This window comes from Quercus robur, chromosome 4 (assembly GCF_932294415.1).
Source record: "Quercus robur chromosome 4, dhQueRobu3.1, whole genome shotgun sequence".
In the NCBI taxonomy this organism is placed as follows: Eukaryota; Viridiplantae; Streptophyta; class Magnoliopsida; order Fagales; family Fagaceae; genus Quercus; species Quercus robur.
In genome coordinates this window covers 14,302,843-14,447,021 of record NC_065537.1, presented here as the reverse complement: position 1 = coordinate 14,447,021, position 144,179 = coordinate 14,302,843, and the positions used below count along the sequence as shown (strand labels likewise).

Here is a 144,179-nt window from a genome sequence, read left to right as displayed (position 1 = left end):
ACTTTTCTCACCCGAAAGCAGTTTTCTATTCTCAAAGTCATCTAAAGACTTGCAATACAAGTAAGATTAAAATATTTTTACTTTTACTTATGTCATTCGAAAGCAAATTTTCTATCCTCAAAGTCATCTAAAGGTAGAAAAAAAAAAAAAACAAATAACGCGTTTTCTAGAATTTTAGTGCATTTCTTTTGAAAAATAGGTTTTTCAAAACACATTCTTGAAAATGTAGTTTCATAACAAAACCAACCATTGATATCATCCATGCATTTTTCAAAACTGTTTTACTCAAACGCAATTTCTCTTTATGTTCCAATAAAAAATAAAAATAAAATCGTCAGAACTTGGAACTAAAACAATGTAACCCTCTTTTATTTTTTATTGAATAAAAAACCCTAAAATCCTCTTCTACATTTGTCTCTTCTCTTTTATATTTAAAAGTTAATAAATAAACAAGATGAGTGATGACCAAAAGCATGCTTGAAGAACTAGTAAAGAACTCATATACAATCTCAACACGGAAATGCTTATATCATCACTTTCTTTTTTCAAGTACTATATAATCATAATATTTTGCTTTTGAGTAATTATTTTCACATGAATTTCATTGTTCCAAAGAGAAGATTGTTTATTATAAATTCTAAAAGAGTATATATTTATACTGACGGTTCAGGTTGAGTGCTGTTGTTTCCTTCAGTATGAGTATGACAGCGTAGTTAATTAGCAATTATATTGCCATACAAATACAGCTATACTTCTACGCGTTGTTGATATAAGAAGTGTGAGCTGTGTGAGATATATATATAGATATATATATATATATATATATCTCAGTATGAATGATTGAGTTCTTTCATTATAGCAGTGTTCAGATTAGGAATGTATTAAAAAAAATATGAAGGAATTGAATGATTCTGTAATCTCCAACAACATGGCCTCCACCATTTCTTAATTGCAGAATCCAGAAAAGTGTTCTAAACTCTCTCTTTTTTCTTTTTCCTTTTTGTATATATAATTTAGTTGCTACATGTGTATATAGTTGGTTAGTTAATAGTTATTACTAGTATATAAAAAAACGAGTAGAGAAGAAAATAATAATAATTAAAATAAAGCTAGTCTCAAATTCATAAAGGAAACATTGTCATATATATTGACCATTTGAAATGTCAAACAAGTTTTCTTTAAACCTCACAGTTATTGTTGCACCGACTGGTTTATGAGTGTGTGCTCCATGCTAATTCTCCTTGTTTTTTTTTTAAGATTAAATGGTGTTCATTGGAATGAACATGAAATTTTCTTGGTCTGTATATCTTATTATAAGTTTCTGTTTTAGAAATGAGGTCCATGCATCATGTAGGAAGAGAATTCAAATCGTTTTTTATACTAACGTTATAAATTTGACTCTAATTAATATGGGGGTTTATTATTTAATTTTTTAAGTAAATAATGGAGGTAACCGGAATAGCTTATTCATTTTGATAGTTGAATGGTTTTGGGGAGCATTGAATCAATGAATTTTAAATATCTTTGTTGGAAGCACCAACACGTGTTAGTTACTATACAGGACTCTTAAATGTTTTATTAAATTTAGATAAACTAGTCATCTCACTCAATATGTTAAGGCTTTTCATGACTTATTAAGTTATTAGCATTTGATCCTTTTAAAAAATAACATTTAATTAGGAAAAAAAAGTATATATTAGTAGTACGAAACTTAGTATAATATTTAAGTGTTGCTCCTAATTAGGTTCTTTTTTTTTTTTAATTCAGTCATGTGGTAGCACTTAACTAAGTTTTGCCCATATAAGTATTAGTCTCAAGCTTAGCTAAAAAAATTACTCTAACTTCTATGATATATAATTTAAACATTTTCCAGCGACTTGTGATTCAACATCAATTTCATCGTAATAGTAGTATGCTTTTGTTTTTTTCTTTTTTTAAAATGTCTCTTCTACGCGTGGTCTGTCCCAATTCACTTCTTTGATAGCAATATTTAGAAAGAGATTTTTTTTTTTTTTTTTTTTTTTAGAGGCTTTTAGAAAAAGAATTTTATTAACCTAAGCCAAAGTCAGGAGCGAAATAGCAAAGAAATTTAACTGAAGAATATACCACTACTCTATAAATGATTCTATTTGGAATTTCAACAACGCAATAAAGTTTTCCAAAGTCTATTGAGATCTGACTATCTTTCTATTTCTCTAAATAGTGGTTGATGTTTGACTTCCATTGTACAATCGTTGCACTTTGAATTGTAAACCATTCTCATAACAAAATAAAACAAACCAAAACAAAACAAAACAAAAATTTGTAAACCATGGTCCATACATGTAGGCTATTAATTATATATTATATATGAACTATCATCACAAAATAAATTACTTCCATTTGTTTATACTAAAAAAATATATTCATGTCTTAAAATTTTTTTTTTTTTTTTTTGAGAGTCATATTCATGTCTTAATTAATGATCAACCAATGAATTACTTTCTCTATTTATTTATTCTTGAGTTTTGAATAGCAATTCTGCATGTGTGGTACCTTCATGATGGGATGGTCCAACCTTTTTATTAAATACGATGGTCCAGCTTAACACAAATAGGGAGAGGTTGGAGATGATGAGGAAAAAAAATCCAAGTCACACACCCATGCCATTTCGACTTCTTTTTTTTTTTTTTTTTTTAACTTAAATATTAGAATCATAATAATATTTATAGTTTTTTTCACAATTATTAATATGATCTGTTGTGGGGGTAGAATTAGATCAACATCTCTTTTTATTATATATGTCTATTGACTATTTTAAAAAATATCATGTTTATAATTAAATTTATTGTTTTTTAATAACAAATGCTTTATAGGTATGTATTATAATATTTTATAAATTAGAATAACATGAGAGAAGCATATAATGTTTTAGTAGTGAACCATAAATCTTTCTTTTTGATTGCATCAACATTAACTCGTCATATTAATCATTCTCAAAAAAAAAAAAAAAAAAAAAAAAAAAAAAAAAAAAAAAAAAAAAAACTCGTCATATTAATATAGTATAAAAAAAAGTTACATCTATATATATATTTTTTTTTTATTAACAAATGTTTTATAGATATGTATTATAATATTTATAAATTAGAACAATATGTCAATATGAGAGAAGCAGAGAATCTATGCTAGTAGTAAACCGTAAATCCTTCTTTTTGATTGCATCCACATATAGTTAAAGCATGTAACATGTACACAAGCCATTCATCTCCCTGTAATTGTTGCCATTCCTATTCTGCTTAAAATTCTTTATCAGCATTCATTGGCAAGAGATAAAATCCTGACTTTTAAATAACCTAGCTACTTCAACTTGACTACATTATGATTCCCAATTGCTCTAGGACCAAAGGAAAATTAATTGGCAGTGTTTATTCCAATTATCCTTTCCCTTTTGCTATATTTAACCATTTGATAAAATGATTAAATTTATTATTTCTTAATAACTTAAATTTTCAAAACATGTAATTTTATTATTGTATCAAAGTATGAGGTTCTAAGAACGACCTTTGTCTCTAGCTTGCCACCCATTTAAAAATAAATAAATAAATCTTGTGTGCACGTTAGATCTCATTTAATAATGGTGATTTAGGCCTACACATGAAGAGTGATATTTGATTAAATAATTAAATTAACAATTTAAACTTTTGGGACCTCTAGTAATTTATCATTATAGCTTTATGAACAGAAAGTAGCCTTTATCAAATCAAAGCCATATCAGTAATCACAAATATTATTATAAAAACCTTAAAACCTTATATTCATTTTTAATTAAAAAACAAAGCAAAAAAATTAAAATTTTATTTATTATATCATTGATACTATGCCAATCAAAAATTAATTATCATGTCAATTTATAAAATTTTGTAATAAATTTTATAGTACTTTGAGTATTCCAAACCACAAATTACAAAGTGTTTAGGGGTTTAAAGGGGAAAGGATTCGAGCTACGCAAAGCCATATTAGTAATCACAAATATTATTATAAAAACCTTAAAACCTTATATTAATTTTTAATTAAAAAAAAGCAAAAAAATTAAAAATTTTATTTATTATATCATTGATACTATGCCAATCAAAAATTAATTATCATTTCAATTTATAAAATTTTGTAATAAATTTTATAGTACTTTGAGTATTTCCAAACCACAGATTACAAAGTGTTTGGGGGTCTAGGGGAGAAAAGGGTTCGAGCTGGAATTAGCAGCATGTTATAATTATTTCTCAAAAAAAATTACAATATATTAACACCAAAAAAAAAAAAAAAAAAAAAACCGCACTAGCAAAGGCAACTTAGTTAACTATATAATCTTTATGAATTGAACTATGAAGTCCTAAAGATTTTTTTTTTTTTTTCCTAATGAATGGAAACTTTCTCACTCTCTCTCTTTCCCATGCCTATCTAAACCAATTCAATGCAATCGTCGTTATATAATTTTGTAGAAAATTATAGTAATTCACTAGTAATGCATGCGCCTTCAATGTTCGTCTACGTTGCGCTAAACATTCATTGTGTAGTGAAAGGACAATCACTTAAACTAGAGATGTCGGTGAATGATCGATAAGGCATAAAAGGCGATAAGTCATTATTAGTAGTTTATTCATATATATATATATATATATATATATACATACTTATCTTTTGGTGATAAGTATGAACTTGAAAATTTTATCAATGGAGTACGGAGGAATAAATTTAGTTATTCCATATGTTAGTAAACGTGTTCAATGAATCACTAAATGTTAGTAAACATGTTCAATTTCAATGAATCGCTAATCTAATTGAGCGACTTTAGTTTCACTTAGATCCACTAACTACTTCAATTTTATTATGTATTATTATCGGGTTGTAACCAAGCTAAGCTAAGTTAAGCCAAATATCAAAAGTTTAAGATTGCTTATTTAATTTTATTTCAAACATGAGCTAAACTCAAGGTTATAACCAAACAAAATTATAAACTCAAACTTGGTTCGTTATTTTCTGGTTGAACAAACTTTTGTTTATTCACATCCTACTTGATTAACTTGACACTATAAGATTATTTACAAACTTACGTAAGTAAATATTACGACTAAAATTGTTTATTCTTTCACAAATCTATGCTAATATAATATATTCATTTATGAATTTAAAAATTAGATTCATAGAACTTTTATATATATATATATATATATATATAATTTTGACAGTACGTAAAATTGCTTATTAATGTTATCAAAAAATTATAAACAATAATTTGATATATTAAGAGATTATTTATAAACTTAAATAAATCTAATCTCAAGTTTATATAAATGTGTAATTAAACATGTGTTCATATAAACATAAATTATTATACATGATTAAACTAGTTCTCATAGTCATTAGTTTTTTTTTATAAATAAATTATTACATTTGAATTCAGCATTTAATAATCAGTCCCAAACTTAGATTCAAACTTGACATTTTCTAAATAAATGAAAATAAATAAGTATTTTTTAATGCAAAAACAAAAAAATAAGTATTTTCCTCTAATCATGCCCAAAAGCTCACTTCATTTGCAATTAAGTTCGTTTGCACGCAACAAATCTTATCAATAGTTGTAAAAAAACGTTGAGTCTCCAGAGTTATTGTAAATTTTTTTGATCTTATCAATATCAACGATGGGAGTATAAATTGATCATTTAAAAAAAAAAAAAAAAAGAACCGAAAATTAAATAAGATTCATTAAAAGTTTATGATATGGAATTATTCTAAACAGGATGTGACACATTTAAAGGTTAGAAAAAGCAAAAACTTTTGGTAGACATGAGGTGCCACACATGACACATCCACAAATTTGAAAGAGCTAAAGGCTTTGGATTTGAAAAACAACGTGCATTTGATTAGATTCCGAAAAATACCGTTCATAATCCTTTATATCCTTTGTAATCTGATAAAAGAAGAATATGAATCAATATCACTTTCTTTTTTATCATTGTTAAAGATAAAGGATAACCCACCATGTCCACGCTCTTTTACAACTTCGTGAACGGCACGCCAACATCATATATATTTATCTGTTAAAAAAATATTATAAAAATTAAAGATATGATTAAACTGTTGCATAATTTTACTATGTAGGGCATAATTTTATACCCAATTCCTTTTCAATAAATAAATAAATAGACAAACCTATAATTTATGTGACAAGATATATTCTAACAGATTCAATGGAGGAAGGAATGGATTGAATTGAAGAAAAGGAAGACAAAGAAGAGAGAAAAGAATAGAGAAGTCTTGACTTCCAGGACTCTATGAAGTATCAGAATCAACAAGAGGTAAAGTGGGAATGGGAATGATTTGAGCCCCCAAATGCTTCTTAAGGAAAGAAACATAGAAAACCGAATGTAGGAGACAATCTGAAGGCAAGGCCAACTAGTAAGCAACAAACCCTAACTTCTTCAAAACCTGAAATGGACCGTAATATCTCGGAGAGAACTAGTTGAAGCCTTTGGACCTCAAGGTTAGCTGTCTATAAGGCTGAAGCCTCAAATAAACCCAGTCCCCAACCTCAAATGACTTGTCAAGCTAGTGCTGATCAGCCTGGAGCTTCATTCTGGATTGAGCAGCAAAGAGATTTTGTTTAAAGACAAGACCTCGGACCTAGTCCTAAGAAGGTGATCCACTACTTGAACCTTGGTGGTGCCAGGAAAGTCCATCTACCTAGGTGGAGGGACCATACAAGGCTTCATAAGGAGTGAATTTGGTAGAGGTGTGGTAATTAGTGTTGAACCAGAACTTTGCCAAGTGCAACCAATCAACCCAAGAGTGAGGCCTGTCACTGACAAAGACTCTAAGATACTGTTCTAAGCTCTTATTAACCACCTCAGTCTGACCATTTGTCTGAGGATGGTAGGCTAAAGACATGGTCAAGTTGCTGCCCTGAAGTCTGAAGAGCTCCTGCAAAAACTTGGAAGTAAACACAGTATCTCTATCACTCACAATGGACTAAGGCATGCCATGAAGCCTAAAAAATTTCCTTCATAAACACAGCAGCCACCTTAATAGTTGTGTATGGATGAGAAAGAGGCATGAAATGGACATATTTGGTAAACCTATCCACCACCACTATAATAACCTCAAATCCATGGGATTTAGGAAGACTCTCTACAAAATCCAAACTAATATTAGTCTAAGGCTTGGAAGGATTGGCAAGGGTTGTAACAAACCCCCTGGCTTGATAGTCTCCACCTTAATTCTTTGACACACCTCACAATGCTTCACATGCCTCTTGACATCAAATTTCATTCCCTTCCAAAAGAAGTCTTGATTTACCCTATATAAAGTCTTCAAGTAGCCAGAATGACCACCAATAGGATTGTCATGCATATGCTGAAGAACCAAGGACTTTGATGGAGAGGAAGAGCTCAAAAACACCTTATCCTTATAAAGAATAAAACCATTCTGCAAAGAAAAGTTAGTGGAGTTGGAAGGACTGCTAGAAAGGGAAGAGAAAATCTGCTGATATTCATCATCCTCATTATAGCTATCCATCAAAATAGTCAACTAGGCAGGGTAGGGAAAATAAATAAGGAATAATGAACCAACATTCTCTGAAGATTGAACAAGAGCATCTACTGTTTGCACATCAGAGCCCTCTTCCTTTCTAGATAAGGCATCGGCTGCCTTATTCTCCTTACCTTTCTTGTACTCAAATATGAAAGAATAACCAAGCAATTTGTTGAACCATTTTTGCTGAGCAGGTGTTCCAATCTGTTGCTCCAAGAGAAATTTGAGACTTTGTTGATCAGTCTTGATCACAAAGGGCCTTCCCACCAAGTATGGCCTCCATTTCTTCATAGCAGTGACCAATGCCAATAACAAAAGGCTTAGTAAAGTCAAGTAAGGCCAGCACTGGTGGTTGTGACATAGCCTACTTAAGAGTGTTGAAAGCCAATTTAGCTTGAGTAGACCATTGTAAATAGTCCTTCTTAAGTAGGGCAGTAAGTGGAGCTACAATCATTCCATAATCCTTTACAAATTTTCTATAATAACCTGTCAACTCCAAGAACCCGCTTAATGCTTTAACAGAAGTGGGAACAGGCCATTGCATCATAGCTTCAGTCTTCCTATGATCTATTCTAACTCCCTAACTAGAAATTAAATACCCAAGGTACTTCACTTCCACACAACCAAAAATACATTTGCTTCTTTTTGCATATAATTTGTTGGCAAGCAACACAGTAAGCACCACTCTCAAATGAGACAAATAAGATGACAAATCCTTACTAAACACCGAAATATCATCAAAGAAGACAAGCACAAATTTCCTTAAGTAAGGTTTAAAATATGATTCATGAGGGGATTGAAAGGTTGAAGGAGCATTTGTCAAACCAAATGGCATAACCAAAAATTCATAATGCCCTTCATGTGTTCTAAAAGTAGTTATCTCAATGTCCTCCTCCTTCATTCTGATTTGGTGGTATCCTGATCTAAGGTCCAACTTAGAAAAAATGGAAGAATCATGGAATTTATCCACCACAGGAATAGAGTACCTATCCTTGATTGTAGCCTTGTTAAGGGACCTATAATCTATACACATGCGCCAACTGTCATCTACCTTTCTCACCAACAACACTGGTGAAGAGATAAGACTTTGACTAGGCCTAATGGACCCAACCTCTAGTAATTCATGAACAATTTTTTCAATTTCAGATTTTTGGTAATAGAGGTACCTGTAGGGCCTTTCACTGATGGCTTGAGTCCCTTCCTTAAGCAAAATCTGATGCTCATGACCTTTCAAGGGTGGCAGACCAAATGGGACAGCAAAGACTAAACTGAATTCAGTCAAAAGGTCTTCAATCTCTGGTTGAACTTGATCTGAAACTGAAAAAGGAGTTGGGGAAACAACTTGGAGACACAACCCCCTTTTTACTGCAGGTTTGAAGAACTTCATAGAAACCTAGAAGTCAAGACTAGAGGGTTGTAATCCCTTAAGCAAAACTGGCTTACCATCCAAGACAAACTCCATAGTAAGGTGCTGGAAGTCTCATTGTATCAACCCTAAGGTGTACAACCACTGGGTGCCTAATACAACATCACACCCTCCTAAAGGCAATACATTGAGGTCCATGAGAAATGTCTGCCCTTGAAGCTTAAGTTGGACTACATGACAAGCACCCTTGGTCTACACCAATGCACCATTAGCAATCTTGACCTCAAAAATTTCTTCAACAAATATGGTTAGTTTCAACAACATCCAAATGGATGTATCCAAGAAGTTATAAGTGCTACTCGTATCAATTAGGATCACCAACTCTTGATGATTTATCCTCTTAAGCACTCTCATTGTGCCTAGAGATGGACTGCCTAATAAGGCATACAAGGTAATTTCAGCAGTAGAATTAACGAAGTCAGAAGGTACCTCAGAACCAATGCACTCCTCTACTTGAATCTCCTCAAAACAAACTTCAACTTCAGGCATAGAAATTTGCACCCCTTCCATCAAGAAAAACTTGGGAGTCTTGCACTTATGCCTAGTAACCCACTTCTCATCACAATAAAAACATAGCCCTTTCCTTCTTCTATCCTCAATCTGAGTAGCTAGAACCTTTTGAAATGGTGGTTTAGAAGGCTTGAAGTCATTCTTGGTAGGTGGAGGACCAAGAATTGAAGGTTTTGATATCTGAGCTCACCCCATGAATTAGGACCTCTCTTGCTAGCATTGAGTTACTCTTTCTGAATCTTAACCAATCCAAAAGCAGCAACAAGATTTGGAGGGTTGAACATCTTCACAGGAAACCTAATCTCCTCTTTCAAGCCACTCAAGAAACAAGAAAGTTCATGCTTATCTGGAAGTTCCTTGATACGATTGGATAAGGCCTTAAATTGCCCTTTATACTAAGCTACTGAACTGACCTGCCTCAATTTTGACAAAGCTTCCATGGGGTCATCATAGGCTGAAGTACCAAATCTGATATGCAAAGCCTTGATGAATGCATCCTAACTAATGAATTGCCCTCATCCTTAACATCCTGGAACCAGACCAAAGCTTCATCCTCCATATGATAAGAAGCCAATAAGATCGTCTAATTGAGTGGTACATTGTACGATTGAAAAAATTGTTGAGCTTCATACACCCAACCTAAAGGATTCTCCCTTTTAAACCTTGGAAAATCCAGCTTCACAGTTTTAGTGGTTAAAACTAATTCTTGGTGCCCTTGCATTCTTGGAGACAAAGCCCTTGTTAGAGAATTGGGCTTGGATTGCCATCTATTTGTAGCTTTAGAGAGATTTTGAACTGTCTCCGATAAGGTCTATAACATGGTTGTCAAGGCATCCATCTTTTGGTGCAAAACTTGGAATTCATTGTCATGTTGCTCTGTAGGCTTAGACAAAGCATTGTATTTTTCTGTGAGAGCAGCTACGGATCGAGTTTTTGTCATGGTTATAGAAATTGGCTCTAATACCAATTGATATGATTCTAACAAATTCAATGGAGGAAGGAATGGGTTGAATTGAAGAAAAGGAAGACAAAGAAGAGAAAAAAAGAATAGAGAGGCAAAACAATGTAAATTCTTATCTGAATACTTTTTACAATATCCTCCCTTCCCATATAAGCACTACACCCCTAACTAACTAACTAACTACCTGACACCCTGGCCTAACCAACTAATAGCCCACAATAACAGTCCAGCTCAGCTGCACTAATTATTGCTTAACTGAGCACACACCCATGCATCCTTGTGCAGGCTCACACGCACCCACTTGCAGGCACACACGCACAGCCTGGCGCGCACACACACACCCACCCCTACACAACACACACCCTTACACAATTACATATATTTGTGCACACACCCACGCACCCTCATGCAGGCTCACACGCACCCACTTGCAGGCACACACGCGTAGCCTGGCACACACACACGCACATCAGCCTGCACAACACACATCCTTACACAATTACATACATTTATACATTTTACAGCTACAGATGTCCACAATACCCCCAAGCCTATCTGCAATACAATACCAAGCCTATCATTATGTGTCTTATTTTGGTATCAACTCATATGTCCTTTTTTTTCCTTCTAAGGAAAAAAAAAAAAAAAAAAAAAAAAAAAAAAAGCCTAAGTATTCCACTATTATTATCTTAATAAAACTACTTTCTTTTTTTGTTTTTTCAAAAACAAACACACACACACACACATAAAATCTTTTGGAGATTTTATGCACTAAAATTTCATAGTTTTTTCAAAGAGCCTTATAGTTCAATTAGTAGGCATGATTAGAGGGGTTTCTTTTATAACTGATGAGATTCTCGGCCACTTAATTGTATCTCCCCATAAATGTGGATAATAAGTTTTAAACACTATACCTGGCTCTCTACTGAGATGTTTAGGGGAAGATCATTGTCTTCAGTGACATGGAAAATTGTCTAATTGCATTTGCCACAAATCTTTTGGGTGACCAACTTCATATTAATTTATTTTTTTAATAGTTATAAAAGAATCTCAGCTTATGATGCTTGTTCCATAATTATTACTCATACCATTAAGATTAAAACACTAATTGATTCTTAGTGTAGTAGGATTGAACTCAAGCTTTTTATTTGACAGCAAACGACTTTATCGATTAAACTAATTGGAATGCCCATCATTTTTTTCAACTTTCAAACCAACCTCAAAAGAAATTAATATCCTAGCACTCAAGATGGCAACAAACTAGTTAAAAGTTTTGTAACTCAAGTAATTGATGTCTACTAATATTTTCAACCGAAACATTTAGAGTTCAAATCTTCACACCCCAAATTGTCAATGTATTAAAATAGAACTTATAATATATCCTCAAACATGAAAACACAATTAGTACTAATATTACTTTCTTTTTAAGATTGTCCCCAAAGAAAAGTTTCTTTCGTAAAGATAATAATTCCAATTCCCTAGATCATCTTAATCTATATCTTCTTTGATGAGCGGTTATACAGTAAAATATTAATGCTAAAATCACAACAAAATTCACAGTTTTACCACAATTTGTTCATAAAATGAGTTATAAATAAAAAATTCGTGAATTTATTATTTTTTTTATCACTCACAATTTGTCACTTGTCCATATAGATAAGTTGCTATAAAAGTTATAAATTTTGTTACGATGCAACATTTTTTATGGTAAATATTAATAATTTACAATGAAGTGGGGTGTGTGTGTGGGTGAGTCATGAGTGAAGAGTACAGATGTGGGGGGTGAAAAGGAGCGTGAAAGGAGCATAAAGTAAAGTAAAGAAAACAAAAAAAAGATGGGCGTGGAAAGAGGTGTGAAAGACAAGGGCAGTAAAGTAGAGAGAGAGAGAGAGAGAGAGAAGAAAAAGGGACAGTCAGTCACGGAACTGTACTGCAACGGACTACGGAAAAGAGAGCCGTCCCTGACCGGTAATTACGCTGCCATCTTTTCTTTCTTTTCTTTTCTTTCCGTATTCACTTGTCTCTCTATCCTTTCCACTATTTTTTCCTCTCTTTTATAATTACTTTCACTTTTTTGTCTTATGGTTTTTGTTTTTTTACCTCACGTCACCCACTATCTATTTTCATGTTTTTTTAAGAATCACCTCACCTACTTTTTATTGATTGATTCAGGCCCATTTGAATGAGTGGTTAAATAATTCATTCTCAGTTTTTAAATAATGTAATACATATTTTTACATATTTTTTCACTCACATATATTTCAAAAAATTACAAATAATATTAGTCAAATTCCTTTATTAAACAGACCCTTAATTGCTTTTTAGTTACATCCCAATCCCCAGATACCACCTAAAAAAAGTCTGATTATGGATTTTAAAGAAATGTTTTTTTTCTTAGATAAAAGAAAAGAAAGGCTTCTCTATTTCCTACTAAAATTAAATAATATATTTTTATTAAAAAATTATTTTATCCTACAAATTTGAGATTGTTTAATTATCAAAACTTTCAATTTATACCTTCATGTATTACAACTAGGATTATCCATCCTAACATGCAACCTGACTTATCCACTCAAACTGTTTGACTTCGATTGAAACTTGCCCGACTTGTCATTGGTAACAGTCGGTGGTAGATTTCCATTTTCAAAAACCGAATCTAGGGGGCCAATTGGTGGGTCTTCGCATAAAAACCGCAACCTAATTGGCCTCCTCCTGTCTTTAGACGCATCCAGCTGGATTTCAATGAGATTCGCCGAGATTCGGCTAGATTTCAATGAGATTCGTCAAGATCTCCACCACTGACGTCGAGATCTCCACTGTTGCTTTTGGTCGGTTTTGACCCGAAACAAATCTCCACTGACTTACCAAAACTGATTCGACCCATGGTTTCCAACGATTGGGGACAGGTCAGCTTCTCTGCCACTCGAATCTAGCGGGTCGATTCCGGGTTAGGCACAAACCCAACCTGAACTGACCCGTGGATAGCCCTAATTACAACAATATTAATATGCCCACTCCACTTTGTCACCATTTTTCCAAAATTTTCTCAATAAAATAAGACCATTTTGGAAGTAAAAAAGTATGTGTCCGCCTGTAACTTCATCATTTTAAAAAAGGTTGATGGAAAAAACGTGACAAATCATTACGGAAGAGGCCTATTAAATATTTCAAAAAAAAAAATGTTTGTTGTAGTAGTTGATATATAAAGCATATTTAATTTAATATATACACTTTTTCATTTTGTCTCAAATATTTGGTTCAAATTTGATCTTCACTTCTCAAAATAAATAAATTTCAAAATTTATTTTTTTGAAAATTTTAAAATATATCAATTTGTACTTTTTATTTATCCATGTAAAGTAAATTTAATAGATAATAAAAAAAAAAAGGGTTGTTATCACATGATAAAAATTTATGTGGCATTGAATAAAATTAACAAAAATTTATAAAAATGTATAAATAATTCAAGGCAAAAATATAACCTTTAAATTTTAAGAATAAAACTCGAACTGACAAATTTTAGAGGCAAAATGTATTCTTTAACTTACTTTTTCTCCAATACTTTCTATATATGCATTTTATAACAACTTAACAAGTGAATGTTTCTGTGGGTTCCAGTTAGACGATCTGAAATTGTTTTTTTTTTGTCGTCAAGTAAGAGATTGTTAGGAACTTGATAATTCCTAATGGGGATGAATAGGAATTGCAGGGGAACTGACTTAATTTGAGGTAGTCACCCTCCATAAAGAAAGAAAGAGACTAAGAGAGAGATGCACTAATACACTAAGCAATTAGTTAAATCTTCAATGATAGAAATGTGATTACAAGAATGCCTTAATCTGATAATAAGAGAAATAATCATGAAATGAACTTCATTAGTTAAAATTCTATCATATTTATAAATAAAAAAAATGCACATATCTTAAAATAAATAAATAAATAAAAACTCCTTAACAAGTGCATGTATGATGTTTTGCATAATAATACCTAGAATCAGATAACTATAACTCTAACATTTACAATAAGGATCTAGTCTAAGCAAGGAAATAAATCCAAGTATGATAAGATTGTGAGTATTAGGGCAGTTCATAGACCCGATGATAGGACAAGTATTGGAGATTTCCCAACTCTCTAAAAACATTAACCAGAGATTGAAATTAAGTTCTGAAGATCCGGTGATTGGAGTGAAGTTGTTGTAATCCAATTTCATCAAAGTTGCTAGTACAAACCTTTGAATGGATACTCGGAATCGTAAGAGGGAGGTTTACTTGCAACAAGATCTAGAAGCTTGACAAATTAGTTTACGTTTCATTGGTTTTTCCTAGATCACCATCTTGTTATCTCATTATGATTTACTTTGTGTAGCATATTTTGTGACTTAACCAATTGACAAACTGTTTATGAATAGACTCTTGAAGATTAGGGCTCAATTAAAAAACAAGTAAAGTATAGACTCATTTATAGGTTTGGTAATAAGCTTGATACGAGATTGACAAATAAACTCATATCTTATTATGACTTTAAGTAATTGAGATTTGTGACTAATCATCCAAACCAAATTGTTTTGATAATGTACTTGAGTTCAATCTCAAGTACAAAAGCTTGATATTGAGGTTGATCTTAACTTGACTAACGAATCAAACTAAGTTCAAGCTTTTTAACTTTTTGAAAAGCCCGAGTAGCTAATTTACAAAACTCAGATCATTTATAACCCTATCTGTAGGTTGGATTTGCACCCAGGTCATTTAGTCAATGACAAAAAAATTTACTAGTTAAGTTAAATAGAACCCAAAAATACAAAATTTATAATATATATACAATTAATGCACGTGTTTTAATTTGAACTCTGAATATCTCTAACAGAAAGTCTAAAAAATACCAGTTGAACTACCTGGGGTCTTTTGAAAAGCTTCTTGAACAAGCTCAATTATCTTAGTCAAAATACTATTATAGATTTGAGTTTATTAAATTTATCATAAAGCGAAAAACAGATACATTCGAATTTTTCTTTTCGAATAAATACACAGACACATCGATTAATATGTACTTCTCAAGGTTTTACAATATGATTTTTTTTTTTTTTCCCTCAAGGTTTTATAATATGAATTATTATACTTGTCAAGGTAACACTTCGGGTATTATGATTTATTATGATATCAACAATAAATAATCTTACATACCGTACTTCCGTACTGCATGTACTTTCTTGTAGAAAGAACAAATGGAATTCATGGCCTCTATGAGGTAGGATTAGTTTACCTAAGTTACAAACATACAATGTTAATTTAAATTTTAGAATTTGACTTTGACCCTTTCTTCAATTTTAATAAAATTTCGTATGTAATACTTATGACAATTGAACATCCCCCGGAATGTGCAATGGTTTTCTTTTGTTTTGAGTAGCATTAAAAGGTGAAATTTAAATATATTTTTAATTACAGGTAGATATCATTATATTTTAAAGAGGATCACATCGACAAAGTACAATTTTCATATATTGTCACATTTCTACTAAGTACAACTTCCATGTTAATAAAAAAAAAAAAAGTACAACTTCCATGAAGAAATTATTGTACTTTTTTTTTTTTTTTATAAAATGATCTACTTACAAAACCAATCGGATTCCAGTTTAAGTTACCAAATAATAACTAATACCGATTAAATTTTGTTAATCTAGAATTAGTTGATTAAAATGTAGGTATGCAATTATGTACATTCCACATGTACGACTTAATTATGAAAAAATAAGACATGTTTATTTAATAATTTCATAGTTGGAGAAGAAGAGATTTCAGTTCTGAACGTCTTTATTGAAAATAGTAAAAAATGTTAATTGAGTTATGACTCTTGAAAATTTTATATCCTAAAATCTGGTGATTAAAATGAAAATTTAAAAATTTAGACAAACAAGCTCTTTTTTTGTGTGGAAAGATTGACTAGTTTGAACATAATGGTTAAATTTTAATTCATAATGCTAACCAAGATTATTTTTTGCTAGTAAATTCATTATCTATCATGTAATTTATATAATACTATTTCAAACTTACAGTGATTTTTATGCATCATGATTGATGATATTTAACACACAATTCTTTTGTAGACTGTACTTTAACTTTACCGAACATTCTTTTACAGGAGGCATAAATGGTTAGATTCGGTAGTTTATCGTTCAAAAAAAAAAAAAAAAAAAGATTCGGTAGTTTATCTTTAAGCTGTATTGGTAAATAAAAAACTTAAATTTGACTTTGTCTTTTGCCTTCTATTTTTAAAACCCTTTTTACAAATGTCGTTATATAATATAATAATACTCAGAAACATTCTCCCAATTGCGCAATGGTTTTAAACCTTTAATTTGTTTTCCGTAGTTTAAGAGGTGAAATAAATTATAAATATATAAAATTAAGTTAAATTTAGAAACAAATTAACATGTAGATCAATACAGCACAGTAAGTACTTCCAAAAAAAAAAAAAAAAAAGCAGTTGAATTGGACCAGCCAGCATCTCAAGAAAACAAATGTTATAGTCAGATCAATGTAGATCATTTTTATAGTTTTTTTTTTTTTTACATCGATATTTGATGTTAGGGGATTTGAATTTTATATGTCTCTCTATTAAAAATAACAAAAGGTACCAATTGAATTACCATAAATTGTTCTCTAAAATCAAATTAAGTCATCCAAGTATTTTTTTTTTTTTGGTTTTTTTTTAGTTGAAGGAGATGAATTAAAACCTTAAATATCTCAGTTGAAAATACCAAAAAGTGTCATTCTTTTTTAATTCCAAAAATATGAATTGTACAATTAAATTATGTTACTCAATGCATGAGTAAATTAAAGTGCAGCCATACCTTTCACACTTATGAGTTTTGAGAAGAATTGAACAAATTTTAAATGCTTAAATTTCTTCTTCTTTCTTTATTATTATTATTATTATTATTATTATTATTATTATTATTATTTTTGCAATGAAAATTTTAAAAATTCAGAAAACAAATTAATAGCTAACATTTGTCATTGTTAGACAATCATGAGTTTACCCTCATCAATCATTAATTATTACTGATAAAATCTCTAATGGTTAAATAAAAGATTTGATATTCAATCCTCGTCTACACAAAAAATTGATTGGTGTCTTGATTTAATGATGATAAAGAAAAATCATTAGGAGCAGATACTATAAGTTGAAACTCTCTAAAAAAAAATCATCAATGGTTACTTACAAAAATTTTAAAATTTTCTTCTCATTAATAATGTTATAGTAAATTTATTGTATGTCATCAAAATTATAGAGTATTGACTATGCAAAAGTCACCGTGACTTTTTGCATCATTCATGACACCAACAGTTAATAATCGTATTTACCGTACATTCGTTTTACTTTAGGTTTGATGGCCTCTTAGACTTTGCAGGATTAGGTTATTGTTCAAAAAAACAAAAAAAAGGATTATATTAATGTTTACCTCTTAAAGCTGTACGGTATATATATATATATATATATATATTTGCTGAATCGGTAAATATAAATTTAAAACTTAGTTTAACCCTTCCCTAGTAATTTACTAATCAAATGTCTTAATAATTAATATAATACTCAAGAACATCCTGTCCAAATATTGGTTTTCTTTTGTTTTGGATTACCTTAGAGTTCTAAAAGCAATATCTATTTATTGTGAAATGAATTAAAATGAATTTTATCATATCATAATTCATAACCAGTTAAATTAACATTAACTAATTAAATTTAGATGTGTATTTTTTTTTTTTGAGAATATTTAGATGTGTATTTAAGTCATTGATGATGCCACTTCAAAAAAAAAAAAAGGTCATTGATGATGCGATAAAATCAAATCCACTTATTTTAAAACTTTTATGGTAAAGTTATCTTAAAAACTTTAATATATATTATTTTTGATAAAGATAAATACTTTCTTACTTTATATATATATAAACTAAGCCAATTTAAGTTACAAAATTAATGTGATCGTTTCAAAACTAAACCAATTTGAGTTACAAACTACTCCAGTTATTATTAATTATAGCTTGAGTATATCTAGATGCAGGTATTAATTTAGATAGCTTTAATTAGCAACAAGTTTTTGAGAAAAATTAAACTCGTTCCATATGCTGCAGTTTCTCTTTTCACCAAAAACTTTATTTTTATCATTAGACTATAAAATAATAATCCTTGTTTATACAAAAAAAAAATATATATATATATATTATTGATAGTCTAATAATAAAAAGCAATTATTATGAAATGAGTATCATAGAATTTTAAATTCCTCTCTCTCTCTCTCTCTCTCTCTATATATATATATATATATATATAAGTATTTATAGACATTTTTTCTCTCAATTAATTTAGAAAAAAATCTTTTTTTAGAGAGTTATAACTTATGACGTCCATTTTTTATAATAGCTCTTTATTATTTGATCAAGACATAAATCGGTTTTTTATGTAAGCGAAAAATTTTATATTTCTTATTCAACCATTAGAGATTTTATGAATTTAGCTAATTGGAACCTCAAATCTCTTACCAATTTAGAGAGAAATCTATTATAAACCATTATGATCAAATATTTATGGCCATGAATTTTAATTAGATGCCTTATTATTAAGTGATTTAAACAAGTTATATCGGTCAAAGTGTAATTCTAAGCAACGTTCTTATATATTATATACATCAATAAATTTATTACTTTCCGGTAAATTATATAATATTATTTTAAAAGGATACTATTTACGGTGAATTCGTGTATCATTTTTGGCTATTAACTTCGTGTAGCATGATGCAAGATAACAACAGTGAAATATCTTTAAAAATCGTACGGTATATTCCGTACTGTCTTTTTGAAAGAAGATGAGAGTATGGCCTTTTATTAGATTTTTTTAAAAAAAGAAAAAAGAATTAATTCATCTCTGAGTTGTTGTACCAGTAATAAAAACTTAAATTTGACTTTGACCCCTCCATTCTATTTTAAACAAATTTTATACACCCAACCCTAATGCCCAATGGTTTTCTTTTGTTTCGATAGCATTAAAATGTAAAAATTGGTATATTTTTCAATATATTTTCTGATTTTATAAAAATATAATTCGATTTTCATTACAATTCATAAAACTATACAAGATTCAAGTCATAAAAAATACCCATTTTTATAAAATGATCACCTATTTTTTGATAATTCAAAAAATGATCATTAAATTTTAGTTTAACAAACAAGGACAAAAATATTTAAAATATAATATAATGATAATATAGAAAAATTCATTTTTTATAAAAAAAATATGTGACAGAATAAGAAAGAGCCAAGTAATAAAATAAAATCTCTTAGTTTAAGTGGATAAAATTTTTCTTGTGTGTTTGGATGGCATGATTTGGGCATTTGGATTTGGATTTGGATTTGGGTGATTAAAATCCAAATAACTTGTTTGGAAAGTTTAAAAAATTTCAAGGATTTGGATTTGACAAATTTACCAAGAATTTGAAATCTATTAATTTCAAATCCAAATCCAAGTTTCTAAACCCAACCCAAATTCATTTGAACTAACATGTAATGTAACGAGGAAGTTTCTTACAAGCAGATTTGGGAAAGAAAAAAATATCTTATTTCTCTTTAATGTAGTGAAATCAATAAAATTAGAAATACAAGTGAACTTACAAAAATGGATTTCATTTAACCCAACTAGTAAAGTCTATTAATTTGACTTAAAAAATAAATTGAAACATATTAGTATTTTGATATGCTAATAAAAAATAATCATCATAACATAGATATAATAAATTTCAAACCTCATCAAACTCATTAAAAAAAAAATTAATTAGCAAAAAATAATTAATTTTTGACATGATAATAAAAAATTCTAAATTCTAAAATCTTTTTTTTTTTGAAATAAAAATACAATAAACACAAAATATTTTATAAATTTCTGATGGAGTGAATGGTTATTGGCAAGTAAAAAAATAGTGTTAAAGGTTTCAAAAAAAAAACAAAAGTGTTAGTAGTGTGCCAGATGAGAACTAGTAAAAATCTACTATATCAACAAAATATTAAAAATAGCATATGATTATAGAAAAATTATTAGGTACTCTCGAAATACGAAAAAATTGTACTCCCTCCTTATTCATGGTAGATCCTATCATAAATTTAATGAATAGATCTCATCATAAATATGAGAGAAGAGAGTACTCTTCTCCGTTCTCTGAGAATACTTAAGAATTACTCATAATTATTGCATTACTTAAAAAAAAAAAGGGTCATGCTAACGAGTGCCCCTTAGGGCACTGGTTAAGAATCCAGTTAAAGAAATTTTTGACATCACTTTTATGAAAAATGAAAAAAACTGTCAAAACATTAATTGTTTTTATTTCTTTTCTCATAAAAATTTTCTTTAATTAAGTTCTTAACCAGTGTCCTAAGAGCACTTGTTAGCATTTCTAAAAAAAAAAATACTACTAATCACAACATAAATAAATGTTATAAATTTCAAATCCCATTTTTATTTTTCTGAACTAGGAAATAAAAAACAAAAAACAAAACGGTGCCAAACATCAGTCTCACCTGCAGCCCCGTGATAGTCTCCCGAAATTTATGCTTCCATTCCATGTAACTTCAAATTTCAAACACCCACTAGCCACTACCCTATACTCTCTCTCTCTCTCAAAAATCCAAAAAAATAAAAAACAAAAATTAAAAAAAGCATATTTAACAAAAATAAAAGGATAAGATAATAATAAAAAAAAGTTATTATTCTCTCTCATACTAATTGTACCTGCAAAGTACGCCTACCTGTACCTCCTAACCATTCTCTCATCATGACCTTTCTATGTTTCTACCCTCTTCCTCTCTTTTTTTATTCCCTTTCTTGCCCTTTATATACCTCTCCTTATCTCACCCACCACACCCACAACACCACAGCCCCTCTCTCTCTTAAACTCTCTCTCTGAAAAGTAGAAGAAAACTCTTCAATATTGCACACACTCGCTCATCTCATTCTAACAAACTTTCAAACTCCACAATGAAAAAATTGATCAGCAAACTCTCCCGTGTCGCCGACTCATCCCAGTACTCCCTCCTCCGCTCTGCCGACACGCGCCGTGTCGCTACCGTTCACGCACCCCAACAACACCCATCTTCACGCAGAGCCAGCTCGTTCCGAGCCAAGCTGAGCCGCCGCCGCTCCTCCTCTTCCGCTTCTGTGGTCCCGGAAGGACACGTGCCGGTCTACGTGGGAGACGAGATGGAGCGTTTCGTAATCTCGGCCGAGCTCCTCAACCACCCAGTGTTCGTCAATCTGCTCAACAAATCGGCTCAGGAATACGGATACGACCAAAAGGGCGCCCTCCGTATCCCGTGTCACGTACTCGTATTCGAACGTGTCCTCGAGGCTCTTCGTCTCGGACACGAGCACTCTCGTGACCTCCTTGACCTCCTCAACTCCTTGTCTTCCTCTGAGGATTTCTACTAAATGGGTCTCCTAAATTTTTTTTTTTTTACTAGGATTGAGAGAACAGACAGACAGACAGGGCTAATATGGTAATTTAGGAAGATCGTTTCTTGGCTTTTTTTTTTTTTTTTGTTTTGTAAATATTTTTTGCGATCTTCAAAAATTCAGAGTTTGCAGCAGGTGAATGAAATGAAAGGTTGTATTATTGTTAGAGAAAAAAAAGAAGGGGAAATATATTGCCAAAAAAAAAAATTGCAGAAGGGTTTTGTTTCCTTGTTTGTTTGATTGTAAAGAGGAATATATTTATATATATATATATATATATATATTTGTACTTGTAGTACTAGTATTCCTGTTACTTCTTGTGCTTTCTGTTACTGAGAAATATATATATTTATATATATATATATTTTCACTTGTTATTAATTTGTTTTGTTTCCTGGGAAAATTTGAGCTGAAGATCTTGCATTTTTAGGCAAGTGAAAGCAAGAAAAAAGGGAGAGTGATTTGTTGGGATTTCCTTTGTTTTGGATTTTGACTCAAAACTGAAACAGAATTGGTAAGATTTTTTTTTTTTTTTGGATAGTCTGGTTAGATTTTCTCGGAATCCAAACAGAGTTATCTGATGCATTCTCGGCAGCTAAAGTTCGCATTTTTTTTTCCTGAAGTTGGTGAAAATTACGAGAAAAATGGTATGGATTATGTTTATGAATCAAGTTACTGAAAAACTGAATTGGTTTGTTAGTTGTAACGGCCGGAGTAGAGAGTAAATGATCTGAGGAAAGTAAAGGGAGGGGACAGAGATGGGGTCCTCGGCGGTTTGTGTTTTTTCGGACAGGTCAGGTCGATGTAATTTCCGTGAATTCCGGTGGCTTTAATTCATCATCATCATGACTGTGAGAGAGTCAGAGAGAGTACTGAGCAAAACCGAAAAGTGTTGGATTTTTCGTATTCGAGGGGTTGTTTCGTCATTTTAGGAAGTTTGATAGGATTGATGTCTTCTTGGGAAGATAGATAATGACGAGATTTATGCATATGCTGTTTGACGGTGATGCTACCACCTACTCCTAGTAAAGCATCCTAAGACCGTATTTATATTTTTTTTAATAATGTTTTTTTTAGAGAATTCGCATAAATATGTGCCAAAATTTGTCTTTTATAATATAAGAATTTTTGAATTATTTATTTATTTATTTTACACTGCCCCTTTTAAAAATATCAATATTAAATTATCTATTCTATTTTCTACATTCTAATTTATTTAGATAACTATTTTATTATTATTATTATTTTTATAGAGAGAATTTGATAAAACATGAGAGTAGAAAAATGTGAACTTTGGATAACTTTGAGTTTAATTGGCTAAAATGTGATCTTTATATTATATAAGTATTGATGTGGTGAGTATCTAAGTGTTAAATTGTTAATAATAATAGGATTTTACTAATGTGTGCCCTAAAGGCACACAATAATTTTTATTTTTGGAAAAAAATTTCTTGGGAATTGAAACTTTCAATTCCCAAGAAAATGATTCTAAAAATGAGTCAATTCCCAAGAAAATGATTCTAAAAATGAATATCTTAGGGAACACATTAACTGAACCCTAATAATAATAATAATAATAATGTCAGTAAGCTTAGTACTACTTAGCCTCAGTTTGAATACTAATGAAAAATAAAAATTATTTCACTATTCAGTTTATTTTTGCTATTATTCATGAGCCCATTGCACTTTTTGGTACTATTTATGGGTTTTACTATATTATTTCAACTAACTTTTATCTTTATTTACAGTATTTTCAGCAATAAATTTTCAGTTTCAGCAAAATAAGCGGTATCCAAATAGACCCTTAATAAAATATTATTTTCTAAGAGTTTTATAACTCAACTAATTGACACATCCTTTTATGCTTTTTTTTATGGTTCAAATCACCCATCTCTCATTACAATTATGAGTTATAAAAAAAAAATAATAATTTGATTAATTTTACTTTGCGTTACTTGCATGCCGTTATATTGCATTATTTATTATTATTCAATTTTCTTGGTGAAATTACGATTTACCCTTTCTTGATTTAGTTATATCAAAGTTTAGTTTAGTATGTAAAGCTTTAATTATTGCATTTGATCTTCTTAAGGTTCTAGATTAAGATTAAAAGGGAATAGTTAATATTCCGTTTGAAGAATTATTAAGGATTGAAAGGATAGTGGGATTAAATTTTGTAGGACCAAACTAAAAAGGGGATAAGTTGTCATCCAAAATTTATTTGTACCATTAAACTAAACTAAAAGGGGGGTAAAGTGGTGGGACTATAAATTGTTTTAGAGGATAAGTTTGTAGGCTAGATTCCTTCTATAAATAAATAAAGAAAAAAAAAGTTTGTAGACTAGATTTTTACATGATCCAAACACATGGTATAAAAATTTGTAACTTTTCCTATTTTTTATTCATTGTGATTAGGGATTGAATCTGGTCTCATTTACATTAATTAGTGATGCCAAGGAAACTTAATTTTGCAAGTTACTAAATACTTAATGCATTTGAAAAATTCATCGAGTAGAACAAAATTTGTAACTTTGTGACTTTTTCTTCTTCTTCTTTCTTTTGAGAGAAGGTAGAGTGTGACTTTGGAGTTTGGACTAGCTCAACCGGCATGGATCACACAACTTAGGGGTTGTACTGTTGTACTTGATTTAATTTAGTTCCGTACAATTAACTTACCTTTGTAAATTCCATTAGCCTGACTTGGCAATTTGTACTTGGGAAACACCGGATAGGCTACATCCAAATGAATAGTCCAATTCTTTGTGATTTTCCTATAATTCAACGATGATTATATTGATATACAAGAGTAATTCTTAGGTACTTTCGAAATACAGAGAATGATACTCCCTCTTAATGGGGTCCATTTATTAAATTTATAATAAAGTCCATCATGAATGTAAGAAAGAACGTCATTTTCTAAAGAACGTCATTTTCTAAACTTCGAGAATACCTAAGAATTTTCTCATAATTAGACACCCACAACCCTTGTTTCTCTTTTTATTTTTATTTTTTATATATATAACTTTCCTAATGCTTCAATTTTTACGATATATCTACATAAATCAGTGGACTGATGTAACGTTTTTCTAGCTAGCCTATGTGTATAGAGTAAAGTTTGGAATTATTGGTGATGATATTGAACTTTGTAACAACTATTAAAGATGAATCTAGTACGGCAGTACTGTAGTAGTAGTACCATAACATCAATGTTGTTTTGCTCAAATTTAATCTATCTGCTACTGTTTCAGGTTCTAGACACCTCATCCAAACAGCAAAATATGCATCACCTGGTAAAATATTGTGCATAAAAATGATAAAAATAGAACGGTTACTCGGCCCAGAGCAATGATGAAAAAGAAACTGTCAAAATTTGGGTTTTCAAAGCTACACTTGATTAGATTAAAGCTTAGTTTAGCATACGTGCGCAATTGATCAGGGGTCATTTCCCACCTAAAACAATGTCTAGCTAGCATGATTAGTGCCTCAAACATCACACCTAATATGATTAGGTGTGCTCTAGGTGTGAACCCATGCTTATTTTTGCTAATTAAATTTCAAATTTTGAGCAGGGTTGTGTATCATTAAATTCATGACAAAGTATATTTTACGTACAAAATTTTGTATCATTTTGTGGATCTTTGATTCTACTTTATCAGTTAGTAGATGGAATGTATATTTGTCAAGATCAGCAACGAGAACTTAACCATTATAGTGAAAAATTACCAACTTTAGTGAGACTATTATTACTCTCAAACTTGTCAAAGAATAAAATCTTGTACCATTATTAAACTTGTCAAAGATGTTTTGGTAGGCCTGCTAAACTTGTCAAAGATGTCTTGGTAGGTGCTTGATATAGAATTTCTTTGAAATAAAATATGCTATTATTATTAATAGTATTAGATTTAATTGAGTGGAGTTACATCATATCAATTTAACAATTCTTTCTCAAAAAAAAAAAAAAAAAATTTAACAATTTATATATGTCAAAAGGATAAGCTTTGTGAAATAAATTAAAGGGAAAAAATATATATAAAAAAGCAGAAAAGAAAACTAAGTTTAATTGAGTCCAATCATCAACATTTTTCACATTTCAAGCACAATACCTCAACAAATAATTGAAGAGGAGCTGCTAAAAGACATAATAGGAGTGGGAAAACGTCATGAATGTATAAATTTCCAGCTGCCTAAAACTCCAAATTAATTCAGAATGAATATAACAATTTCCTTTGCTTAATTACATGTTAACAAAATTAGGAGCTAAAACAAACATAATGATGTAGTTTTAGGCATGCATAGTAGAGAAATGGACCTATTCAAATGAGTACATAATGATGTAGTTTTAGGCATGAATTGCTTCAATCTACATTGACGATTCAATGTTCTAAGGACAGCAAAACATGACAAATGTTGAGGTTACTTTGGGGGAACACAGAAAGGGAAAGAGATTGATACTCAATTTTTCTATAATGACATTTGAGAGTAAGAGAAGGGGTCTCGAGCAAGAAATGATGAACAATAAGTGGTGGGAGAATCGTCGTTTTCTTTGGCTTGCATGTTGGTTCATGACCCCACAAACAAAGGCAAAAAATATTTGGCTGAGCTCAAGCACAGTTTTATATATGAATAGTTAATCGAAGTTTTTAATTAATCAAGGAGTCAATCAATGATGATGTGGACCCTCGTATTTGATACGGCAATATGAAAGAAAACAAGCAAAATCGACAATCTTCTTTGCCTCACAAGATAAGGCACCCAAAAAATATGGTGCCAAACCAAAGTGAAGAAGATATATCATACATTTTGGAGAGCAACATATAAAATGGCGTCATTTGCACGTATTTTTGACGTTTTAGGCACTAGAAAATCAAGTTTGATCACAAAATAGTCCTTTATAATCATATTTACGCGTTCATTTTACTCGATCAATCATGAAACTTCATGCATAATGTCCTTATAGGTTGACTCTAATTGTTCGAATTTCCAATGGACACAAGTTTTACTTTGTTAAATATAAATTTTGAACGCTAATGACATGGTTTAAAATTTGGGCATGAAAAAGTTGGTAAGGTGAATAATGGGTTGTTCTATTCGAATGCTTACCACATTGTTCATTTACCCCAAGAGTGATAATGATCCAATTTTGTCCTTGTGGGTGTTTGTATCTCTGTGTTGATTTGTCTGTATGGATATATGTTTGTGTGGGTGTGTTTGTGTGTATCTGAGCAAAAAGAAGATGAGGAGAGGAGAAGTCTGAGATTGAGTTCATTTTGCACACAAAGAAGAGAGAGAAAAAAAAGGTGTGAAATTGGGAAATTAATAAAATAATAATATACACAGCTACAGTAACCATATATATATATACATAGTTACTGTAGTAAATGTGTAAATATATATAGTTTTAGAAGGACTAATGTGAGAAGTTTTGTGACTTAAATGTGTAAAATTTATCCATTTTTATATTATACAAGAGTTGGTGCGGATGCTCTTACTTTGTTAAATATAAATTTTAAATGCTAACAACATGGTTTAAAATTTGGGCAAGAAAAAGTTGGTAAGGTGAATAATGGGTTGTTTTCTTCGAATGCTTATCACATTGTACATGCACCCCAAGAGTGATATTGATCCAATTTTTCTAAATGATTGATTGTCATATCGTATGATGATACCGAAAACAATACCACCAATGAGTCACACGTTCCTCGTACGATCACTAATGGCACCTGCACAACGAAAACGAATAACCTAGCGGGGAGTACCGGTGTGGTACCGGCCAAGTACCCTCCGAAGGTCAAATTAGAATTATTCTCGCTGCTCTAGAGTGCTAGAGAGGGTAAATTACGCGTACCTTGGTTTGTGAGGGTGCTTGGGTTTTTATAGTAGAGAGGGCTGACCCTTTTTTCCTTGGAGTAGAAGTCTTTTCCTTGTAGGAGTTTCCTTGGGCGTATTTTACGGGATTCTTTCCATATAGGAGTCTTTAGGTTCCATGAAACGTGGGGAGCAAGTTATTTACTTATACGTGCAAAATGGAAACTTCATAGACTGACGCCGTCAGTTTATGTTATCCCGTCAGTCTATGCTTACTCCGTAAGCTTCAGGAAGTTCGGCCCTATGTGGAGTTCTTTTGCCTTACATCACCGTCAGCCTAGAAGGTATGCTGACGGCAAGACCATCTCGTCATCCTTGTTAAGTCTGCATCTTCACCCTTACCAGGTCTGCACCGTCGCCTTTGTTAGGTACGTGCCGTCACCCTTGTCAAGCACGTGCCGTCACCCTTGCCAGTGTTTTTATCCTCATCATCGTAAATGTGTGTGTATATATAGAAATGTGCTTATTTATAGGGTGTCTTTATATAGTAATAGAAATATAGAGAATAGCCTAATAGGACAGTTAATACTTAATACGACACTAGTAGACAGAAACACCATTAAAAAAAAAGAAGAAGTACACAGATACTATAATTGTACAGTGACAGTATATAGGAATAGTAAAATATGCTCACAAGGTGTACGGAGATTTGTAGAAGCTATAGAATTTGTATCTTTGTGTGCAATTTGACTAGTTACTGTATATTTTGGACAGTTTCTACACACAAATTGGACTTTTCCATAATGATTTATGATGTGCTACCCTACCCAACTTTGTAATTCACATGCTGGTCAGGTCATTTCACAAATTTTTTTTCGAAGACATGTAAAACAAAGTTCAATTGGGTAGACAATATCTGCAAGCCTCTAGGTAGTACCAGTTAAAAGAGGAAGTTAGAAGAGAACAAAAATTAGTATAAATTTTATATGTGGTCGAAGAACCTTATGGTACTATTTTGTTGCACATATCAAACCCACTTTGGAGTTGGTAATATTATGAACTCAATGATCATATGCTAAACCAAAAAGAAACCAAATATATTCTCTTATTCTACCAGCAGTATAGGAATATATATATAAAAGCTGTGTACAGCCAAACTAAGATAAAACCCAAAAGAAAAATGGAACTCTATAATTGGCCAATGCCAACTATGTTTTATAAGTACCTCCAAACATAAAATATTAGAACTATAGGCCAAAATAGATAAACAAATATATGAAACCTATCGTACGATACCACATTGAATTGTGTGATTTTATAGTCATGCAGAGACAGTTAATGATTCCCAGAATATTGTTAAAACTATGTACCAAGAGTCCAAGTATGAGCTAGCTTAATCAATCAATGAATTAATAAATTCAAGTTTAGCAAACTGTATAGCACAAAAGAGTATAATATATATAACTCCGAGAATAATGTTTGGACCATCTAGTACGAGTCGACGTGTGCTAATGCTAAGACATTATAGCTAGCATGTAAATGCATGACCTAGCTAACTCTGTGTACTAGGCACATGGCAACTCAGCCATCACGTTCTTCTTGGTTTTGATCCAGCTTTATAGAATATATTTTGCACAATATTTGTCAGAATTAATTATGAGGAAGCCTAGGTATTTATGCCTTACAAAGATGGAGTTTGGATTGGACTTTGGAGACTACGTAAAATTGAAAAATATTGTGATAGAAGATCCGAGAAAAAGGCAAAGTCGTACACCAAAGAAAGATGTGAATTTTTATGAATTATGATTGTACAAAGAGTCACATGCTTGACATTCGATTAAGATTTTTTTTTCCCATAATTAGGAGATCTTCTCTGCAACCTACATTATTGCTTATGTTTTCTCCTCGTTAATAAAAATTTGTTGCTATTCATTTATACAGTGAGTTCCAGTTAACTCAACTAGTAAAATTTTTAACGGTTAAATAATAGATTTAAAGTTTAATCTTTGCTTACATAAAAAATCGATTGGTGTCTTAGTTTGATAATAAAAAACTATCACCAAGAGCAAATGTAATAGATTGAAACTCTCTAAAATATTATTTATTAGCCTACTCATTTTTCAAACACATGTTATGGGGAATTAATTTGGTTTGAAAAGATTTGCACGCAAATGGGTTTGGTTTCCTTCTCAAAATGGGAATAAGTTATCCAATCCTATAGGCCAAATCCGAACTTAATATGTATGATACATTAAAAATGAATGTGTTGCGTACTAATATACATTGCATAATATAAATGATCAATTCACACACAAGAATAATATCTATAATGATATAAAATGCAAAGTACTTATATGTTCGTTTGACATTTTTTAAACTAATTTAGCTTATTTTTATGTATAACTTTTTAAATTATCATAGAAAAAAAATACACTTTTAGTAAAAAGCCAAGTAAAATATCCTTGTACCAAACTAAGCTTAACCAATCTATAAAAACCTTACACCACTTTGATATTATTACTTATGTTATTTCTTTCCCTCTATCTCCCTACTCTTTGATATTATTATTTAAGTTATTTCTTTGTATATGCTTTTCTTTCTAAAAAAAACAAAAACAGTAAAAGTTAAAATTTTCAATTGAATCAACCCGAGCATATTTGGTGTAGGTTGGTTGGGTTTAGACTTTATAGTCAATTCAATTATTCAATTTTGGATTGAATTTTGAGAGAATGAATTTCGTGAATTCAATGCTTTTAATTATGTTGAAAGCAATCAAAACCAAGTTGCATATGATATCCTTACGTACTACTAGGGACTAGATGGTACGTGATGTCAGTCAGGGCATCTCTATAGATCTCTTTCTGTGCTTGCAGACTCAAAATTCCATCAAGCTGAAAACTTACAAAAAATATTTGTCCATTTATGTGATATGTACATTATTGGGCATCTAAAGTCCAGTTCATGAATTCATAATTCACATGTAGGAGGATTCTCTCAAATCCATGCTTGCATATTCAGATCTACATCATCCAATTCTCTTTGAATGATTGAACTTAAAAAGTTTACTTTCAATTTCACCCATTGAATTTTAATTTTTACCATTTACTTTATTTTATTTTATTTTTAACTTCTCTCTCCCACATTAGGCAGTAACTGCATCGTGCAATAGCCTCAGGTATTGCACTATTGCACCAAATCTAACTCCCCATGCTTGCCTCTATCCTCTATTTGCTTTAGAGATATTGTACAATGCACATTATGGGCACTTAGACCTCAAACATACTTCTCTCCAATCCTCATTTAACATTATTTAATCTTGGGTGAAAGGAAAATATTGATTGTGTTTGGTGTTTCAAGAAAAAGAGTTAAAAAGAGAATTTTAAGTACAGTATTTCCTTTGTGACATATAGATGATGAACATGTTAGTGTTAGAAATATTAGGATTAATTTGATTACTATATGGGATTAAAATGATTTACACATTACATAGTGATTTTTATCTTGTAATGAACAGGATCATGTTTGTTTTTTAGTGAATAGACAATAGAAACATGCACATATATTCAACACTTCGTACAGTATATAGGCATCATTCAACTCAAGGACTAGCTAGTGAAGCAATGAGCCACACTCAATTATTTGATCTCAATTCTCAAAACAATCATTTAATGAGTACAAACTATAGTGTTGGAAGCAAGGGAATTTTTAAAAAATAGATGAAACAAAAAGTCTATATATTGGCAGAGCCTACACTCAATAAGCCGCATGAAGTGATGGTGTGTTTTATGTACGCCCATTCTTGATTTGATTGGCCCATCTGCTGGAAGATTTTCGACCTCAAAATCCCATGTTTTACTCCCTACTGCATATAACTCTAAGACTGTGGGTTTCAATTAGTTTAGCTGATAAAGTTTTTGATGATTGTTAAGAAATTTGGATTCAATCTTCGCTTACACTAAAAACTGATTGGTGTCTTAATTTAATGATAAAAAGCTATCATCAGAAACGGACGCTATAAGTTAAAACTCACTCAAGAAAAGATATAACTTTAAAATTTAGTATTTATGGTAGTTGTAACTAGGCTAAAATATTTATTGTCTATTTCAAGTAGGGGTTGATTTTAGATACCACTTTGAAAATGATGGAGTATATATTTTTACAAGCTAGATTTATATCATACACTAGCATACATTTATTTTATTTAGTTTTTTATACTTTGATAGTTACAATGTCAATGGGAGAGGGGGGCATTTGAATCTTAGATATTTCTGTTGAAAATAACAAAATGTGTCATTTAAGTTACAAAACTTTTGGCCATATATACATTAGTTAGAGGGGGCAAAAAATATAATTACAAGCCACAATTTTTGTGAAATAAAATGAAAAAGAATTTTTTTAAGAACTTATGTGGAAAATATAATAAACTATATTTAGAAAATAGTAGTAATTTTAAATGTAATTGGGTTTTGAAAACACATTTCAACTTAAAATCAATTTATAAAAGTACAACTGAAACTGTGATTTAAAAAGATATTTATATATGCTAAAAAAAAGTAACTGTATTTCCAAAACATCTTTGAAGGGAGGAAAAAGGCCAAGCCAAAACAGAACAAAATTCCTTTTTGTCCATATTTTCCTTTTCCAAATGCCAACAATGTATTAGTTAATGGTGTCTCCTAGGCTTCATCTACACATTTGTTCCGTTTATTTCTTGGATGTGAGAGGGCAACAACCGATTTTAAGTCAAAACTATAGAGCACCATGAATTAATTCAAATAAGCATCAACAATCAAATTGTGATTAAAATACAAATGATTCAAATCCATATTTCGGGGCTACAAAGTTCAAATTTCAAACATCCCATAAGTAAGCAATTATTGATTAATCACTTTGCAAAGAAGTTTATACAATAATAACAATAAAGCGTTAATCACAAAATTTTGGGATCAGCTGAATTCGTAAAAAAAAATACTTATAATCAATTATATGTATTCTTATTCATCATCCGATTTAAAAAAGAGAGAGTTTATACTTACTTTAAATATAACTTGTGAGTAAAACAAGGATAGCAAATAATAAGTGAGATCTTGGACAAAAAAAACTTGGAGGTTTTGTCACTCTCAACATCTTCTCATGTTGGTTTAAGAGCCGACTAGAAAAAGGCTGAGCTGTGAGCACAACTTTTTCATACATAACAAAGCAATACATCATTTTCAAATAATGTAATTGATTAGGGAGTCAATTAAGTGAAATGTGGAGTCATTTAAGTGATATGTTATATTTAGATAATAAAAAAGAAGCATGCCTTCACGGCCACGGGATTAGGTTCCCAAAATTAATTCAAAACCAAAGAGAACCAAGTAAAGGCCTAGCTCACTGTTTGATTGTGGAGCCACATTGATGTATATATTTCTTTCTTTAATTAAAACCATGTTGCTTCTCCCAAGTTAAGATTAGATAGTGATACCCTTACTTTCTTTGTTTACTTTTCAATTACATAAAATAATAAGTTAAAACTAGGTTGCAAAAGGCCAATCAGATCAATTCAAAGGAATTGCGTGACAAACTTTACTTGACTAAAGGTAGTTTATCTGCCCCAGTTGACTCTAATTTCTTGAAGAGCTAGTTGTTCATCGAAAATAGTACTATGTACTATGTAGTATGTACCTTGTTTTTTCTACTAGTGCACTATGAGCTAGGCTCAAGGTTATAGATATATATGTAGCGTTGTTTAATATATATAAATACATAATACAAACAAAAAAAGAACAATTAAATAAATACATAGAGAACAAGGAAGAGTCTCCATACGTCTTAGAACATATTGTTTTATCTATTTTAATATGCGGCATGCTCACCTTTTACGCATTCAAATTGAAATTTTATGGGGATGGTTATATATATATGAGATTAGTTAGAAATATGGAATTCATACTCTCTCTATATATGAGTGACTTTCATTAATATATCTAGTGGAGGTTATTCATATTTATAATGATAAGGAAAAAGGGTATCAATTATCAAAGAGGACTTCTTTTACGTAAGGGACTGTTTGGAAGAATGATTCGGATATATATAGTTTGAATTATAACAATACAAGTCATGCAGTATGCATGAGTTTCATTAGTTTCTCCCTTGTTTTCTGAATATGTTTTCTTAAGTTTGGTAGGAAATTGTGTTTAGTGCAGATCCATTCCTATTCTTTCTTCAAATTTAATTGATTACAAAAAAAGAAAAAAAAAAAAAGGTAATTGATGATGTTTTTAATCCTACCTAAGTTAATTATACTGCCACATGTTAATTCTCTTTAAAGATGGAACAGTCTCTATATGTTATTAGTTATTACTCTTTTCTTTAGTTAATTATAAATTATTAACTTGGATATCAAATCAAAATTTAAATGTACTATTTTATCTTTAAGAAACACAAAATCAAATCAAAATTGCTTGGTCTCACATTGTCTCTATGAAAATTAAATTCTATCTCAGATAAAAAAATTACAAGTTTGGTCAGTCATTAAACAACACTTAGCCATTTATTTATTTTTAAGGAGACATGATATATATTCACAATTGATAAGACTATTTGAGTATGACCGGCTTAAAAGAAGAAAAAAGAAAAAGAAAAAGAGTAGTACGAACTTAAAAAAAAAAAAAAAGTATTGCAAATATATTTGTAAAGTCATTGGCAATAAAAGGAATATATGTAAAAAGTTTTAAATAATAAATAATGAGAGAGAAACAAAATTATTATTAATTAAGTAAATAAGGTATAAGTCAATTAGCATTTAATACTATTTTTTTAACCATTAAATCAATTACAAATCTACGGTCTACAAATGATGTAACTCTTGTCAAGTTACATCATATGTAACTTGAACCAATCTCTCTCTCTCTATATATATATATATATATAATTTTTTTTTTCATTGGTAGTCATGTAAAACCAAATTAAAGTTGTTCTTTGTAAAAACCTTATGGCTTAATCATAGTATTTCTTATCTTCTTCAATGAAAGAAATTTAAATTCCTAAGGATTTATATTTTAAAGGGGAGTAAAAATATTTCTATTGTCCGTAAAAAAAAAAAAAAAAATTTAATTCAGTTTATGTATGTAATTTAGTTTTGATTTAAAAATCAAAAACATATATATGTTTATGTATTGTTGACATTTATTAAAAAAAAAAAAAAAACCGTGAAAAAAAAAAAAAAAAAAAAAAAACCTTAATACTAGCTAGCTATATTTATATTTTTCTTAATTCAGACGTGGTCTTCACTCTTTATGATTGGGTCATGGGATTGTGGGCCAATCTGTCTATATCTTCTTCTTCCTCCATGGAATTAAAGAATATATATACATAAAAGTTGAGTCAAATGTCTTGAAATTTGCGAGTCATGCAGTAGCTCTTGAACAGCAATTTCAAGAATTTCGTTTGACCACTTCATCTACTCCCACTGTGTAACTAAACTCATGATAATATTTTTGAATTAAACGTACATAATATTAAATGATGGGTGATGCTAACGAGAGAGTCGTTAATAAGGAAAGTTTTGACATTACATGGGGAAATAAAAAAAGGGTTAAAATATTAATTATTATTATTATTATTTATAAAATTTTCTTTAAATAAATTGTTAATTATTTTTCTAAGGACTTCTATTAACATTACTTTTAAATTATTAATCAAAACTATTAGTTTATTTTACCACCTAAATGTTGGATTGACTGTACTACTCGTGCCAGCACAGTAGCATTGAAAATGCTTGGCCATGATTGATTTGTGCACTTGGCATATGGCATCTTGGCCCACCTACCGGTTATTAATGGTCACGTTCTTCATCATCATTGGCATCTTACAATTCTTATAATCTTAATTTTTTGTGTTAAGATCTTATAGTTGAATTGACACATTTCCATGTACAAAGTGCTCGGTGGTCTAAAGGGGAAATGATTCGAACTGTGGGATTAGCAGCATGTTATAATTATTTATCAAAAAAAAAAACCTTAATTTTTTGTATTTATATATTTCTTGACAAGTTTAAGGATACAATAGTATTCATAATCATTAATGCATATAATAAAATTGGTATTGATTGTGATGAACTTAAGATGAATACAATGTTATTTTAAAGTCAAAATGTAAAATTAACTCTCTAAGTTTTACTATTTTTCATTTCAGTTTTTTAAGTTTGCATTTGGTCATTTAAGTTCTCTAAGTTTCAAAATTCCTCAATTTAGTCATCTGTTAAAAATTCATCCATTTCTACCATTAACACCCCAACACGATGCCGTTTTGGACTGATTTTAAAATTTAATTTCTATTTGATTATTTATTTCTTAATTTTAAAATATGTTAATTAAAGAAACCCAGAAATTTAAAAAAAAAAAAAAAATCAAACCCCAATTGAAGTTGTCCCTCGCTGAGGGGAGAGAAGGAGATGATGACCAAGAAAGCATGGGAAGGAGAGAGGACTATTGTGAAACAAAGTAGCTTTGGTGAATTGGGGATTGGAGGCCGACGATGAGGCGGTGGATGTGGTAGATTTTGGAGAGCCAGGTTATAAGAGTTGTAATTAGGGGCTGAGTGGTGAGTGGCAGTGTTACCTGTCAAGATTAGTTAGTAGTAGTTAGTTAATTGTTGCGTGATGTCATTAGCTGTTCTGCTGATGTCATGGCAGTTAGTTAGCTTAGCTAGTAGTTAGTTAGTTGTTATATGGAGTCAAGAATGAAGTTAGTTAAGAGTGAGGAATTGTACTAGTATAAAGGGGGTAAAACAGAAGGGTGTACTTAGTTTTTGGATGCATAACAAATAATTACATTCTCATTCCTATCTTCTCTCTAATACTCATCTCTAACTCTCATCTATCTCACCTATCCCGAGAAACCCAATTCTCTAATGTTCTACTTCTCCTCTAGTTTACTCAATTCAGTCCATTTCTTCAAAAGTTACTAAAATCTTATCATATTGGTATCAGAGCCAATTTTGCCATTATGGCAGAAACTCGATCTTCTTCTTCCCTTAATGAAAAAGTCAATGCTCTATCATTGACAATGGAGCAACATGACCAGGAGTTTCGTATAGTCCATCAAAAATTGGATGTAGTCGTAAGTATGTTGCAGGCCCTATTAGAGACAATGCAGGGTATGACAGAAGCTGGTAATGGTTGGCAACAGAGACCTCCATCATCCCCTCGAAGAACTTCATCTCCAATGGTGACCAATCAACAACAAGATTCTGCTTTGGCTGTGATTCCTAAGGCTGTGAGATTGGAGTTCTCGAGGTTTAAGGGTGAGAATCCATCAGGTTAGGTGTACAAGGCCAACCAATTTTTCCATTTGTACAATACCCCAGTCAACCAAAAGATATTATTAGCCTCATATCACATGGAAGATGAGGCCTTGATTTGGTTTCAAGATGCAGAGGAAGTTGGTATTTTTACTAGTTGGGAGGCTTTTGTTAGAGCATTGCATGTGAGGTTTGGTTCTTCTTCCTATGATGATCCTATGGAAACTCTAACAAAATTGAAGCAAGTGGGGTCTGTATATGCTTATAAGGGACAATTTGAAGCTTTGTCCAATTGAATTAAGGAACTATTTGAGGAGCACAGACTCAGTTGTTTCTTGAGTGGATTGAGGGATGAAATTAGATTGCCAATTAGAATGCTGAATCCCTAAAATTTGAACGTAGCCTTTGGTCTTGCCAAAATACAAGAAGAATATCTTTTTGCTTGCAAGAAGAATGTCAAACCATGGGGTGAAGTGTCCAAGCCTTCAATTCTGGGTCCCTCACCAGTCAAGAATGACTTGAAGACTACCAAACTTCTTGTGCAGAGCTTACTGCTATGCAGGTTGAGGATCGAAAGAAGAAGGGGTTATGCTTCTATTGAGAGGATAAATGGCATGTGGGACATCAATGCAAGACCCCAAAGATCTTCCTTATTAAAGGGTTTCAGCAGAACAGGCAGGGAAGTGAGTAAGAGGTGCTTGAGGAAGAAGGGGCAGTGGTGAATGATGCTTCAACAGATTTGCAGCAGCAGATGGCAGGGTGTACAGAAATCACTCTCTATGCCTTACTTGGAAGTCCTTCTCCAGGTACAATGAGAGTATGGAGTAGAATTAATCATCAAGATGTGCTTATCTTGATTGACAATGGTAGTACTCATAATTTTTTGGATGTTTCTTCATGGTCATCCTTGAAGTTGCCATTGTCAACTCAAGAAAGTTTCAGTGTTAAGGTGGCTAATGGAGAAGTGCTTAGAACACAAGGTGCTTGCCACGAGGTTAATCTCAGAATTCAGGGCCAAGATTTGCAAGTTGATTTGAATGTTTTATCTTTGGGTGACTGTGATGTGGTTCTTGGTACTCAATGGTTATGTACTCTTAGACCAATTAAGTGGGATTTCAAGAAATTGGTCATGGAGTTTAGTCTTGGGGGGAAGGGAATTCTATTTACAGGATTGCAACCATCTGGCCTCACTCTTCAAGAGGTAGACCAATTCTTTAAACCAGTCATCAAGAAAGGACTAATGCTGCAAATCATATCTTGCCCTACTCCCTCCACACCAGTGCAGCAACATGGGGCCATTACTGAATTGCTACAAGAATTCAACAAGGTTTTTGAAGTGCCTGCAGCATTGCCTCCTCTCCGAGGACATGAGCACCAGATAGTCTTGAAGGAAGGTACTGAACCTATTTGTGAGAGACCCTATAGGTATCCCTTCTATCAAAAACTAAAATTGAAAAAATTGCTCATGATTTACTTGAAGCAGGCTATATTAGAATCAGTCATAGTCCTTTTTCATCACCTGTGTTGTTAGTAAGGAAGGTTGATGGAAGTTGGAGAATGTGTATTGATTATAGGTCCTTGAATAAGGCTACAATTAAGGATAAGTACCCAATCCCTGTTGTAGATGAGCTGCTTGATGAATTGAGTGGTGCTGTGATCTTTTCTAAGCTAGACCTTAGGTCTGGTTACCATTAAATTAGAATGAAGGAGGGGGACATTCATAATACTGCCTTTAGAACACATGAAGGCCATTATGAATTCCTAGTTATGCCATTTGGCTTAACTAATGCACCATCCACCTTTCAATCATTAATGAATAAAGTGTTCAAACCATATTTGAGGAAATTTGTATTAGTATTCTTTGATGATATATTGATGTATAGTAGTTCTATTGAGCAGCATGTTTCTCATTTGCAGATGGTTTTGACTATGTTGCTTGATAATCAATTGTATGTTAAGCAAAGCAAGTATGTGTTTGGCTGTGAAGAAGTGGAGTATTTGGGGCATTTAATTTTAGGCCAAGGGGTTAGAATTGATCCCAAGAAGACTGATGCCATGCAAAATTGGCCCGTTCCTACATCAGTGAAGGCCTTAAGGGGTTTCTTGGGTTTAACTAGGTACTATAGGAAATTCATTAAGGATTATGGACTCATTGCAGCTCCCTTAACTGCATTACTTAAAAAAAAATGCCTTCCAATGGTCTCCACAAGCTGATTTGGCTTTTACTGCTTTTAAGGTGGCTGTATCTACCCCTCATGTACTGGCACTACTTGATTTTACTAAGCCCTTTGTGATTGAATGTGATGCTTCAAGCATGGGGTTAGGTGTTGTTTTGATGTAGGATAATAGACCTTTGGCTTATCATAGTGAAGTTTTGAAGGGTAGAAGTCTACACTTATCTACTTACGAAAAGGAATTTTTGGCTTTAGTGAAAGCAGTTAGGAAGTGGAGGCCTTATTTGGTTGGAAAGCCTTTAATCATCAAGACTGATCACCAAAGTCTTAAGTATTTGCTTGAGCAGCGGATTGGTACTCCAACTCAACAGAAGTGGATCACTAAGTTGTTGGGGTATTCATTTTTGGTGGAATATAAGTGTGGGAGAGAGAATAGGGCTGGTGATGCCCTTTCAAGAAGGTTGGAGGACTCTAAGTGTGACTTAGAAGAGGTCATGGGTGTCTTGGTTCACTTCGTGGTCTAAAATGTTCATAGCCATGGTGGTGAAGAGGAAAAAGGAATTTTGGGTTTTGGGTTCTGAGAGTATAAGAATGAAAATGCAGAGTGATAAGTGAGTATATAGAAGAAAAAGGTCAGATTGAGATGATTGCAATGGTAATGGTGTTCATGGTGTTGGGATTTGTATAGTTTTGTTGGGATTTCATTGTTGACTTATTGGGTGTGGAAGCCATTGATGATAGTTGGGAGGGACGTTTTATTTATTTATTTAATATTTCTGGTTTTTTTAATCAACGTTTTATAAATAAGAAATAAATAATTAAATTAAAATTAATAAAAAAAATGATGTCGTTTTGAGATATTAACGGCAGAAATGGATGGCTTTTTAACATGTGGACTTAATTGAGGAATTTTGAAATTTAGAGGACTGAAATGACTAAATGTAAACTTAAAGGACTGAAATGAAAAATGATAAAATTTAGAGAGTCAATTTTGCATTTTGGCCTTATTTTAATTCAATCATTTACTTGACAGCTTAACAAGTTACGAGAAATATTGTAAAAAACACGATTTGTCAATATAATTTTTAATTTATGGCCAAGGTATCTCTGTAGTGAATTAAGTTGCGAAAAATGTTATAAAAAACGTCAATTTGCTAACATTACTCTTAATTTCTGGCCAAAGTATCTCTGCATTGGAATTCAGAATGATTCCAGATCCTTTCAAGGAAGAAAATGATTGAAGATCCAAGAAAGAAGGACTACCAAACATGTGAGTTTGAGATACGAGTCACATGGCCAAAAGTTCATTCGGATTTCATTCCCACATTAAGGAGATCTTCATCAAACAAATACGATGACTACGTTTCTTTAATATGACAATGTTTTGTTGTTATTGCTAGTCGTGGCTTTCTCTTTACCATGGGACATAATCTTATTATTGCTATTTAGTGTTCGATCTCTCTTGCATGGGACTTTGTTATTATTGCTATTGCCTATTGGTTTTTTTTTCCCTCTAAAGCAATTAATCGAGGAATTTCGTGGTGGAGAATGCTTGTGGATGAGCATCTAAATGTACGAGAAAAAAGAAAAGTTCACATGCACCTGTTTAAAGCTCTTTCTCTCTCTGTCTGCTTGCACATGCATGCAGCTTTCAAATATTCCTCAAAAGTAAAAAGTCACATTTTCTTTGTTGATAATTACAGAAACACTTTTTGTGTGTGCCTAATACTACTACAATACTCAGATCATATTCCATGAACATCTAGATACACCTAAAAATGAGCCGCCAAATAAGAAAAATAAGATCGCAGATCGGAGCATGTGATCTTAGAGAGGGCTTAAAAGGCAAATCAAAATGGGAAAGGATTTAAGGTTGAGGAACAAGTAGAAAGCGAGTTGTTAACTTATTATTTGGGGTTACATAGCTTGGCGAAGTCATCAATTATGCTTCCAAGATTTATATTCGGTCAAGTGTGAGGGAAAAAAAACGTGCCCAAATAAGAAGAATATCCAATATACCTAATTGATTAAGTTCTTTATCTAATATAAAACGCTTTAAATTAAATTTCATTTTCATACAGATTAGAAGGTTTACCAATTAATAGAGAAAAATTTTCCTCTCTCATTAGGTAGGGAAGAAGAATAAAAAGGTTTTGTGGGAGAGAAATCTTATAGTACAACGAAAGATAGGTCCGATTTTCAAAAAACAAGGAAAAAAAGTAATTAAGATATAAGTGGACAACTACCATGAATATTGTTATTATAACTCATTCACATTGCATGTTATCATTTATGAAAAGAATCGGGGTTTAAATCTCTCATCTTCGTTAGAAGAAGTGAATTGGAGGACAAAAGAGTCATTTTGCATTGGTATGGATCGACTCACTAAATAGTCCTCCATTGGGTTTAGAACATAGATGAAACCAATGAACCCATGCAATTTAGAGCACTTCAAGACTCGCTAAACAGTCCTCCATTGGGTTTAGAACATAGATGAGACCAATGAACCCATGCAATTTAAAGCATGTCAATTGCCACATTGCTATTTAGTGAGCGTTTGGGGAGTGTTTATTCTTGCGTTTTCAATTCCACGTTTTGCCTTTTTTTTTTTTTTTTTTCTTCTGCACGTGAACAGTAACCTCACATGGATTCACTGTTTACGTACTGTTTATGTACTGTTTATGCATTAAAAATATTAAAAATGGGTCCCACGATACTATTCACACATTTAAAAATTATTTTGCTACAGTACTTTCAGTTTTCAGTTTTCAGTTTCAGCAACAATAAGCTCAATCCAAACGGAAGTTTGAACTTGTGGTAATTGCTACAAACCATATGTGCGTAAACACAGCATTGCCAGTGGCATGGGCTGACCCGTTAATGCTCCGCCAGTCTAATCCAATGATAAAAGGCTCTTCGCTCCTGAGACCCAAAATGAAAAAGGCCCAAAGATTCATGGCTGAGTGTGGTTGATAACACAAGACTCTTCACCCTGTAATATATAGAAACCCACTCTTTAGCTAACTACCAATATGGATCAAAAATCATTGTTTGTGCACTTTATGTTTTAAATTCTTTCTAATTGCACCTCTCTCTAAAAGTATAATGGCTGAAAAGCATATCAAAGTCTATCACTCAATCATCAATGAAGTTACCATTTTAAAGTTTTGAACAAACAATATATAGGTCGCAATGATTTCTACTTCTACATACGAATATTACCAACACAGAACGATTGCCAAATTCCATCCCAATTTGTAAAAGTTTTACTAGTAACAGGTTCGGCTAAAATGAGTTTGTCCACTTGTCCAACCTACATATTTTTCATGCTTCTTTAACTGCTTGAAGTCCAGGACAACTGCCTCCATATATATACCAGCTAGAGTTACACATTTCAGAGACAAAGCAAGAACCACGCCACTTCTTTCTTTTAGTACAGACATAGAAAAATCACTTTAAAATGATTTTTTGACACTAACTATTTCTTGGGCTTTTTCTTGGGGGTGTTATAGTCTGGGTTTCTTTACATTTATAAGATATGACCATTGACAGGCCCAAAGAAGGTGAATGAGTGACACAAAATAAATACTCAATTACATGGGTGGGTTTGTTTTTTTGTATTCCCTTAGCCAACTCAACTGTCTCTCCTCCTAAAGAATCGAAAGAAACATGAATATGTTTCACTCATTATATCGGAATAAATCTGTGCAGAACATATATATCTCTCTTTAGGGAAGTGCATTTACCTTTTTTCATGCCTCTATCAGAGTATTGTTGAGGGCATGTTTTCCACAATTACAGCCAAAAAAATCTAAACCACAATTTTTTTACCACAATTTTGTCACAACTATGATGTGGCAAACTGTGAGTGGTAAATAAAAAATATAGGTTCATATGAGAGTAATAGGCCACAATTTATAGTCTAACATGTTAAAGTTGTGACAAAAAGACTTGTGGTCCTAGAAGGCTAGAACCACTTTTTAGGGTCTATAGAAATACTTATAGACAAAGCCCACAAGGTCCAATGCCAATCCATAAAGAATTTACAGTTGACCTTATTTTTGTATTACCATTGTTATGTGGACAAGGCCCACATGTAAAAGGAAGAACCTAACAAAAAAGGATAATTAGGACAAGTGGATTGGAGGACAAAAGAGTTATTTTACATCGGTATGAACTCACTAAACAGTCCCCCATTGGGCTTGGAACACCTATGAGACTAATGAACCCATGTTATGTGCAAAGTGCAACACACGGTTACTCATAGAAGAACCAATTACATGTTGAATTGAAATATATCACCCAAACACACATTTATGAGGGTTAACCAGTTATAAAATATCTATTAAATTCAATAAATTGGGAAGTGAGGTTTCCTTTCAGAGAAGCAATTTTTGTGGCCTTCGGCTAGCTAATTGCCTGGTGTCAGAGGAAAAATTAGTGGCCTCACTCGTCAAAGTAAGCAAAACCTAATATCCAACAAATACAACAATTTTCTTACACTATCATAAGGAGTCTTACACTATGCTGCGTCTTCCAACACATTCAGCATGTGGTTCAATACACTTCCATGAGTTTCTAAGTGCACAAAACAAAAACAAAAGCGTTTCCTTTTTCCTTCATCCCATTAATCCCAATTATCCTTATTCCAAAGTTAACATCATGATTTATCTAAGTTTTTGTGAGCTAGCCATACCATTCTACCTTAATTTACTAAATATCTCACAAAGAGAATTTGGTGTAAATTATCTTTCTTGTATTTTCATCCTCTATTATGATAGGAGACAAAACCCAGGTATAGTTGCTGCCATCCACACTTGCCAGTGTCAATCCATAGGACTTGACGTATGACACATACATGATTTTTTTTTTGTCAAGAGAGAAGTATGAGTTGCTAACAACTGTATTATAAGATAAGTATCTAATACCTCTCTCTCTCTTACTTGATCATATATTTGTATGAGTTTGATGCTATATATATATATATATATTTATTTATTTGGGCATAGACAAATATATTTGTTTAACATGGGCAAATATTGCTTAGCCAAACATATTTCTCACAATTAGAGCATTCATAGCAATGCTCTTAAAATAGTTTTTTAGTTACTCAATATTTTATGACTCTAAACACACAAAAACACCTCACAATAATGTTGTTAAACTTAAAATATTTTACTAACTTGCTATAGTGAGTTGTTAGTAGTAACAGCTCACTGTAGCAAGTTGCTACAAATATTAAATTATTTTATCTTTCTTCTTTTATTATTAAATTAGTTTTTTTCTCTTTTCTTTCGCTCTCTCTCTCTCTCAAGTCTATCCATGTATAGTGTTTATTATATTTATTTTATTTGTTTGTTTATATTATGTTAATGTGTTGTTTGTTAAAATAATAATTTTGATTTTAGGTATATTGTTAAGTGAGTTGTTAAAATAGATAAAATAGGTTTTTGAGTTGCTAAAAGCTATATTTTTTTAGAAACTTGTTATGAATACTCTTATTTGTACATGCCTCATAGTTAAACTGCCTACACATAATTACACTTCTTCTTTTTTACCATTAATTTGTTATCCCTATCACTCATTACATTATGAGGAGAAAACTCAACAGTAGTGACCAACTGAACCCATTGGCATGAGTACTAAACTTGACTACTGGCCCCAAAGAAGCTGGGTCTAGCTGCTAACCTATCAAAAAGTGACTCATGTTATCATGGCCACAAAAAGACCTCAAACAAGTATCAAATGCGATTTGAGCAACAGTAATCTTTTTCTTTTGCCTCTTCCGGTGTCATACCCACATTGTCCGTGGGTCTAACGAATTTTGGGTCCTCTGAAGAGTCCCTGAAGCCCTCTCTTATTAGTGTTTTAGATTTTATCAAGTTAGATTTTGTTACATAGAGACAACGTTATGAAATCACATTTATTAAAAAAAAAAAAAAAATCTCTAACGTGGCAAAAACAATAATGTGATTTCATGGTGTACGGTGTACCAAGTGTGCACTCTCTCTCTCACTCTCTCTCTCTCAGTTAGGATCTGAAAGAAAGTAAGAATATGGAACCCTAAACGATATGTGTATATAGGTTTTTTTTTTTTTTTTTTTTTGTTTTGGTTGTTTTATTTTTGTTTAAATAGAGAATTGAGATGTGTATATACTGTATAAACATTATAGAAGTGTTGCACCCAAAAACCTAAAACCCTTTAATAAGTAGAGGCGGTTATAGAATACAACTCCGGATGTAATTAGAGGAGAACTAGCTAGTACTAGTTGGAATAGGATTGTCCAATTCGAAATAGCCCGTGTAGTAGTAGTATATATAAATAAGAACCCAATAGGCAATATGTACCACAACACAAGCATATAATTTTAGAGGTTTTAAGGGAGAAGTATACCGATGATCAGTATGCCTTCCATGTTTCCACCACCATGGCTAACTTTGATTTTAGATTCTAAATTCTATGAGAATTGTGACGAACACGAAGGTACACTCTGTAATTTCTTCTGTATAGACTGCAGCGAAGTATTTTGTGAAAGTTGCAAACAAGAGCATGATGATGAAGGCCACAAAGTTCTCCAAGTAAGTTTTTTTTTCGTTAATGGTGGTTACTTCTTTTAAATATATATATATATATATATATATAATCCCAATTTCTTGTTGTCATATATCTTACTACTAAGTTTTTTTTAGGTTTACAAAGCTTCACGTCACAATGCCCTTCGAGTTATAAATATATTTGAATTATTGGATATTTCCGATATACAAAAATATAGTTTTAACGGTTTTAAAGTAGTTTTTCTTCGCTCAAGAAACAAATTGGATAAATGTCGAGCCAATGCTACTTACAAGTGTCAAGTATGTGGATATGAACTATTGGATTTATCCAAATTTTTTTCAAGAGGGTCATTCAAGTTTTGCTCACTCGCATGCAAGGTGAGATATTTGTATATTTTTTAATTTATAATTACCTTTCAATACTCTGTTTTGTAATTTGATATACATGTTCGAAAAGATTTCTCACTAGTACATATAATTTGATTATAGGTGAAAGATACAATGATATCAAAAGGAGATCTTTCCAATGAGATGCTATCTTTGGCAACTAATAGGAGTGATGAACCTTGTCAATGTAATCCGAAAAGACGTAGAAAAGGGATACCTATTAGGTCTCATTTCTTTTAGATTTTCCTGATGTCATATTCTATTATTGTGTAATATTACCAATAAGAGTGTGTAAAGACTGAAGCAAGTTTTTCATCCTTCTAGCAAAGTAGAAAGCATGTATTTTTCTTATGTAATGGTTATTTTTATTATGTTTTGAAGTTAGAGAGGGACTTAATTGATATATTGAGATTGTCTATGAGATACAGTTTGTGAGAAATAATTAATATTTCAATTATGTGGAGAGAACATGCTCCTTGGTTCTGGTATCACTTCACATGATATTTGATAAGAGTTGAACGATTCGAGTATTGATACTTCAACAAGTGTATTATACCCATAATAATAGCCCCATTAAAGCCCTGATGGTCATGACAACGCCACATTTGTTTAGTGACTTCTTTCTCTGCTTTTCTTTTTCTTTTTTGCTTGCAAATAAAAATAAGTAAAAGAAACAAAGGAATTGAGCCGATGAAGTCACCTCAAAAAAAAATATTTAAGTTTAAAGAAAAATAATTTAAAAGAGAGATTTTCAAAGCAATTTGTTTCACTTGCAGCTGATATTGAACGAGTAGTAAGAAGTCTGATCTTACAAAAGTAACATTGGAAAAGGTCGGAACGTCAAAAATAACTTCATTGTTCTTTGGATGCTAGGTACACAAAATTAGGATTGCTAATCCACCGGTAGAATTAAGTTTTGCCCCGCTAAATTTATAAAGAAAACTGTAAAGAATTGCATCTAGGGAAAGGAGATGTAGAAAATGGGAACCAAAAAAAATAGAAAAATATACATTATAAGAAAATCACAAAATTTTTGGAAGACAACAAAATTACTAAGCAGTCAATACTTTACTTCTCTTGGTCTTTGCCTTCCCTTTTTTCTTTTGCTTCTTATGTTGTTCATATAGCTGTAGGTATAATGTTGTGCGATCTAACTCACTCCTCAATCGTTCGTTCTCCTTAATGTCACGAAGGAGATTGAAATGTGTTGAAAGTTTCTTTCTAACCTCATCTTCATCGATTGAACTAGCGTCTGGAATAGGCTCAATAGAAGCTGATTTGGAAGACCCACTTCCTTTTTTCCTCTTGTTATTCAATTTCATGCTCTCATTATGTGGCTTGAAGGATTCACGTTCAAGTGACAAGTCCATGAAAGCTTGTTGAGGAGAGACGATAGATAGATGAACTTGGTTTTGAGCTGAGCTCATACTTGAAATGTTTGAAGCCATTGTGGAGACTGTTGGGTGATAGTGCTTAGATAGTAGATTGAGTTCCCAAAGGACTGAAGCAAGAGCACCACTTAAATTGGGGTCTGAGGCATATGGCTGAAATTTCTGCACAACGGACAGAGAAAGAGAAGGAAAATTTCAGGTTAGTTATTGAATTCCCAAAGGAATGAAGCAGGAGCACCACTTTATAAAATGCCACAAGCTCATGGAAGCGAGCTAAATTCCAAACCACAGGTATATATTATAGTCCATCCAAGAGCAACTTTTATGTAGACAAATATACCTTTCTAAATAATATTTTAAAAAAAATTATATATATATATATATATATATATATATAGTGCAACTATCAACATGAATGTGTAATAATCCTGTTGTTGTAGGCATTAAAGCACACTGAAAATGTTCCATCTCATTTTACAAGGCCTCTTGATGAACTCAATGTTTTTTTATAAGTCTCTTGATGAACTAAATGTGTCTCACAGTTAGTAGAGCATGTGAAAAAATTTTAATTAAAAAAATGAGTGAATTCTCATGCATTACAAACAATCAAGGTGGAGCAGAGGTTAGAAATAAAAAACACAACAATGTGCATATTTTCTCATTGCACAAGAATTGCCAAGAACTTACCGCAATGATACCTGAAACAGAACCACCTCCAGCATCATTTTCTAACAGATTCCGGCATTTGATATTCTTCTGAAGAAGATGCTTTAATGTAACCAAGGCTGCAAAGTCCCAAAGAAGAACCAGATAAATAAAAGAGAAGCATACCAACAGGTTTTTGATAACTAATTAGGTAACTGCACATAAATAATATACCAGCCATGGACTCAGCAGATCCAAAGCATAACGAAAATGTGGCCAAGCGTTTTACAAAACCAGCAGCCTTTTGCATGTCATGCTGTCTATCCTCACACAACATCAGCTTCAGAGCTTCAGCTAACACTTCACCCCGGTCTCTGATCCACAAACCCAAAAAAAAACAAAATATAAAAATAAATACATTGCATCTCCCTTGCGTGCAGCCACTATTTGGAGAGAGAGAGAGAGAGAGAGAGATGTTAAATACAACTGAAGGAATGAAAAAGAGAAATAACACACTTAAAACCCAACCCAAAAGAAGATGGAAGGAAACAAATCAGACCAACCCCAAAAGAGAAACAGAAAATGTTATGCTGCACATCTGGGAATAAATTTACAGTAAAGGTTTCAATAGTTGCCTGACTTGAACTGGACAGAGCAAAGCACTTGTGTCCACAAGTATTCAATATGCACATCTAGGAAAGAGAAGGGAGGAGGGGCGAATTCGTGTGTGAGTGAGAAAGAGAGGGCTGGATCCATGTATGGTAAAAAAGGATGACTTAAATGACTCCATTTGGAGAAAACAAGAGAGAGAGAGAGAACATGCACATTAATAAAGGATATGCAGGACAGGAAATATCAATACACATGTACAAATTAAACTTACAACAGATAAAGACAAAGTATCCATTGTTCAATAGTATGGTGCACATGAATGCATAAATGTCGTAGTTACGAATTATTCTTTCATGTCAGATAAATCAGTTTAAACAGAAACTCTCATTTAGATCAAAGGTCATTTTTTTATCTAAGAAAATAGGGCTGCGGACTCTCCCCAAGAGACTATAATAAGCTAAAGCAGGTGGACAAGGCTGTTTCAGAAAGCTCTTGCAGATAAGCATACAAGTTATAATATAATATAAAATAAAATAGAATAAAATAAAAGACAACATTTCCTGATAGGTAGCAGTAGAGAATATATGTTTCCAAAGCAAGGTTTTCGAATCAGCACAATCGCTACTAACCTTCCAGGGCTGTACTCAAGCATAATATTGTAAAGCTGAACAAAGAATTCATGTAAATCAACATTCAAGGCATCAAGATTGCTCCTCATCACTCTAAAAGCAATAATGCAGCACTGGAGGCGCTCAGATACAGTCAAATATTTCGAATTTTTCTGTGAACAATTGCCAGAGTTGCCACTGCCAGAAGCAAGCTTTCTAAGATAAATCATAAGATCGCCCATAAAATCTAAGTCAATTAGATGCGAGAATTTTCCTAATCCTTTCAGACATGGAGAGAGCAGTGGGTGGGACCCAGATGCACCAGAATCTGAATTAGCAATCTCTTCCTGGCTGAGAAATAAAATAAGGAAAATATTTAGTAAGTCTAACTCCAATTTAACTTTTTGATACAAATTATCAACAAAAAAAAAGTATATCTGAACAAAAACCTCTAAGAAAAAAAAAAAAAAAAAAAAAAAAAAAAAACAAATATTATGACCTGGTGCTAATCTGTGAGTATATATGAGAACTCAATTCAATGCACAAATAGTTTTCATGGAATTAAGCATTCGTCCAGACTCCAGACATTATTTTCCAATCACCTATCTCTGAACAGTTTAAATCTATAGAACAAAGTCCAAAATTTTAAAACCTACTTGCACTCACGCAGATCATATTGAAAATGGATTCAATATGTAGCAACTATAATGTCTTAGATGTGAACATAATTAATTATAGATAAAATAATCAGGAAGATGGTATCAACATAAAATTGCCTATAGGTAAAACAGTTAGAAAGATGGCAACTAAGAAGATACCAATACCAGATTACAAGAAAAATTTTACTATATCAGAGAGCAGTAATACAAAAAGTTCAGGATAAGGTACATATTATTTGCATGCTCGTATCTATAAATACATAGCATTTCAGATTTTAATTGTTTGAAAATAGAGCAGGCAAGAGAAAATCAAAACTGCTTGCTTGTTGTCCAACCTAGAGGCAACTTAAGAACAATTACCCTGTCTCTAAAGAAGAGTCAAAGCAACAAAAGATAAAACCTACTAAAATCAAGCCAGTGAAAAGTCAACTTTCATAGGATTTTCTACACTACAGATTTTCATACGAACCATTATAACAATCATATCAAGCAATATCATTATTCAAACAAAAAAAGGACCACAACCAATTTCATGCCCATTTTCACAACCATCCAATGTGACTAATTGTGAGTGGTGGGAAAAACGTGGCTAGTCCATGTGAAAGTGACAAGCAACCAAATACAGTTTGCCACATAGGATGGTTGTGAAAATAAGTGTGGAATTGGTTGTGGTCCTAGAATAACTCTTATTCAGCATATGATTCTGCAAGGTCAAACAAAAGCCCAAGACTAAATTATACCCAAAGGTGACAAAAGCGGCAGTAGAAGTGAGCATCAATTTCCAGAATCATCTTCAAACACCTAAAATTGTGATAGAAGTTCACTTACATGCATAAAATGTGTACAACAGCCAATGCAAATCAACTATTTCCGAGATATAAACATGCAACAAATAAGAACTAAGGCAATTGGATAGATGGTTAGTTGCCTAGACTCCGAAGCATAAGGCAGAGCTAAATTCTCATCTAATGACTGATCTGCCATATGCAAAACATGAGCCAAATTGAAAGTGGATCTGCCCTCTCTGGCCCCAATTATGCAAGTTAACCAATTAGCCTTTTACGGACAGGACAGATTGGACTACTAAATTCATATTATGTCTCTCTTTCTTGTAAAAACATGTGAACACACCTCGCAGATGTTGATTGCATGGTATGCTTCAAAATACGGAAATATGTCTCAAATACAGCAGAAAGCGTCTGTGTTTGCATCACCCTCCGCTCTGTAACATCAGGGGTAAAAGAAGCAGCCTTATAATCGGCAGCAACCTGTAAAAGAGCATCATGATAAACAAATCAAATAAGAAACATAAAAAACCAAGTAGACAATTATTCTCATGGATAAAGGAATACCTCCTCTCTCATCTTTGTCATCAACTCTTTCCTACTTTTCTTTTTATCACTGCCTGGCATTTGGCTTGGCTCCTCAAGATTCTTTCTTTTTTTATTTTTCTTGTTTTTGACTCTATTGTCCTCCTTTGCTGCTTTTTCTTGCCTCCGGAGATCCTCATCAAATGACAGAGACAAGAAAACCTGAAAAAGGGTGAAAACAATAAAAGAGATATAAAAAAGACAGGCAAAAAATCAGTGGGAATGAACTTATAGAATATAAATTGCAAAGATCAGTCAAAATGACAAGTCTCAATAAGGCTAGACATCAAAAGAGTCTTTAAGCACCTCTGTGACCCAAGATATCTTCTTTCACATTAGCTACTCATGGAGTCCAAATTTAGGTGACAACCAAAGATAAGGTATAAACAATCATATCATAAATCTAGTTTTTGTACAGCAACTGACAGTATAAGTAGGATGCTGCTATACTTTCTACAAAGTCACTACCATCCAAATTTTGAATCAAACCAGATTTTGTTTCTCCTAGTAATTCACATCCAGGGTTGACTACAGCAAAAGAATCAATTAAAAATATAATAAAAATAAAATGAACTTGCACCTCAATGGAATCAGGGTGCAACTGGCAATTATGAGCTTTCACATGATCTGCAATCATTCGAACAGTCAGCACAGTAGCTTCACCACCATGTTTTCCCTCGTTGGTAAAAAGTGACTTAGCTGTAGCACAGCAGAGTTTCCTGTCCAGTAGTAGACATTTTCAAAATGAGAATTTGAGAAAAAACTAAATTCTCTATAAAAGGCAAATAAATATATGAAAACCTTATCACATCATCTGAGGAACCTATATTTCTGACAATAACACCTAGCAAGCTCTCCTGGAAGTTAAAGTGTGGAACTGCATCAAGCAAAGTACAGATACAGCGAACAGCAACATGCTGAAATGAAGGCTTCTTTTCTAACATTATCAACCACTGCAGGTATGCCTGTAAACATGAATTAGAAGAATAAACCCATTAAAACTTATCACAATGAACATTCAAGCCTTTCAGTTTTCAGACAATCCAAACAGGTAAGAAATATAAACATTCTACAACATTGCCAATATATTCTAATTAAAATACCTTGCTGATGGAATCATGAAAGCGGCCAAATATGTCGAGCATGTAACAGTATTAAATTCCAATCTGTTATCAACTATTAAAAGAAATCAATCCACATTATGGCATGGATTTAACTAGAAGTGCAGCTAAACCAAAAACCCTAGCTATCTAAACTCAATGGATTGCTCTCCTTTTATTCCTAAAACAGTTACCTAATGTGAGTCTCCATAACACAGAATTGATCAAACTTTACCACTATAAACGGATTGTATCATTGAATAAACCCACTGGTTTGTATCTTGAATAAACCCACCAAGCATAACAAGTAACTCCTGTGTGTAATTGGTATTGAATTTTGTTATTGCTGTTCTATACAAATGATCAGAATCTAATTTATTTATATTTTAAAAAAAGAAAAGAAAAAAAAGTGAAGTCTTAAAGTTTTTAGATAAAGTTTTACATTTAAAAAAAAAAAATAACGAATTACAAGGAAAAAAAACAGTATAGCACTCGTCTATACATATAAAAATCTCAAGAACAAAAGTAAAATTAGTAAGAGAAAGCTAGGTGGACTTTAATTCTTTTTCTTTTTTGGCCCTTCTATACATTTCCGTCTACCCTTTTTCATTTTATGATAATCTTATTGTCTTCTACTTACCAGATAAACAAACAAAAAAAACCTTTTTTTTGTAAGTAAAACAAATTCACACCCACACACACCTTCTTTTAATAAGTAATTAAAATTTTTTTGAACTATAAGAACCAAAATTGTTTTACTGAAAAATCAGTTAAAAAAAAATCAAGACTCTTATATCTATGGAGTTTAAAGCAATCATCAAGAACTTTATAAATCAGATCAAGTCTACAGGCACTCCATTTCTTCTTTAAGCACACACTATATTTTAATTAATGAAATCTGGTAAAAAAAAAATAATAATAAAGCTGCGTGCTCTTGAAACTTTAATAACATCAATAGGTATAACAAAAGATTGTAATTTGTTTCATTAAAATTTTATACATTACAGCTCATGAAAAAAATTAAAAATATATGAGGCAGACAATTTATGAAAAACCAATTTATTGTTGTAACTTGTATATTATATCAGGGTAATATCTTTTATCAAAATGTTAAATATTTGAGGTAATGGAACAAGTTAAAATCAGATGAGGCAGAGAATTAATGACAAAAAAATGTATTGGTATCAATTTTAGAATTAAGAAATGCCACAAAACCAGGAAAAAGAAAACCTTCCCATAAAAGCAAGCGACAAGATACATGATAAAATTCTAAAGAAAGAAACATATATAATAGCAAGCTTCCAAAATCCAATTTGGCATTAAGATTTGAATATAGTCAAAAGGAAGTGCACCAACCTTGTATGCAGATAGAAGAGTTGATTCATAGAACCGCATCTTCTTAACATCCTTAGAAACCTTCATTTCCAGCTCCTTTTCAGTAGGAAGCCTGATCCGATAGCTGTGATGCTCAAAAGAAAAAAAAAAAAAGACAAGTAAGAAACTAAAGCTTTAACGTGAGGAGGGGGGGGGGGGGGGGGGGAGTAAATAAGATATACAATGTGCATTATAGACTAAAAGCATGGGTCCTACCCCGGGATGATGTCTTTAAAAACAGCCAACATGGATAGTACTCCAAGTTTGGCAATAGCATGATCATTATCTTTAGAAATTTGTAACATCTCCTTTAATGATTTAATATTTGGCTCTGGATTTGCAAGGAGTGCCATTCCCAGCTCTGCAAGTTTTTGCTTCTTACTTTCAAATGCTTCTTCAGCTGTGAGATCTTCTTTCACCTCAGCCTATGCAAGGAAACACAGATTGCTTTAAGGGATATGCAGAGCACAAATTCAAGAGAATTAGTCTGCATGCAGAGGAGCATATACACATCCTAAGATAGAAATAATTATTGCTGATGTTTTCTTAAAGGGGAAGAACAATTGAAACAATTCTACAACTTTCACTCTTTAACAAAAATGTAGATTTAAGTATTGTCCAATAAACTGCAATTCTCTTATATATTAAGGATGCTAATGCATTCGGACAATGGAAGACTATGAAATGCAGTGAGAAAAAACATAGGTAACAAGTGACAACCATAGCTACAAAGTCAGTGCACGTGGTTTTCCTTGGCAATTGTCACAAATGTACTCATCACGCAGTTGCAAAACTTCATAAAATAATTTCTTTCCTTTTTTGAAATAAATTTAAATCTCAGGTTATTCAATTTCCAATTGCTTCAGATATAGGGAGGAAAAAAAAGTTAAATTTTTTAATAACATCAGAAAGTGACTCCAGTTAGACAATACCAGCACCGCTGCTTGAGGGGTCTGTTGCACTTCTTCTACTTTCTCCAACTCCTTCCCTAGTTTCTTTGCCTCTTTCCTCTGCTTTTTAAGCTTTGCCCTCCTTTCCGGTTTTGTCAGCCTCACTATGCCTTTATCTGTGCTACCAGCTTCCTCGTCACCAAGTTCAGATAATGTAGATGTCTTCGTAACTGCATCACATAACAACAACACAAGCCATTCAAACACATTATACAACTAAAGATCTTTCTTACAAACCGATAAGACACCACAATACAAATACACAAAGTGGGTCTCAAATCCACAAACTTCATCCTCCACCCCATTAATATAGAGGGAGAATATAGTTTTTGGAACTTCGCTCATTGGCACACGCACACACACACACACATGTAAAAAAGGCCAACAATAATCACAACATACGTGTTCGATAGTAGAGTTTTCCATCTAAGGTCTTAACAGGAAGGGCATCCACAGGATCAATCTGAACTCCGCTCTCCTCTTTTTCTTTCTGCAATGCCTTCTTCTTTAAGCGCTTCTCATACAAAGCCTCCAAAGCATCTTCTTTCGCATCAGCTACACGAGTAACATGCCTTCGCACATACAATAAAATTCATAAAAATCCACTACTCACATAACACAATCTTCACCCAAAATAATAATAATAATAATAATAATAGCTCATCACACCCAAAGTTCTTGCGCATATATGTATGTAGGTATCATTATAATAATCCTTGCCCAAAAAAAGCTCAAATTTGAAATTCTAGTTTACAAACTCACACAACACGAAGCTCAATTTTTTGTTTTTATCAACAGCCTTGTAGCTCAACTGGCAACTCCTAGCGTCTCAAATGGAAATGTGTAGGATTCAAATCCCCTCCAACTATTGAATTATTTAAAAAAATTAGTTTTTACTCTCTAATAGCTACATTTTATTTTATGTAATCACGTAGCAAAACCTAAGTAACACATTAGACTTTCTATCAAAATACACAAATTGTCAATAATTTTTTTCTGAATTAACTACAAAAACTGAAAATTAAAAAATTCTCAAATATTGTTTACTCTCTCCAATAGCTATATATTTTCCATGCAATCACATCACTATAACTAAATTTACAAACTAAAAGCAAAAAAAAAATCAAAATTTACCATTTCTATCATAATAACACATAAAAATACACATTTTCTCAATAAATTTCGTCTCTATCATCTACATGTGAAACTCTGAACATATCATTTTCCCGAATTTTACTTCAAAATACAGAGTGAAACGACAGCGTTTATCATCAATTTGCATTTGAAAAACCAGAGCGAGTGAAAGGCAAAATACATTCTAGGTTATTATCAAAGCAAAACGACATCGTTTAGAGAGAGAGAGAGAGAGAATGTGTGTGTACGGACTTGGTGATAGATTGGGTGTCGAGGCGGGAAAATCCGAGAGCGTATTGGCGATTGTGTTGGACGAACTGTAAGTCCTCGTCAGAGACTTCGACTTCGTCGTCAGGTATCTCCGGCGGAAGCTCCGGTGGCAGAATTATCTTCTCGCTCTTCTTCCTCCCCATCGCTGTTTCACTACTCACTACTGCGTCGCTGTGGTTTTGGGGTTTTTGATTAGGGTTTTAGTTTAACAGAGACAGAGAGAAGCGATTTTTTCATTTTCTTTTTGTGGGTTTCGGTTTTTTGTTTGAACCCTTTGTTTTAGGCTAAGATGTGGGTGTAATCGACCCAACCCAACGGGCCCAAAGCTTTCTTTTTCTTTTTCTTTTTTGGCTGTCTTATGTTTGTTTGTTTTTTTTTTTTTTTTTTTTTTCATCATTTTTTAATTGGACTTTTCTTCTATATATTTAATTGTTATTAAAATAATAAATAAATTATATGAAATTATAAATATAATATAACAAATTACTCCATTAGTAAACCAGATAAAAATATACTACTATATCATGTTAGTCTCATCACAGGTGCTTTGTGTGCATGTGATGAGGTTTTTTATTTTTATTTTTTTTTGGGTTTAGTGTCACATAATGTTTAAAAGTAAGATAAAAATATTGTTCTAATTTTTATAATCTTTCTCTATGTAATGTTTTAAAAAATTTATTTGTACATGGGTTTAAAGTTTGAAATTTTGAATTTAAAATAAAAGGTAGTAATTCAGATAAAAAATAGAAAAGAAAAATCCTAAAACTTAGGAACAACAAATTACTCTTTTAACCATTTTGTGTATTTTAATTTGAAATTATTTAACTAAAAGATAGGGGTATTTTAGAGAGTTTAAGAATTTGTGTAAGTATATTTTAGTACGTAAGGGATTGTTTGGTAAAAGTATTTAAATATAGTTTTTTGTTTTGCAATCCATAAAATGGTGAGTCCCACACTTGAATTTATTGTTTAGCTAATATTTTCTAAATACAATTTTCAAAAAGCTGTATCCTATTTTCCTAATTTAAAACAAGATTTTGAAAACGACTAAGGGGATGTTTTTAGGATACAGAAAATGTTTTTTATGACATAGTTGTAAATAAATTAAAAATAGTGGACCCCACATATTTGTCCAAACTCTTTTATCTCTTAAATTTAGGAGTTTATCTTTATCATAAAAAGAATTCTCACATTTCAAATTTGAAACTCATTATTAAAAATAAAATAAAAAACATGATGAGCTCTATTCACTTATTATTATCCACAAAAAAGTAATTTATGGATTCTATACGTTATTTTTTGTAAATATGTACTGTATTTTTTTAAATATCAAAAATAGAAATGGTCTCCCAAATAATTACTTTTGTTTTTAGTATTTTGAAAATTGTTCTTAAAAGTGGGAGCCAAACACGAAAAATATAAAAATTATTATCTGAAAACTAGTTTCAAGTTCAATTTTTTGAAAATTGTTTTTATACTGTTTTGAAAACAAAAACAAAAATCCTCCTACCAATTAGGCCCTAAAATGATGAAACTCAAATAGGGAATCATGTTATTAATAATAGAGATACGAAGTAATTTATATATATATATATATATATATTTAAGGGTGATAGGCCCAGGAATGCATATCTATATATAAATATATATATATATATATATATATTGGGCCAAGGCCTAATCCAAGGACATTAATAGTCCGAAGACGGGAAAACACCCCCCTAAGAATCCGTGTCGGTAAGTAAAGAGGTGAGGTCTGATCATGACTATCCGAGAAGGCTGTCTAAGGAGGAATACTTCCTCGACTGAGTAAAGCTAAGGTCAGAAGGTGTGGTCTGACACCAGGAGTACCATTCCAGACGATTCCACTGATGGGGATAAGTATCCAGAAGGAACAGAATAGAGGAAGGCCATGAAATATCTCAAGGGAAAGCTGCTACCACAGCATTAAATGCTCTACAACTAACTTTCTGGCTGTATTAATGTGGAGAAGATCCCTGAACAGTGCTGCCTTGGCTGTCTCAACTCATAGAGGGCCTAAGAGGGTGTCTGATGGGACAAACACTCAAGTGGTGGCTTGGACGATTAACAAGTGGAAGGCCAAAATCATTTCAAGAGAACTATATAATGTAAAAGACCCTCCATGGAGAATGGATCAGAGAATTAAGAAAGAAACACTGTAGCAATCAAAACTGTATTTGTAACCAACTTCAAATAATATATAAAAGAACTGATTTACTCGGACTATGTCGATGACGATTTTCCTTAGATAAATCCCGTCTATTTTTGCTTTATTGTCTACTAGATCCATTGTAACTGTGACCCAACTCATTAGAACCTAATTTTCCAACTCACTCTCTACAAATTCATTGTACTGGGCTCTTTGAACCTAAATCCTTTTATCATTTGGGCTTAGGACTCAAACTGCGTCCTTACACACACACACACACACACACACACACACACACACACACACACACATATAACATGTAATTAGTTGTTTCTTATTAGTATTTCTTTTAGTATTGAAATTTGAGTGATTGTTTGTCTACTATTTAACATTCTTTGATTTATTATTATTTTATCTTAATCATTATACTTTACTATGGTGATAATTTATTTTGAAAATCTAGGTTTATGGACAAATTAAAAACTATTGACTTGTTCTCTTTGTTAATATTGTCTCTTGGTGGTTTAATTTTAATAAATACATATTTTTAGTACACATTGAGTTATAAAATATTTAATATATATGTGTGTGTGTGTGTTGAATTGTACTTACATTACTGTGGGGTACATGAATTTAAATAAGGAAATCGTGTCACGTGTCATACCCATAGTTAAGGGGGCCATTATCGTGTCGAGGAGGCTACACCATCGGACAACAAGGCCATGTTAGTGACACGTTACTAGAGGAAGTCATACTATAGAGAAAGAGCTTTGGAGAAGGGGTTAGCCTTGACGTGATTGAAGGGATGGTGGATGCCACTATATTTAATGCATCCTACCAAACCTTTTGGCTGCATTTATATGGAGAAGACTCCTGAACAGTATTGCCTTGGCTACTGCAACTTACAAGAGGTTTGAGGAGGTGTCTGATAGGATAAGCACTCAAATAATGGCCTGAACGATCAACAAATGGAGGGTCAAGATCATCTAAAGGGAGTTATATAATGTAAAAGACCCTCCAGGGAGAGAGGATCGGAAAATCTGTAGAAGAACATACTGTAGCAACAAGAACTGAAATTGTATCCAAGTCTAAAAGAACTATATTCAAGAATCATTCTCCTTAGAGTTTGTTGAGGAAGGATTTTCTTGCTTAGAACTCGTCTTTCTTTGCTTTCTTAATATCTTTAACCCATTGGGCGTGTTGCATGATCCATTGAAGCCTAGCTTTTAAGCCCACTTTCTACAAATTTATCGTATTGGACTCTTTGGTCTTGAATCATTCTACCTTTTGGGCTCAGGAACCAAAATGCTGCCCTTACAATTGCAATTAATATATATAGAAAAAATTTATTTTTTTGTTTGACCCTCAAAGATAAATTCCTGGCTTTGTCATTAATTGTCTTGATATAACATCATTGCGAACACGGAGGATTGAAGAGCGATTGCAACAAAAATTAAGAGCTTAGATACAAGGCAAATTACTGCATTGGAGGTCTTGTAAGTTTCATTGTATCGCAACCTTTTCATGGTGGATTTGATGGTCTAGGCTAGACCCCGGGTTGTTTTGTTACTTTGTGAATAATTCCTTGTCTCTTGTGCGTGATTTTTCCTACTATGATTGCTTTTACGGTTTTATCCATATAACAAATGAAATCTACTAATTAACTACTTCACTTGAACTTGTTTAATTGATAAAACTTGGCAGTGAGGGTTTTTTTTTTTTTTTTTTTTTTTTTTTTTTTTTTTTTTAAGTTTCAACCTATAACGGCTACTACTAATGATAACTCTTTATTATTAGACCAAGACAGCAGTCAATTTTTTTTGTATAAGCAGGAATTAAATCTCAAATCTCTTATACTACTAGTTGAGGTAACTAGAACCCACACTTGGCAGTAAGCGTAAGCTGTTGAACGTAACTTTTATACTTTGATCAGTAAGCAAGAGAAATTATTTTAATTCAAAGAAAAACCAAACCTTCCAAAAGACTAACATATGTGATAATTTTTCTAATTGATATTATTTTGCAAAGCGTGAAGTCATTTATAGACTTACAAACTCCAAACTAAAAGAAACAACCAAACAATCAAACTGAAAGAAAGAAACAACCAATCAACCTAAGCAATAGATAGATAAATATAAGCACAGTGCTTATTAACTATATATCACTCAAACACTTCCAAATTGATAAGGATAATTTCTCACATTATTCAAAAACTCAAACTGATAAGAAATGACAGATAGCATTTGATGATAATTCACAACTAGATGCTTCAACGTACAGCAGCGTCCAGTAGCAGTTGTGTGGACATAACAGGTGGTGTTTGGGCAACCACTTTAGTGATGGTGTACAGGAAAAGAGAAAAGACTTCCAGCAGTGCTTTTGGATTAGGATTCAACATGGTTTAAAAGAGAGAAGCTTTAAGTAAAAAGTGGCAAAATGAATTTGGGATTACAAACAGTATCTGGTTTCCAAATGGTTTGGTTTTGTTTTTCTAATTAGGATCCTCGGTCAATTTTTTTTTTTTTAATTGGGTGGACCACTTGAACAAAACACGACAAATGACGTCGTCCTCCCATAAGACCAAATATTGTCTGAAAGAGTCCAAAGCCATCACATACAAAAGGTAAATATGGATCATTAAAGAGGTTGCTAATCCTGGTATGAGAAGTAAGGGGAGGCAGAGGCATAAGGAGGTTATAATAGTGGGAATAAGAATACTATCGGCAATCCCTAACACAGCAAATATGCCCGTGAAAAATGCCAGCATCATTGCTCCCAAGGCCAAAATGGTTAGGTTAAAGGCCGCTAAGAAAGAAGTGCCGCCTGAAAAAGTAAAATATTGGTCAAACCATATTGGCACGAATAGCTGGATGAAGGCAGAAATGGTAGATAGCACCATGGCTATGCTATTTGAAATAAGGAATGCTTTGAAAGCAACATTTGTCCTCAGAATTGCAAAGCCTTGGTCTGCGCCTTTTTCACTTACAAAACCTCCAGGCACGGTTATTCCTGCTGTAAAGGTCACAGTTGCAATGAGTGCGGCCACAATTAAATGGGCTTCGGCTGCTTTCTCCACCTTAGACATAAACTTTTCTTCGATGATATCATCTTTCTTCACAATCGTGTCCTTCCCTTCGACCTTGACCACTCTCCGAAATGCACGCTTTGATCGACTCAGTTTCCAAAATCCAAGTTTCCGAAGGTACAAAAACTGTGCAACATGGAGAACAATAATTCAAGATTGAGAAACAGAAATGTTAGGACAACTGACAATTTATGAAAGAGTATAATCTATTGTACACACCCCTCAAAAGTAATTGAGATTGTGACTTCAAGTCATAATTTCTATTGTTTTTGGAGGAGTGTTTAACAGACTATGTGCGACAAGTTTAAGCCTTTATGAAAATACGACATTTGAAAAGGGACACTGTTCTTGAAGTCCGAAGTAAAAAAATGAAAAACAAAAGGAAAAAACAAAGCACTGCCTTGATATTATGGGTGGAAGAGAAAATATTGCATTACCTTTACAACTCCTATTTCTTCATTGGTTAAAGCAACGTCGAAAGGGTCGAGATTTTGTTTATTGAAGGCCAACTTATCTAGTCTCGGGTCATTCATTATAAGTTTCGGTACGAACTTGGAAGAATTAGAATGGTGATGGAGAGCTGTGTTTCCATCGGCATCCTTCTCATTCCAAAGGCTTCTAAAACGCGATTTTTCTAGGATGATACTTACTACACCCCGAGGATAAAATGAGTTCACGGCAAAATGGAGTGCATTCCAACCTCTCTCATCATCAACTAGTTCAGAACAATCCGGACAACTTGATAAAATCTTCTCCATTATTGCATAATGGCCACAATAAGCTGCAATGTGAAGAGCTGTTCTGCCTTGTTTATCTTTCATGTATGCTCCATGCCTATCAGCTGTCAACAATAGCTCTGTTGTACAAAGAGAACCGAAGGATGCAGCCAAGTGAAGTGGAGTCAGACCTTGTTCGTCTGCTTGTTTAGTTAGAACTCGGAGAGTTGTGTTGTCCAAAATTGTTCGGGTCATTCCTAAAATAATTGAAATATGTTAGATGCAAGAACTTTCTAAATGACACAGAAGATTTTATGATGACAATAGAGTTAATTTATTATTATAAAAACTAATAAAAAACTAACAATAACCTTTACTTTGAGCATTCACAGCTGGCATGGTATATGCCATATCTTGCCAAGATTTACCATTTCAGCACAAAAAATCGTCAACAACTGATCTGCTAAAGCTAAAAAAATTTGCAATACTACTACAGTAGCAACATTCTAAATCCAAAAATTATTATTTTATTCTACCTACAAAAATCTACCTCCTCTCTCCACTGTCTCATTCTCTCTCTCTCTCTCTCTTTTCAGATTATATTATTTTATTATGTAGATATATTATTTTAATATGTAGTATGGTAAAATAAAAGTTGGAATATTGAGTGTATTGTAAAATTGTTTTGTATAATTGATAAATTAGCTTTTTGAGATGGTAAAATAGAATATGATGGAATTATCGGATCGGAATGCTCTTAGTCTTTAAGCAATTCAATTGTTTCAAGTTCCAACTATAAATTTATATTTTGCACAAGAGATGATACGCAAAAGGCAAATGCAAAGGAAGAGGACATAATGTTTCTACTTTCTACTTATTAACTAATGCCTAAGTGGTGGGTTTCACTTAACTCGACTTATAAAATCTCTTATTGTCAAATAAGAGATTTCTAGGTAGGAGGCCAAATTGTAGTATTGATACATTATCCATAGTTCATATTGTATACAAAATTATCAACTCTGATATATTATTATATTCTTAAACATTAATGAACATGCAAAAATTATGTAGTTCATTATAAACAAATACAAAAATATCCAATAAAAGAACATTTCACATCAAAAATATGCCCGATGATCTTTCATGGAAAAAAGATAGCAATACAATATATTATCATATAGCAATACAAAAAATGAACAACAGAATCTTAATAAATAAAAGAATATGCATAAAACTGATTAAAAAAAATCATATTTAATCTAAGCACTCATATAGTGTATAAGAAAGAAACAAAAATGAAATCATAAGACACATCCACATAGGTGCTTTCTTGAAGGCTAAAACAGAAAATTAAACAAAATAATACTATTGGTAAAAGAATGAAAATGATTAATAAAAGAGAAAGAGTGAGAGAAGAAAATGCACACATGTTCACTTCAGCAAAGGGTCAAGGAGATGATGCGCCTGGACAAAAAATGATTAAGAGTCATACTTGTTTTTTTTTTTTTAGATGACATGAGTTTGTTTTGGTTGTGTTGAGGAGAAAGAAAACGGGGCAATGGGTTAGCACTAGTAGCAGCAATAGTACTAAAAGCTTTGTAGGTAGCTTCTTTGAGTTGAGAAAGATGAGAAAAAAAAATTTGAAATTATGTTCGGAAATGGGTTGTCAATGATGCTATAGAGTGTGTTATTATCCACTGGATTGATTATAAATTTTTCGGACAATTAAGAAGATCAATTGTTAGTCATTATCCTTTGGACTAATTATAAATCTTAAGAATAATTAGGAAACCAGTAATAAAGTTTTGGACAATTAGGGAGGCCAAACTAGAAATGTCAGAAATAATTTTTTGGGGGGTTTGTTGGGGGGGGGGGGGGTGTGAGGAGGTGGGGCAAAGAGCAATGTGATTTAGCCCCTATCTCTAGAGTTCAATCCCCGCGTGCAAAAAAACAAAACAAAAAAACAAAACAAAAACAAAAACTAATTAACGTCCCAGTTTGATGATAATGAGCAATTATCAAGAATGAATGTCATAAGTTGAAACTATCTCTCATAAAAAATTAATTAATTAATTAAAAAAAAAAAACTAATGGCTAACTTTATAGATATTAGTATTATTCTTATGTGGTACACAATTTCTTTTTTCTTTTTTAGATACAGAAACTTAATCAAGAGTTATATGAAACCTAAAACAAATATCTTTATATTGTAACTTAATTTGAATAATAAAAATATATATTGTGTAACTTAATTTAAATAATATATATATATATATATATATTAGAATAGATTATAAAAGAATTTAAAATAAATAATGAAAATCATCTTACACGTTTTGAAACTTTTGATAACTAATTTTTAACTAGAACACCAATAGAGTTTCACTTCATGTAAACTACTACTTTAACAACTTTGTAAGGTTTCTAAATTTAGGATGGAAAATCGTGAACAAAATTGTCTTGTTAGAGTACTTTTTGGATGTCTTAAATACTATCAAGATTGTTTCCCAGGTGTTGAAATTTATTGTCCAAGTGTTCTACTTGACACTTTCTCAACCGATCAAGAAGCTTAGATCTCGAAAAATCAAGCAGTATCCCAACCGATCAAATTATGGGATTTCAAAAATGTTAATTCAGCTCGTCGGCTCATTAAGTGATTAGGGTTTTGTGCTAACAAGCAAAAGGCATTAAGCAAACCCTAAGGCTTCGTTTGGGAGTTCACAAGGGAATGAAATGGAATGGAATGTATTTAAACAATGGAAAGGAATGGAAAAGAATGGAATGAAATGAAATTAAATAACCTTAAATGGATGTTTTTAAATAGAGGAATGGAAATGAATGGAATGTAAGTAATCTCGTTTGGAAGTAATAGAGAGAGAATGGAATTAAATCATTTTATGATAATATTATTATTAGATCTCTATTTTAAAATAAAAGGTTGAATATACAAGGGTATTTTGGAAGTTTTAGTAAAAAATTCATTGAATCTAATTTCATTCTCTCCCATTCCTCCTAGTTTCAAGGGAATGAAAATTTGAGGTTTTAGGTCTCGTTTGGGAGGAGAGAATGGAAAGGAATGAAAAGAATAATTTTATAATATTCTTCCATTTCCTTCCCTTGTTTGGGAGTTTTAATGGAGGGAATGAAATTTCATTCCCTTGTTTGGGAGTTTAAGTAGGAGGGAATGGAATGGATATGAGGGAACACTCATTCCTCTTTATTCCCTTAAAATCTCAAATTTTCATTCCCCCCGAAATTGAGAGGAATGGGAGGGAATGAAATTAGAATTAATGATTTTTTTACTAAAACTCCCAAAATACCCTTATATATTCGACCTTTATTTTGAAATAGGGATCTAATGGTAATATTGTCATAAAATGATTCCATTCCATTCCCTCTGTGTTGCTCCCAAACAAGATTATTTACATGCCATTTATTTTCATTCCTTTTTATTCATTTATTTTAAAACATCCAATCAAGATTATTTAATTTCATTTCATTCCATTCTTTTCCATTCCTTTCCCTTACTTAAATATATTCCATTCTTTTCCATTCCCTTATGATCATTCCATTCCATTCCCTTATGAACTCCCAAACGGAGCTTTAAGGGAATAGAGAAGAATGAGTGTTCCCTCCTAACCTATTCCATTCCCTCTTACTTAAACTCCCAAATAAGGGAAGGGAAGAATATTCTAAATTAATTTTTTCCTTTCCTTTCCATTCCATTCCATTCTCTCCTTTCAAATGAGAGCTAATACACAACCAAAAGACTTTTGGAGCTGCCCTAATATAGATCTAAAGGTATTATACCTCCTACTCTCAAAGGCCTCAATTGGAAACCATTTAAAACACAATCTAAAATGGTGATGTTGAAGTTGTTGCAAAACTAGTCATCACAAAATATTGGATCTAAATCTTCAAATGGATTCTTGAAGTCATGGACTAGAGGTTCACATTAAAACATCTTCAAAGTTGAGGAAGTTCATGGAATCAGAGTTGCATTTAGTAACATTAGTAAGTTTACTAGGAATAGAGTTATTGGGTTATTGTAAAACTTCCAATCAATTAGTGGATTTGTTTACCTTGGAATTAATAGGTAAATCCCTACAATTGTTTTATTGTAGAACTTCTATTCCATTGTTTTCCTAGGGTCACATATCGTTGTGTACAATTTTATTTCTATAGTGTTTGATTTCTTTGATACTAGTGATTATTTCATTAACCAAAAACAATTCATAATTAATCTAATTAACAACTTAGCCTTAAAATAGTTAATAGCTATTCTAAAAGGAACCTAAATATTAACAAACTTTAATAAACTTATAATGTGTCACGAGGCCAAATTATGTCAAATAAATTGTAATACTCACATTGAACCATATAGTGCAAGCAAGATGTGATTGACCAAAATTTTACTATTAAAAAAAAAAAAACAAAAAAAAACCTTGTAGATTAAAGCAAACTTGTTTTTAATTGCTAAAAACTCTTCGTATAATACTTTCACAAGAGTAGTATTTTCAAACTAAAGAGATTCAGCCACTGCACCTTTGGTACAATGATCACTCCACAAGTATAAGTGCTTGTGGGCTGTGGGAGATAAGAATTAGAGTTTAAGTCTCCAGGAAAAAAATTTCACATACATATACACTTAGATTAGGCTAAAGTAAAATTTTTATCTTGTAAAAAAAATAAATAAATAAAAAATTAAAAAAAAAAAACTAAAGAGTTTCGGTTAGAGCAAATATGTTAATTATTTTAATATACTTATAGTGTGTCATATCATATAAGGACAAAAATCTAATAAAAACAAGGAAAAAGAGCATTCAATGGGGTAGCCATAGTGATAGTGCATATGATAAGTGCTTGGTACAATGATCACTCCACTAGTATAAGTGCTTGTGGGCTGTGGGAGATAAGAATTAGAGTTTAAGTCTCCAGGAAAAAAATTTCACATACATATACACTTCGATTAGGCTAAAGTAAAATTTTTATCTTGTAAAAAAAATAAATAAATAAAAAATTAAAAAAAATAAAAACTAAAGAGTTTCGGTTAGAGCAAATATGTTAATTATTTTAATATACTTATAGTGTGTCATATCATATAAGGACAAAAATCTAATAAAAACAAGGAAAGAGCATTCAATGGGGTAGCCATAGTGATAGTGCATATGATATTATATTATATGATATGATTTTGCCATATGCTTATATAATCTGTAATTTTATTGTGAATATTTTGATGAAAATAACTAGATGACGAATATTTATAAATTTCATGGTTCTCGTATAGTGCTAGCGGTCCTATTGTTTCACATGGGAGGATTTTATGTGTGTGTGTGTTTAGATAGGTTTAACCGTTTAAGTCACATTTTTACGTAAATTTTTTTTGATTCTCAAAAAAAAAAAAAAAAAAAAAAAAAGTTAAAACGATTTAAAAAAAAAAAATGGTTCTCGTTAAAATAAAATTATAGTGGCTGCAGTTATGAGTGTCTTGTTATGTTATATTCTATTACTACTATATTTGTTAATTGCCTTTTTAATAAATACCGTATATTGTAAATAATGGTTATTAAGTAGTTTTATTGAAGGGGATTCGCAAGTCTTAATGTCCAGGTTGGTTAATGATGCTGAGGTGCTGTCATGTAATGGTTTGCTTATTGAGGATACTAGTCGGAAATCCGTGCGATGCATGGGAAAACTTTGCCTAAAAGTATGTTGGTCACAAAATTTGCATAAAAAGTATAGTTAAATTATATTGGTCTCAAATTGAAACAATAAATACTACAAGAAGATTTAAAAAAAAAAAAATAATAATAATTTTGGTGTGTATCTAACTAAAAGTTTATGTAGTCCTCTCTAGTTTCTACTGTGGGATACCAAAACTATTTTTGCATCATAGATCTTATGCCAAATATTTGTGGCAAGAATCCTATAAATCGTTTAAATTTTCAGAAATGAAAAATGCTATTAGAATCTACTAAAGGAACAAATGCTATTAGAATCTATTACCATAGTATTTTAATTGTTTGTCAGTATCTAAACTTATGATTATCTTTATGCTTATGATGGACCTACACTTTCATGCATTTGTCTAAAAAAAAAAACCTACAATTCGAAGGCACACAAATAGTTTCATTTAATCGGTTGTAGGAGCATATCAAATGTCGTTAACAAAGTGGTTTTCATACCTAGTACCATAGCATCACAGATGACTCAAAAATTAATATGAATATAGTTGAATGCATTATGACTATTGGTGACTATGCCATATCATATAGCATTTGACTTTTTTTTTAAGATGAAAAATTATTAGGTACTCTCAGAATAAAGTAAAATGATCCTCCCTCTTCTCACATTCATAATGGACCCCACCACGAGTTTAAAAAGTGGACCCTACTATAAATGTGAGATAAGGGAGCACTATTCACTGTGCTTTGGAGGTACCTAAGGATTACTCTTGTAACACAGCAAGAGAAACAATCGTTATCTTAGTAGACAATCCTTCCAATATGTGGCCCATTGATAAGATTGAATATTGTAAGGTTGAATTTATTCAATCATTTTGTTGACTTTATTCCGTGCCAAATTTTTTGTAATTCAGCATTTAGAAACCTTGTATTTAGGAGGGAATCATGTAAGGGTAGTGTGTGAGAAAGTGTGAAGAAAAAGTCAAGAGTGTGCACTCAAGAAGGGCCTCGTGACTGGATCTCACGACTGGGGAGTCGCCAAAGGTAGCACACGTGTGAAGCATGTAAGGGAGCTGAAGAGTTATGCCAGCTATTGCACTACAGGACAAAACTTCCATCTGGCCAAGCAGTTAGCTCGCGACTCAAACTCGCGACTCGTTTCAATCACGAGCTCGAGTCGCCAGAACACCTTGTTTGGTTGTAACTGACTCTTCGCATTCCATACACACCCTACTATAAATACCTTTATACCCACGAAATGTAAAGAACTTCCAGAGAGAATTTTGAGAGAGAAATCTTAGAGAAAAACAAGATTAACTCATCCACAATCTTCATCCTTTGATTCTCCAAATTCTTCTACTCTCACCCTCTCCATTGATACATCCTTGAAAGGTACATTAGTCAAATCCTTATCTCACCATACCCATATCTGTAAGGAGGTTATTTGGTGCTTGGGAAGCAGTTCAGAAGGAACCAATTCATTTTGGTTGATGCAATGGGCGATTGCGGGATCTGGTAAGCTAGAGAAGACAAAGTTCGACGTAACCCTGTTGGAGCAAGAAGCTTGGAGGGCTTAGGTACACTAGGTAGATTAGGCTTGGAGGGTCTTCTGTTATTCATGTATCCCAACTTTATTCTCTAATGGATTATTGACCACTTGGAGGGTAGCGGAAAGGTTTTATGCCAAGGACTTCGGTTTCCTCTTTGATAACACATTGCTGTGTTGTCTTTATGTTTGCATCTTTCTTTCTTTAATCTTTGCCTTTTAATTACTGCTGTGGTTGTAATTAATTTCGGTTTAGATTGTTTTACCTATTCTGTTTAGCTTATTTTCATATTTCGCGCATACATTGTTTGATAATAAGCTTGTGTTGGTAATTTGTAAATTAGGAGTCTAAACGTTTATAAGTGTTTTACACACTATTTGAACTTACAAATATTATTTTCGATTTGGGGAATCCTAATATAGCACTCAAAATATGAGAGAGAGAGAGAGAGAGAGAGAGAGGTTTTGGAATAGGAAGAGAAAGAGAGAGAGGTTTTGATAGAGGAAGAGAAAATAGAGTGGTGAGACTGTTGAGATTAAACTATACATTTCCTTTTTATTTTTATCTTTTAAAGTGAATGCATATTTTCCTTGACCATACATCTCCATTTTTTTACATAGAAGGGTTGGATTAAGACTTGAAAATGAGTAGGATCATTGGTTTGGTCAAATAGGATCAGTGAATCTGAACTACAAACAGTTGTTTGTAAAGAAATTGAAGAATGTGTGTAGTCTGAAGGGAAGCTTGTATGGAGGAAGAAAGCTTCTAAGTAAGTTAGGGTCTTGGCTTTCAAGTTTCATTTACACATGGGGGAGGAGAAAGAGAGTTTGTAAGTGGGTTAGGGTTTGTACTTTCATCTACACATGAGTAAGGATCATGCTTAGGTCATAATATGTAAGGGAATATGTGGGCTTAGGCTTTTCATAAGGTTTGGTTTAATTTTGAACAACAACCCATCTTTTAGATAATAGTAAAAAGAATTAATGTGATTTTTTGGATAACAGTAAAAACAACTTAATGAGAAGAGGTTAAAAAGGCTAAATGAAATATTAAAGCACCACATGATAAGAGCTCATGCATTCCCGCATAAGGTCTCTACTTATATAAATATAAATATATATATATATATATATATTGCATTGCTCTATTTTGTTTAATTAATTATGTTACTCTCATGTAAAGAGAGAAGGTAATAAGGTTGCTCATAGTCCTGCCAGGCATGCTGCGCATATCTCAGACTTTCTTGTATGGGTGGAAGATGTTTCTCCACAGTTTCTTTCTGTTGTCCAAGTTGACTTAGCTGGTTTTTCTTGATAAAATTTCATTGTCTTCTTTCTCAAAAAAAAAAAAAAAGTAGTTTTATATTTTTTAGGAAACAAATATAAATTTTTAAAGTGTGGATAACGTTAGTTACCTAACATTGTGAAATTTGGAAAATAGGAGAGAAATTTGAAAGGAATTTTGACAACAGATTTGGTACCTTAAGTGCCAAATTTTGTTGCCAAATTTTCAATTGCCCATGTGCCCATGTGAGAAGAGAGAGAAAAAATGGTGAAAATGGCGCTTGGAGAGCCAAAATATGAGAGAAAGAGAGAGAGTCAAAGAGAGAGAAGAGAGAGAGAGTGTGTGTAAGTGGAGACAGATATTTCCTTAATATATCTCATATGGCTATGCTATTATATATTTTCATTTTTAATATATTAGATATAAATGTTTAGGTTCTAAATATTTAGATATAAATGTTTAGGTTCTAAATGATTCATGTGTTGGCAAACCAAGTACATAAATCTATCTAGGAATAAATCTTAGTGTTTAAGAAGTGTTTTAAACATTGCTCAAATGATATAAGTCAGAATTCAAAAATGTACAAGCTACAGAAAGAAGTATTGAAAACCTAAAGAGCTCGACCGATTGAAAGATTAGTTCAATCGGTCCAACCGCGAACTACAGATTTGTTTTAAAGCCCGTCAACCCATTAAATGTTTAGGGTTTCAGTTCAAAATTACATGGTATATAAGAAAAACTGTAAAATATGTTTTTCAAGTCTTGGAGAGCTACTCTTTTGAGATCTGAGAGGTTTTGTACATTTTACTCTTTCAAGCATATATCAAAGATCACACTCATACTACTAGTACCGGTGGAATAAAGTTGCAGCCCAAGCTTCAGCTATCAAATGTACTAAAGATCAAAGGCATGAGCTGGAGGTTCATATTGGAACAGTTCCACATCAAAGAAGTCTGAGGGTTTCAGAGCTAGGTTTGATAATCATAGTTAAGTTTACTATGAATTCAAATTCTTGACTGTAAACTTCTATTTGATATAGTAGATTATTCTCTTGAGATCGTTCCCCCCAAGTTTTTTTTACCTTGAAATTAGTTTGTTTTATTGGTTTTCTTAGGTCATCATATTTGTGCCTTATTTATATTTTTGGTGCATGATATGTTTGATGAATGTTTAACCTAGATCTATATAATTGACCTAAGTAACATCTTGATTATTAAATTAGGTTAAACAATGTTTTCAGGGGTTTAAAAACTAACAGGTTTCCTTAATTTCATCTTTACTTTATATTTTGCATATTTAAATTTCTAAGATAATATTATTTAGTTTATGATAATGAACATGTAACTTGCGGCATATAAAAGAAAACTAATATTAGTATGATCGTGGTCATCAAACAAAAAAAAAATTGAAAAAAAAAAGTTTAGGCTTTAGATATAATAATAATAGCTTTGTATGATAATTGACATTTTTAATCCATCACATTGTATAGCAATATTTTAGGATGCATTGTATAATAATTGACATTATAACAATAGTAATAGTTGACTTTTTTATGATAATAATTGACATTGTATAATAATATTTTAGGCATTGTTTTTAGTATCATATGATACGCGATATGTATCGTATCATGCACAAAAAGTTGCATATCGTAAGTGCTCATGAATCGTAAGATATAGTACTGGTGCATATCATATTAATCGTATCATATCGTAAAATCATATGTATCATACGATACATTAACATGTGCTTTAAAATAAGTTTTTTCATTAAAAATTTTGCTTTTATTTGAATTCAACAAGTGTTACACTCCTATAGACATGAAAAAAAAGAAAAGAAAAAAAAAACGTTGTTACATTTGTTTTTAACACAAAATTATTAGATTACTTAATTTAGACTAATAAAATAACATGTTCATAAGTTTTTTTTTTCTTGCACAAAATTTGGACCACACAATTACACTTCACTTTCATATTTGCAAATTTATTTTCTATACTGTGAATAAGGTATTAATTGACAATATAATTATTTTTTATAGGTCTAAGAAGCTAAAATGCCAAGAAGAAATATTTAAAATAAAAGAATAAGAGGAAAAAGTAAATGTTGATGATGATAAAGAAAATTTAAATGAAGAAATAAACTTGTAAAATGATGAACATGATGATAACACAGACTGAGATAGAGTTGATTAGGTTGTGTTCAAGTAGAGGAGGTGGGGTAGGTGAAATCTTTAAATGGGTAAGAAAGGAGAGAGTGCCATGTTTTTTTTCTTTACGGCAAATAGTGTCAAGTATGATCAACATAAAAATCTAACATCAGCTAATAGTTAAAAATAGTATTACTCCTTGTTTTAAAAAATTAAGTGAAAATATACTTTTGGTCCCTACATTTTGGGCAGATTCTCATTTTGGTCCCTATTTTGATTTCGCTACTATTCTAATCCCTAAAAACAGAAAATCGATTTTATTTTGGTTCCTACCGTCAACCCACTAACAGAAAAGTTGTACGTGACAGACGAAGGGGCCTATCTACACAATAAATGCTGAGATGGCTAATAAAATATCTTAGTTGGCATTTTTTAAATGACATGTTAGCATTTTAATTTTTTTTTTTTTTGAAAAGCCACGTTAGAAAAAAATTTTAAAAAAGGAAAATCATTATCTTTTTAATAAAAATTATTTCTTAAAAAAAGGAAAATTATTATCTTTTTCTTTAACCTCATCAATCATCAGATTTTGAAACAATCTCTACACTTTCTCTATCTCTAATTCTCTCTCTCTCTGATCTCAAATTCTCTCTCCATTGTAGCTCCACAGCTGGATCTCACAAGCTTAGCCTTCTTCTCCACCACAGCTGGATCTAACCCAAACTCTTGAGGAATCTCAAAATCTCATCTCCACCATTGTCAAACTTGTTCAAGACTCAGTGATGAGGTCACCACCGCTATCAAAGAAAGAAAACCCATTGACCCATCGAGAAGGTTCGCCTCGAAGATGAGGTCTTCACCGCCGTCAAATCCGACGGTAGCTCATCGTCGATTCCTCAACAATTCTCTCCGAGTCATTCCTCCAATTCCACCTCACATTACTTTTTTTGTTTTTGTTTCTGTGTAGTTATGTTGTACAAAACCCTAGTCGCCAATTCGGTATTGGAGCCCAGATCAATGGTTGTGGAGCCTAGATTAGTGGTTCTCACACCTCTTTCTACCTCATCGTCGCTCTTTTCCTTTCTCTAAGGTTGATTTGGAAGTCTTTAGCTTAGGATTTTTGTGGATTTGTTGTTAAGGCTTTGTTGGTTGCTATGAAATTTTAGAAGCTTTGAGGGAAATTTTGGAAGATTTGATTTGGTGGTGGTGGTGCTTTGCGCTGGTTGTTAGGTCTCTATTCTTTTGCTTGGGTTTGATGTTCATGGTCTTTGATTTGGCGGTGGTGATTTGGGGGTTTTTGTTTGTTTTTCTATGGGTTTTTCTCTGTTTGTTTGCCAAAAAAATTTATGGGTTTGAAGGCTAAGGTTTGCTTTACTGGAGATATGGGTTTAGGGTTTGGTTGAGATTTGGGTTTGGGGTTTGGTTGTTTGTTGGAGATTGATTATGGGGGAAGAACACTGGGAAGAACACAAAGAAAATGAACATGTTCTTTTGAAAAAATAATGAAAGGAAATAAAAATAAAAAGACAAGAAAGACATTTAATTAAGAAAGACAAGAAAATGATAAGAAAATAAGGATTAATTTGCTAAGAATATGAATCATATCCTGGGAAATAACACAAAGAGCATGAATATGTTCTTCTGAAAAAATATATATATATATATATATATTGGAATAAAAAAATCATTTTAATTAAAAAAAAACTAAATTTTTGTTTGAAAGAAAGTAATTTTTTTTAAAAAAATTTTAAAATAAAATTAAGATTAAAATTGAGGAATTAAAATTTTTAAAATTTTTTTAAATTTAAATGCTGATGTGGCATTTAAAAAATGCCAAATAACTTTTTTTAATAATAATCTAATGTCCACATCATCGCCATGTCAACAAGCAAGACCCTCTATCTAACAAGCAAGACCCTCTATCTGCCACATAAGACTTTTCTGTTAGTGGGTTGATGGCAATGACCAAAATAGAATTGATTTTCTGTTTTTAGAGACTAGAATAGTAGCAAAATCAAAATAGGGACCAAAAGTGTATTTTTGCCAAAAAGATACCCAATCAATAGTGTAGTATATAATTAATATTTAAAAAAAAGGAATAATTAGCCTATTTTTTACTTAGTTGTGGTTACTTTAGTAAATAATTACTTGTTATCTAGCGGAAATTTTGTTGAAAGATATGTAAAATTTCTTTAATTATGTGTGTGGGTAAACCTTAAAACAGTACATTGAAATAAGCTAGTATTGAAATATTCCGTTCTAATGGACAAATCGGGACGGGTTCTAAAATGATATTCATGACATTGGTTATAATCATATCATGGTTGCCTATAATGAACTTTTTTTTCTTTTTCTTTTTTTGAGGGGGTGCCTATAATGAACTTAAACTATTGAATTTTAAATGTTGCTATTTGTCAAAGCATGCGGGCTAAAATGTTGAAAAAAGTGGGGTAAAATTCAATTTAGTCCCTTAACTTTGACTTCAATTATTAGTTTCTATGTTTTATATTTTGTCAACCTAATCTATAGCTTTCTTAAAACAAGTCAATCTAGTTATTCCATTAAATTTTTTAGCAAATTACACCAATTAAACTTTTCGTTTAAATTTAACTGAAGACATTCATAAAATGCACAAATTAATAAATCTTGTTTGATGAGTATTATTTTTCTAAAAATATTTTAAAACTTCATTTGTAAACAGATTTGGACAGAAGGACCTGATTGACTTATTTTGACTAAATGAGGAACTAAATCAATAAATCAACCTTAAAAAGACTAATTTGAGAATTGAAGTAAAGTTAATGGAAATAAATAGACAGTACCTTCATCGTCCCAAATTATTGCAGCATGCAAAACTGTTCTACCAAGTGGACCACCATAAGTTGGTGAAGAGCAAGTGTCTAAAATTTCGGACACTAATTCTGGAAACTTCCTCTCGGCGGCCATGTAAAGCGGAGTCTCACCAGCATCATTTGCAGAATATGAAAAATCCGGGTCCTCTGTTATTAACAGTTGCACCACCTCATGGTGATTATAACGTACTGCCTCGTGCAATGCCGTGTCTTTTACTACATTAATCATTCCAAGCATTTCCCTGACTGATATAATTCCATTTTCGGGGTCTTGATGGGAAGATTTTGCTCGTTCAATTAATTCCGTCACTATGCCAGCATGACCGTACCTTGCTGCTATGTGCAATGGAGTTTCAGATTTGGAATTAGCTTGCAATAACAGTGACGGACACATGTCAAGAATTTCTCCCACAAAATTGGTTGACGATGATTTTGATCTTTCTGCAGAATAAGTACACCCCATCATTATGTTCACAATTTGTTTGAAGGGTGATAATTTTAGTTGTGCAGTTTGTGTTGCGAGGTGAACATGGAGGACCGTGTTTCTATTTGGGCTTAGTATTTGCTGAAGAGATTCCTTGAAATCTTTGAAGGTCTCGCTCTTGCCTTCTACTGCAGCTTCATAGAAATTGAGATCCATGTAAGTTATGGTATCTGTTTGCATAGCCTGATTAACATTATTAGATGCGTGACCTTCAAACGAACTGGAGGGATCCATATGTATAGTGGCTACTATATCTCTTTTTCGCCTATGCCTCGCTTTGTGCCCCTGTTATACACTTGATGTATTAATTACACTTAATGATCTAATGTGCAACACACACAAGTGCTCCCAACAAATTTAAATATTATCCCTTTATCACGAATATGATCAGCTCGATATTTTCCATTACAGATAAACGCAACTTTTAAAATAACCTCGAACTATGAATAACGAGTGGTTTTGTGAAATTTATGTTTAAATTAACAGACTACAAAGTACAAACTCCCTCCATCCCCCCAGCATAGTACGTGGCCTATATACAAATATTAAATGAATTTATGAAGCACTTCTTGCGTCCAAAAACACTGCAGAAGTTCTAGCTTACTGTTATAGTTTTATATAGTATATAGACAATATATTAGATATATAACTAGACATCTTCGTCATAAATTTGATTAATTACCCTGACTCATCATTAAAAAAATAGAGAATAATAATAATAATACTAATAACAACAACGCATTTAGAATCTTCCTTGTGTAACAAACTTTGACGGTGCCATGTTTTGAGTGATGAAGCAGGAATTGAGATTGTGATTCGGAATTCACTTGGTCAGGTAATGGCAGCTTTGTCCGAAAAAAATTCAGAAACCTCCCTCAGTTGAGAATTTGGAGATGATAGTGGCTAGGTTTATAGCAACTTTTGTTCAAGAAGTGGGATTGCACCCGTCACATTTCGAAGGTGATTCAGAGATTGGTATCAGGGGGCTTCAAAAATGAGATATGTTGTTATCTTCCTTTAGTCATCTAGTTAGAGATACTCTAGTTTGTGTTAACTCCCTAAGGAGTTTTTCTTTGTCTCATATTGTGAGGCAAGGTAATGAAATTGCACTTTCTCAAAAAAAAAAAAAAGGTAATGAAATTGCACATAACTTAACCCAGAGAGTGAGATATTATTTTCCTATGTTAGTTTGGATGGAGTCTGTTCTGCTAGGTATTGATTCTACTGTTGTTCTTGATTTTCCAGCTCCTTAATTTTAATTCAAGTGTGGTCTTTTTTCTTAACAAAAAAAAAATCCTCCTTGTTTAATTGTTGAATAAACCAAATCAAGCGCAAACAACAAATTCATTTGATATATATATATATATTTGTGTGTGTAAGTGTGTATCAATCATACTTCTCATAATTTAAAATAATCATAAGCTCCATTTCAATTAGTTCAAGATGCCCTATAAGCTAAATAGTTTAACCTCAAACATTCTAGTACAAATAGTTTGATATATACCAAAATGCCAAATTGTCCAAATAGAGACGTCCAAATTCTAACAAAATGCACCTACATAATCAAAATTGGTCTAAAAGGTTATCAAAGAAGTTCTACAGTTATTGTCTACAGAGCTTGTCATTTTTCAACATGAATGACTTAGATTGTTTTTCATCCCCATTCAAATGGTCAAATGCAAACGCAAGCATAGTATCCTCAAACCCGTCCATCTTCATAATTTTAAAAGCTTCCTCCATGAATTTTAATAATTTTCATGTAAATAAATATTGTTTTATGAATCATGTTGATGAATTTGTGCTCCAGGCAGTGTACTCGAATGTTATCATCATGTTGGGAGGTGCATGGCACCTAATAGAAGTCCAGTCCACATGGAATTTCAAGTTGGAATAGAAATTTGTTGCCTACTGTTATGAATTTTTTCCAGGGGCCAAAATAAATACAATAAAATTTTTATAAAGTATTAACAAAAAAATGATTTAAAACGTTTTTTATTTGCCAAGGTATACACAATAAAATTATTAACAAAAATAATGATTGAAAACATTCTTTATTTAACAAATTAACTTGAACTTAACAAAGATATGCCCATACACTCTTTAATGGCATTAAAATCATTTATAATTGATTTTGGACTAAATTCTTTAGCAATCACTTACTCAAGAACTCATTGTCCATCTTGTTATGAAGTTTCATCTTGACAAAACAATAATTTAAATTAATTGTCCAAGCCACTACTATCAATTAAACAAAATATTAGGTCACTTTGTAGTGGTACTTTGAGTTAAGTAATGTGTTTGAACTTGGTGAAAGAGTGAAATTAAGTATGCATGTGTTTAACAATTAGTTTGTTTCTCAAAAAATTAAAAATTAAACAAAATTTAAAAAAAAAAAATTACTTTTATTAAAATTATAATAAATTCAATTTAAGTACTAAACTAGGCTACAATACAAAACAATCTATTATTCTTATGGTTGCTTTAGGTTTTTCATTATTTAATTTTTGGTTTGAATTAGATGGTTGCTTAGCTGGAAACCATTAAGTGTTATTGTGTTGTACAATTGAGTGTCATTGGTTTTGGTGTCTTGACTTTGGGCCTGTTTGGTAGCAGTGTTTAAGTATTGTTATTCAGTTTTCAGTATTGTAGAAATATGTGTTTGAGTATTATAGAAATACGAGTCAGAAGTGTTATTGTTATTTAAACACTAAAAACTGTTGTTTAAACAACAGTGCCAAACAGCCCCTTTATCTTGCAACTTACACTTTTCAAGATAAGTAATGTTAAGGAAACATAATAGTGCACAACAACTTTGTGCCACAACTCACCACGTGACGAATTATGAGTAGTAGAGGCATGATGGTGGGCCATGTGGGGACACACTTCCACTATTCACAACTCACCATGTGGCAAGTTGACACAAATTTGTGCACTATTATGTGTCCTAGCATTACTTTTTCATGATATAGATATATAGTGCCATTTATTTCAAACTTAGAGCACAAATATATACTGTATTGTTAGTGTGTTAAGTAGGGGTGTGTATTAGTCAGGTTGGGTTGGATTGAGGGGTTTTTTTCAATCTAATTTATCATGGTAGGTTAAAAAAATCCAACCCAACCCAACAGGTTAGGTTGGATCAAGTCGATTTTGGTAGGTTGGCTACACACCATTACAAAAGACTACTTTACTCTCTTTAGTTTTCTTCTTAGTCTAAAAACATTTAGGGCTCATTTGATAGGGCATTTTAAACACCTATTTTTAGTTTTTAAACAACATTACACACATTTTCACCCATACGTATTTTAAAAAACTACAAACACTACTCAAATTCCTCTACCAAACAGGCCCTTAAAGTTGCAGACAATAGAACATAGATTGAGAGAGAGTGAGAAACTCAGGATTGAAATCAGATGCACTTAATGCAATTGCTTATAATGTTTGGGATTGAAAATTGCTTTTAGCAAATAAAAAATATTTTTAAAAAGTTAAAAATTTAAAGTTAAAAAATAAAATAGTAAAAGTTGTTTTGTGAGAGAGAATATGGGTAATTGCAGCCAGTGCAGGTATTGCACTGGATCTAAATTTGGAAACTCATACCACACCGAAGATAGATCGAGGCAGCAGAGGCGGAACTGTGAAGGTGGCGTAAATCTCGAGTGGAGGCTGATTTGTTGGTTGCTGTCGTGGGCACTTGCTTGGGATTAGCCGGCCACGTAAGAGAAATTATATATATATATATATATATATAAACAGCAATGACTTATGAAGTTTGGATCTTTGAGGTTAGGAAGTGTAGGGACAAAGTTTGGAGCCCAAGCCCACACTATATGAAATCCTAGTCCAAAAAGCCCAATACAATGAATTTTGTAGAGTATGGATCAAAGAACTAGGTTTAGATAAGTTAAGCGATGGCTTGCATGGGATTAAGGAACATACAGACAAGAACAAAAGCTATTATGATGAAATGACCTCCTGTCCGAGGAGACTTAGAATTTTATTTATGAATACAGATCACCATATTAGGGTTCTTTTGCATGCTACAGTATTCTCTCATTCTTTTTCTCCCTCCCCTCCTCATGGGGGCTTCTATACATTATATAGGCTTTTCCTGATCATCTGGGCTTTACACTTGTTGATCATCTAAACCCCCACTTGAGCACCTATCCCATCAGACACCCCTTTCAGTCCTTTGTAAGTTGCGATAGCCAAGGTAACACTGTACAGGGGTCTTCTCCACATTAATGCGGTCAGGAAAGTAGCTATAGTGCATTTAATGTGGTGGTAGCAGCTTTTGCTTAGATATTTTGGGTTTTCTTCCTTTTCACGTGTTTAGGGGGTGCGCTTCAGCGATTTGAACATACCTCTACTCCAGATTTTTAGTGTCCGAGGAGAAGTTCCTCCTCGGACTCTCTTTCTTTGTCTCCTGTGATAAGGCTTATAACGTAGATCATCTAAGCCATTTTGTCTCCTCGGACTCGTTAGTGTCCTCGGATAGGCCCAAGCCCCAACTCGTTACTTTGGGCCATAGCCCCCACAATAGCCCCTCAAAACTCCGATTTTTATCTCCATCCGAGGAGAAAAGCGGGGTTTTGACTTTTTGAGGGATAAGACCAATTAATTTTTGGTTCACACGTGTGGGAGCGGTTGCTTCTGATGCATTGTAAGTTATGAGGCGCTATTAATTACTTCAGGCGGCTTTGTGTTCCCCACATCCAACGGCAAAGCGCAGATCCAACGGTTGACATTCCTTCTAGAATTTTGAGCGGGAGTGACCTTCCCTTTCCTCTCTTGCTATATAAGGTTTTAAGGAAACTCTTTCTGCTTTTCTTTTTTATTAACATATAAGAACTCCAGAGAACTCCAGAGAACTCAAGCACCCAGTTCTTCATACACGTTCCAGGCCTTCGAATTTTCGTAGCTATTTCCGTGAGTCGTCTTTCCCTGAGAATATCTCTGAGAGCTTCAGAGATTGTTGTAAGGATACCCGTAAGTTCTCCTTCCTCTACATAACCCTAATTTTCATCTCGGCCTTCCTTCTCGGCCCGTCAGTTCGCCTAGATGGGTAGATTCAAGTATTTAGTAGATACTCCGGCTGCCATGGAGGCCTTTAGAGCTAGGTATCGCATCCCGCAAGGGGTGGTTTTGGAGTACCTCCGGAATGAGTACTGACTGATAGGGACATGGGTCAGGTCGTCATTCCCATGATCGCTTTTATAGAGGGAGGAATGACGCTTCCCATGCGTAGGATTACCTGGGATTATCTGCTTAACCATAGGTTGACACCACATCAGTGTGCTCCTAACCTATTTAGGGTCACGGGCAACATAGATGTTTTGAACGAGCAGATGGGCTTAGGCCTTACATGGCACGACATAGTTCACATGTACGAGTGTCACCATCTTGCCAAAGCGGGATACTACCTTAAACCTCGGTCCGAGATCGTTAGGCTAATTTCCTGTCTCCCTAAGTCCAATAAGAGTGTGAAGAATGACTACCTTATTGTCTCGGGGGAATGGAGCGACAGTCTTCATTGTCCAACTCGGGCAGGAGAGCCAGGTGCGGTACCCTTAGGATCAATCCCTTGGGAAGGGGATTTAACCCTTTAGTTTTACTTCCTTCGTTTGAAGATTCAAACCCATTTTTTTTGTAATCTAACTACAATTTCCTTCTCGGTTGTTTTGCAGATAGATGTCACTTTGCTCCTCGGCTGAGCCACACAAACGTTCAAGCCTTGAACTACCTCCTGAGGTCAGAGATCTTCGTTCACGGGGACGGGCAACTGCGTGCTCTTATTTGATCTTAGGTTACGAACCCTTGTCCCGTGCTTTCTTGGACGTCGGCCAATCCATAAGAGCCGATAGCCCAAGGTTGGCTAGGATTGATGTGTCGAAGCCAAGATTTTTGGCTCAAAGGGACCTCCCGCCGCTTGTTTTGCCCGTCCTTTAGAATCTTCAACCAGCTGTACAACCACCTCCACAAGACAATCCCGGAGCTGTAGCGTTTGTTGAAGAGGAGATTGAATCATCTCATCTTTCTCTAGAGGAAGAGATAGAGGAATTCTACTTTGAGAAGGACATTCTGAAGGCTCCTTTGATCGAACTCTCGGACACTAAGGGTGAGCCGGATAGAAATTTTGTGATTGGAGCTCCTTCTCTCGTTATTACTTGTTCGGATGGTTCTTCCGACGAAGAAGTGGATAACATGGGTTCCAAAAGAAAGAGTTTGCGGGAGCTGATGGCTGCCCGAGGTAAGGGGCAAACTTCGAAGGCGCCCACCAAGAATCAGACCCCCTCCGACCTTCCTCTCGCTCCTCCACAGATACCTGCCGATCTTGGCTTGAAAGTTAATCCCGACCTGAGGAAGAAAAGGCCGGTTGAGTCCCTCGAGGAAGGTGAGGTGGGTCTTCGCCAGGGCATTAAATAGCAAAAGCTAACCCGTAAGACTCGGGACAAAAGGGCTCCATCTGTGGAGAGCCGAGAAGAGCAGGACCGGGCTTAAGTGCGCATTCCCCTGCGCATTTGGAGTCCTCGTCTTGAAGTGGACTGGGCGGCGATTCCTTATAACGCCTCAGTTCGAGAGTACAACAAGGGCCGAGCCAGGTACATTGCCGAAGCCCTAGAGCAGCCCATGCTCCTCCCTAGGGACATGGACGCATATAGGCGCTTTTCTCAGGGTGAACTCTTATTGTCCCTGAAGAGGGATCTTGCAATGGTAAGGAATCCTATCCTCTTACTGGCAGGATCATTGGGTTGTATTATATTCTAACTCACATCATCTCATCATTCTTGGGTAGATTACTCAGCAGGTCTTTGTGGCCAAGGAGTGGTGCCGCGACAGCCGCAAGTTGGCTAACGTCGAAACCCTTTCTTGTGCTGAGGTAGAGAAGGCTCAAGGAGCCCTCAAGCAGGAGCACCTTGAGCTAGCTGAGGAGCTTAAGGATGCAGAGATAGGCCGTAGGAGTGCTGAGGCTGGCTTGAAGACTACCGAGAAACAAGTTAAAGATCAACGCCAGTAACTGTACATGACTGAGACCAACCTCGCTACTGAAAAGCAAGGCGTGCCGGATCTCAAATCAACGTTGCAGAAAGCCAAGGAAGAAGCCCAACTAGCCAAGGAAGCAGCCGAGGCCGAGAAAAGGGCTGCTTACCAGCTTAGAGCGGAGGAGACGAAGGCGAGGCTTTTCGAAGAGTTGCCAGAAGTATGCAGGGATTATTGCAGTATTTCATGGGCTCAGGCTCTTAATGCTGCAGGTGTCCCTGCAGATTCTGCTATGAGGTTGCCTGAGAATGTCTTCTTCCCTCTAGAGATCCGGAAGGCCCCCGCCGATGTCCTTGAAGCTTCCAAGCAACCTGCGGCTATTCCTGATGCCATCCCCTTAGCTAAAATTACTGGGGGCTCTGGTTAGGTCACCGTCCAGGTTGAGGATGTGGAGGGAGATAAAGGTAAAGGCAAGGGTAAGGGGAAGAAGCCCTCCTCCAAGGCTAAGGATCTCTCTAAGGAGACACTCAGTAAGGCCGAGGATCATGGGGCAGGTCCCAAAGTCAAGGATGTTCCACCTCCTCAGCCAGAGCAAAAAGAAGATCCTCCTACTGAGGCTTAGCTCCTAGGGTTCTTATCTCTTTTTTTTTTTTTTTTTGGGCGGAGGTTGTATCACATTTTTGTTCTTTTTCGAAGACTTCTCATTGTATTATTCCTGGTTATCAATACAAATGTTTCTCTCTCATTTTTTATCTTTATGATTGACGTTGATGGAGTTTTATTATATTGTTCCGAGTCAATGTGATTGTTTCTTTGGTTGATATTTGCAACAACACTGCTAATAAAAACAAATGAGAAGAACAGAACTGTGCAATGAACTTTAAGCAATACAGGCTACCATGCAAGATTTTGAACATGTTTTAAAACTTGGATAGATGTCATAAGTTGTTAATTTCCCCTAAACCTGTGCTCTGAGGAGCCATATAGGACTTAGATTCTGTTTAAAACTTGTGTAGATGCCATAAGTTGTTAATTTCCCCTAAGCCTATGGTTCGAGGAGCCATGTAGGACTTAGGTTCTGTTTAAAACTTGTGTAGATGCCATAAGTTGTTAATTTCCCCTAAGCTTGTGGTCCGAGGAGTCATGCAGGACTTAAGTTCTATTTAAAATTTGTGTAGATGCCATAAGTTGTTAATTTCCCTTAAGCTTGTGGTCCGAGGAGTCATGCAGGACTTAGGTTCTGTTTAAAACTTGGACAGAAAGAAATGAGCCGACAAATGCGCAGTGATCATGAGATATAATATAGGCAGAGTTGCTTTCATTAATAATAATACCTTCTTACGTTATTTATATTCCATGGGCGAGGTACAGTTTTCTCGTCTAAATCTTCCAGATAATATGCACCTATTCCTGCCACTGAAGTGATGCGATATGGGCCTTCCCAATTGGGTCCCAACTTTCCCCAGGATGGGTTCTTGGCACCACCCAAAATTTTTCTCATCACGAGGTCGCCTGGCCCTAGTGGCCTTAGTTTTACATTAGTGTCGTACCCTTGCTTTAACTTTTGGTGGTAATAGGCCAACTGGATGATTGTCTTTTCTCTTTTCTCCTCGGCTAAGTCTAGACTTCTCCCTAGCAACTCGTCGTTATTACTTGGGGTAAAAGTGCTGGATTTCAACGTTGGGAAGCTAGTTTCCAGGGGGAGCATAGCCTCGGCCCCATAAGTCATCGAAAAAGGAGTTTCTCCCGTTGACCGTCGCGGCGTGGTTCGATAGGTCCATAGGACGTGTGGTAGTTCTTCCACCCATCTTCCCTTCGCATCATCCAGTCTCTTTTTCAGCCCGTTGACTATGACCTTATTCACAGCCACGGCTTGCCCGTTTCCTTGAGGATAGGCTGGAGTGGAATATCGGTTCGTGATTCCAAAGTCGCAGCAGTATTTCCTGAAGGTTTTACTGTCAAACTAAAGGTCGTTGTCTGAGATGAGGGTGCGAGGAGTTCCAAAGCGTGTAATGATGTTTTTTCAAATGAATTTCTTTGCGTCCACGTCCTTGATGTTGGCTAAAGGCTCAGCTTCAACCCATTTGGTGAAGTAATCTGTGCCGACCATCAAGTATCGTTTGTTCCCTACTGCTTTCGGGAAAGGGCCGACAATATCCAGACCCCATTAAGCGAATGACCAAGGATTGGAAACGGGGTTAAGGACTCCTCCCGGTTGATGGATATTTGGGGTGAATCTCTAGCATTGGTCGCATTTCTTTGCATATTCTTGGGCCTCTTTCTGTATGCTCGGCCATCAGTACCCTTGAGTGAGGGCTCTATGTGCTAGCGATCTTCCTCCCGTGTGGCTCCCACAAATTCCTTCATACAATTCTTCGAGCAATGTCTCTGATGCTTCTGGGTGTACGCATAATAAATATGGCCCAGAGTAGGAGTGCTTGTATAGCTTGTGGTCCTCTGACAACCAGAACTAAGGAGCATTCCTTCGTATCTTCTTAGCTTCCAATTTCTCTTCGAGCAATACATCATCTTTGAGAAAACTCATTATGGGATCCATCCAGCTCGGACTTACTCTGACCTGATGGATTCGAACTATATCCTTTTTTATTGCATCTATCTTGCATAAATCCTCAACAAGGATAATTCGTGGTAGATCCTGCGCCGAGGACGTGGCAAGAGTGGCCAATGAATTCGCATGTGTGTTCCCACTTCTAGAGACATGCGTTAAGTTGAAAAATTCAAAGTCTGATTGCAAGCTTTTAACTTGACCAAGGTATTCCTGCATTCTCACATCTCTAGCCTCCAACTCGCCCCTCACTTGGCCTACGACCAGTCTGGAGTCCAAGAACACTTCTATCGCCTTTCCGCCTATTTTTTGCACCATGACCATTCCTTGCAGTAAAGCCTCATACTCGGCTTCATTGTTTGTAGCCAAGAACCCAAGTCTTAATGATTTTTCAATGGTAATCCTCTCGGGCGATATTAGAACCAGCCCTACCCCAGATCCCCTTTGGTTTGCCGCGCCATCAACGTAGACTTTCCATCATGAGGCTCTTTGTGCAGAGATTGTGCCAACCGATTTTCCATCCATGTTTTCCTTCTCTGCTACTGTTTCTATAATGGGTTCAGCAAACTCGGCAATTAGATCACCAAGGATTTGGCCCTTGACAGAGGTCCGAGGCATGTACTTAATATCGAAAGCCCCTAGGAGTGTACTCCACATGGCGATTCTTCCTGTGTAATCGGCGCTCTGGAGTACCGACCTGAGGGGAAGTTGAGTCAGGACAATGACCGTGTATGCCTGGAAGTAGTAGGGGAGTTTCCGTGTGGCATGCACTACTGCAAGGATTGTCTTCTCCAGTGGTAAGTAACGTACCTCAGCCTCATGTAACGATTTACTTACATAGTACACTGGCCGTTTTATGCCGTTATCAACCCGTATTAATACCAAGCTCACAGCATGAGAGGCCACCGTTATGTAGACGAACAGAACTTCGTCGGCCTCAGGGCTAGACATGATGGATGACCGCGACAGGTATTCTTTAAGTTGCTAGAAGGCTAGGGCACAGTCCTCGGACCATTCAAATCCTTTCCACTTGTTCATCAAGAGGTAGAAAAGTCGGCATCGGTCTGCGGATTGGGAAATAAACCGATTTAATGCTGCGATCATTCCAGTGAGTTTCTGGACTTCCTTTGGGTTTCGAGGAGCTTGTAGGTTATGAATCGCTTTGATTTGGTCCGGGCCCACCTCTATTCCCCTATAAGTTACCATATAGCCCAGAAATTTACCGGACCCGACACCAAATAAGCACTTAGAACCATTGAGGTGCAGCTTGTGCTCTCTTAAGATGCCAAAAATGACTTCAAGATCTCTCACGTGCTCGAATACCACTTTACTTTTTACTACCATATCATCTATGTAGACCTCAATAACCTTGCCTAGTTGTGGTTCGAACATTCTGGTCATCATCCTTTGGTAGGTAGACCCTGCATTCTTTAAACCGAAAGGCATCACCTTATAGTGGTAGTTTCCGACGGGTGTCATGAACGCCGTTATCTCTTGATCTTCTAGGGCCAGTGGTATTTGATGATAACCCTGGAAAGCATCTAGGAAGCTCATTCGGGGGTGGCCTACAGTTGCATCTACCAACCGGTCTATCCGAGGCAACAGGAACGGGTTTTTCGGGCATTCCTTGTTCAAGTCTGTGAAGTCTACGCGGACTCGCCACTTCCTAGTTTTCTTTTTTACCACCACTGTATTTGCCAACCACTCGGGGTAAAAGACTTCTTTGATAGCTCTTTCCCTTTTCAGCTTCATCACTTTATCCCTAACAACGTCGTCATGCTCTTTCAACGGGCACCGAGGTGGCTGCTTTTTGGGAATAGAAGATAGGTTAACGTTTAGGTAGTGACAAATGAGATTTAGATCAACCCCCATGGCATCGTAGGCGTCCCATGCAAATACCTCAACATTTCTTTTCAGAAACCCAATCAGTTCCCCTCTTTCTTGGAGAGGTAGTTCCGAGCCGACTTGGAAGAATCTTTTTGGATCATTGTTAACAGTAACCCTTTCTAGACTTTCACATTTTACCTCCTTGACTAGTTCACCGACGGGTACTGTTGAGGTGGCTGATTGCTATAAGTCCTCCTTCACAGACGTCGAGGGTTCTGTACTGGGCAGGCGTGAGATGGCAGCCACCATGCATTGCCTAGCCATGGCTTGATCTCCCCCAATCTCCTCCACTTGGCCATTTGACGGGTATTTCACCTTTTGGTGAAGTGTAGAAGAAACGGCTCCCAGAGCGTGGAGCCCAAGTCTGGCTACTATGGTCGTGTATGGTGAGTAGGCGTTGACCACGATAAAATCCACCTCCACCACCTCTGATCCGGTCTGTATGGGCAGTCTGATCTGCCCTTTTGGTGTGACAGTCTTCTCTTCGAAACTTACAAGAGGGGAATTATAAGCCATTAGGTCCTCAAGCTTTAGGTTCAACCCCTTGTACAGATCAAGGTACATCACCTCCACAGCACTGCCCGGGTCTACCAGTACTCTCTTCATGTTGAACCCTCCAATCCTGAGCGTAACTACCAAAGCATTGTCATGAGGTTGGATGGTTCCAATCTTATCCTCGTCCGAGAATCCTAGCACAGGTGAGTTCCCTTTTTTAGACCTTTTGGACTCCCTCTCATCGTCCTCGGTGGAGAGCCGAGCCATAGACATTATCCTGGGGGGAAAAGAGTCAGTCCTCCCCGGAGTGGCGAGGATGACATATATAGTACCCATGGGAGGTCTCAAAGAAACATCTTTCTGGGGTTCTTGGATTGCCTGACCCATATAACCGCTAGAGGGGTGTAAGAGGTGCCGCAATTTTCCTTCTTGGACCAATTGATCCAGGTGGTTCCACAGATTCCTACAATCCTCGATGGTATGTCTGTTTTTTTGGTGGTATTGACAATACAGACTTTGGTTGCGCTTTGAGGAGTCTCTGGCCATTTTACTCGGTCATTTGAAGAAAGGCTCGTTTTTTACTTTCTCTAGAACCTGTTGCACTGGCTCTCTGAATACGGCATTAACCACTTGCATGTTGATTTGTCCAGCTTGTCTCGCAAAATCTCTTCTCGGCTGGTTACTGTTGTATCGTTCCGACCTGTAATCATTCCCCTTGTGAGGGATGATCTTCTCCGTTCCTTTCCCTTATAGCTAGTTCTCTTCCACCCTTTTGTATTTGTCAATTCTGTCCATCAGTTGGCGAATGCTGGTAACGGGTTTACCAATTAGAGACTTCCTTAAACCATGCTCAATGGGGAGACCACTTTTGAACGTGCTGATGGCGACGTTGTCATGGTTTTCATCCATCTCGTTGTACATCTCCCAATACCTATCCGAATACACCTTTAAGGTTTCCCCTTCCTGCATGGATAATGATAATAACGAACTCAGGGGCCGAGGAACCCTGCTGTTCGTAATAAAACGAGAGCAAAAAACTTGAGTGAGCTGCTTATAGGAATCTATGGAGTTCATCTTCAAACTATTGAACCATCTCATCGCTACGGGTCCCAGGCTGGACGGAAAAACTTTGCACATCAGAACCTCATTTCGAGAATGGATAGCCATTCTTTGGTTAAATTGGCTTACATGCTCCACTAGGTCTATTCGGCCGTTGTAAATGGTAAACGTAGGTTGATGGAAACGCCGTGGTAGTTTAGCCCCTTCTATCCTGTGCGTGAAGGGTGATCTAGAGATTTGATACAGGGCTTTGTTCATGGCATCATTACCCAGACCCTTACTAGATGGGCTCTTATGTCTCCGTTCCTGATGCTGCTCCTTTTCATAGGAAAATGTTTCACTTGGGGGAGTTCTTGATCTCCGCTTGTAACTGACATCCTCTTTCTCATTAGAGGATATGTCTGAGTTGGAAGGGGACCGCCTTTGTTGTGCACAACACAACCTCTTTTTCAGGTCGTCTATCTCTCGTTGCATGGCCTGATAGTTGTTTCGCCTTTGGGATATGAGACTGCCTACTTGGGAGTGGCTTTGGCTCGTCTGAGTAGTATGTACGCTTCCCTCTCGGTTCCTTCCATTGCCTAGATTTGGTTCAGGGTCAGGAGGATTATTTTGCCACTAAGGCCCAATACGTTCTGTCTGTTGAGGATCGGCCTGGCGTGGATTTTCTTGGTGTGGACCTGATCCTGCCATGCTTAACCGTCGTACTCACTAACACTCAGGTTCTTCCCACAGACGGCGCCAATTATAGGGACAAAGTTTGGAGCCCAAGCCCACACTGTATGGAATCCTAGTCCAAAAAGCCCAATACAATGAATTTTGTAAAGTATGGATCAAAGAACTAGGTTTAGATGAGTTAAGCGGTGGCTTGCATGGGATTAAGGAACACACAGACAAGAACAAAAACTATTATGATGAAATGACCTCCTGTTCGAGGAGACTTAGAATTTTATTTATGAATACAGATCACTACATTTGGGTTCTTTTGCATGCTACAGTATCCTCTCCTTCTTTTTTTCCCTCCCCTCCTCATGGGGGCTTCTATACATTATATAGGCTTTTCCTGATCATCTGGGTTTTACACTTATTGATCATCTAAACCCCAACTTAAGCACCTATCCTATCAGACACCTCTTTCAGTCCTTTGTAAGTTGCGGTAGTCAAGGTAACACTGTTCAGGGGTCTTCTCCACATTAATGCGACTAGGAAAGTAGCTGCAGTGCATTTAATGTGGTGTTGGCAACTTTTGCTTAGATATTTTGGGTTTTCTTCCTTTTCACGTGTTTAGGGAGTGCGCTTCAGCGGTCTGAACATACCTCTGCTCCGGATTTTTAGTGTCCGAGGAGAAATTCCTCCTCGGACTCTCTTTCTTTGTCTCCCATGATAAGGCTTATAACGTAAATCATCTAAGCCATGTTATCTCCTCGGACTCGCTAGTGTCCTCGGACAGGCCTAAGGCCCAACTCGTTACTTTGGGCCATAGCCCCCACAGGAAGTTTGGGATTTGAGTTTTTTTTTTTTTTTTGAAAAATTGTATGGACCAAAGAATGGGCCGGTGATTAAGTTTTTCCTAATTTTTAAGTTTTTTTTTTTACTACTATTGAGGGAAATTTTCAAAACTGAGGGGTCATGGCCCCCTAGCTCTCCCACTGTTCCTAATAGAAATAGGAGTGGTTTGAAAGTACAAGAATACTATTCCTAATTAAATTGTAATAGCGTGAGGCGGCAGGAGCTTTATACACAGCATATTGTTAATATCAGTCAGCCAAAAAATCAGTTTCAGCAATTGTTCAGTACATAATTAAATAAACATCCAATTAATAATAAAATCTGTAAATGTGAACAAATATAAATATGCTCTAACTCAATAAAATCTGTAGCACTAGCCCATACAAAGCCAAGAGTACCCATAGAAATCAAATAAACCCTCAATAACCACGAATAGAATCACTGCACTCAGCATATTAATTTGTTGGAAAAAAAAAAAAAAAAAAAAAAAAAACACCAGCAAGCAAGAACACCTCGATTAAGATTTCCGAAGAGATGAATGAAAAAATTACCACTACAGATCTGTTCGTCCTTGCAAGGAAGAGTTGATGACCAATCTGTGAGGGGAGGGGAAAAAAAAAACTTATTAAAGAAAAGTGTTATAGAGGGGAAGAGAAATATGGAGAAAAGAGAGAGAAGAAAGACAAACAGAGAGCGCAATCGATGGGAAGAGAAGAGAGAGAGAGACGGTGAGACATGAGAAGATAGAAAACCCAAAGGAAGAGAAGAAGTGAGCTTACCGTGACAGAGGCCGCAAGAAGGCGCCAAATGCAATTCTGTTTCCTGCGGCTAAAATAAGAGAATATTTATGAGACTTTAGCGCCGAATGCAATTCGACTTCTGTGTTGTTTGTCTCCTAAGTGGGGGGTGGGTGTAAGGGTCATCAAATAGCCCATGACCCATGGGCTGGCCCAGCAGCCCGCTAGCCCACCAGGCTAATGGGCAGCCCAGCCCGGTAATATTGAAGCCCGTGGGCAGCCCAGTAGCCCAATGGGACAGGCTATGGGTTGGTTTCTTTATCCATGGGTGCCCGGTGGGCCGGCCCGTTAGCCCAGCCCAGTAGCCCGACCTGTTAGCCTAACTCATTGCCCAAAATTTATAACAAAATAATTTGGGGGTTGGGTGGATGAGGGATTGAACTTTAGACATTATAAAAACTTTAAGACCACACACCTAACCACTAAATACTTGGAATGATTGTGATACAATATGCATAATAAATATATATTTTGGTATTAGTCTAGTAGCTTTGATTTTTAAAACAAAGTTACTAAGGTGATTGCTGCCCTACCTTTGTGCCTCTAGAAAGAAAGTCATTCTTTCCTTTGATAAATTCCAATTCTTTCCTTACAAGTTACAATTATAGAAGAAATTCCTTAAAAAAAAAAAAAAAAAAAAAAAAAGGCTTACCATTGGTTGGAAGAAATTCTTTCCTTAATGAGTTGATATTTGATTCTTCATAGATTTCCTTTAAGAATTGATATTTTATTCTTCAAATATTTCCTTTAAAAGTTGATATTTAATTCAATGTACTTATTTATTCTTATCAATAAAAGTTAATTAATCTTATTTTAGTACCTTTTTAAGAGGTATGTCTTAGTATTTTTTTTTAATAGAATCTTTTTAGTAGATTTAATTGTTCAATTTGATAGTTTGTAATAATATATAATTATAATTTTTTTGGTTAAATTTTTATAACCCCATTGAAGACCTGTTAAAAATGCCCATGGGTAGCCCATTAAACCCACCTCACTGGCCCAGCCCGCTAAAGCCCAAATGGGCATTGCCCATGGGTAGGGCCATGGGCTAGGTTTTTTCCATCCAGCCCGGCCCGACCCAGCCCATTGACTAGTCAACAGCCAGTTAAGCCCAGCCCATTAGACCCATGGGCCAAGTAAAAACGGGTCGGGCTGGCCCGGCCCGGCCCATTGACGAGGCCTAGGTGGGTGGGGGCCGTGGCCAATGGGGGCATGCATTGGGCAAATGGAATAGTGGACTAGACTGACTAGTGAGTAATAAAGTAAGTAAATAAGTAATTAGTATAAAAGACAAAAATTAATTTATGCAATTACAAGGCAGTGGAGGTGACTCTATGTGAGCAACTGCACCAGCTAATGTATAATAAAAAAATTACCCATGGAAGTGGATGTATAATATTAGATTATTTAATTCTTTTTTTCTCTCTCCTTTGAAGAGAGATTCTTTATTGAAGAGAAAGAATCTGGGGAAGAGAGGAGTTCTGATGAGGATGAGAAAAGAGAGAAAAAAAAAGAATTAAATAATCTAATAGAAAGTTACTATACAGTGTTATACATACACTTATATGGTTAATTTTTAGGTGTAAATGCACTTTTAGTCTCTATATTTTGGCTTTTTTTCATTTTAGTCCCTACATTTTATTTTTTCCACTTTTAGTCCCTAAACCAATTAACGCGTGTTATTTTCGTCCTTTTCGTCAGTCAACCGACGGAAATAGCTGAGGTGGCAGCCGGAGGAATTAAAATATTATAAAAATGCCACATCACCCATGACACATCATCATATAAATTTAAAAAAATAATTTATTAATTTTAACAAAATTAAAAAACATAAAAATACATTAGATTTGAATCAAACACACAAAAAACCCAAAATTGTGGTGACTTTTTTTCTCTCTCTTCTCTCTCTCTCTCTCTCAGGTTGCTCTCTTTTCTCTTTAAACCCATTCTCTTCAAGGCAGAAACCCATGGTCATGAACACCATCACTAGAGCCACCCATGGCCGGACCCACTGTCATAGTCCACTGCAAGCCACCACCCACTCTCTTATTATTTCTCTTCCCTCTCTTCCTTCTCTCTCTCATTACAGATCAGCGGATGGTGTCGAGATTGGTGTTTGGGGTTTGGTTGTTTGAAGATCGGCATTTGGGGCGTGGAGATCGGCCTTTAACGTAGTGGAGATCGGCTTTTGGGGTTTCTATGGGGCGTGCAGATCAGCGTTGGCATGGTGGAGATCGGCGGGTTGTGGAGGTTATGAGCTGTGTGGGTCGTGTGGTGGAAGTTTTGGGATGTGTGGGTCATATGGTAGAGGTGGGTTGGGTGGCGGTGGTGGTGGTGGTTTCTGGCTTTGGTTGGATGGTGTCAAGATTGGTGTTTGGGGTTTGGTTGTTTGAAGATCGGCATTTGGGGCGTGGAGATCGGCCTTTGACGTAGTGGAGATTGGCGTTTAGGGTTTCTATGGGGCGTGCAGATCAGCGTCAGCATGGTGGAGATCGGCGGGTTGTGGAGGTTATGGGCTGTGTGGGTCGTGTGGTGGAAGTTTTGGGATGTGTGGGTCATATGGTAGAGGTGGGTTGTGTGGGTCGTGTGGTGGAAGTTTTGGGATGTGTGGGTCATATGGTAGAGGTGGGTTGTGTGGCGGTGGCGTGGTGGCAGTCTCTGGGTTTGGTTGAGTGTGTGTGTGTTGATTGTGTCGGTCATTGGTGGTGGGATCTGGGTTTGATTATGTTGGTTTGGGTTTGATTGTGTTGATCTGGGTTTGTTCTGATTGGTTTCTTGATCTGGGTTTAATCTGGGTTGGTTTGTTAATTGGGTTTATGGGTTTTATTTGCTGAGAATTCGGTGTTAATTGTGTTAGAATTTGGGGAAGAACATGAAGAATTCGATGATCTTGATTTGTGGTAGATCTGATGGTGCTGGGTTTGATGATCTCTGAGGTGTTGAATTTGAGTTTTTTCTTCTTGTTTTCATTTATGTCCTAGTGATTTGGGTTTGAGTTCTTGGGTTGCTGGGTTTGTGTTCTTGTGATGGGTTTGAGTTCTTGGTTGCTGGGTTTGATTTGGGAAGAATATGAAGAACAAGTTGTAAAATTCAGAACAATCTTAATTCATGTGAATTTTAGTTTTTAATTCTGTTTTTATTTGTATTATTTAGTTAAAATTAATAAATTAATTTTTTAAATTTATATGATGATGTGTCATGGGTGATGTGGCATTTTTGTAATATTTTAATTCCTCCGGCTGCCACCTCAGCTATTTTCGTCGGTTGACTGACGGAAAAGACGAAAATAACACGCGTTAATTGGTTTAGGAACTAAAAGTGGAAAAAATAAAATGTAGGGACCAAAATGGAAAAAAATCAAAATGTAGGGACTAAAAGTGCATTTACGCCTAATTTTTAAGTAAAAATGTGTAAAAATTATCATTTTTTTAAATATTAAATATTTTAATACACACAAAGAAAAAAGGAAGAAAGTTTTAAAAAAATTAATAGTATTGTATATCCAAATCACCCCTTTTTTTTTATTATACATTGACCGGTGCAATTGCTCACATTGAGTCACCTCCACTGCCTTGCAATTGCATAAATTAATTTTGGTCTTTTATACTAATTACTTATTTACTTACTTTATTACCCACTAGTCAGTCTAGTCCACTATTCCATTTGCCCAATGCATGCCCCATGGGCCACGGTCCTCACCCACCCCCCAGGAGACAAACAACACAAAAGTCGATAGTGTCATGGTCATAGAATACAACAATAATTAACACAAAAAGGCAAACAACACAAAAGGCAAAAGGCTTAGTTATAGTATCTTTAGGAGAATCTTTAAATTTTTGTACTATTTGGAGAGTGACTTTTATATTTTAACTACTCATTTTTTCAAATACACTTCCAATGGATTCTCTATTCTATTCTCTATCTCATTTAAATATTATTTCTTTATTCATTATTATTTTTTTTTTAATAACTACACATCTTTCAATATTTTTTTATTCAACACCTAATTATTATAATAGAAAAAAAGTATTTGAAGAGTGAACAGTAGCTCATCAGACTTGATGAGCTACTGTTCATGAGTAAAAAAAATATCTAGGATTAGAGAATCCATTGGAGAGCTTTTTTTGGGTTTCACTTTCTATTATAGAGAGAATTTTGGGTTTAGATAGGTCATTGGAGATGCTCTTAGAGTTACAAAGTTAACGGGGCATCATTTTTTTAATGAGGGTATATGAGTAAATTTATATAAATTTATTTTCTTTTTCATTTTTTCACTCCCAACTGAACAAAAATGAAAAAAATTAAAATATTTTCCATCCTCTCACTTTTCTATTATCTTATTATTTTTTATTTTCTTACTTTTTCACCCCTTCGACCAAACAGATCTTAAAATGGAAGAAGCTGCCACTTTACTAGCAAAAGTCTCCATAGCCCGCGTGAAAATCATCTTTCCCAAGGCGCATTGATTAGTTTTACTTTTACCACTCCTTAATAACCCGTGAGTCCCCTTCTCAATATTATAAAAAAAATATATAAAAAAATACGTAAATGCATTTTTGGTCTCTATATTTTGAGCCGATTCTCAATTTGGTCTTTAAATTGATTTCACTCCTAGGTCAGTCACTGATTTCAAAAATCATTTTTATTTTGGTCCCTGCTGTCAACTCAATAACAGAAAAATTTGAGGTAGCAAACGGAGTGCATAGGTGGCATGCTAGATGTTAACGTGGCAAATAAAATAATATTAAAAAATTTTATTTTTCTTTTAAAAATGACAAGTTAGCATTTTAATTAATAAAAAAAAATTAAACTGAAAAAATTCAAAAAAAAAAAACCTTTTTCTAATTTTAAATATTGAGAAAACAATTTGTAGCAACTATTTCAATTTTTCTTGAACTTGCTTAAGAAACAAACAAACAAACATTAAGTTAACACCCCTTTTCATTCTAGGCTGGAGTGTGTGTTTGTGTTGGTATCTATTTCATTTTCTTCTTTCTTTAAAGATAAACCAAAAAAAGAAAAATCAAAACAAAAATAACTTAATAAATAAATATTATTGGTGTGTGTTTGTGTCTGAATCTTTTTTTTTTTCCTTTTTTTTTCAGATCCTCTCTTTTTCTGTCTCTTGGTGCGTATTTGTGTTTGTATCTTTCTTTTTCTTCTTTCTTTGTTCAAGCTTTCGATCCCTCTCTCTCTCTCTCTGACTTCTTCTCTCTCTCTAAACCCGACTCTCTAATCTCTGGATTTTTCTAGTTTTCCGTTGGGTGGTCGGTAATGAAGGTGGATCGGTGGTCCGAGTGGAGATCATCTCTGGGTTTTTTCAGTTTTTCGTTAGGTGGTCGGTAATGGAGGTGGATCGGTGGTCGAGGTGGAGATCGGTGTGGCCATGGGTCTTGCATTGTGGGTTTGGTTGGAGATGGAGATGGAGATTGCTAGGTTTGGTTGGAGATGGCTGGGTTTTTCTAGGTTTCAGTGGGGGTTGGTTGTGGCTGTGGAGATTGGTGTGGGTCTTAATTGGATTTGTGTTTACAGGTTTGGTTATAGGTGGGGTTTTTCTAGGTTTCTGTAGGGGTGGGTGGTCAGTAGTGGAGGTGGAGATTGGTGTGGCCGTGTTTGTGTTTTAGAGATGGAGGTGTCTCAGTGAGTTTGGTTTCATGATTGTGGTTTTTTTTTTTTTTTTTTTTTGATGTGGATTTGTATGTTTATTTCTTGGATTTATTGGGTTTGATTTACTAGAGGTTTATGGGTTTGATTTCTTGGATTTATTGGGCTTGATTTACTGGATGTTTATGGGTTTGATTTCTTAGATTTATTGGGTTTGATTTACTAGATGTTTATGGGTTTGATTTCTTGGATTTATTGGGTGGTTTATGAATTTGAGTTCTTGGATTTATTGGGTTTGATTTACTGGATGTTTATGGGTTTGATTTCTTGGATTTATTGGGTTTGATTTACTGGATGTTTATTGGGTTTGATTTGGGGAAGAACATGAAGCATGAAATTCATGTCTTAGGGAAGAAGAACAATGTTCTTCCGAAAAATAATGAAAAGGAAAAAAAAAAATTTAAGGAGTTTTTAAAAAAATTATTTCGTTATTTGTTTCTTAATTTTCTGAGATGGCTTTTTTATTTATTAAAATGTTGACATAGATGCTGACATGGTATTTATTAATATTATTTTATTTGCCACATCAGCATCTAACATGCCACCTATGCACTCCGTTTGCCACATCAGATTTTTCTGTTACTAGGTTGATGGCAAAGATCAAAATAAAAATGATTTTTTGAAATCAAGGACTGGCCTGGGAGTGAAATCAATTTAGGGACCAAATCGAGAATCGGCCCAAAATGTAGGGACCAAAAGTGCATTTATGCCATAAAAAAACTATTGTCATCTTCATATTCTTTCTATTTTTCTCTCACAGAGTCTTCTTAGTGACTCTCTGTTCTCGTCTTTCTCCTCTATTTTTTTCCTTTTTCCCCACTGTAGATCTGTTCCACTTTTTCTCTTCTACAAACATCAACAAAGTAAAGCATGTAAGGTTCATCTATTCCTTATACTCTGAAATTCTGTGTTGATTTTAAGTTTAAGGAGAAGAATACCCAGAACTCCATTCTGGCTAAACCTTCCATTTCGGCCGGTATTAGTTGAAACTCATCGGAACCACCCAAAATTCTGTTCGAGTTGGAACAAGAGGGCTTATCGTTCTGGTTTACATATCGGTACGAGATTTTCTGGCCATTTCGGCTGGAACGGAACAAAATTCAAAACATTGGAAAATATAAAAAGAGAGAAGGGTATGGGGTAGGTGAAAATAATTAAAAATGATTATTTAAAGAATATGAAGGATATAAAAGACAATCTGATGTGGGTGTTTTTGTAAAGTTCTTGTGTAAAATAGAAAAAGTAGGTTTTACATGTTAAAATAGACAAAAAATTTTAAATAGACTGATGCAAATTCTCTCAGAGGCAGTGTATTTTAGACTTTACATTGTGGTAGTGTACGTGGTCTGTGCTTAGGGATGGCAATGGGGCAGGACGGAGCCGAAGAATAGGGTCTTCACCCCCGCCTCGCATGATTTTGTCTTGCCCCATGTGTCGATACCATATTTTGTCTAGCACCAATTTACGCATCAAAACAAAGACCAAAAAAGTTGAAAATTTGAAAAAAGGTGCAAAATTGAAGTTTCAAACCCAAAAAGGGTAAAAAATAAATACAACATGATTGGATGGTGGATCAAAGGGTCACAACATTTAAAAACCCTTTTTATGTCAATTGAGGCCAAAACCCTAATTAGGTCTGGTCAAAAAGTTGACTTTTTGATCCAAATGCCGGATTGAGTTGAATTTTGGACCGTCTCATAGGGCACATTTTTTCCTTCGAAACGGTAATTTATGGGCCAAAATCCAAGTTAAAACGGATGAGATATCGCCAAAATACCAAAACCTCTAATAAAATCCTCACTTTTTTTTCAAGAAAAACAAGAAGTTTTTGGCCCGATCTCACGCAATAAAATGTACCGATTAGGCAAGAACTAAAGCAATCTGGCTGGACCATCTTGAAGAACAAGGTCTTGGCTACTTCTTATAAAAAGGCTTGATGATATCTACCTCAGATTGGAAGATGTGATTTTTTTAAGAAAAAACGTCACATAATTTTTCAACATTACATCACCTTCCTTCTGAGTGCGATATCTTGACAACTGTAGCTCTAAATCGGACATGGTCAGGACTATTGGAAACTAGACACCTTCCTTCTCATAAATATGTTATATGTCTTGTCATATTTTGGTGCAATACATCCCAATATGAAGTATTCATTATGCAAATCTTTTTTGTTCATTTCAACTTCTGAAATCCATGTGGCAAAGCAAAAAAAAAAGAAAAAGAAAGCCCTTCAACTGCTAGAACATGTTAATGGAGAAAAGGATAATGAATCAAATTTATTGTTACCTAATATTATTTTTTCTATCTTCATTGCTACATTAAATCCAATAACACACCTTAGGATTTTTTCAACATTTGTTCTTCCTATTTGTTCTTCTATTTGTTCTTCTACATGAACATTACCATCTTTGTTTTTTGTTATTTTTAATCAATCTTATAGTCATTTATCAAACACATGGAAACATAGAATTGCAAATATTGGGATTACATTTAGCATCGAAATAGAGAGCAAACTGTTTTTCTTAGCAACAATTCATTGTAAAAGATACATAACAATAAAAAATATAAACACATAATACTCCAATATATAAAACACGCTTGACATACCACATGGTTTTAAGGAATAGAGCGATATCCTCACTCAAGAATATAGAATTGCTGCTTTGAAATGAGCTCTTTTTTGGAAAAAGCTAAATCGAAAACCATTCATCTTTTGGTTAAGAGAGATAAAGAATGTATAACAGCTTATATATTATCTATTTAATTTCATAGGGGTGGTGGTGGCTACTAAGCATGTATGTACTGGTTGGGTTCTATGAGGAGAAGAAGAGCCAAGAAAGGAGGAGAGGGAGAGTCTAAGGCATTAAAGAGTTTACAAGGGAAGTTGAAAGTAATGGAGAAAGGGGGAGTCAGGGGTGTTATGGAAGCTAAGTGAAAATTGTGGAATAGTTAAAAGACTAATAGAAAACAAATGGAAATAAATTAAGTTAGTTTATTAATGAAAAGGAAATAATGACATGACTACAGATGTAGCTCAACAGGAGCATAACAACATTAAATAATAACAATTTTTATTTAATTGAAATAAGTAAAATATTATATATTTAATTTTTTTAAAATAAGACAAAATATAAATAATTTAATGATATGGACAATGGAGGATGTTGCTGAATTTAAATGTTAAATAAAATAAAATGACAGAGATAATGACTTTCTATCTCCACTACGAGAAATTATTGAGTAGTCCGGAACTATACTGACCTTGTAGTCCCAGCTAATAGAAAAGAATCACGTCATTAAACATAGCTGAGATCAGCTTACTTGCCACACCATCTCAATATAGCTCCACACTTAACAGCCGTTAGCCCCGTTGCGTTAACCCTCCATGCAAATTCAAATTTTAATTTGAAAATTGGGTGGGTTGGTGAAGGTAAAACTAAAAACTGAAGAAGCTTTTCATTTTCCTCAATCTTTTATCTCTTTCTGTTCATCATCACCACTATTGCAACGTTGGCAACATTTCTGCACTTGCAAGGTACCAACTTTATTCCCTCTTTTAGTGGCACAAAAAGTGTTTGTTGAAATGCTTCATAGAGATCCTTTTTTTTTCAAACTTCTTATGGCTTTGTGTTCTGAATATTAGGGGTTGTGGGTTCATGTTAGTGTGGTGCTGACAGACTCATTCAGAGTAAATCTATTCTCCATGCCTATTAGTGGTTTATGTTGTGTGCAAGTTGTAATTATGAGTGGATAATACGAAAATTTTAGTTTGGAAGCAAAAGAGGCATACGGGAAGCTCTGTAGTTAGGTGGAAGACTTTTATAAAGGAGGAATTTAATTTCTAGCATGGCATAAGGATATCACGGCCTGGGTACAGATTTGCTTTTTTTTTTCTTTGTGGTGTACATCATTTTCATTACATAGCACTAGTATTTATAGAGGTAGAGAGTTGATGTGCACTAAAGTTTCATATTGTTCAACCAATTTTTGGGTTCATTTTGATGATAATAGGTTCTAAAATAAATTTGCTCTAAGCCACCCTTTGGCATATTTTGTGTTTCTGTTCTTGCAAAGAAACCAATTCTTCTGCTAAATTTTTTATTTATTATTTTTTTATATAATTGAAAAGTGAGCTAGTTATTTTTGTCCTATGGCATTAAATTACAGAAGTATGTCCCTAGCTATAATGCTTTAGTGTGAACCATTGTATGTGCGAAACCGAATAATTTTTATAAAACCTGCAATATTTGAGGATATCAATATCATGTATGATGTAACTACGTTCTGGTATATGTTAAATGTCGAGTTGTGTGAGCTACTTGATATTTGTTTTTCGCTGTTATGAATCAATACAAAATAATTAGAATGACTGTTGTGAGGCTTAATACCATCATTTTTATTCCATTTTCAAATGCTAATGTGAATGTTTTAAATGTTTGTAGAGAATAGATATCATGCTACCGTCCATAGTCTAGTCAAGAACCAAGAATCCCAAGAAGTTCACAAGACAAGCAAAAATTATTATTACATGAGAGTTGAGACTATTACATTTGTTTTCTTTGTAATCATTTTGAGTTGGGGCCAATTGAAAGTTATGTATTAATTTTATGTGCTTAAACTCGAAAGGATAGTTTAAACAGTCTTGTAATGTATTAGGACCTAATTCTAATTCAATTTCTTGAAGGCATTTGGTGGAATATTTTTTTTAACTATCTTTAAATTTGTAAATAATAATAATAATAATAATAATAATAATAATAATAATAATTTTTAAAACAAAATTGCTATTTACATGAGAGTTGAGACCATTACATTTGTTTTCTTTGTAATCATTTTGAGTTGGGGCCAATTGAAAGTCATGTACTAATTTTATGTGCTTAAACTCGAAAGGATAGTTTAAACAGTCTTGTAATGTATTAGGACCTAATTCTAATTCAATTTCTTGAAGGCATTTGGTGGAATATTTTTTTTAACTATCTTTAAATTTGTAAAAAAAAATAAAATAATAATAATTTGTAAAACAAAATTGCTATTTAGTTGTGCCATTGTTTCAACACACCTGATAATCAAAGAGGCCTATCCAAAGTCATGCAAAAATGTGTTTTGTTGTTGGTAATAGCATCGAGAGTTTATTTTTACAGATAGAGTTAAGGCCCATTATTAGTTTCATACTAGACTGCTCATATGAGATAATTTATGATATTTTATTATTAAAAGATTTATTGAGCTCTCAGAATAGTTTTCTAATAACTTGTAAAATAAGTTTGAATAAAAGAGAAAAAAAACAAATATTTTTTGTTCAGATAGATTGTAAAATGATAAATTCTAAATTGCTTGTTAATGATCCAAATAAATGACCTTATAATTCACAAATGTGATTTATTTAAGTGCCATTTAGCCAAAATAATATCAATTACAAGAGAACAAGATACACATAGACCAATTACAAAATAATGTGTACATCAAACCTGCCAACAAGAGAATTTCTAGAATTAATCTACCTGCTTTATTATTCAAATCTCATTGCTTATAAAGTTGATTATCAACCGAATTACAATGATAAGATAATTGAACTTAAAATAATCTAATAACTCAATTAGATATCTCTACCAAAAAACTAGGAATTTATTTGCTAAATTCTAACACTCATCGACTACTAACAGCTCCCTTGGATAAAGGAACCACTCCAACCATCAACAAATTTTGATGTTCAGCAACAACATAGTGTTTGTTTTTGCCTAGAAATTGATCCGACTGATATTGAACTTGAAAAAAAGATGCATAAAGTTAAGATACTTTAACAACAGCTCACACAAAAAATAAACACAGCAGAATAAAATATCAAACTTACCTCTCCTAGTCTCCTGCATAATGAACAATGGTTCACACTTAAGCATTATAGCTAGGGAACATAATTCTGCATTTTAATGCCACAGATGACAAAAATAAGTTAGATAACTAGCTCCCTTTTCTTTTTTAAAAAACAGAAATTAGTATAAGAACTAGTTTCTTTGTAAGAACAAAAACACAAAGTAAAAAATTTAAACTTTGGCCAATACCAATAAGCAGGTTTCATAGTGACATAGGATATACCAAAAAATGCCGAAAGGTGGCCTAAAGCAATAGCAACTCTGCACCCAGGACCCAGGTCGTGATGTCCTTATACCATGCTAGAAATTAATTTTCTTCTTTATAAAAGGCCTTCCACCTAATTACAGCTACCCATATGCCTCTTTTGCTTCCAAACTAAAATTTTCCTCCTAGCCACTCATAATTACAACTTGCACCTGACCGCGCCCTCGGCCTGTTTTTATAGGATGTTAGGCCAAACTCACGTGAATGGATGAAGTCGTGTTATTGCCTCCAAAAATGGAGGTTCGACTAGTTATATTTTCCCCTTTAAATTAAGGGCTTTACAATGAAGTTGCCACTTATTTAATTATTGGAATAAATAAGAAAACCAAAATTGAAAAATTTCTCATTTTATTAATTTGTAATTGAATTTACATTGATCATTGGAAAATTACATGGCTTTGGTTTTAGATACAATCTAAGATAAAGTATATGGTTTTATTTCCTAGTTACAATCTAAAAATAAAAAATTACATGGATAATCATTTGATCTACTAACCCTTGATCTAAACTTGGAGGCTATGTTACAAGGTGGGAAGGTGTTAGACACCCACCTTGCCCGGTGAAACCGGTCTTTTAGATTATGGTGACCAACATTCATATTATATCATCCAATATGTCAATCAATTTACATGTTGAATTTAATTTGTGTGCATGTGATAAACCCTAATTCAATTTATTAAGCATTGCATTTAGATTGAAAAATAAATTCTAGTGAATGTGTGTGGATGGTGATAACCTAGATTCAAGGATTTGAAAGAATTATTAAATAAACTTGTTTTTCATATTTTTGATATGGATTTAAGATTAAATCTAGTGATATGCATGAACATGTGATGAACAACCAAAAACATATGAAGAACACATAAGAACAATTAAAAACATTCAAACATATTCAATGGAATTATCATGCTTTAATCTTAAATTCACATCATGACAACATAAACAAACAATTAGGGAAATGGATTATACCTTTATGCAAGATCTATATGGTGGACGAGGAGACTCTTGATGGAGGTCTTAAGGGTGGAGGAAAAGAAGAGTTATGAGAGGAAGAGTGAGTCTCACTCAATACCTTGAGTTTTAGGAAGACCAAGATATGACAAGATTACTCAACTTCACTAGAACTCAAGAGAAGAGAAGAAATGGGGTTTTTTGTGTGTTTTGGAATGAAGGAGAGGGGGGTTTATATAGTAGTGGTGGAGGAAATATGAATGAAAGGCCATTTAATGAGGGTTGACAAAGAATCATGAACTTAGTCCTCATCTTAGCCTTTGGGGAAATTTGGTGCATTAAATGTGGAGATTGATGAGAATGAGGAGCAAATAAAGTTTGGTTTTCCCGTAGCTGCTGTAACAGCCTGTAAAGCCAACTTCGAAAAATTATATCTGACTCAATTCTTATCGGAATTGTCTCATTTTTGTGCTCAAATTGAAACCCTAGATGTTTAGTTTCTGGGAAAATTAACCTAATTTACATATTCAAAATAGTCTAAGATATATTGATGAAATTGTAAGCAGAGGTCATTTGTTAGAAAATGGTTTTAGCACAATTAACATTAATAGGTCCCAAATTAGCTCCCAATTAACATTAAATTGCCCAATCACTCCCATTTTAGACTTAATTGGTTCCAAATTTATCCTAATTAAAAGATAATTGCACAAATTACTCATTGAATAATTAATGTTTAACTATCTAGTTAATTAGGTGTGTGCAACCCTACCATAAAATGTAGTCCTAATCAATCAAATTATGACACATCATTGTTCTCAAATTGATTATACTTATAACCAATTGGAATCAATTGTTCATAATCACATATAGTCGGACTCAATTTGTGATAATGCATCTCGGCCATTAAAACTTGATTTGATGATAACTTTCAATCTGATGGTCTGATTAGGGCTTATGACCAGTTGATTTGATCGTTACAACATCAAGATCATTTTGGTGAAATAAGATTAAAGATCTAATGACCAAAATCAAGATGCATATGTCCAAGGTGAAATTACCCTTTTACTCTCCTTGTAAAGTTAAATACAGGTTGCAAAATGGGGTGTCAATAGCACCCAACACAAAACGCTTCCAAACTAAAATTTTCCTCCTAAACACTCATAATTACGACTTGCACCCAATACAAAACACTAATAGGCATGAAGAATAGGCTTACTCTTAATGAGTTTGTCAGCACCACACTAACATGAACCCACAACCCCTAATAATCAGAACACAAAGCCATAAGAAGTTTGGAAAAAAAGGGATCTCTATGAAGCATTTCAACAAACACTTTCTGTGCCACTCAAAGAGGAAATAAAGTTGGTACCTTGCAAGTGCAGAAATGTTGCCAACATTGCAATGGTGGTGATGATGAACAGAAAGAGATAAAAGATTGAGGAAAATGAAAAGCTTCTTTAGTTTTTAGTTTTACCTTCACCAACCCGCCCAATTTTCAAATTAAAATTTGAATTTGCACAAAGGGTTAACGCAGCAGCGCTAACGGCTGTTAAGTGTGGAGCTGTGTTGAGATTATGTGGCAAGTAAGTTGATCTCAACTATGTTTAATGACATGGTTCTTTTCTATTGGATGGGACTACAAGGTCAACAAACTGACCTTGTAGTCCTGGACTACTCAATAATTTCTCCTCCACTATCTATCTCTCTCCTAGTTTGACTGTACTGGGTTTTAAACTTTCAATTTGGATAATAATTAATTGCTCATAATTTAATTTATTGGGAATTTATTACAATTGACAGTTTTAGTGTTTTCCTTACCAGGGGTGAGCTTCCAGACTGGTTTGACTATAAGAGTAAGGGCACATTTGATAGACTATAACGGTAATTACATAGGAATAGGAATAGATATTACAAGGAATACAAAATACTATAATGTAATGCTTATTACTATTCATTTGTTTGGTGACAACACAATAATAGAATCCTGAAAACAATGGAAAGAAAGCATTTTAAATCAAACTTAAAATATATTTTAGGAAATATCTTACTCATATAATTATATTTCCTAAAAAATAATATTTTTTACATTTGAAAGAGAGATTAGTTATTTTTTATTTTCATAATTGTTATGTGCATATGGAAAGTTTGCTTATTTAGAAATATATTAATTGTAGAAATTAATACACCTACTAAGGAATAGTGATTACATCCCTTTTAGAGATGAATAGTTATTTTTCATTTTAAGGAATAACAATTGATAATGAATGGCTATTCCTTATAATAAAAATATAATCAAACTACTGAATGACTAAACTATAAAAATAACTATTACATTACAATATCTATTACAGTTTACCAAATATACCTTAAGGAATCAGTTTTATCTTTTGTTGTGCCCCCGCTAGTAAAGCGAAAGATTCAATTTGGATCAGTCAAGCTGGAGAAGTTGCTGCACTAATGGAGGTTCAGCTCCAATCCATGTTTGTGATAACCCAGATGATTTGGCAACTGAGCTAATTCTTGTACTGCACAATTGTAATCTCTTTCCAGATGTTGGATCTTCCAATTACTAAACGAGCCTAGCAAAGACTGAATACCTTGGACAATATGACCTGCTTCTCCAATAGTAGTACCCAAGTTAATGGTTTCAACAATTATAAGTGCATCAGATTCAATTATAATCTGGGAGAGCTGCAGTTCTCTAGCTAGTGAAACCCTGCCTCCACATCTATTGTTTTTGTCACTTCCACTGAGTAAGTAACAGGTAGTTGACAACAAGACGCTGCTGCTACCAATCCTCTACAATCTATAATCACTATGCCAATACTTCATTGTCTACCATCCTCTGAATCTCTGATGTTGCTGCATCCACATTAATTTTATGGATGCCAGGATGTGGTGCTGCCCAACCTACAATGACAGGTTGCTGCTTACAGAGGGTGGCAGTGATAACTCCCTATAATCATAAATGAGACGCTTTGCAGTTCCCCAAATTTGTTCTGTTGGACTACCTTGTGAGTCATGCACTATTTGGTTTCGGTTGTGCCAAATTGACCATGCAGTGACAAAAAAGGTTTCAAGGTCTTCGGTGGTCCCATTTGCTAGTAGCTTCATTACAATATCTGAGACATCTTGATTCACAGCCAAAAGATTAACAGGGCATGTCAGCCAATTACTCTAGACCTCCGATACCTTCTCACAAAGTAAGAGGGCATGTGTGGTGCATTCAATAGATTCATTACAAAGAGGACAAATCCCATCAGTTTTGACTCCTCTTCTCCTAAGATTTTGTAGAGTGGGCAGAGCATTCATACAAGCTCTCCAACAAAAAATCCTTATCTTTGGAGGGATCTTCAAATGCCACATTTTTTTCCAAAGTGGGGTCTGAACATCACCAGCAGAGCTTTCACCTTCATTAGATGCATTGATCATTTTGAGTGCAACATAGTAAGCACTCTTGACAGTAAATTCACCTCTTCTATTTCTAGTCCATATAATGCTGTCCTCAGGGAGATTGTAACTCGGGAATTCTAAGAATAATTTCCGCTTCAAAGGGCAAGAATAAGTTTCTAAGCATGCTAATTTTCCACAGCTTTGTGTCTTTGTCGATGAGGGAGGAGACCATAGGAAAATCATCGATAATCTGAATGGGAGAAACAACTTTATATGTTGTTGGTGTGAGGAGCCATCTGTCTTCCCATATGTGTATCACCTTCCCATTACCAACTCTCCACCGTGTTCCTCTTCTAATGACTTCTAAGCTATTATAAATACTTTGCCAAGCATACGAAGGATTTCCGCCTAACTTTGCTGGCGGAGCCACTTGATGACCAAGGGGGGCCTAGGCCCCCCCAAAATTTATGAAAATAATATTTTTTTTTTTTTGAAAATATCTTAAATAATTTGATAATTTTCAAATAACCTTATCATTTTGGCCCCCATACCTAATAATATACATACATATTTAAGAAAGTCTAAAAATAAATATAATTTTCATTTAAATAAAATACAATCTATAAATACATGTGTCAACAAATTACAATAATTAAACATTTATTATCTATAAAATGAACACATAGGTATTTTAACAATCATCTCAACAAATAAAAGGGAAAAAATTGAGTTATATGAAGTATTGTATATTACTATTTTACATTTCATACACAAAATATATATATATATATATATGTATATATATATATTTATTTATTTATATCTATGCCCCCCTCCCCCCAAAAGATAAATTCTTGGCTCCACCACTGACTTTTCCTTCAAAACATCTCCATGAGGGTAGTACTTCTCTTTGTAGATTCGGGCAATAAGGAAGCTAGAAGTCTCCATCCTTGCTTTGCTAGCATGGCAAGATTGAAAGCCTAGAGGTTACGAAATCCCATAGCACCATCTTGTTGGGCTTTGTGGAGCTTAGTTGTGTTTGATTTGGATAATGACCCAACCTGAAATAATGTTGCGGGAAATTTTTTTTGCTGGTAGCCCATTGTGAATCTTGTGCACAAGATGTAGAAAAACAATGTTTTGGTGATTAGAGTTTGGTGGTTGTCGTTTTGAGAGTGAGAAAAACTATACTGCCGCACTCTGTATTTTTCTCTGATAATAGTGAAATCCCTGCAACTTCGTAGACGTAAGCAAATTGTCAAACCACGTAAATACTGTCTTGTGCGTGTGATTATTATTTTTTCTTTAGCGTGTGTTTTCTCTATTTTGTTTTTCATAGGTTTGGGGATTTTGGGTTAATTCCCTACATATCTAGTTTTGACTTGCACACCTTTTTCCATCCCACCCAAGATATTTTCAATTCTTGATGTCTTTGGCCCCACCAAAAATTCATCATCATGCCTTCAAGTTCTTCACATAAGCCCTTTGGTCATTGGAAACAACTCATTGTATAAGTGGGGATTGCTTGGGCTGTGTCTTGTGTCTTGTATAGGTCGTAGAATGTTCAAGATCTCATTCTTAGTTTCCAAATTAGTGTTGAAGCTGAAAAATATTGAGGATTTGTCAGTGTTATCTAATAATTAAGCTAAATAAGCATTCCACTGGGCTTAATTAGAGAATCTTAACACAGGAGTGAAAGGTTGCTCCATAATGCTTATTGACAACGCTTAAGGGGAAAATATAATGTGCTTTGAAGATTTTTGGTAGTCGTCCCAGATATTTGTATAACTCTTGGTTAAATTTCAAAAAATTGAAATGGAAGCTACTAGTACTATGGACATATTATTGTTCTTAATATTTTTTATTTTAATGATAAATGGAAGACCCAAATTGTATATTACTAACCACGAGACTCTTAATCGAGTTCTTTTTTCGTTTCACTATTACCCCAAAATAAAAAAATAAAAAACACACAAACACAAACAAATGATGAATATTATTAGAAGTTTGTGATGATAGTGAAGACTTGTATGGCTGTGGTGAATTTAGGAGTAAGTCATAATGATGATATGGGAATTCAACAAGATCCATCAGCACAAGATTTTTCTTTTCCTTCTTGCAAATCATTATATGATCGGTTCCGCTTAATGGGTGTCCTTAGAGCATTTGTTAATAAACCATTTTAGAAAAATTTTGATATCAGTTTTATGAAAAATATAAAATGTTGTAAAAAAAAAAAAAGCAATTACTTTTTTTTTTTTTTTTTTCATTTTCCATTAAAAGTTTCTAAAAATATTTAATAAAACAATGTCCTTAAGACATCTATTAAATTTTCACTTAACAGATTAAATACCAATAAATTTTAATTATTTCAGTCTTAAATAGTATGTTTTTAAGTAATTATTTTTGTTGGTACTATAGATTGTTATATATATATATATATATATATATATATAGACACACACACGTTGGATTCAAATTATAGTTGAAGCAACTTTAAGGAATGTTACACCTCTTAATAACTTTTTATTGGATTGATAATTTGAAAATCGCAACACTATATTACATGTTCTTTATCTGTTTAACATGCATGTCGAATTTGTGGGTTTTAGTTAACTTAATTGATTAAGTTTCTGATAGTTGAATAAAAGATTTGTAGTTTAATCATCGCCTACACAAAAAACTGATTGATGTCTTGGTCTGATGATAAAGAGCTATCATTAAGAGTGAAATCCTCCCCTCCACAAAAAAATGATTGGTGTCTTGGTTTGATAATAAAGAGCTGTCATTAGGAGCAGACGCTATAGGTTAAAACTCTTTCTAAAAACTTAAATAATAAACAGTTGATTGATGACATAATTATTGATTTTTAATCATTTTAAAATTTTGCAAGTACAGATAGTATAAGAGATAATGTAACCAATGATGGATTTGTCGAAATTCAATAAAAAAATATTGAGTAGTATAACATTTCTTAAAATTACAGTATATTACATCATTTAATAACTTTTTATTAGATCAATATTTTGAAAATCTCACCATTGGATTACATATTCTCCATATTCTTAACAAAAATACAAAATTTTGTGTCAATTGGATGTTGTTTACTGCTTAATCCAAAACCTATAATTTTTGCATAGTTTTAAAATTCAAAAACTTAAAATTCAAACATTTGATAGATGAAATGGTTAACAACATTCAGTTAACACAAAATTTGACATGTGTTAATAACTCAGAGAACATTTATTCCAACAATGAAAATTTCAAAATATCAATCTAATAGAAAGTTATTAGGTGGTGTAAAAGATTTTTTTATGGGCTAAGTCTGTTAATGACCCAAAAGAAGCCTAAAAGGATTTTTTAATCTGCAAAAGTTGGGTCTTGTTCAAGAAAGATTCATCTTTTTTTGTTTTTTTTTTTTTTTTAGGTTTGATATATTGGACCTAGAATTCATCATTACACGAACTCAGACTTAAAAATCCACAACTCGTCACGAGACCGGATGGGCATAAAAGCCCAAATCTCTTTGCCACACAAATTGGGCATGAAGGCTAGAAAAATCTAAAATTCCACATCATGGATCCAAAAGGCCCAAAATTTCTCGATTCATGGATTGGGCTCAAAGCTCATTTCACCCCTTTGTAGATCTTAAAAACTTCTTTCATGAAAAAATGGAACATTCAAAAAATTAAATGACCCACCCAAGAAATAGGCTATTCTGGCCATTAAAATTGAAAGTGCCAAGTTTTACTTCAAGGGAGAACCCACAATAACAAGGCCCATTGAGTAGAAATGAAGGATAATAGGGAAAAAAGAGAGAAAAGACTAGCTACTGAGCCCATTAAAAGCTAACTAAGAAACCCAAATTAGAAGTAAAATTAGTTGCACAAGAGGTAAACCCATCTTGCATTGGACTTTCGACCACAGCTTGGAGAAGCCATGGCTAAGAGGATCAAAAGTTTGTTATTTTTTCTCTTTAGTACCTGACTTTCCAAAGAGGAAAATCACTGCAAGCCCCAAAATTATTGACCCAAGCACAAAAGTCTTTGGCATTCGTGATTTGAGGGCCTAAAAGCCTGTGGTTTTGGGGTTTTTGTTTAGGGTTTTACTTTTGAGAGAGGGAGTGAGAGAGACATATTTCCTTTTCTTTTTGTTGTTTTTGGTTTTCGGTTTGGACCCAAGGTTGTTTTGGGCTAAGATGTGGATTGAATCAGCTTAATGGGCCGAAAATTTTCTTTATGTTTCGGCTAAAATATTATGTACCTAAACCTTAAAATGTTTTTTTTTTTTTTTTTCATTAAACCTTTAAAAGAGTTTTTTTTAATAGGTTTGAAAAAAAAATATGTTAAAAGAGTTTTTTTTAATAGGTTTGAAAAAAAAATATGGATGAAAAATTAAACTTTTTTTTAAGGACAAAAAGTGAAGTATTTTCAATAGTTTAGAGATTAAAACAAATTTTTTAATAGTTTAAGGGTGAAAAACAAACTTGATAAAACTTAAAAACCAAAATAATATTTTGATATTTTTTGTTTTTAATCCGACCATGTTTCAATTTTTTTTTCAATAATTTGATAGTTGGCGTGGACGGTTTTTAATTTTATGCTTCCATTAAAAATACTGAGAGATGCAATTTGAGCTACAAGTCTCTTGACTACTACATTTCAACTCTTTTTTTTTTTTTTTAAGAAAATGTTTCAACTTTAAGTTATCAATATTTTTTTTATTTTATTTTTTCAGCCAACTCTACTCTACCCTCCTATCATCCCCTCTATCCAAACTTGGTCCTAAATAGAGATTCAAGGTATTACAACTATAGAGAATTCTTGTATCTAAAGTGAGTCAAGATCTCATGTGAATTTTTATTATTTTCCAAATACTTAAGAATTTTCATTATTCATTTTTGTTTGAAATATCATTTCGATAGAAGCTTATAGGTATTGCTCAAAAACACAATCACAATCATGAAGTATATTATTGTCATTAGTTTAGTCTTTTTCTTTTAACACAAAATAAGATTCTCTTTCAATAATCAAAGATACATCAGCCAGCAATTGAAAGTTTAGGGTGATCATTAGTTTTTATCTTATGCTGATTTTTATTTTTATGTTGTTTATGTTTATATGTATTGTTATTGGTATCACGCTGCCCCCTAAAAAGCACTCATTGGTAATATATATCATTGAAACAACAAACCTAATCATTAGAAAAATTCTCATCTCAACGAAAGATATTTCATGTTCGGCTAGAGCTTGTCCAAGTATAAGTAGGAAAAAAGAATTCAATTTAATACATAGAAAGGTAATAAAAATCACAAGGGTGGGGGTTTATGAGGTGGGGCCATCTACGGAGATGCATTAGCCTCATTAATATTACTAACTGGACGGCCCCCTAGAGCCATTACCCTCCACTCAACAGCCTTCATATTGAAGAAGTCACAAAATGTGAAGTAAACAAATGCCAAGGTGTTTCATCATTTCCTATTCATTTTGGCAATTCTTACTAAGATTTTATCTTTGAAATTAAAATATCATTTAAAGTAGTAACAATTGCGGCCTCAATGATTTGCTTAGGCTCTACCCATATTGAAGGAGTTTTTTTTTTTTAGTTGGGCAATGGTTTTATAATAATGGCAGTATGATGAATAATAAATACCACCAATATAGGTTGGGATCTACGTTAGCAACGATTGATTGTAACCATGGAGCGTAATTCAATTCGCCCCATGACATTAAAAGATATTCTATTGAGAAAAGTTATTTTTTTTATTCTCCATTATAAATACTAGGATTGTAATCTTTACTTTATATTTTTAAAGTTCAATAATTTGAAGACAAAAAATCTTTCATATATTTGAATACATTAGACACCAACATTGAGGACCAAATTTTTTATCATTACGATGTCATTTCCTCCTGAAACAACTACAAGTGAACTAAGAGAGAAAGTAGAAAACAAAACACAAAACTGAGGCTGAAGAGTCCTCATTCAATCAAGACAAAATCCTACCAAAGGGTGTAAAACAAATTATCAGTTTTTTTTTACCTACAATGGATATGAAGGTAATTGGATACAAAATACATACGGGTCATTGTGGTGGTGACAATTATTTTGTCATTAACATAACATCCCGCACTCAGTCCCCAGGAGGCCTATGGCAGGCGAGCATAGGGAGAAAAGCTACCAGTGGGTGTCTTTACGTTGCAGGTAAATCAATTTTGGCTCAGTCAAATGATACGAACTACGTCACTTATATGATTTTCAATTTAGTCATTTTTGTGCATCTAAAGCAATCGTTTTTTTGCTCATTAGTGGTGTACCACTAAATAATAAATTCACCATGTCTTTCTTGGCAGTACGATGAATTATTGATACGACCAATAGACTAGGATCTACATTAGCAACGATTGATTGTAACCATGGAGGCAAATTATCTTTTTTTAACTAGACCTTGTTTCAATTTTTTTCAATAATTTGATAGTTGTGGTGGATGGATTTTGATTTTAAGCCTCCATAAAAAATACCAGGGGATGCAATTTGAGCTACATGTCCGTTGACCACTACATTTCAACTCTTTATTTATTTATTTAGAAGATGTTTCAACTTTAAGTGATCAATCTTTTTCTCATTTTTTCTCAGCCAACTCTACTCTATCCTCCTGCCTTCCATTCCTTCCAAACATGGCCCTAAATAGAGATTCAAGGTATTACAACCACAGAGAATTCTTGTATCTAAAGTGAGTGAAGATCTAATGTGAATTTTTATTATCTTCCAAATACTTAAGAATTTTCATTAATTTTTGTTTGAAATGTCATTTTGATGGAAGCTTATGGGTATTGCTCAAAAACACAATCACAATCATGAAGTATATTATCATCATTAGTTTAATCTTTTTCTTTTAACTTAGAATAAGATTCTCTTTCAATAATCAAAGATACATCATCCAGCAATTGGAAGTTTAGGATGATCATTAGTTTTTATATGTTATTTATGTTTATGTGTACTGTTATTAGTATCAAGCTAACCCCTAAAAAGCACTCATTGGTGATATATATCATTGAAACAATTGACCTAACCATTAGGAAAATCCTCATCTCAACGAAAGATCTCATGTCATGTAAGATTTTGTTGCGCCTTTAAATTTTTTATTTATTCAAAGTTGGTCTTGTGGCTTTCTCCTCCTTCAAAAGCACAAAATTTTCATGTAAATTTTTGTGCTTTTGTGTGTAATTTATATATATATATATATATATAATTTATTTTTTTTGAAACATACAACCACAAAAGAGAGGGATTTTTTTGGGGGGGGGGGGGGGGGGGATTGGTTAAAAAAAACCCAAACAATTACAAATAACAATTTAAAGAATTTTCAAATCATAACGTTGACCCAAATTTTATGTCTGCCCTTTTTTTTTTTTAGGAATATTGAAACTTTATTAAGAAGAGAAATTGAATACATCCTAAGCCAAAGTGGCTTCACGCAATTAAGATTTTTCTCCATCCAAGTTACAAAACGAAAAACACGTTTAGCGTATTAAGTCAAAGTAAAAGTCATAGTACCAGATTCATAAAATAATAATAAATAATTTGAGGCCAAAAGTAATGAATGAAGATTTGGCCGAGAAGTGTGAAAGTGTGCAGGACAGTTTAGTTGCAGTTAAAGAGTGTCATAAATGGAAATTTCTTAAATATTTTTGGAGTATAAATAAATGGTGTTTCTTTCTCTTATATTTATGTTGAACACACCATGAATTTAATAAGTAGATCCCATGCACCAGAATGTGAGAGAAGGAGTCCAAATCTTCTGTCCCACTTTTTCTGCTCCACTCTATACTCCACCAATAAAAACATGTCACGTGTTCACCTAATTAATTAAATACTATCATTATTGACTTATTAATATTACTGTTATTAATTAATAGTAGTATTTAATTAATTAGGTGAACATGTGGCATGTTTTCATTGGTGGAGTATATAGTAAAGCAGAAAAAGTGAGACAGAATATTTAAACTCGAGAATAAAGTAGCATTCTCTGTGTTCTGAAATACCTAAGTATTACTCGTCATACATATAGAGCCACACATTATAATAATTTATATTCTGTCATAAGATGGCATGGGAGCCAGTCATTGTTGGATCCTAGTATATTTTTTAGTCTCAGCAAACGATCAGACCCATTGACTGTAAAAGGCTATCTTGTAGGCTTGTAGCAATAGTCATGGTTGATTTCAGATGGGTCTGGTACAAAATAAAGGCAATTCTCACGTAATTCATATTTTCTCTACTTTATTTTTTTGTGTTTAGACTCTTATAGTTAGCCATTGTAATAGTTGATTTTAGATGGTTCTGGTACAAAATAAAAGCAAATCTCATGTGATTAATCTTTGCCCGATTTCATTTTTTGCGTAAGGCTCTTATAGTTATCTCTGTAGTTCAAACCTCTCTCTTCTTAACTCTGTAATTCGTGCATTAAAAAAAATGAGAATTGAACTATAGAACTCTCGATGTCTGTAACATTAATTTCTCTTTACAAATGATATTGGTACAAACAAAATTTGGAGGGGACTGGGGACCAAGAGCTTCTTGTTAAAAGGTCATCTTGCCCATACACAAAGGTTATATATTATTACACTGAAATTTATGGCCACCATGATTATTCCCCCATGAAAGTGAATAAACCCCAAGCACAAGTGCCTTTCCATGTTCACCACCAAGCTCAGCCCACACATAAAATACATGAGATGAGACTAGGTGAATATAGCTTAACCTTATAATGGTCCCCCTCAAATCATTTATGTTGCTTGGGACCTATCAAATCTAAAACAATTTATTAGTTGATTGTACCCGTGGATCATTAATTCAAGTTACAGGTAAAGATTTAGTTGAACTGTTGAACCATAAATTAATGATGATAGCGATGGAGACCAACTGAGCCTTGATATTGAGCTCCTTATCCTTTTGAAATATTTAGGCTTATCGTGTGGGCTTGCTTAGAAAATGGTTCCTACTAGCTATCACCACTACTTTATTAGTCAAAATTCTTATTCATTAATAGGTGAATATTCATTCAGCCAAAAAGTGAAATTTATATATTCAATAAGCCCATTTATTCACAGCGAGAGTGTCAAATGTTAAAACATTTTTTTTTTTCAATTTATTGTTCCATAACTCTCAATAATTTAATTAACTTAAATTTTAAGTTTAGAAAAATCACCACAAGATTGTCTATGGATTATAAATTGAAAATGGGATATAATCATGTTAATATTTTTAGGCAGAGCTCTACGTGGTGAATTATGCTAATTTTTTTTTTTAATAATTTGATAGTGTAAGTGGGAAGGAAGATTTAAATTCTAAATTTGAACATCATGTCCTTTTAATATATAGTTTTTTAAAATAAAAAATAAAAAGTGACTATGTCCTTGTAAGATGTTTGCTAATGGTCTTATGGCCTATAGGCCTCCTTACGGGGGGTTAATTTTTGAGGTTCAATACTTCAATCACTCTAAGTTATAGACTTAGAATATGCGTGTATCAGTGTATGTACTTTTTTTTATCTTTTATAGAGAAAATCATTATATTATTGTGGCTTAAATAATAGTCCAAATTTGAGCAATTAAAATATGGTTAAAATGTACAGACAACCCCTCCAATATTGACCTTTTTCTAGTTACACCCTTAGTTATTAATTATTTTAGTTGAACCATCTATATTAAAATATTAATTTAATGCACCCTTTTGTAGTTCATATGTCGAACAAAATGTGTCACAAAACTTACAAATCAGTAAACAGTAAACACATGATACATGACATACGAAAATATAACAAAATGTGTCACAAAACTTACAAATCAGTAAACAATAAACACATGATCAAGACTTAAGAAAATATATTGTACAGATGTTTACCATTTTTTTATATTTAAAAAAAATGTATAAAATACAAATAAAATATTTATTTTTATTTACAGATAGAAAAAAAATTATTATTTTTCCCTTCAAGCCACATTTTATGTACTCATTAGTTTAAAAATAAAATAAATGTCAATTGACATACTTCTACTGGAAATAATAAGGCTATAATGGATGGAAGGGATGTAACTAAACCAATCAATGAAACAACGATGTGTGAATTAAAATAATAATTTATATATATATATATAATAAAAAAAAATAAAAAAAATAAAAACCTGAGTAGGTGTGATCATAAGTCATATAGTTTCACTTTCCGTTCATAAATTTCAAGTGACATATTTCATATTTCTATTGATGATTGTCAAAGTTATAAATAGATGAAATAGAAAGGATCTGATTTAGTCGTATTAAGAAAAGTTTTGCAGTCAAAGCCACCAAAGCACAATGTCCAAAATCTTAGGTTCGGATCTTCTAGGTTCTTATCCAAAAATAGAAGAGCATGCAGTCATCCACAAAGCCAATCAACCTATAGAAATTCAGATTAATAAAAATTTAAATCTTAAACAAATAGTAATTTCATGTTTTCATAATAAAAAAAAAATTGGGTTTGATTAACGGGTACATTTATAAAAATTATGGTTCATTAACAAATAACCTTAGTATATCTATTAACAAAATCCTAAAAAACTTGAGCATGAGAATGGGTCTTCAACTTTTATTTTGACTTTTATTAGTTGGTAACCCAATTAAGAAATGATTTGGCTTGGGTTTGGCTCAAATGGATCCAGTAAAACTGGACTTTAGACTCAAATTTGACCAACTTAGAAATTGCAATATTTTTAGAAAGATGCTACGTCTACAACATTTTTATAACAAATCACAGGTGGTTAGTTGTTATTGGTTCAAATTTGAAACTAACACTAAGATTACTTTTTTGCCCTAATAATAACAACCAGTAACAACCTGCCATTTAAGATTTGTTGTAAAAATGTTAGAGACATATCATTTCTCATATTTTTATGTATTTTTATTTTTGGTCCAGTACAACTGGACTTTGGACTCAAACTTAATTGATTTAAAAATTGCAATATTTTTATGTATTCTATTTTGCTAAGGAAAAATAAACATCAAACTCATAGGAAAAGGCAGATGGGCAACTTTAAAGAGCTTGATAACATTAAATTCTTATTTATAGCAAGTTAGGTATATGTATATTAATGACCATAATTAGCTTTCATGTAGCAGTAGCAATATCAACCCCCATTAAATACACCAGTTTGACATTTGTAGTTGAATGCTGTTTTCAGACATTGATTTATAGTACGTACGCACATAAACAAAATTTCTATACGTCACAATCCCTTTCACAAGCTACCAGCAAGGTGAGTTAAGACCCCTCAAGGTATGAATGGCCAAGCTGTTGGAGTTCGAAGCACTCGAAAAATAAAAATCAAATTGGTGATGGTTGAAAGTCTCAATCTGAGATATTAATGAGTTTCTGTTTTCAGTTTGGACTCTGACATTTCCTTAGCCTTAGGTGTTCCCTCTTTTCTTCAGTTGGCTCAGTTTCTCTCTATGTTTATTTGCTGCTCAACTTGCTGGTTCAGCGACAATTTTTTGGATTTTTATTTATTGCTGGGAAAGCGATCATTTAATTAGACCTGATAAAATTGGATCCGAACGTGTTGACTTGTCCAAACTTGGAGGAGAAAATGTCACATAGTTTTTTTGTTTTTTGTTTTTAAATCACCGATTTAGAACAACACCCCCCCCCCCCCCCCCCCAAAAGATGGTTATACAATGGATCTATTGATTAATTTTCGATAAATCCAATTATGTGATGACAATTCTAAATTATAATTACATAAATATAAATCATATTAAGTCACCAAATCTATAAGAGCGAACTTATGATTTTCTGCTTTAATACCATATTAAATTACCAATTATCTCAAAATCTAGCCCAATCCGACTTATTTGACATACCAATCATAACAGATATATATTTCCTAACCTGAATTTTCAGTTGTCATTTGCTAAAGTGTTCCTTCTAGTGCGTGCATGCATAAGCTATGATGTAAATCATCAAACTATTCGTTTTTTGTCAAAACAGAAAGTCAAATTATGAACCTGGCATGGCATGGTACGCACCTACTACCAATAAAACCTACTAAAACCTTGACTTAATTTGATTGTGGAAAGTGAAATACAAACTTTGGAATTTTTCGAAGCCCTACAGATTGGTTTCATGCATTACAAGCTCCCCGCTGATGTCAAAATAAAATAGGAGAAACCAAATAAATTTTTTTTTTCTACCCAAAATGAAAAAGAAAGAAAAAAAAATCAAAGAGAGGTTTATATAAACAATAAATAAATAAAGTAAAAAGAAAACGGAAATAATGGCATCCTGGTACCTTGAATACCATAATAACCCATTAACCCTAACGCATATTGAACAAAACCCTAACAAAAATAAAACAAATTTTATGCTTTTGGTTTGAAAAGTTGTTTGAGTTTTTTGATAATTGAATGCCTACTGTAGAGAGGGAAAATTCCCGACCTATCACAAGCTGACACGTCACATTACCAAGTCTACAAAATACAGCCAATTACAAAGCACCATGTATTGCTGCTAGATTTTGCTATCACTATTCAGAACCCAACAGAAATTTGCCAAGTGTCATGCAAAAACCAATCACGCATCAGCGCACGTGTAAGCGATGACACAAGCAGCCTCGCACGTGTAAGCGATGACTCAAGCAATCCAACACGTGTAAGCGATGATTCAAGCAGTCCAACACGTGTAAGCGATGACATAAGCGAACCAATCAGGCTGTGACATGTGTCACCAATCAGGCTCCGCCACGTGTTGCTCACCTACCTCCAAACTCCTATAAATAGAAGCCTTCCTAAGACATTTAGGTCCTTGCAAGACTTATTGATTGGATTTGTGGTAATGTAGTTTTGACTTGAAAACAAAATATCCTTCAATTTGGTTGAGGGATGGATCGAAGATTGCTGAAACAGAATTACAATGAATCTTTGACTATGAGCTTGTTAGAAATCCTTTGTTCTTCGCGTTCTTCGTGTTCTTCGTGTGTTCTTCGTCTTCGAAGGTTTGTGGTGGAAGTTCTTCGGGGCTTTGGAGGCTTGAATTTGTAGAGCTTCACTGATTTGTGATTTGATGATATTTTTTGACCTTTGAGCTTGATTCCCGCAAACTTTTGGATCTAGGCAGATGGTTTGGATGATTCTGCTTCGAATGTTCTCCAATTTTGGGGTTGAAGTTCTTGAAGTTCCTAGAGGCTTCAGGGGTTGATTCCAGTAGAGCTTTTTCACTTCTGAATCTTGGTCCTCTTCCTGGTGTAAGCGATGACTCAAGCAATCTAGCACGTGTAAGAGATGACTCAAGCAGTCCAACATGTGTAAGCGATGATATAAGCGAACCAATCAGGCTGTGACATGTGTCACCAATTAGGCTCTGCCACGTGTTCCTCACCTACCTCCAAACTCCTATAAATAGAAGCCTTCCTAAGACATTTAGAAGGACCAAGATTCAGAAGTGAAAAAGCTCTGCTGGAATCAAGCCCTGAAGCCTCCAGGAACTTCAAGAACTTCAACCCCAAAATTGGAGAACATTCGAAACAGAATCATCCAAACCATCTGCCTAGATCCAAAAGTTTGCGGGAATCAAGCTCAAAGGTCCGAAAATATCATCAAATCACAAATCAGTGAAGCTTTACGGATTCAAGCCTCCAAAGCCCCGAAGAACTTCCACCACAAACCTTCAAATACAAAGAACATTCGAAGAGGAATCATCCAAATCATCTTCTTAGATCTCAAAGTTCACTGGAATCAAGCTCAAAAGCCCCTTAGAAACCTCAAGAAATCACAAATCAGTGAAGCTCAATGGATTCAAGCCTCTAAAGCACTGAAGAACTTCCACCACAAACCTTCGAAGACGAGGAACACACGAAGAACACAAAGAACGTGAAGAACAAAGGATTTCCAACAAGTTCATAGCTAGAGATTCATTGTAATTCTGTTCCAAAGATCTTCGATCCATTCTTTAGCCAAATTGAAGAACATTGGGTGTTCGAATCAAAATCACATTACTACAAATCCAATCAACAAATCTTTTAAGGAGATCGAATCAGAGGATAACTGTTTTGTAATTACAGAGAATTGTACCACACAATCATCAATACAAATTCGCATTTGTGAAACTATTTTACTTGTTTGACTCATTTCGAAATAAGAAATTTAGTCGCTTACAAATTCTGGCACGCCTGGTGGGACATCTCTGCCTCTCATCTCATTCTCCTTCAAAGAAAGAAATCAACATCATCTTGCTACTAGCTCCAATGGCCTCTAGCAAGAACATTCAAGCTTCAACAATAGCTGCTTCAACTAAACTTGGTACGGCTACCACCAACAACTGCATTGGTGTAATCAATTGTAGCCAACCTAAAGCAAACAATCAACTTCAATATCAAACAACCAAGGAAGCCAAGGTCCAGACAATCATCTCCTTAGACCCTCTTACAAGAAATAAGGTCATCAACAAGGACGTCTCCACCTTGGAACACCTCAAGTATGGGGGCAAATCCCCTTCTTCCTTCACAAGAAGTTGGTTGCACAATTTCTCTCCCACAGAAGGGAACCCAAAAGATGAGATTTCACATGCTCACTTCAAATCACTTCCTTCTCCATCATCTTGGGAAGTTGTGTCAGTCATGATGACTAACACCTCTACCATGGAAGAAAAGATGGCTGAAATGGAACAAAGGGTCGTCCTTCTCACAAAAGCACTTGATGATAAGGACCTCCAAATCGCAACTTTAATGAACAAACTCAAAGTACAAGATCTTGGTGAATCAAGCCATGGTCATAAATTCACATCTACAAAGGATGACGAAGGGGGAGTATGTGAAAACACTCCCCGACGAGAACAATCTACTTTGGTTGCTTCGTTGTCAGTCCAACAATTACAAGACATGATAACAAATACCATCCAAGCACAATATAGAGGTTCTTTTACAAGTTCTCTCACATATTCAAAACCCTACGCAAAGTGCATCGACAACATGAGAATGCCAAATGGGTATCAACCCCCCAAGTTCTTACAGTTTGATGGCAAAGGAAATCCTAAGCAACACATTGCTCACTTTATAGAAACTTGTGAGAACGCAGGGACTCAAGGAGGCCTCCTTATAAAGTAATTTGTTCGTTCGCTCAAGGGAAATGCCTTTGATTGGTATACAGACTTAGAACCTGAGTCAATTGACAGTTGGGAACAACTAGAAAGAGAGTTTCTCAACCAATTCTACAGCACACAACGTACGGTAGGCATGATGGAGCTTACCAATCCTAAACAGTGGCAGGATGAGCCCGTCGTTGATTATATCAATCGGTGGCGTTCTTTGAGTCTAGATTGCAAGGATAGACTTTCTGAAATATCTGCTGTAGAGATGTGCATCCAAGGCATGCATTGGGGACTTCTTTACATCCTTCAAGGGATAAAGCCCCGAACATTTGAAGAGTTAGCAACTCGTGCCCATGACATGGAGTTGAGCATTGCTAGCCGTGGAAGTACAAACCCTCCCATACTTGAGGAAAGCATAAAGGAAGTAAGGAGGAATGACAGGAATGCAAATGTCAGCCTCAAAGACCCAATGGTTGTTAACACTGCCGAAGTCAAGGTTCCAAGAAGAGGAGCAAATGCAAATGAAAAACAGCTTGAAGGATGGCAAAAGAACGAAGTGCGTCGCCTGACTTTTAAGGAATGTGAGCAAAAAGTTTATCCGTTCCCCGATGAAGATGTGCCAAGCATCTTAGAACAACTATTGCAATTGAAGCTAATTAAATTGCCAGAATGCAGGTGACCAGAAGACATGGGGAAATTTGATGACCCTAACTACTGCAAATATCATCGCATCATTGGCCACCCAATACAAAAATGCTTCATCTTCAAAGAACAAATCATGAGGCTTGCCAAAGAAAACAAGATTGATCTAGACTTCAATGAAGTTGTCGGGTCAAACCATGTGACCGTTGCTTATGATGTACTTCCAACTCTCAAGCAAGGGGCAAACACTAACCAAGCTCACAAGTTGATCAACAATGATGATGCAAGGATCGGCCCCATCAATGGGAAGTTCCTTAAACACTTCTATGCTTGAACATCAAGGATTGCTCCTCGGTAAGAGCTTAAACTACCCACTATAGCGCTGCAAGAGTACATAATGTCTTCCCATTACCCTTGAAAGCGTACCAATAAGGAGAAATTAATCCTACTTCATGTCACCAATTGCGAGTGTGGAGTAGCGGTTGGACACCCGTGTCTCCCTTGAGGCCAAGGTCTCGGGTTAGATTAGTGGTGATACCCACTATTACACACTGCGCCCCCCTTTTTGCAAAAACACATAAGAAAAAGAGAAAAAAAATTATAATAATAAAAAAAAAAAAAATCTTTTGAACTACGTGATGACTTGATCCCTCTCCGGGGTACGTAGGCAACTTAGTATTTTTTGCTGAGTTCAGTCACGCACTAAAAAAGAATTATTAAAAAAAAAAAAACCAAAAAAAAAAAAAATCTGTTGAACTACGTGATGACTTGATCCCTCTCCGGGGTATGTAGGCAGCTTAGTACTTGTTACTAAGTTCAGTCACATGAAAAGAAGAAGGATGGCCAGTCTAACTTGAGGAGTTTTCCAACAGTCATCAATGCGCTTTTAAGGTCCCTTCGGTTGGCAAGGCATTGCTCAATAGGATGATCAAAGATCGACGTAGTAGAAAATGAAGACTGTAAGGAGTTGACGTTGCTTAACTTTCTTTGAAATGATGATAAACATAGGTTGATGCTTGGTTGTGGAGTAAAATAAAATCTCCAACCTCTTTTGCAAGAAATGAAGTTTTCATGGCATTGCTCATTTTCTGTGGCCATCCTCCCACATCTCTGAGGTATACTTTGCATCATTTATCTCCTGGGGGCATCTCCTTGTACCTTCCAAGTCTAGGCTACATTGTCTCTCTTCTAGGTTGTGCCACTTCATAACTCTGAAATTAGAACCACGTCATCTCCCTTCTGAGTGGTGTCATTTTACATCATGTCTCTGAAATCTGGATGACGTCAACTTCCTCCGGAATGATGATAAATTATATATCTGAAGTCGGTGTGGCATCATCTCTCCTCTACGGGCATGTTCGTGCAATGTCAAAATTCTTGGTAGCATGTTTCAACATCTTCAAAGTCTTGGTAGCATGTTCTGGCGTCTTCAAATGTTATGCACCCTTGATGTCTGAGCTATGTTCCTCTAAAAATTTGGCACGACTTCGGCGAAAATGGAGTGTTGACGTGGCTTCATGGCTTTGACAAAAATGAAGTGTTGTCGTGGCTTCATGGCAAAGATGAACGTTGGCACGGCTTCGGCGAAATGGAGTGTTGACGTGGCTTCATGGCAAAGATGAACGTTGGCACGACTTCGGCGAAATGGAGTGTTGACGTGGCTTCATGGCTTTGGCACAAATGAAGTGTTGTCGTGGCTCCATGGCAAAAATGAACGTTAGCAGGGCTTTGGCAAAAATGGAGTGTTGACGTGGCTTCATGGCTACGGCACAAATGAAGTATTGACATAGCTTCATGACAAAGATGAATGATAACATAGCTTCAGTGCAAATGAAGTGTTGACGTAGCTTCATGGCAAAAATAAGTGTTGACACGACTTCGGCATGAATGAGGTGTAGATGTGGCCTCAATCCAAATAAAATGTCGAGGCAACTTTATGGGAAAAGAAGAGTGTTGGTGCAGCTTCATTACAAAGGCAAATGATGGTGCGATTTTATAATAGACGCAAGTGCAAATATTGCTTCATGACAAAAATGAATGTTGGCATGGCTTCAATACAAGGATAAACGCTGGCACCGCTTCATGGTAAAGACTCTTGATGTGGCTATGTTGCAAAGACTGTTGAGATGGCTGCGTTGAAAAGACAAGTGTTGGTGCAGCTTAATTACCAAGGAAAGCATGCTGTGTAACAAAAACAAGCAATAACAAAAAATTTTGTCAGAGGAAAATCTCATGGCACGTTAAAAAAGAAAAAAAAAAAAAGAGCTTCAACTTAATCACTAGCCTGTCAAAAAAAAAAAAAAAAAGTTAGTACAAACAAAGGATTAAAAATAAAATAAAAAAATAAAAAAATTCTCTGCATAATTTCTCTACACTTAGAGTATCATACTACCCACTGAAGGCTATTTGTACAACTCAATGTATGCCCCGGATGGCCTTATATAGAGATTTGTGGAGCTCAAAGTCAAATTTTGCAAACACTCAAGGGCAAGGAAGTCTGCACCAAACCTTGAAAAGAAAAGGGCGCTCATAAATGTATCATGCTGTCAGAAAGAAAATATTACACTAGACCTTAGAAACAACCTGCAAAGAGGAAAAAACTATGGCACTAGACTGTGAATGAGGTTCTAGACCGACAAAGGGAAGTTTCTTGTTCTACTATGTCACCAACCACTTGAGAACAGCAGAGACACTCAGTGGTTACCCTGGAACCACTCCCTGCCTGGATTGTCAAATGTTGTCAGAATGGCCACCGCTAAAGTAGACCAAGGTGGCAACAACTCCAACAACGGCTGCGGTCTCCCATTCCAGATTTCTACAATTTCTGACAGGATTTCACAAAAAATCAACCCATAGAAATCTTCTAAGGACTTTGATGTACAAAACCCAGAAAGATCTTCAGCAACGGAGCCACCACGCACCTCCACAAGCAGCTACAAACTCCTAAATGTCCCGCGAGTTTCTCATTCAAATCTGCACAAATCTGAGAAAATTTTCACAAAACTAGTGCCACCACTAGATCTATCGGCCCACAATCTACAAAACCTTAAAATTTCAAGCCCAAAAACGGCTACATCCGGCTCCATGCGCCACCACGGACTCGCGACAACCCACGGCCTAGTCTTTCAAATCTGTGCAAATCTGCTCATGATTTTAGAAAACTGACTGTACCATGCTCTTCTACGGCCTTAGATCAACAAAACTCAAAAATTTCAGGCCCAAAAACCTAGGCACGCGCCTCCACATGCCGCCAAAAGGATTCGGCGATGCTGCCTTTAGTTTCACGCGCCAACACAGATAGCCAACGCTCGCACGTGCCACACGTGCCCTCAGCGCTGTGACGTCATCCTCTACTGACCCGTTTGTCCAGATCCGACCCGGACCGACCTGCAAATCTGACCCGGTCCGAACCGGCTGAAAAAAAAAAATAATAATAATAATAATTTGGAGAGAGAGAGAGAGAGAAAATGCTTTAACCAATTGGACCTTTGACCTTGACCAAAAAGTCAAAATTTTCAAAATGGATCTGTCCCACTCAATTTTTCGAGTACATTCTGATTTTGGGACCTGTTTCTTCATTCGAAACTCAGAAATTGTGCAAATGTCCAATTTCCAAAAAAGTTGACTTTTGTGCAAATGTTGACCAAATGTCAAAATTTTTAAGATGGACCTATCTTGCTCAATTTTTCGCGTACATTCCAATTTTGGAGTCCGTTCCATCTTTTAAGACTTGGAAATTGTACAAATGACTCGATTCCAAGTGTTCAAAACTTAGGCTCTTAAGATCAAAATTTGAGATTCATCCATTTAATTGGGATCCTTTCAGGGTTATTCTCCAGACTTCATCAAGACTTCCCTTTCAAAGTACAATTGAACTCTCACAAGCGTGTCTTGAAATTACATTGGGTCATTAGTTCAACTTGCTATTCCCGTTCGATGCCTACCAGTCTCCAACTTACCATTCCCGTTCGGTGCCTACCATTCCCACCTACTGTTCCCATCTACCGTTCTCACCAAAAATTCTCAACTACCATTCTCAACTACTTATCTACCATTCTTCATCTCTCTACTATAAATAGGAGGGCCGGGTTCATCAAAAACTCATCAAAAAAAAAAAAAAAAACACTGAATCATGAAATGAAGATTTGCTTCTTTCAGATTTTCAAGTCCTCCTTTTCATAGCCATTTCTCACTATGGCCTCATCATTCTCAACACCTAGCAACCGATTTTGCTTCATAATCGGTTTGAGATCAACCCTCTCATGGTTCGGTCGAAACCCTATTTACAACATCATTACAGTTTTGAGATCCAAACGAATTTTGTTTCTCCCCTTAATGACCGCATTTGCCCATAAAATTACTCATAACAAGGCCTGTATCGTCCTCCCATGCTTTCGTGGACTTGGTTGGCCAGGAAACCCAAGTCCAGCGGACACACCTGTTCCTAACCTCAGGGCTCCCGTAGTCTCTTTCCAATTGCTTGGTCTTCCAGCAGAAGCAGTGGTTCGGAACAAACAACAACTTGGCTGGTTTCTAATACCAGAATCACAAGTTAGTTCCATCTTTCATTTTTCTGTGCTTTTCCAACAAGTGGCAGTAAGTGAAGATGGTAAAAAGTGTTGGGGTATCCTACAAATTATCTTCCATCCAACACTTAAAACAACCTCCCAGGGCACCAGCTCATCAGAATTCAGCCTTTGGTGCCGATAAATGGTCATCAAAGCCTTATTCCATGTCCCCACTACTATGGGACCCAAAGGTCATCGTTGCTGGTACCTCAAAACTCACTTTCTGGAATTACTCCAACTTAAAATCAGCTTGAAGAATTTCAGAAGGTACTCTTCTGAAATTACTTCAACTTAACGTCCGTCGGCATGGTCCCATCACACAGGCACATTCAATAACTTGCTGCCGGACCTCATTCAGCATGCAGTCAGTCCCATATCCAAAGGTGTACTTCCCATAAACATCTACACCAGAAGTTCCCCAACATACAGGGCCAGCACCATGGTGGCGTATGTTTCACCTATTTGTTTTGCTTCATCTCCGTCTTCTTCATTGCCACCACCAGCATACCCATAACCCATAAACTTCTGAAATTACCTCAACTTAACTTGAGTGATACAATTACACACGCGCATTCAACCACTTTCCCACATGTCCTCACCGTAATCCAAAGCATGATCTTCTGAAATAACTTCACCAGAAGTTCTTAAGAACACGAGGCTAGCCCCATGACTCTGCATGCTGTACCCAGCCACCATTCTCTCATCTTCCCCATCTTCAACATCTTGTGATCGCCACCAACGATCCAAAATACTCTTTTGAAATTACTTCAACTTAACCTCTGCTGAGAAGGCCCCATCACGCAAGTACGTTCAAATACTTGCAGATCCCTTTTCAGTCTCATCAAAGCCTTTCATATGGGTGGGTCTACTCTTCGGAAATTATCTCATCCTTCTGAAAGTTCCACCACCTTCAACTGCTTCACTTAAAGATTCAAGTACCAAAAATCCATTTTTCGAAACTCATTCCCACACCACACTCTGAGACTGTGCGCGTGAACGAGTCTCGAGGGGGCATTTGTAAAGAGGGAAAATTCCCGACCTATCACAAGCTGACACGTCACATTACCAAGTCCACAAAATACAGCCAATTACAAAGCACCATGTATTGCTACTAGATTTTGCAATCACTATTCAGAATCCAACAGAAATTTGCCAAGTGTCATGCAAAAACCAATCACGCATCAGCGCACGTGTAAGCGATGACACAAGCAGCCTCGCACGTGTAAGCGATGACTCAAGCAATCCATCTCGTGTAAGCGATGACTCAAGTAGTCCAGCACGTGTAAGCGATGACATAAGCAAACCGATCAGGCTGTGACATGTGTCACCAATCAGGCTCCGCCACGTGTTGCTCACCTATCTCCAAACTCCTATAAATAGAAGCCTTCCTAAGACATTTAGGAGGACCAAGACACCAGGAAGAGGACCAAGATTCAGAAGTGAAAAAGCTCTACTGGAATCAAGCCCTGAAGCCTCCAGGAACTTCAAGAACTTCAACCCAAAATTGGAGAACATTCGAAGCAGAATCATCCAAACCATCTGCCTAGATCCAAAAGTTTGCGGGAATCAAGCTCAAAGGTTCGAAAATATTATCAAATCACAAATCAGTGAAGCTCTACGGATTCAAGCCTCCAAAGCCCCGAAGAACTTCTGCCACAAACCTTCAAATACAAAGAACATTCGAAGAGGAATCATCCAAATCATCTTCTTAGATCTCAAAGTTCACTGGAATCAAGCTCAAAAGCCCCCAGAAACCTCAAGAAATCACAAATCAGTGAAGCTCAGCGGATTCAAGCCTCTAAAGCACCGAAGAACTTCCACCACAAACCTTCGAAGACGAGGAACACACGAAGAACACGAAGAACGTGAAGAACAAAGGATTTCCAACAAGCTTATAGCTAGAGATTCATTGTAATTCTATTCCAAAGATCTTCGATCCATTCTTTAGCCAAATTGAAGTACATTGGGTGTTCAAATCAAAATCACATCACTACAAATCCAATCAACAAGTCTTTTAAGGAGATCGAATCAGAGGATAACTGTTTTGTAATTACAGAGAATTGTACCACACAATCATCAATGCAAATTCGCATTTGTGAAACTATTTTACTTGTTTGACTCATTTCGAAACAAGAAATTTAGTCGCTTACACCTACATAATGGGAATAGGGGTACATAAGTTAAGGAGATTTAAACTCTGGCTCTTTTAATATAAGAGAATAGGTTAAGCCATTAAACTACAAGATTCTTAATAACAAATTGCTAGAGTTAAACCTAAAAAAATAAACAATGGACTGAGTTTGTCAATTTGTAAACATTGGTAAGACAATTGGTAATAATTTAAATATTTTTCATAAAATAATGTCAAGTAGGGATAACAAAAAAAAAAAAAAAAAAACAATTGCCGTCTTAACCTATAGCTAGGTTCATAGGAAATTTCAATTAATCAAAGAACAAAAGCATTAGAGCAAGAAAGCTACAAAATAAATAAATATAAATGTACGAACTCTATCTATTTTATAGTACATTAAGCGCACTTCAGGGTTTTTTAACTGAGCAATATCACTCTTAGTCCCTTGACTGTCGGTTCTATATATGTTCCAAGTTTTTTAAGGATTGGACCTCTATTAATTTACAACTTTAAAAATGATACTCTAGGGCACAGGTTTGCATAGTCGCATTAACAACCCGTTTAGGAGGAGAGAAAGGAAAAAAATGAAAATGAATGAAAATAATAATTTTAGAATATTATTCATTTCTATTATTTGGGAGTTTTAATGAAGGAAATAGAAAACTCATTCTCTTGTTTGTAGTAATGACTCTATATGTAAGCCAGGGTGGTCACAGGACCACCTTGACTTACAAAAAAAATGTATATATTTACTTGCCAAAAATATACTATATGCTAAACTAACTGATTGTGACTATCCTAATAAAAATTTTGAATACCTTGACTTGAGAATTACAAAAATTTGGATTTAACAAAGATAAGAGTAGTACTACTACATTCACAATAATTTCACAACAAATCTAATGTGGTAAGTTGTTATTGATTCTACTTTGGGCCACATACTAATATTATTTTTTTTACCCACTAATAACAGCTTTTTGTATAAGATTTATTATAAAAATATTGTGGACTTAGCATTACTTCAAAATTAATTCTACTCCAAAACATAATTCTTAATCCCTTTTTTTTAAAGCTTAAATAACAACAATAAATATTAGCCCAAATAACAAACAACATAAATCAAACAAAAACAATACAAGAGCAAACAACAAGAAGTGAAAAAATTATTCAACAAAAAACCTATTATAAGAAAAAAAAAATATAAAATTTGTAGCTCATTCAACCTGTTAGGTTCTAAAGGTTAGGACTTTATGTATTTAGAACTCTAATTTGTATTGTTGGCAAACCATGATCAAAACAATATGTTTAGAAGTGTTTAAAGCTAGCTCAAAGTTATATGTCAATGTAAAGTTGGAATCGAGTGTAAAGCAGAAAGCACTATGGCTTTCGGCCTAGCTCGATCGATCGAAGCTTAGGCTCGACTGATCGAAGCTCGGGCAAATTGCTTTTCTGCAGAATTTTCCAACTTAGCCCTAGTTGTTTTAAAACGTTTTTAGAGTTTCTTATTTGTCCTAAGTATAAAAGGCAAACCCTAGCCACGTTTTAGTGTTGCTCATATTGCGGTTTGTGTAAATCTCTTGTTAGATCTAGAGGAGCTTTCCTTTATGCAAACTTAGGGTTTTCAAGGAGGAGATATTCTCTACACCTTGATGATCAAAACAGTTGCTGCCATTAAAGTTTAAAGAATACATAAGTGGGGGTGCTTGTAGCTGGTGGGAATCCAAGAAAGAAGGAGTTCGTGGATTCGGAGCTTGCACGTGGTCGTGTCAGCAAGTTCTATTGGTTGGTAGCATTATGAAGTCAAGCGGGGGTGCTTGTAAGTCCTTTTGTATGAACTTCGATTCTTTCTGATAGTGGATTCAAGTTTACCTTGAGGATAGCTAGGTCAAATCCTCCCCAGGTTTTTACCGGTTTGGTTTCCTGGGTGATCATATCGTGTGTTATTTATTTTCCGCTGCTTTGCATGATTTGATCTTTATTATTGTGATAACCTAGACTTGTTTAATTGGACTAAGTAACAACTTGGCTAATTACCTAGGTTTAATCAATTGTTTAAGGGGTCTAAAAACTGTCACAACCTATTCAATAAAAATCATTTTTAATCTCATTTTTCTTTAAAAAAATAGTACCAAGAAAAATATTGTGGTAATTTAAATTTCTTAATGACCACCGTAAATAAAATTCCTAGAGACATCACTGCTTGTTTGAGAGTTTAAATGGAAGGGAATGGAATGAGTAGGATAAAATACTCATTTCTCTCTATTTCTCCAAAATCTCAAATTTTCATTCTCCCAAAATTGGAAGGAATTGGAGAGAATGAAATTAGATTTAATAAAACATTTACTAAAATTCTCAAAATACCCTATATAATCAGCTCTTTATTTTAAAATAGAGATTTAATAGTAATATTGCTATGAAATGATTTCATTCATTTCCTTTAATGCTACTTCCAAACAAGATTACTTACCTTCTATTTCTTTCCATTCCTTTATTTTAAAACATCTAAACAAGATTACTTATATCCATTCCATTCATTTTTCTTATTTAAATACATTCAATTTATTTCCATTCCTTTAATTTTTTTTTTTTAAAGAGAGTTTGAACCTATGACGCCCGCTCTTGATGATAGCTCTTTATCATCAGACCAAGACACCAATTGATTTTTGGTGTAGGCGGGGATTAAATCCCAGATTTCTTATTCAACCATAAAAAACTTTACTAGTTGGACTGACTGAGACCCACAATTTCCATTCCTTTATGATTATTCTGTTTCATTCCTTTATGAACTCCTAAACGAAGGTTAATAGACCAAACATGGTTTCATCATTGGAGTAATGTTATAGAGACAGTGATTTTTACAATATGTTTAACAACAATTAAATTAACAAGGTTTTATATATTAATTCTCATATTAACCTACCACTAATATCATTTTTTGTACCTACCAATAATTTGTTACCTTGGCACTTGTAAAAACTTTTTTGTACCTCAAGACTTATTGTTCATCTTTGTTTATGGCTTTTTTCCCGACATAAATTTTATTTGGACTTGTATATGGGTGAGTGACTTATTATTATTGTAGGTGCCCAAAGATCGAGGACAAAATTGAAGAGTTGCAGTACTAATGTGGGGATATCACGTGCCCGAAGAGGAAATTTGCCTGAAGAGAGGAGGGGATGAGACAAAGGACTTTGAGGCGTTCTAGGTGGGAAGAATAGTCTAAAGAGAGAGAATCAGTGAAAATAGGGGAAGTTTCCAATTTGGAGTAACTTGTTGCCACAGCATTAAATGGTGGACAACAGCTTTATCAGCTACATTGATGAGGAAGTGACCTGAACAGTGTAAGTCACAGCTAAGCAAGCTTTTTCTACCACTTTTTTCAGATGTAAAAAAAGACAAGTGTCATGGGGAGAGATTTGTTAGGTTAAAATGGGAGGTCAAGATGTGAAAGGAGGGAGGAGTATATAAGAAAGATAGTGTTTTTAGAGAAAAGGGTACCAAACACAAGTATCAAGAAATAAAAAAGAAACAAGAAGAACATTGAGAGAAGAGAGTGAACAGTGCAACTTTTTGTATAACATTGGCCTCTTTAGGCAGGCTTCTTAGGAGACATTTGCTCATCTATTCTATAACATTAGCTATTTCTTCCTTATTTTCATCCTCGGGCAGAGTCCCCTCTTGTTGTTTGTTTCCCTCTCTTATAAATTTATTGATTTAGGCCAAGGTTGAACTGTACAACTGAGTGTTCTAAGTGGGCCTAGACCGGCAGTTTATTTGGTCCTTACAATTATTATAATTATTATTATTTAAAAAAAATTACAAATTTATATATGATAATTATTGTTTCACACTACTATATATGAAACTTTTCAAACAATGTCCACATTTTATATAACGTGTCCATATTTTACACATGATGTAAAAGAATGTAAACACTATTTAATGTGAAACAATCAAAGAACCTTCTTTCTAAAGAAATGTATAATTTCACCACAGAATATGTATGGCACACAATCTGTCCTTTATCCATTTATTCTTCTATATATTGGTTCCAATTGGCAATGGCCTCAATATATATGCTATAAACCTTTAAAATAGTTCATAATATCCTTTCCCTCTCATACATTCACGTGCTCTTCTTGAGTTTTCAAGTGTGCCATTTTCACCAAGCCGTCACAAAATGCATGAGACTATTTCATTTTGGGGATTGGAATACATGAGAGTTTGTGATGAGTAATCCAATGAGGATATTTTCATATCCATCACTTATTTGTTATTTTATTTTCATATCAACATGCATGGTCAGGACCTTTCTCAGCCATAAGAAAAGAAAGGGACAAAACAAAACAAAACAAAAAGTAATTGCCTATAGAAGTTAACAGAGTGAGGGTCCAGATAATAGTTGTGGCCTTTGGGATGACAAAATTAGTGTCGGTGTGAAGTGTTGGTGTCATACTAGTGAATCAATCAAGCTTCAAGTGCCAATGAACTTTACTTAAATTGACACCCGGGTCCCTCTGTCTTTGTGTCTTCTTGTATTGCAAACATTATCTTATAAAAGTGGGTCACTCACAATTATGTGGGCTGTACAAGCGAGAATGTATGGATATATACTTTCTACTTTTTGGGATACACAAATTACCTAGCTAAAAAACAATTAGCTTCCAAGTGAATATATGTATGGATGTTGGTAAAGAGTAAAGACAACTTATCAAGATGATAAATGATTGTTGAATAATATCACTTTCAAAATAGGATGGATTTTGCAATTTATTATATTTCTAAGTGAATGTATTGATTTGATTTTTCTGATTACATATTTAGATTTGTGATTATTAATCTAAATCATGAAATAGATTCATTTCAAATTGTGAGAATTCTTTTTCATCACATTCGCATAGACCACCATCAATATCACACTTATTATATTTACTAATTACAATAAGTCACTTTAATTATTGTTAAAAAATGTAATTTTTTAAAAATCACTAGACTTGTAGAAAAATATATAAATTAAAAAAATAACTAATATAAATGGTCCAACGGAGAATAGTCAAGAATTTGGGGTAAAGCAAAGCACATGGTTTAAACCTAAATTCTATTCTAATTAATAAATGAAACATTAATTTGTTGGGGTCCTTGCATTTTTTAGTGTTGGTAACATTTATGTGAAAATATATATGTATATGCATATATTTATATTTTATACCCAATATTAGTTTTTGATATTATTAGTTCAATTCGACAATGCATAAATTAATTAGATGATTCATATAAGTACCTACCTATTTTTTTGTTAGAAACATTTAAGTACCAACCTTGTAGAGAATATTATTATATCATGCAGATTATGTGCAAAAAATAAAGCTAACTTCCTCTCAATAATCAATATATCTCACACATGCTTTTACTTTTTTTTCTTTTTCTTTTTTAAATGCGTTGTTCTTCAAGCCAAGCCCACAAAAAGTCACTAAGTACATGAATTGAGACCACATTAGAAACTCAATGGTCCCATAATTAATTAATGTTGCTTTTGGACCTCTTGTGGTTATTGGCTTTGGATAATTCCACGCGTTTCATAAATGCTAGAGGTTTTTTTAGTTGGACTTAGACCAAATTTAATGACAATGATGTTGACCAAACCCCTCACTATGGACCCCTTGACGTTTCTAGGTAATTAAATGCTAATAACTTAATATAAGTCATGAAATCCATAATGAATGAAATGACTCCAAGCTAGGGTATCCTAATTTCATAAAGCAGTTCCCTATAAAAATAAAATAAAATGAAAAATATACAACTGTCAAAAATGTCAATTTTTTTTTTCATAAAAAGTTTTTAAAATTAGTTAAATAACAAATGCCCTTAAGAGTATTAGTTAACATTTCCAAAATAAAATTAATAAAGAAATTCGCTATAAAAATAAAAGGAAGAAGTTAACATATGCATTGATTTAGGAAATATTTTTGTAAATATTTTATACGAAAAGAAAAAAGTAATTTTTTTTAAATTTTTTTTATATATCTCATAAAAGTGATATCAAAATTTTCATAAAATGATCCATTAATAGATTCTTTTAGGACACACATTAACCAAATTCTAAATAAAATAAAACTCATAAAGCAAAACTATAAAAGGGTGAGTGAAAGAAAGTTGCAAATAAAATGCCTAAATTTCAGGGGTATGAATGAAATTTATCCTTTTTATTTTCACCTATTAGTAATAATATATGATTTTTTTTCTTTTTTGTTTGATAAGATAATATATGATAATGGGCATTAATAAGAGTACGTTTTTTTATTTTATTCCCAGTCCCACTGGGTCCTAACTCTTCAGGGTACTTCCTTACTTTTGCATGAAATAATGCATCACTCACTAAGAGGAGGAAAGAGAGTATTTATTTCCACAAACATTTATGAGGCAAGAAAGTAAACTTCATGAATTTTTAATTCACTTGCAAGTACCAAACCCAAAATACTTGATATGGTCCAAGCATATATCCAAAAAGTTACAGATTTCTAGTCTCTGCTTTGAACTGAAATCTGTCAAGCAACTATTCCCCATACTACCAAAACAATGATGTCCAAGTTTTTTTTTTGATGAGACAATGATGTCCAAGTTATATGAAGATGCCATTTTAATATTGATTGTGCAACAGAATCTATATTAAATGAAAAGATAAGCTATAAATTGGCTCAACAGTGCATCATTGTGCAATGTGCTTGGTACAAGCACAGATGTAATCATGCAACGTGCTGACATTCTTTGTTTATTTATTTTATATTCATGAGTTTGTTTCTATATCTTGTTTAGAAGTCAACTTTTGGTCCCTTTAATTGGTTCACCTACACTACAAGTTTGAAAAAACTAAAATTTAAAGTTGAATTTTGAAAGATTTGGTCTTTTCATCCCTTCTACTACCCAAAGGCTAGTAATGGATGACCAATAATGTCAAAAGATACAATATTTTGTACTCTTTTTCTATATATAAATATTGATATATTATGATTAGAGTGATATCACTTTCACATGTACTAGTGACATCATTTTTATTATACTTCAATCATAGTAAGTTAAGTCTAATAATTTTAACAGTTTCAAAAATATTATGAAAAATAATTTTTCCAAAAATTATTGATGGTTGAAAATACATATTCATAGGGGAGTAGTAGGAACTAGGAAGTGGTGTTTAGCTCTGAAAAGTGACATGATTCATAAACTTGATGAGGATTATTGGCCTTTTACAACTTCTCTGTTTTGTTGAAAACAGAGAAGGCTCACTTTGAAAGAGTAGATGAAGACCCCTGTTTTGTTGTTACTAATGTGCTTTTGCATAGAAAAAGAGGGTAATGATTATCACCTAACCTCATATGATTTCAGTTAAATCATGCTATTTATTGGCAAGTAAGGAACTTGTTTAATTAGGATCAAAAGGTTTTTCTATGTTTATGAAAATATTAAAAGCTGAATTGGTGTACTAAAATGTTCGGTTTATCCAATAGCCACACTGACATCAAATTATCATACCTTTTGGACCACCAAAGCAAAAAGTACTCTTAAACTGAGTGGCCAAATCAGGAAATTTTCCTTAGGGGACCATCTAAAAATTTGGTACTTAAGGGTTTTTTTAATTAAAAAAAAAAAACTATATGTATACACTATATTCCTAGTAGTATGTATATTGTATAGTAATATAAAATATTTCAAAAATAAAAATACTACTCCTATAAAACAATTTGTAACAACTCTTCAAATATAACAAATTTCAAAACCTTTTTTTCTAATTTGTTGAGCTGCCACAATGTGATTAGTATGACAGCTTTCATATGGGATCATCATAGGCGGCTCTACTTGGGGCCCAGGGGGTTCAAATGAACCCCCTGCTGGCCCCACACACACACACAAACACAAATATATATATATATATATATATTTGACCTCCCTAAAATAAAATTTTGAACACCTTGATCATTGATTTTTTTTAAGCCCAATTAAAATAATTTTGAATATGATCCTCTTAACAATATCTTAGCATTTTTAAACACACACACAAAAAACACTATAACAAACCAATTTGATTTAAAATCTGGGAAAAAAATTAATAAGTCCAATGGATCAATGGGAGATCAATAGATGAATAATTGCTTGACTGTATACATTGAAAAAGATGTAGCTCGTAAGATTGAAAAAAATTAATAAGTCCGATGGATCAATGGGAGATCAATAGATGAATAATTGCTTGACTGTATACATTGAAAAAGATGTAGCTCGTAAGATTTATAATGAAGAAATCATTTAACAATTTCAATATGTGAAATATCATAGAAAGCAATTGTAAAACTTTATGTATTTCGGTTTTTTTTTTTTTTTTTGGGTTTTGTTTTTTGTGATGTCGATACATTCAAGTTTTCTTTTGTTTTAAATTTTACATAATTTATATTTCTTATTGACCCCCTAAAAAAAATCCAAGAGCCGCCACTAGGGATCACCACCTAAGTAAGTGTGAAAAATGTATTAAAATTTGTTGTGGCATTATTTGTTTGAAAATGTAAATTAAGTACTTCATAACCTTATCTCAAAAAAAAAAAAAAAGTACTTCATAACCTAATATGTGTACTACCTTCAAAGAGCATATTTATTCGAGATTTCATAAATACATTGTTGGTTCCTAAAGTTTAGCCCATAAAATATTTTAGATCCTAAAATTTAAAGTGATTACTTTCAGTCCCTTAATGTAGCCATACTAAAATTGACACATCGTCACGTCATCTGTACTAAAAGTGATCATTTAAGTTTCTTAAGGACTAAAATTGATTACTTTAAATTTCAAAAACTTAAATCACTCATTGTCTAACCTTCAAGAACCAATAATATATTTTGTCCTCTATTAAAATTGATGATTTGTTCCAATTTTGTTTTTAATTTTTTTTTAACCTACCTTTAGCTAACTATCATTTAAGCATTAGATGAGTACAAAAATATATGATAATACAAAAGCTAAGCATTTTTTATTTAAATTACAAGCCACAAAGTGTAACTACTAAAGCCCTTCTTTAAGTTCCATTTATTGTTTGAGATATTTGTTAGAATAACTACATGTTGATTCTAATTTTATTAGTGTCCAAATAATTTAAATAATTATTATATACAACTTATGACTAATGAGATTGTATTTCTATTTAAATGATTATAAATAACCTTAGGCTTTGGAATCTCATAAGCTTAACTACTTTGTCCATTTATATGTATAACCATACATATTGTTTGATTCGACCAACTGTAAACCTATTTCTATAAAAAAAAAAAAAAAAAAAACTCTAACCAACAACTGAGGACGAAACTCGTTGGAAACCTCTTGATGCACCTTGATACAAAATGAATGTGAATGGAGCAATTTTCAGCACCTCCAAAGCTACTGGAGTTGGGGTTTCGATTTGTGATAATGAGGGTCGAGTAGAGGCAACACTAAGCAAGAAATTACCAATTCCATTGGGCCCCCTTGAAACAAAAGCAAAAGCATTGGAGGAGGGTGTGCAATTTGTCTGGGACATTGGTATCCGAGATATTATTCTCGAATATGACTCAAAGATTGTATCGGAAGCAGTGGGGGGATTTAGTGACCCACATGTATCGATTAGCAAAGTCATTGATGGGATCCGAGTTAAAATGCAAGATTTTAGAAGGTTTGAAGTCTCTCATTTAAAGCGTTAGGGCAATCACCTTGTTCATCTTTTGGCTTGTTATCCTAAGAATATTTTGGATTTTGTAGCTTGGATAGAGAAAAATCCTATAATGATTGAATCCGCATTAATTCAAGATGTAATGTTTTTATTTTTACCTTAATAAAAGCACACATTTCTTATTAAAAAATGTAAAATTGGATTTAATCAACCATCTTGTTGTCTTTATTCCGTGCCAAATTTTCTTGTAATTTAGCATTTAGAAACCCTGTATTTAGGTGGGAATCATGTAAGGGTAGTGTATAAAAGAGTGTGAAGAAAAGCTCAAGATTGTGCACTCAGCAAGGGACTCGTGATTGGATCTCACAGCTTGCAAGTCGCCAAAGGATGCACACGAGTGAAGCATGTAGAGGAGCTGAATAGTTACACCAGCTGGAGCACTACAGGACAAAAAATCCAGTCTGGCCATTCAGTTAGCTCGTGGCTTGGACTTGCGACTTAGTCAAGTCACGAGGCCAAGTTGCCAGTCCACTTTGTTTGGGAAAAACTTGCTCTTCGCATTCCAAACACACACTAGTATAAATACCCCTTATACCCATAAAATGTAGAGAGGTTGCCGAGAGAATTTTGAGAAAGAAACCCTAGAGAAAAATAAGACCGACTCATCCACAATCTTCATCCTTTGATTCTCCAAATTCCTCTACTCTCACCCTCTCCATTGTTAAATCCTTGAGAGGTACATTAGCTAAAACCTTTTCTCACAATACCCATATCTGTGAGGAGGCTATTTGGTACTTGGGAAGCAGTTAGGAAGGGACCAATTGATATTGGTTGATGCTATGGGTTATATACCCCTTATACCTATGAAATGTAGAGAGCTTGCCGAGAGAATTTTGAGAGAAAAACAAGATTGACTCATCCACAATCTTCATCCTTTGATTCTCCAAATTCCTCTACTCTCACCCTCTCCATTGTTAAATCCTTGAGAGGTACATAAGTTAAAACCTTTTCTCACAATACCCATATCTGTGAGGAGGCTATTTGGTGCTTGGAAAGCAGTTAGGAAGGGACCAATTGATATTGGTTGATGTTATGGGTTATAGCGGAATCCAGTAAGCTAAAGAAGACAAAGGTTCGGCATAACCTCGTTGAAGCAAGAAGCTTGGAGGGCTTAGGTACACTGGGTAGATTAGGCTTGGAGGGTCTTCTGCTATTCATGTATCTCAACTTCATTCTTTAATGGATTATTGACCGCTTAGAGGGTGGCGGAGAGGTTTTATGTTGAGGACTTCGGTTTCCTCTTCGATAGCACATCGATGTGTTGTCCTTGTGTTTGCATCTCTCTTCCCTTAATCTTTACCATTTAATTTCTATTGTGATTGTGATTTTATTTGGTTTAGATTGTTTTATCAATTCTGTTTTAACTTATGTTCATGTTCCGCACATATATTGTTTGATAATAAGTTTGAATTGGTAATTTGTAAATTGGGGGTCTAAACGTTCAAGGTGTTTTATACACTAATTGAACATTCAATTAGTATCAGAGCATGTGCACTTGCTGTGGTTTAAATACCTTAGTGTGATCCTTGACCTCATTTGAGATGGACCGGTCTCAATCTCTAAATGCTCCACCATATTTTGATGGTAGTAACTATGCCTTTTGGAAAGTCAAGATGAGGGCATTTTTGTGTTCAGTGGATGAAACCGTTTGGGATGCTTTGGATATTGGATGGACTAGGCCGGAGGCTGCCAAATCCACATAGGATAAGGCAGCCCTCGCAACGTCTAATGCAAATAGTAAAGCACTGAATACTATTTTTTGTGGTGTATCTCCAGATGAGTTCCGTAAAATAGCTCACATTTCTATTGCCAAGGAAGCATGGTAGTTATTGGAGACCACGTATGAAGGAACAAAGAAAGTGAAAGACACTAAGTTGCAGATGCTAACCACTCAGTTTGAGGAGCTGAAAATGAGTAAGGATGAGTCATTTGACTCTTTCTATAGCAAGCTGAATGAGGTGGTCATTGGCAAGTTCAACTTAGGTGACAAAACAGAGGACTCGAAGATAGTGAGGAAAATCCTTCGATCATTGCCAGAGAGCTTTTGTGCAAAGGTTACAGTAATTGATGATATCAAAGTTCAAGAATTGATTGGCTCACTTCAAACATATGAGCTGTCATTGCCATCCCAAAGGAAGAGCAAATCTCATGCTCTTAAGACGATTAATGAAAGGGTAGAAGCTCACGACTCATCGGATGAGGATGTTGTCGAGAAAGATGTTGCTTAACTTGTGAAAAATTTATGAAAATATTTGAAGTTCAAGAACAATGGAAAATTTGGCGATAAAGGGAGATTTCCAAGTTCCGGAAATGAGAAAAAGGACTTCAAAAGGAAAGATGGAAAGGAGTCTCAATCCACTCAAGGAGTCACTTGTTTCGAATGCAATGGACATGGCCGCTTCAAGAAGGAATGTCCTAATTATTTGAGAATGAAGGGCAAGATGTATGCCACCACTCTTAGTGACTCAGACTCTTCCAATTCTAATTCAAAGGAAAGTCGTGACGGAGAAGGGAATTACTCCACTTTTATGACTACTAATCATGTTGAGTGTTCGGAGGACTTGAGTTTGCTTGTAAAAGAGCTTGGGGAGCATAGTGATGAGGAATCATTAGGAGTTGTAGAAGAATCAGATGTTGAAGAAGATAAAAGTATTGCAGGTCTTCAAGAAAACCACAATTCCCTCCCTGAGAAGTCAGGAGAATATGCAAGGGTGGCCAAGGCAGTCGTTAAAAAGATGAAGAACGCAGAAGAGGACTATAGAAGTCTCCTAGTGCGATATAAGGAGGCCAAATGTGAAATAGAGACGCTGAATGGAGAGCTAACTGAAACTTACTTAAAGATAAAATTTCTTGAGATTGAGGTGGTTCAAGCAAATGCCAAAGTAGAGAGAGTTTCCTCCAATAAGCTAGATGAAGTCCTTTCTCATCAAAAACTTTTCTCTGATAGAACCGGATTGGGATATATTGGAGAGAGTAGTTCAGTTGTGAATATCTCCAAGGAAGTAAAGTTTGTGAAAGCAAAAGGACCAGTTGTAGTTGCTCCTACTGCTGAGAAAGTAAATGTGGAGAAGAAGAAGAATGTGGCTGACCAACGGGTGTTGAATAAGCCCTGTAATCAATCAGTTGTCAGACCTGAAGCTAAAGGAAAATCATTTCCAAAATCACAAAGAGGTCCAAGAACAAACCATTTCTGCCATCACTGTGGACTTCAAGGGCACACCAGACCAAATTGTCATAAGCTTAGTGCATTGAAGAATACAAGGGATCAAAGGTTAAGAGAACCAAGAGATGACAAAAGGAATTGGGCTACTGGGCATTTAAGAGGTCGAGATGGTGATTCTAGAGTGATGGATGTGATGAAGATGATTGATGCATTCACCACCTGCTTGGCAAACTTCACCAGAAGGTTTGAAAGCCCTAACACTTGTATCAAATCCTATAAGGATATCACCCCAAACGCATGTGACGTGTGGGTGAAAAGGGGTACTCATGCATAAGTATTACAACATGTCCATGCATCAATACTTCCTATATTTTTTGACTATGCTTGATTGTATGCTATTTGCTAGCTTGAGTTGAAAATTGTTTGCATTTGTTTTAAATATCTTTACATTGTTGCTTTTTTATCAATCTTTTCTTGCTTTTATGTGAAAAATCCAAAAACACATAAAAAGTAGAAAATCCAAAAAGTTTGATCAACATTATTGTATTTTATCACAAACATATTTTGCCTTGTACCTTTGTACTAATGGCCTTGTGCATTTACGAGCGTAGCTTGTTTCCTATGCATTCATATCATTGTGGGAAAACTCTTGACATCTATGTGATTTTTGTAAATAGATCTTCAATCTTGTCATGAATGATTAGTCAATGGTTTTGTTGATCTTGAGACATTCATAGACTTGTGCCTATATATCTTCTCACTCTTTTATTTTATTGTTTTTGCTTAAAGAGCTCAACAAATGTAAATCTCTAAATGAAAAGAGATATTGAGCTACAAAAGTCTGTCGCACATACTAATATTTGACTAGGAAAAAGGGAAAGTGACTTAAAATTAAATGTATGATGCCTAGAAAGCCAAAGGCTTGCTCAGCAATTGAAATATCAAAAATTTCAGGTATCGATCTCACAATGAGATATAATGATTCAAAAAGATCAAATGATTTGATGTATATGGAGCCAAATGAAAAGCTTCAAAGTTATGTTATCAAGTTATGTGGGAGGTCATATATGCATATTTCTATAATTGAGATGGGTCACTTTATCTAGTGCTAATTGTGTATGGCTTGGTTGAATTAAT

General features: G+C 34.0%; 3 protein-coding genes and 2 long non-coding RNA genes across 6 annotated transcripts; 2 read left to right on the top strand and 3 right to left on the bottom strand.

Annotated features, from left to right (window-relative positions):
* Window positions 1-21,354: 21,354 nt before the first annotated feature.
* Window positions 21,355-22,266, top strand: LOC126720648 (auxin-responsive protein SAUR72-like). The gene has a single exon (XM_050423380.1). The coding sequence runs from the start codon at window positions 21,480-21,482 to the stop codon at window positions 21,927-21,929; it is 450 nt and encodes a 149-aa protein (XP_050279337.1). The 5' UTR covers window positions 21,355-21,479; the 3' UTR covers window positions 21,930-22,266.
* Window positions 22,267-46,989: 24,723 nt separating this feature from the next.
* LOC126720647 (nucleolar complex-associated protein 3) lies at window positions 46,990-56,525 on the bottom strand. Its single transcript, XM_050423379.1, has 13 exons — window positions 56,255-56,525; window positions 55,271-55,440; window positions 54,851-55,038; window positions 54,135-54,343; window positions 53,901-54,003; window positions 52,246-52,409; window positions 52,025-52,163; window positions 51,427-51,606; window positions 51,206-51,342; window positions 49,437-49,766; window positions 48,430-48,569; window positions 48,238-48,335; window positions 46,990-47,712 (listed from the first exon to the last, which is right to left on the bottom strand). Exons 1-13 carry the CDS (start codon window positions 56,413-56,415, stop codon window positions 47,212-47,214), a joined length of 2,520 nt encoding a protein of 839 aa, XP_050279336.1. The 5' UTR covers window positions 56,416-56,525; the 3' UTR covers window positions 46,990-47,211.
* Window positions 56,526-60,565: 4,040 nt separating this feature from the next.
* Window positions 60,566-91,544, bottom strand: LOC126720646 (protein ACCELERATED CELL DEATH 6-like). Its single transcript, XM_050423378.1, has 5 exons — window positions 91,517-91,544; window positions 91,289-91,333; window positions 75,730-76,528; window positions 61,965-62,500; window positions 60,566-61,653 (listed from the first exon to the last, which is right to left on the bottom strand). Exons 3-5 carry the CDS (start codon window positions 76,475-76,477, stop codon window positions 60,934-60,936), a joined length of 2,004 nt encoding a protein of 667 aa, XP_050279335.1. The 5' UTR covers window positions 76,478-76,528; window positions 91,289-91,333; window positions 91,517-91,544; the 3' UTR covers window positions 60,566-60,933.
* Window positions 91,545-100,523: 8,979 nt separating this feature from the next.
* LOC126724372 (uncharacterized) lies at window positions 100,524-101,045 on the top strand. The gene is made up of 2 exons (XR_007654953.1): window positions 100,524-100,736; window positions 100,845-101,045. It is a non-coding gene; the product is annotated as an uncharacterized LOC126724372 (long non-coding RNA).
* A 2,016-nt stretch (window positions 101,046-103,061) lies between these two features.
* LOC126724371 (uncharacterized) lies at window positions 103,062-105,834 on the bottom strand. 2 transcript variants are annotated; one of them, XR_007654952.1, is made up of 3 exons: window positions 105,403-105,834; window positions 103,261-103,488; window positions 103,062-103,118 (listed from the first exon to the last, which is right to left on the bottom strand). It is a non-coding gene; the product is annotated as an uncharacterized LOC126724371 (long non-coding RNA). The 2 variants fall into 2 exon arrangements; XR_007654951.1 differs by having other exon boundaries at window positions 103,295-103,488.
* Window positions 105,835-144,179: the final 38,345 nt, after the last annotated feature.

Bases quoted from the DNA above. Each gene is read 5' to 3' on its own strand.
- LOC126720648 (XM_050423380.1), top strand. From the start codon at position 21,480: ATGAAAAAATTGATCAGCAAACTCTCCCGTGTCGCCGACTCATCCCAG.
- LOC126720647 (XM_050423379.1), bottom strand. From the start codon at position 56,415: ATGGGGAGGAAGAAGAGCGAGAAGATAATTCTGCCACCGGAGCTTCCG. The intron at 52,164-52,245 runs GTTTTCATATAT...ACTACTGGACAG, and splicing joins TCCTCAGATGATGTGATAAG to GAAACTCTGCTGTGCTACAG. The intron at 48,570-49,436 runs GTTAGTAGCGAT...TTTGTGGATCAG, and splicing joins CTTGAGTACAGCCCTGGAAG to AGACCGGGGTGAAGTGTTAG.
- LOC126720646 (XM_050423378.1), bottom strand. From the start codon at position 76,477: ATGGATCCCTCCAGTTCGTTTGAAGGTCACGCATCTAATAATGTTAAT. The intron at 62,501-75,729 runs GTACTGTCTATT...CAATTATTTTAG, and splicing joins AATAATTTGGGACGATGAAG to GAATGACCCGAACAATTTTG. The intron at 61,654-61,964 runs GTAATGCAATAT...CATGTTGCACAG, and splicing joins AAGAAATAGGAGTTGTAAAG to TTTTTGTACCTTCGGAAACT.